Source organism: Rhyacophila brunnea, unplaced genomic scaffold, assembly GCF_057557595.1.
Source record: "Rhyacophila brunnea isolate RB1 unplaced genomic scaffold, BYU_Rbru_1.0 scaffold_1, whole genome shotgun sequence".
Taxonomy (NCBI): Eukaryota; Metazoa; Arthropoda; class Insecta; order Trichoptera; family Rhyacophilidae; genus Rhyacophila; species Rhyacophila brunnea.
In genome coordinates this window covers 28,622,050-28,766,228 of record NW_028232751.1, presented here as the reverse complement: position 1 = coordinate 28,766,228, position 144,179 = coordinate 28,622,050, and the positions used below count along the sequence as shown (strand labels likewise).

Below are 144,179 nucleotides of genomic sequence, written 5' to 3'. Positions count from 1 at the left end.
TTTATTGTCGGATAAGTACTTTTTAAATATCAATTTAAAGTTTCATTGCTCGAATTGATATAATTTGCATGATTTAGAAATTTAATGATCTGCACGCAAAAAAAATGTTCGTGCTTTAAAAAAAACCTAACAAACCACGTGTCGAATAGTTAAATGACAACGCGTTTTGATATTATATTGGTTCTCTTATCATGAATAAAATCTGAAGTATCTTGTAGTGCACTGCCTACATCCAGTGATGGGTTTAGGCCAGTTTAGAGACTTAAAGGGCCAATGCACAGACTGATTTTGATGCTTCATCGATAAAAAAATATAAATTTAAAACCATAACATAAATGCCAACTACCAACGTAACAAGTAAAAAAATAAAAATCAATGCATCTCTTCTAGGATTCTAGGATCACATCCTGCACATAACTAAACATAATTATGACAGTGCTGATACATATTAATAATATTAGGTATCTAGTGCTCTTTTTTGAACAAGTACGTATCTGTGAGTGGTTATTTATTTATTTATTTATTTATTTATTTATTTTAAGTATACATAATGAACATGACAAATTATAAATTTAAAGCGATCACGACATGGCATAACAAATAAGTGTTAACAATATTGAAATGAAAATATAGGGTTAGCTAAATAATAATAATTACAAGATATAAAGAACTTTTTATATACTTACAACGTTTTTAAATTTTCTGTTGAATCATATAAACTTGAGTTGACTAGCTTAAACGATCAAAAAAAATTGTATTTGATAGAAATTACACTGAAATGTCATTTTGACACTCATATTGATTTCCATAGTAACGCACGTATATAATAATAATTTAGTTGTTAGGACCCTAGCAACCAATAATAGTGGATTGGATTACGGATTTCTTCCGAAATAACTTTTCATACAAAACAGACTTAACTGAAAATGAATTTAATTCTTCTTAAAAATGGCTAAACGTATTTAAAAAATGCATTGGCCACGTGTTCTGATATATTCTAAAAGTTTCAAATATCTAGCTAGTCGGGAAGTTAGTTAAAAATCGATTGCAAGATTTGTACCGGGCAAACAACCACCGGACAAATAAGAATACGAGCTAAGAAAAACGTTGTAAAATAGCATGTTCTATAACAATTAATAATGTTATCAATGCTTATTATCAATCAGAATTTTATTGTTTCATTGATCCACCATTAAAAATATTTATTTCAAAGTTAAACTGTCCGTAATCAATTATTTCAGTAAACTACCTGAGCGTGTTTAATAAAGAGAACACAACTGTGTCTGGGTCGATGCTTAATAGAGCTATGTGTAATAATTATTGTTGAATAAACTTTAAACGTCATCATCTGCCTCACGTTAATATGGAGATGGAAAAAAAGAAGTCAATGTAAAAAAAATATATCGTTGAGGTCGTCGCGCCAAATGCAACGGATGTTGATCGGATGCTCGAATTTTACTGTACATAGGTACATAGCAATTAACTTGTGGCACATGTCCTAACTGCTCGTGTCATACCGTTTGGGAAGCTTTGCACTGGGTTAACAACTTCCCGCTGATATCACACAATTCGACATTTTTTTTATTAAGAACAATTATTTAAAAATACTAATACTATAACATGCGATTTATGGATGGATAAATTTATAGCCGTTACCTGTGATCATTTACGTCTCGGAAGACTGGATTTAAACTCTGCAAAATGAACGAGTTTTAAATAATATTTTCGAAAAAAAAATCTCTGAAAGGAAGTGCAACAATTTTGACGTAAAAATATTGTATCTGACTACTGAGATTTACAAATTGTACCAAGACTTCATCAATTAAGATTGGGAGACTACGCTGGCTAGGTCACGTGTATCGTTATCGTATATTATTTTGTTTAGGTATGTCATCTGTTACTTTGAGGTTAGGTAAGTAATATAGTTATATACTTATAAGGATTTCAGACTATTGCGCATAAACTTTACTGATACCAGTATATTTTTGTGATTTCCAACCGTTTGGTGTACGTTTAGATCTGTAAGAACAGAATTGTTGTTGCATTATACACAAAATAAAATTGTTAGTTAACCATACATAAGCTCGGTCGCACATACATAAAAAATCGTCACGCCTGGGACATGGTCATACATAAAAACCGCCGGCAATATTGCAACTCTCTTACGCGCGCTCGGGCGATATAATATCGGGATAGTGACGTCATACGGCTAGCGGAAACGAATGAAAAATGGATCTGCACATGCGCCGATACATCATTTTGCAGTTCTACTTGCGGCGAATGTCGAATGAAATTTTCAAACCGAGTGTGGTGCGGGGCGGTTTCTGTGGAGAGCGCAACTTCAATGTTACATGCGACAAGCAGATGTTTTTCGACCAAAAATGTCAAACTGATTTTTTTCCGGTTAGGTACATGTTCAAACACGCGCGTAGACATGATATTACGCTCTACTTCATTTATCATTTGTCAATTTATGTACGAGTATATATGTTGTAGCTTAACCACTGGGAAATGCCAATAGAAATGGCGTATTCCAAAAAAATACTACCTTATTCTTAGGTCAATAATTATTATAAAACAATCATTATTCGTAGGATGTTTTATCACATTTGAATGGTCAAAGACATAGCTCATAATCAGTATCTTTAGAATTATCATTAAATGTGTTAATCATGCCCATTTTTTGAATAATAAAATGCCTAATTCTTGTCAAATTTGGGATCACAGAGATTATCAATATCATTTTTATCGTAAATATTTCACTATAATAATGTTGACATAAATTATATTAATGGTTTTATAAATGCGTTTAAAAATGAATAAATCTAAAAAATCTTAACACCACTGCACATGGGTGTACTGACATATGACTATATTCTAAAACATTAGATCGAGAGGTTTAAAAGAATTCTATTTTATGTAATAAAAATACTTTATACAGTCATCAGAGGCTTAAAATAAATGTAAACGATAATAAGGCTTCAAAATTATATAAATATATTATCTACAACGTTTAAGAAATGTTCAGGGTAATGCTTCGAAAATACCTTAAAATCTCCATTCTGACCTACGTTGGGCATGTGGGCGTTAAGACGGTTCATCCATTTTGAAACAAAAAGTAGTTAGTAGCTTAGTTAGACTATAGATACATCATACATATATACATCATCCAGATCATACAGATACATTATAGATACATTTGGTAGTCAAAGCTTGAACAAAAACGTCCCATAAGTACGCGTGTGAAAGCAGTCGGCACGCATATCTATATCTACGCAATGTACATTAGAGTAAGATAGAATTTCTACGGCTGAATTAAATATTTTTTGTACAAGTCACCAGGAAATATTGATTTGGAGGACTCCATTCATTAAAAAACAGCGATTAAGTTTTGCTGAAATTTATTGTTTTTGCGTTAAATATAAAGTTAGTTGTTATTGTATTTCGTTAATTTAGTAGAAAATATAGTTAACTATATTGTGTTTAAATTTGGTAGCCGTACTGAGAAGCAACACGGTGGTACAACGTTTCATAATTAAGTTAATAATAACATAATTGAGTTTCTACTGCGCGTTATACGCAAGAACATGGGTTCATTTTGCCTAACAATACCCACTCTCTTTATATTATTACTCTAAGTACAATGTGTCCAGTATTGTCGATTCTTGGACATTGGGAACCGATTCTGTATAGAAATAAACTGTCTATTTATTTACTACATATCTATATTTATTGCGATATTTACACAAGCATTTATGATGAGTGATGACTTACGATGGTTATTAAAAATAAATCTCTCTAAGCACATAATTTCATTGTGGTAAGCTGATAATAAAAATTAGGCCAGCATCATATCAGAAGTTGTATCACTAGGTAGATACTATAGCTATTTATTAATAATTTTTTTCCCATTTTCAGATTTCAGAATAAGCATGTAAAAATAATAAACATAAAGTAACTATCAATTTAGTTATATGTTTATTTTTTCTATTCCGTGCTCTAATTGTGTTTTTGTTTGTGTTAGGAAGTTTTACTAACAGCTTATGTACGTATCTACATATTTGAAATGATATAATACTTTTCTAACAATACATTAAACTTATTAAATGAAAGTCTATCATTGCACATATTATTGAGTTTAACCTCTGATAAGATGATACTATAATGACCCTGATTAAGGTTAAAGGCCTTGATTAGGGCTGAGAACTATTTTTCAGATAATTATGGACCATGGTGTGGCCAACACAGAAAATAAATCTAATAATATTTCTGTTTGTATAATACAGTGACGTCCCTAGCCAAAGTGTCGCCCTCAAGCAGACTTAGAATGCCGTTCCCTTTTATGTTTAGTTTCAAATTGTCTGCAAATTTGTTAGACACCAGCTACCTTACTTACCTATTTATCGTTTTGCGTAAACAGGCAAATGCACTAAAAATCTTAAATTTACATACACACCATCTACTGAAAATTAGAGCATTTTCGCGAATCCCGTTCTCAATGATGGTTTGTGGTATTTGAAGGCATGTGGCACTGACATGTTTGGAGACACCCTTGTGATTGAGACAACTCGACGAAGGTGATTAAGTGGCCGCATCGTCTGTTTCATGGAGAAACCGCCTCTGGTCTCAAAAGTTATAATATTCGTTCCTTCATTCGCCAACCATATGCAACGCATGATCTGCCTACCCCTTCTGGACGTTGCTGGAGTTATACCTATATCAATTCTTTAGTTCCTCTATTCCCAACCGTGCAACGCATGTATTTTTCAATACGTTGGACCTAATAGGGTGAGGAAAACATTAATTTCTCGTAAAAAGAAACCTACCTCCACTCTGTGGGAAGAGGGGGTTCATCTGATCTTCTTACGTTGTGATCTTTCAGTTTCAATGGAAAAGAAATGTGCATGCCATTCTTTTTTTTGGTATAAATGCGCTCTTGATGAAAATGGTTAAGTACCTAGGTATATGTAAATTTTACATTAAAAAAAAAATCACCGTGGCACAGTTTGCCGTGAGCTTTCTTATCAGAAAGAGATGACCGTATACTATACGGTCTCCAATTTTATTATATTCAATATGAACATTAATTCAATTTTCATTAATTTGGCAAAATTCATGAATTCAAGAATGAAAGCCTGGCCTAACCTAACAAATAATCTAGTATATATCAGTTATTTTCAAAATTTATTTGCTGCTGGCTTCCTGTAAAGTGTAAACCGACAAGAACCGTGTTTTATTTAGACATGAATTTTATGTCAGTACTACACGAGCCAAAGAGGTTGGACGGTCTTTAATATACGGCAATATATTTCCGATACAACATTTCACGGTGAAGTGTGATACGGCGAACTGCATACGTACAAGTTTTCGGACACGGATGTAAATAAGGTTTGCATAACATAATATACCTGCCTCGTTTACCGTATATCTTCCCTTGAATGATTTCGGATATTGATATATTCCACTTACGTGAGGTGAGTTTACGTTGTTTTATAAGTTTTTAAGACAGTTTATCAACCTAATCCACTCGCTGTGCTTCCGTGTAGTTTTATTTTTACAACGTTTTTATTAGGTCGTATTCTTATTTGTCCGGTACAAATCTTGCAATCGATTTTTAACTAACTTCTCGACTAGCTAGACATTTGAAACTTTTAGAATATATCAGAACACGATGCCAATACATTTTTTAAATACGTTTAGCCATTTTTAAGTAGAATTAAATTTATTTTCAGTTAAGTCTGTTTTGTATGAAAAGGTATTTCGGAAGAAATCCGTAATCCAATCCACTATTATTGGTTGCTAGGGTCCTAACAACTAAATTATTAAAATATACGTGCGTTACTATGGAAATTAATATGAGTGTCAAAATGACATTTCAGTGTTATTTCTATCAAATACAATTTTTTTTTGATCGCTTAAGCTAGTCAAGTCAAGTTTATATGATTCAACAGAAAATTTAAAAACGTTGTAAGTATATAAAAAGTTCTGTTTACCTTGTAACTATTATTATTTAGCTAAGCCTATAGTTTTTGTTATGTCATGTCGTGAACGCTTTAAATTTATAATTTGTCATGTTCATTATTTATACTTAAAATAAATAAATAACCACTCACAGATACGTACTTGTTAAAAAAAGCACTAGATACCTAATATTATTAATATGTATCAGCACTGTCATAATTATTTTTAGGTGCAGGATGTGATCCTAGAATCCTAGAAGAGATGCATTGATTTTTATTTTTTTACTTGTTACGTTGGTAGTTGGCATTTATGGTTTTAATTTTGATAAATAACGTACATAGGAATATTATATTCCATTTGATATGTGTGAACACAGTTAGGTGTTGAAAGCGAGTTATTACTTACATACCTACTTATCTGAATACTTAGAAGTCACATTATTCCATACTAACCGATTTTTACAAGATAAACTATCAACTTCAGACAGGCGCGCATACAAAAGTACGGACACCCACGCCAGAAACGAAATAAATACGAATTATAAGATAATAGAATATTACTTATTCTTCTTCCTCGTCATGATCTCATGATTGGGAATGATTTGGTTGCCGAACAGTCTTCTCAACGGCTTGACCCAATAGGGATCCAGCAGGGATGGCAATACCGAAGGAATATATCAATACCGGTATTTCGGTATTTCTCATTGAATTACCGGTATTGGTCAACACATATTACAGAAAAAACGAAGTACCTATTAATAAATATAACTAACAAGGTATAAAAATCTATTTAAAACACTATTTTATAGCAACCTACTTACATTTATTATGTTGACCTTTATGGATATTTTAGAACTACTAATTTTTACAAATACCGTAAGTCCGGGTACAGGAAAATCCTTCTCAAATTCGACGTTTCTTGGAAGTACTATCACAACGTTGGATGAATAGTTATAGAATAATTGAAAATATTTGCCACGAATGTTTTATTTTTTGAAATATGTTAATTCTATAAATATATTTGAGGGATTTTGTTTTAATGTTATCAAACTTTTGTAGGTTTCAGTCAATATATTTGCATTCTGGCAACATAAAACGTAGATTTTCACCAAATTTAGTCTCCAATATAGTATGTAGAAAGTAAATGAAAAAAAAAACAATAATCTAAAATCATAAACGTGTATGCGTCCTTAATACCGAAAATATCGGTATATTGCATTTTTCAAACTGGTATTTCGGCATCGATAAGAAATTGAATACCGGTATTGCAATCTCTACTTGACCCCTCTCCGCTCGGCATTCTACAACTGTGTTAGTGGAAGACCCATGGAGAAACAAACTAAAAGATAAAACAGCGCGGACAACACACACGGACACTAATGATCCTAATAATTATGACGGTTGTTCGATAATCAATTATTGTTATATTTATTTTTTAATGTAAAAATATAAAACATTGTGGACATAACAAATCTAAATTCAAGACGTGCACAACATGAGATTTACATTACTACTCTGACTACATTACATTTCCATACTCTGACTGACACACAAATTGAAAAGCAATATGTGTACTTGTCAGACCCAGGACTCGAACCTGGGACCCACAACACTATAGGGCATAGGCCGACGCTTATTGAAGAAATTTCTTCTGGACGCGTTCTAAAATAAGCCTATAGTAAACCTCATAAGGACACCAGAAAATCGACCCATATTCAAGAATGCTATGCACTAATATTGTGACGTCGAGTGTAAGTAAGACATTTGGATTTTTGAATGGTTTGAATTGTCGCATGATGAATCCTAGAAGCTTACTCGCACGTAAAGCTGTAGAAGTTATTTATGAGTGAAAAGATAATGAAGAATCAAAAATTATCCCAAGATCATTCAGTCCAACTCATTGCGAATTGGTGCATATAATGTCAAATCATCTGCAAAAGTAAAAATTCAATTCCATTCATGACTTTCACTATATCATTGACAAATATGAGGAACATAATTGTTCCAAGATTTGATCCCTAACACCTGAAAGAGTTTGAAAGACTTCAGATGCACACCCAGCGTACTCGACATATTGACAACGATGCGAAAAATAAGATTTGAAAAAATTTACAACATTAATAGATCCGCCTACTGCACCCAGTTTAGTTAAGGGGGATGACATCAAAAGTTTCGATTTCATAGAGCCATCTATTACCCGAATTACAAAGCATATAGGTCAAAATTATATCAGAATCTAATTCCAATTACAATCCAATTTAAATGAATCTTCATTTAAATGAGGCATCTTATCTAGATGTCACTGTAATTATATATTAATGAAAAATCTAAAAACAGATGTTATAATTACAGTTATTATTTTGAATAATGGTATATATATTTTTTGCATTTTATTTCAATCGGACTTTTTTATATTTTGTCAGATTATTACAAAAATATACGTGGACCATATACCTGGTAGTAAGTACCTCATAATAATTACTTATGTGAATTTAATTGGAATGGATTGGATTAGATTGGATTAGATTTTGGATTTTATAGTAGATAATATTAAAAAATATATACATATAATAATATTATGTAATAATATGTATCTGTGATAACAATCTGTGAATTATTGACATTCTCATAGTAATGAAAATAATTAATTTATGGAATCATTAGATATTAAGGTTATTCAGTGTATCAACACACATTAACCAAAAAATGCAATTAATTACACAACCACATATTTTAAAATGCTATATATTTTAAAACGCCTGAAGGAAATTGCAGGCGATTTTTTTTACTATAGGGGCAAATTTGTGATGTGTGTTTATCTCACTTATCTGGTCAATTCCCCAGGCTAGAGCCCTGTCAGTCCCACGTTTGTGGGGGCCATGGTTATTTCCAAAGTTCAGTCCAATTTTCGTTTAGAAAATCGTCTTGATTCCCTTTCTTAGAGTTTATGGATGAATGTCTTCCGCCATTTAACCATTGATCAACGTATTTTGAAGGACCATAAAGTGTCAAAGGTGGTCCGACGAGTTTGTTTTGGTCTTCAAAGAAGCTCTTATTGGGGTAATAATTAGATTCATTTGCGAAAATTCGCGTTCACATTCACTTGAAGAAATGGAAATAGAATTCAATGCATATATCAAACGCGATAGTTTTTCAGGATATGTATGTCTTTTCACGAGATGATTCAAAAAAATTAACTTGTACCTATCTACTATGTAAGCGCGAACATTATTTTGTCTGATTGCTTTTTTATAACTGAGAATGTCTCAGGAGCAGTTACCAAAACTGAGGTTGCTATGCACTCAAGTGTGCTTTAACTGAATTTATATGACTAGTCAAGAGTGGCCATGAAAGAAAGGAACGCATAAGCAAAATTAAAAATTGTGGTAGCTAATACAAAACTGATACTTATTAATTATCTAATGAAGTAAAAACATCTTCACGTTGACAGTATGATGCCGCAAATTTTCTAAATGCAACAAGTTGGCTTATGTGGTAACCAGATCCGGCGTTCCGATGGGCCCAACAGCTGGTTGAATTGAATTGAACCGCTCTTCTCTTCCAGTACCGTCAAATGGAGTTATTCCGCCTTCCAAGTATTATTCCGCCTAGTAAAAAATATTTTGTTTGTATGGCCACTACTTATTTTTACACTCGGGTAGACAAAATATTTATTTATAACCTTACTCTCAATTGACAGTTAGTCATATTGTACATTTTAAACATCTATAACTTTACGTTAGTTAATATAAAACTTGATTTTTATAATTGGCGTGAGTATAATATGCAGTTCCGTCAACTGTCGAAAAATCATCATTTATCTACCAGAAATACAAATTTTTACTCTCCATTCCATTATATGTTAGAAATTAGAAAACATAGCTATGTTTAAATAAATTGAATTTTAAAGACTTAAAATACGCCAGGCGGACTTGTACAGAAGAGCGACATGAAGGTTTGGGGTTATTCCGCCTGAGGTAGGGTCGTCAAAAAACATTTTTATAGTATTATTTTTTAATATCAATAAATACAATAAATTGTCTATTATTTATTAGTGGAACGCCAAAATAGGTATAACAACACGATTATTATTATTTGTTCGTTAATAAACCAATTTGATAGAAGCATGATGAAATTGATATTGGCGTCTAATAAAATTGTGAAAAAAGTACTAAAATATAAAAATACACATAAGCATAATAATTGTATTGGTATCTATTTTGTCATTAGATCTAAGAGGCTTCAATAAATCAGTTTTTGTATTCAGTTACAAAGATACTTGTTCTATTTCTTTCAAAAAAACAAAAATAATCAAGAAAACAATAGTTTCATACATTATAATATTATTCCTACCTAATTAATATGCACGTTAATGTTAGAACGTATCATAATATTATGAACATAGTTTATGTACAAAAAATAATTAATTATATTTTTTGCCCACCCCTAAATTCAATCTACAAAATGTATGCACGTGTCAGTGAAACAAGGGTAATTCCGCCCAGAACATTTTGACGATGTAAAAACATACAAAAATGATAAATATATAAGGTTTATGGTATTTAACATGTTTGTAGCATGTGATATGAGTATTATTCTACTACATTGCTGTTCCCTCATAACAGTGATAATGACTTAGTCGGATTTTTTTTTAAAAGTGGGCGGAATAACCCCGATATAGTGTAATTACGCCTACATATTTGTATCAGTAAAATCAATATCTTAGAATGTAGATAAATAATATTAACTATTTTTAATAATTGCAATTAAGAATATATAACCATAAAAACCACATAACAATGGCTACGTAGTACAAAAAAATGTCAAAAAATACAAATTAACAGCACGCCTTAGAAAAACCAAGCGGAATAACCCCGTTTGACGGTACCCATTTTAGGACATTCCCGGTGGATGTGGTTTTCATTGTGTATTGAAATTGACTGATGATGGTATGATGAATGTTTGCGTTATTTTATCAATATACAAGTAAACAAATGAGAAGGCGGCTTAACGTTAATGCTAACATAAATTTCTCAAATTGTTTCAGAAGATTCGTAATAAAATACATTATGTTTCTTTTGTTTAAATCGTATTTTAAGGGATTTTTCTAAACTTGGCACCAACCACCCAACAAAACACCACCATTCGTCAAGAATGAATTATTCATCTTATAGCTACGTGTTTCCGATGCTTAGAAAAATAAGTTTACGGCAATAATTAGAAAGCACACCAATTCAAATCTTATATCGCCACTTTTCACCGTTAGAGGCGCCACCTCCTGGTGTATAGTAATTAAAAAATGTTAATTAACAAAAACCTCATTACAACGCAATTAAAATATTACATGGAGTATATCTAAAAATAAAGAAAAATATTTTGCACAGGTCGTCGTGTTCGTTCGATGCAATTATCAAAAATAACTGAATAAAATGCATTTTTATTTTTCGTAAAAATCGATGTTTTTTAGATTGAAAAAAAAAACATTAAAACTATAATTAATTGATAAAAGCGACACGCTAGTTCCAAGAAAACTTATTAAACAACATTAAATCGATAATTTTGTTTCAAGAAATTACTTGGAGCAATAAATGTATCTAGTAGTAAAACCCTTATTTTTAGCCGTTTTTTATTATTTGTCGCTTTCTCTTTGAAATAAAATAATATATTTTATTTTCTCCATTGTATTTAGATAGGTATTGATCGATTAAAATATGTTTAAAGCATTAATTTGATATTGAATTATAATAAATTTCTATGCCTCTCCCCCTTAGGGGAGCAAGGGGGAATTGGAGCCTACTAAGGAAATTGTTGAAACAAAGTAACAAAATGTTCTAATCGTTTATTATTAAGACTTGAAATGAGTCCTTTGGTTACATAGTAATAATATTACTGCAATTTCCACTCAAAAATTCTATAACTAAGGTACAAAAAAAACTTTTTCCCAAAAAATACATTTGGCTCCAATTACCCCACATATAGGGTAATGAGAGCCAAAAATTTACCAAATATGTAAGGGAAGTTTCATATTTTAATATGCTTACAAACACTAACTTATACACATTATAACAGATATAGGTACAATAAAATGTTAAATATTTACTAATGTAATTCAACAAAAATATGCTCTAATACGAAGAATATTAAAAGAATCAACACGTCATGTTATGAAACTAAGCAAAAAACACAAATATAATCTTTCTGGTTTCGGAGGGCATTTTCCAACGAAGTCACCGTCCAACCAGCCTTGAAAGTCGTCAGCTTTCTATTTCTGGGCATCTGGAACAATTAAAATCTTTTCTACTAGTAAAAGAGGTGTGAAATTTATATAGGGGTAATGGGAGCCACCTAGGCTCCAATTACCCGAATGTCAACCACTTTGAAGTTTGATATATAACGTAACCAAACCATTTTAAACCTTGATTCTGAAACTACTAAACAAAAATACATGTATCTGGCTATATAATGGACACAAAATATGATAAAATAAGTAAAATTTTAAGTACTTACGTTGATGTTTATGTATTGTAAATTGATATAAGCACCTGCCCAAAACACACTTCCACTCGCCACGCGCGTTTACGTGCCACTAAGCAGCCGACAGCGATCGACGGGCTTAGCCGACGATTGACGAAGATGTTTTGGTTATTTTCGAGTCATTTTAGTGTTAGATGGTACCTGTTTTGCGGTCGCTCCCATTACCCGCAAGCTCCCATTACCCCACGCTCCCCTAAAGGGGAGAGACACGCCAGCAGAGAATCTAGCGGAAAAATACGAAGCTTGCAATATGAGATTTTTTTTTGATAATTTACAATTTCAACTGTATTAATTAATAAATATGTATCTGAAAACATTGAATAGATTTTGAATTTTTTTTAAATTTCATCAATATCATGATCAACTCGGTCGACAGCCTTTGACATATTCGTGTAAATTGCATCAACTTAACAATGTTTGTCTAGTGAACGAGATATGTATTCAGTGCACTATATGAGGTTGGTATCTGTTGATCGAAAACCATGTTGAATAAGTAATGATTGATTACTTATTAACTAATAAATACGTCTGATCGCTTTGAATGCAGTAGGTCAACGTCAAAGGTTATAGTTATCGCGTTATTAAAAGCGGAGTTTCTGGATAAGAGAAATGTATCTGGATGAAGCTAGTAGGTGGAGTAATTTTGGTCAGTACCATATTCTGATAGGTCTTGTTAACTCCACCCCTTCTGTCACATTAAAAATTATTTTGTCAAAATGGCCCCCAACACCATTTTTTCTCTGTGCGTGCCTGATTTCAGAGAGAGACCATTTCAGTTCGAAGACGGACCATATGGATGTGTACAGAGGTAAGTATCTTAATAGAATTGATAGTCATACATTTGCTCTATTATTATTGAATCCTTGCGCTGGGTTCAACTCCACAGGATAAAAAAACATATAGCAAAATAACAATTATATTAATTTGACTCCGGTGCGAGATTTGACATACCTATATTCAAAGGTAAAGAAAAAGCGAGCATTAAGGCTATTGGACCGATTAGGCTCAATTGCACCATTTCCGGGAGTCACCATAAAAAAGACAAAAATAAAATAGTTGGTTTTCAATTTCAATCAAATAATCAAGTATAAAAAGTTTAAAACGCAGGGTCTTTGTGCGATAGAATTATAATATTGTAAGGAGAAAAACACCAACGACGTGTTTCTAATAAAGCTATTCAGAATCACCATTGAACAGCATATTAATAATAATTAGCTCATGGAAGATGCAGTATAAAACAACAAAAACCAGATGCCAATATTTTGCTATCTTGCAATTTAAAATAGTGTTAACCATTAGGTACCTACCTACTGAGAGTGTTATGGGTAGAAAACAAAAATATCACATTGTTTAGGTATGGTAAGAAATTGTGTTATATTATCAAAATCTCCGGTGATTTTTTATAATAAAGGTGAGTATAAAAAAAAACAAAAACATTGTAATAGTTCTTTCAAGTAAACACTGATAAGCAACACCCATCATTCAGCATATAATATGTTTAGAGACCTCGCGTTCGTACCGGGATTCTCACTTGTTAGGTTCTCCACGATGCCAGATTGGTTTCGGTTAATTAAGAGGGCATCCGGATTAGATACATGTTCTTGCCATGTCATGATCGCAACCGTCACCAAGAACTGCTGCTTCTGCTCACGAACTCGAGCATCCGTGACGCGGTCGTACCGGTTGCCATCGGGACAACAGTTGACGAAACTGTTTTTAACACAACAACATGCCATGAGACATGGATTACAATATTGTAACACACCATATAAACATTATAAACAGATAGGCTCGTGACCTTATGGGTAGTTGAACCCGGCTGGAATGAGAAGACAGTGCATTGCGCAATAGACGATACGCGTGAACTTTGATCAAATATCACTTTTCACAGCTATCGAAATACATACAATAATTATATTACCGGGATATTGTCTTTACATTACATAATATAACGGCGACTTGAATTGGTTATATTTTATATTGTACCCTGCCCGATATGCCCATGCGAACGCCAAGGTCAATCGGAAGTCTGGCACTGTGTAAAATGTCAAAATAATCGAATCGTAAATTTAGATCATTCATTCAGCAGTAAACTGATGACTTATGACTTGTGATATAACATAAAAAGCAAAATAGATTAAAGATAATACCTAATATAATATAATAAAGTATTCAGTTTTGTCAATACTGCGAGGCGATAGATGTGATTAATTTTTCTTATACCTTATCACCCGGTTATAAAATAATATTTATTAATTTAGAACATCGCATAGAAATGACATTGCAAAATAACAATAAATGCCTGCAAATGTATCACATTATCACTACTTCCTTAGTTTTAATTGAAAACTATATCATTAACTCATAAATCTATTAGTTAGTCCTAGGTAGTTATTGAAGTTTAATGTTTGTATTGGTAAATGTACCTACATATTAAAACAATATGACTTGAACATAATATAAATCACTTTTCTGACGTCTACAAATAAACCATTTGATATCGGTAGCCTATGAGTTTTGTCAGCTTATTAAAAAGCGGTAATTTATATTATTCGACTTTAAAATTATAAATTATTAATGAATCCATCTGACCACATAAATTAACGTTTTAAATAAATTGTAAGTATAAATTATAAGGAATAGATATATCATTTTATAAAATAACATATTTGTTGTAGGAACGATTTTGATTTTGGTTTTGTAATGTACCTACATACGAGTATTATTATTGTTTGTGATCACAGGTTCATAGAAGTATATTCCTAAAGTGCCCCAAATTATCGTCGCCATGGAAAATATTGTTTCATTAACAGAAAATTTGTATTCCTAAAGATTGAAGAATGTTTCTGACGTCCACCAGTTGGAAGCCATTGAAGTAGAAAGCATTTTGAAAGTACCAGAGAAAATAAAAACGAATGGTTGCCTTCTGGGCGAGGTTACAATACGTTTTAAATCTCGAGTGTGAAGAAATACGGGATAAACTTAGTCACGTGTTAAAGAATATGTTATTTTCAATAGTTCAATCCGTATGCATTAAAGTTTGTCACGTAAATCAAACGGCCATTTTGAGGACATTCCGAAGGCTTTGTATTTTTTACGTTTTACGGCCTGATTCATGAAATGAAGTTTCAATGAAGTCATACAAATAATCGGGCTTCAAAGTCTTGGTATATGGCGACTGGATTTACATAAGACGTTCTTTGCGCGGGACCTATTGCTATTTTCTGCAGTTTTAGAAAAGACTTTTTCAGATACGTCATTTGGATGTATTTTCTACTGCGGTCCGAGCGTCGCGGGATTTCGTAAACTGTTTAGAATGACAGATTATTGTAACTTTAAATTAAAAATAAAGAGCAGTGTGCAGCCAAATTCAGTAATTTTACTCTATGCTATTCCTGTATATTCTATAATCTATGCAATAGTGACACACTTTGCTTTCATTTTGGAATAGTATAGGTAGATATTGCGTCCACTCAAAGTTTAGCTTAGTTAAAACATTATAAATACATGCGTAGATTTATAAAATTTTAGTTTATTACTTATTGCTGTTTGTCTGAAAAGAATGTCTTCGAAAATTTAGACAGATGCGTCAGTCATGATACGTCTGACTCTGAGGCAGGATGCTAGGTTTAATTTCAATAATGATGAGTAAATTACATAAAAAAATGTTTAATTACTCAGTGCTTGCACTAGAAGAGGGACTTATTGCAATGAATAATTGACTAAGTATAAAAGTAACAAAGATTTAGTGGACGAAATATTGTGATTTGAGAAACCATTTATAATAATAGAGCATTATTATTTTCTTCACAAATTTGCGTCACCGATGGATTGCACATCATTATTAAGATACATAGTAATTATACTGTGGAGAGATAGTATCTACTTCATAATTATTATTCACCTGATTCTGAAATAGCCGCTATCCGCTTACATTTATTATTATGATTAGATATAGAAATGATGGTATTTTTCGGAATAAAGTACTAAGTTTAGGTACTCCCGATTATGAAGAAATGATGAAAGATCGGCTTTTATAAAAAGATTTTCTCCCATATTTAGTATTGTAATAATCTTAGAAAAATATGCCGAAAAACTGAACGAAGACACCATTATCATGCTAGGGGTCTGGGGTCCTAGCAACTAAATTATTAATATATACGTGCGTTACTATGGAAATCAATATGACATGTCAAAGTGACATTTCAGTATTATTTCTATCAAGTACAAATTTTTTTGATCGTTTAAGCTAGTCAAGTCATGTTTATATGATCTTTTGAATTTAAAAACGTTGTAAATAAAAAGTTTATCTTGTAATTATTCATGTTATATCTACTTTATAATTTTTGTAATTACTCTTTATACTATTTTTGTAATACTGCTTCTGTTTCTTTGCTTTTTATACTGATTTAATGAAAGAGGTTGAACGGTGCCTCTTTCTCGGCGGTCTTTTTCGTTTTAATAATATTTATTTGCTTTTTAATTTGTAAAGGTATTTGTAAATAAATAAATTAAGAGTTTGAAAAACTTCGAAATAAGGTAGTAAAGTCATGTTTTAATTCTCGTATTTGAATTCTCAAAGCGGCCCTTCAGCCAAAATATATTGCCTAGGTCTGGTATAAACGATAAATAACATTGTTACATATTATATGCGAGTAGGTAGATATCTACAGGTGCCTAATCGTGTTTGATATTATGTGTCCTTGATGTAGCGGAGGAAATCCGGAATCGTTTAATATATAAATAATAATATTATAAAGTGATTTCGTCGAAGTGGCCAGGTGTGCTAGGTGTTTAAATTACATTAGTAATTTAATAATGTTAACATGGTGCCTGCTTAGTGATTACGAAATGTTATATTTTATATTATGGCTTTGTGACTATTTCGATTATTAAGTATTATCATTATCACGGTTGCTTAGCTCAATATAATTTTTCAAATTGAATAACTTAGTAAAGGCAAATAAAGGCATACCTTACCATCAGCGCATATAGCCAATAATTTTATTTTAATTTAAATGGTGGTCGCAGACCGCAGTCATATAAAGATTGGAAAGTGAAAATCCTTAGAAATTTTATATAATAACATAAATATATATGAATCATTATTTTCATAATATATTTTACGATTTGTACCCATTGTTGGTACAGCTTTTATACGATATTATTATTGGTACAATTTTAATTGAGTTTCATTTTGATATTGACATCAGTAATGGCGCATTATCGTGAAGGAACGATTTAAATTATATAACTTATTCTACTTTCCACTTTTCAAAGCACTTTACTTTATAAACTCACATAGTAACCAGTCACTAGTGCTAAATAAAATACGAATTGTACCTATAGGGTAACTGTTTTCAAAAGTACCAACCCTTCCTCCCATATTTTTTTTTATTAATTCGACCCATTTTTACCATGTCTGACCCTAAGATAGTTAATCATAATATGAGGCTCCACGAAGACTCTCCATAGATAACACACATTGAAAAAAAAAAAAAACATGCGATTTTTTTTCGACAGACCTGGGATTCAAACCCGGAACTCATGATATTACAGGCTGACATATTACCTGCTCGGCATTGTGGGAATTTTTTTTTCCGACCATGTCCGATCCTGATAGGATCATATGGGCCTCCACAGAGTGGAGGTTTGTATTGACAGATTTTGTTTTTTACGAGAAATGGATGTCAGCCACTTGCTCAACCTATTAGGTCCATACCCTGACACACACAAATTGAAAAACAATATGTGTACTTGCCAGACCCACGATTCGAACCTGGGACCCACGGCTTTATAGTCCAACGCTTATGCCGCGCGGCCACCGTGGGGGTCACAAATAGAAATAGAAATAGGAAATAGAAATAGGAAAAAAGTAAAATAATATGCAATATATTATTTTCTCATGATCACTTTGGAATTGACTGATTAATTGGTTCTCACATGTATTTACGTCCAAGTTACTAGAGACGAATATAATCTTTTATAAGTTAAAATAATTATAATTGTCTATATTGGCGTGATTCATAATAATTTACGTAAAATAATATTGATGTAAACTGTCTTGAGGATTACCAGTGGGCGCTCCGCTCCGTCCTAGAAAAAAAGTCCCGATGAGCTCCATTATATTATGACTAATGTTAACCTACATCTCCAAACGAGCGATATGGACATGGATGCTAAAGCTCCCCAGCAAACAAAATTATAATAATGTAACATCCTCCGTATTGAAGAGCCTATTCAGGTCCAAACTGTTGCTTAGAGGTATGAAGCATGATACGAGAATGGAGAAAATAATAGTTTGGTATCTAAGTATTCGAAAATAAAATTCTCTAAGAAATACTTGGATTTTCTAAAGAAAACAAGATGTGGTGCGTCAGCAATAACACTGAGCTTTCGAGGGATTAATTAAACTAATATGGTTAATATCTTGAGGGAAAGATCAGCAGATTACATTGTTCCAATTGTCCTTGGACTGACCAGGTGACAAATGTTGAAATTCTCAATCGAATAGGAAAGGACTGAGAGGTTCTGCGTAGTATCAAAATCAGAAAACTACAGTACCTCGGCCACGCTATGAGATGACAAAAGTGCAGCATTCCCTAAATTGCCATCCAAGGAAAGATCAATGGTAAACATAACAGAAAACGACGCCGCATTTAATACCTTAAGAATCCCAGTGATTCGTAAGAGTGCAGCTCCACCAAACTGTTCCAGGTAACAGACGATAAAGTAAAGATTTCCGTGATGGTGGCCGACCTCCGTTAGAAGATGGCACGATAAAAAGAAATTAACATTAATATTAAATAATTAACTTCGGGCATGTTTAATTACCCATCGCAACATAGACTCTATTGCATGGCCAACTATAGTCAAGCTGTCATACGACAATGTAAAATTCAATGGCAATGTTAGTTATTGCTCATACTTCGAATGCAACATGGTAAACTGTTTGTAGAAAATGATGATTGTTACATACTGAAATAAATGGTTATAATTTGAACGAAATTGCAACCATAAATCTTTATTTATAGCGAACATATTACAGCATTGCTTTCGAAGAATATCAATTACTAGCAATACCATCGTAATTCAGTGACACTGTCTGTATATTATAGTCGGCCTTGGGTGTAATAAATTTAGAATTCTCCACAAGGTTTACTTTAGTTGGGACTCGGTCCCTGGTCCACTCCTGGAAGAGATGAGGCGATTATGTCAATGCTGACAGACTGGGAGGAGAGAAATCTCGGGAACGAGATGCATGGAATACAGTTGTGCAGACAGCCATAAACCTGGATGGATTCCATACTGTACGTAATAATGCACTACGGTATGACATTGTGCATTTACCAGTATGTCGGTTAAAATCAATGAAAGGTTTGTGGACTGAAAGATATAACAAGTAATCCTCGAAGGGACTTTAAAAAAAATCAAAGTCAGAGATGACTGAATTTCAATGTGGTTACGACCAAAAAGCAGATTATAGAAATATGTAAGTACGTTAATTAATTACGATGTTCGGTCCTAGACACAACAGATTTTTTTGCGAGTAAGTTTTTAACCAGTTGCCTCTAAGAGCGGAATGCAGAAACATTTGTCATAACTAAAATTTCCTTAGCAGAAAACACTATGCAGAAACATTGTCCTTAGTTAAGATCATTTCTATTGAAAATAATACCATATTTAAAAATTCTCTTTCCTATAGTTTATGTAAATTATTTTATAATTGTTAAACGATGACAAAAATATGACAACTGCATTTTATAAGTGCAATAACTATAAATACAAATTAATATTTAATTATAATACTCTTATGTTTCCGTTATAAGTCATTATACGTACCACAGGCACCGCAAGATATTTTTTTAACATGGTAACACTAGCGTCAAGTGTCATTCTTCACCTGGCATTTTGTATTTCTGCGGGCTGGCGTATAAAAGTAAAATAATTTTCTGCAAGTACATGCCAAACGAATTAACACTATCAATATCCATATTGAGATACATTGTTAAATGAATTTGAGTGTATGGACTGTTTTATAGACATGCGAATTTATTTTGACAGCAGCTGTCAGTGGTAAATGGTAATACAGAAGGGGGCGTGTTCATAACAAAAGTAGTCTATGGTTAAGGATTCCTTAACTCTATACTCAGGATTGTCTATAATTAAGTCATGCTTTTCGGCGACTTATCCTTAGGATCGAAATCTTAGATTGTGCATTCCGCTCTAAGCCGTTAGGTTTTTGCACTGGATCGATAATATCTATAGGTTAAAAAAACAACACCTTGGTCTAATTCGTAGAGCGTCGACCGTATTTAAATAAATACGAATCATTGGGTCGCGGGTTCAAAACTAGCAGGTGGTAAAAAGTCTAAAAAAATAAGTAATTGTTTATTCACTGCGGACCTGTTAATTACTATTTATTTATCACACATTAACATGCTCATAATATCTAACGGCCTACTAATTGGCAACGACTTGAAACTTGTAACGACTTGCAACGATTGTTGCGTTGGACGCACGGAATGAGTTAATACTTAATATAATATAGGTAGGTACATAATAAAATACATTTTATCCGCTACATACATAATTTAAAATAAAATAAAATATTAATATCACATATTAATAGCAAATTCAAATAAATATGGCATTATAAAACTAAAATGTTGTAAAAAGTAAATATGCAAATAAAACCGCAAGTTATGTATGCTGTAAAAGGGTTAAAAATTATATGACGCTCTGGGTGTTCTGTGATACCACGTTGCTAGCTGTTTGTTTTTATAACGAACCGAGTTCTTATGCTCTTGTTCTGCTTTTACTAGATCGGTAGGTACCTAATTTGGTACTTACTTTATTAGACAGAATTTAGAATATAACTTAATATTCTAAATGGCCTCTAGTACGATCTTCGCCTTCTCCACATGCCTTTAGTTTAGGGCATGTGATTTTGAACATTTTGGTTGGCGGAACCGTTTGAGCATTTTGTTAAATCTGGACGAACCCCTACCTGGATGACGCATATTATTAAGATCCATATGGGTAAATTGCAAACAAAAATGTCATGTAAATCAATAATCAATGATATACTTAAGCAAAAGTGCTGCCCATAAGCAGACTCGTATTACGCCTAGTTATCTGTATTCAAATTGTATGTAATTCCATTACCATCAACATTTTATTATTTCTATAGTGAGAATACATAAACCGATCCATCAAATACTGAAATACATTCTCAAATATAAAAAAAAAAAAAAAAATGTTAGCACCGCAGGCGAAAAATTTGCCCCCCTCACTTAATAAGTTGTTTTACTTAATAAACCATTTTTTGTTTTCAATGAATGAGACACAATGTAACATTCTATATAGTATATTGAACATACATAATTTGAAAACATCTTATGCATCTACACACTAGAAAAAATATTTTTGTAGGAAAAAATACGACACCTGGTGGGACTTAAACCTGTAGCCGCTGGTGTGTATTATTTAACTTATCGTTTCTTTAAAATCTACTGCCCCTAGACAACGCATAATCTGTCTACCTGCACTGGTCGTTACCAATTTACTAGTCATTTTGGAAAAAGTAATGTCTATAGATACTTCAGAAATACGATTTATCTAACACTTTACTGCACATAACATTGATGTTAGCATATTTACATATTATTTTAAGCGGTTTCCTAAAAACAAAACGGACAGTATTGTGTTATTTTTTATTAGATCTACAGCGTGTAGGTAGGTACTAAAGAATATAAAAATAATAACCATTGCGAAGTCCATTGTATTTACGATGCAATAAAATAAAAACAAAATGCAAAAAAGGTTATGTTAACTAGAACTGAGGAAACAGAGTATAATACGATTATTAAATATTAAAAAATACAAGTTTCATTATAATATTATGAAGCAAGAAAAATACTAATTATAATTTATAATAAGTATCCTTTCAACTCACATAAAAGAATGAACATTTCTTGAACAAATAGAAGACAAATCTAACAGGTGAATCGAAATAATATGTTTAGTAAGAATGCCTAATTGTATTTTTTATTAAAAAAAAAACACAGATCCTAATGACTAATATAAATATTGGTCTAGGAACATTATTCGACAACAATTATTCTTCCCATTCATAATTATTATAAATAATAATTCTTCGCCGCATATATATATTTGATAAATGTGTATAGTTGCATAATTATTACTGTTACATATACCTACCTATCTACATAATATAAATTTTCGAAAACAGTACCTACCTATTGTATAAATCTATATACTAAATATATATGTTTGTAAGTTTTAAATAAACTTGACTGTCTGTTCATTTTCACTACTTAGTTCGGTTATAATTTAAAAAATACTAGAAAAATATTGCTGAGACTTGCACATCTTTGGTCACCATAGTACACTTTCATTATTATCTTCTTGTTCTCTAATAATAGGGGATATAGGAATCATAGCCCCCGCAAGGGGGAGGCTGGCAGGGATCTAACCTGGGTACCCGGAGTTAAGAGAAACTCAGCGTGGCGAGTCGACCAACTAAGTGAGATAAACACATATCACAATTTTTCTCTGATAATAAAAAAGTCGCCTGCGCGCTATTATACTACAAGGATAATAACATTAAAAAATATTTGGTTGTGCGTTACTATTTAGAGTGATATTATGACGATTGGTATATTTTAGAGATTTATTTTATAATTATTTTTGGTGTGTTTTCTGAATAATAAAAATAGATATTTATCCAATATGGCGAGGGGTCGCTGTTATTTGGCTATCACAAAAGGCGGTCGCGATCAGTGTTTCATACTATGATGCCGGGTACAGCTCAGTAATTTAAGTGAATTTATTTATAAATACAAAAAATCACTAGAAATATACGGAATACCCTCAATTTTACCACGTGGAGCCCTGGAGTTCTGTGAAATACCATTTGGGAAACACTGCTGAGTGTAAGTAGACCATCACACTGTCTTTAACATTCAGAATGTGGGTGCCATTGTCCCCATACAACCTTCTTCCAAACATTTTTTTAAGTAAAACAAACAATTAGGTACATTGATTATAAATATGTTAGAAATATCGATTAGTGAGAAGATATTTCAACCAGCAAAATTTCAATATATAAATTATAATAGAGTAAAGCCTAACAAGATAGGAAAAAATAATAATTATATATAGGTATATAATTTTGTTTTAATGATGATCAATTTCCGTTGATAGATTTGTCGTGGTTTACCTCAAAATGCTAAAAAATGATAGATTTCATTATGTACCTGCTCAGTATCTCAGAAGAAACCGTAAATCACACCCGACCAAAGCCGGGTACTTCAATTCATACAAACTCATTTAAAAAGCTTCAAGTTCAAACAAATTTATGAAACAAAACTTTTTTGTTGCATGTAGGCAATGTATTAAATGAGTAATATCTAAATTACTACATATTGTAAGTTGTGGCAAATAGGCCATTCCCTGATAACTTGAATTACCGATTGCATCCATCTTCAAGGTGAAGTGGGTCTTTCGAATAACTTAATCCCTTTCAAAAAAAGCATAATTATTATTATATTAGGTATGTATATAACGTACTGTATAGTTACATAGCGAAACAGGATTCTATCTGGGATACCATAAACACACTTCATTCACTGGTAAAATCAGGGAACTCAGAAATATTGGGAACTGAAATACACAACGGGTAAGGCGATAGCAGGTAACCGACTCGAGTAAGGATGAATCCGGGTTAAACTTACACACGTGTCTAGAATACGTTTAGCGTCGAATACTAAATACTGCTCTCGGTTTATGCATTTACGCTCCTTATTACACACACTATTGCACGTGCATAATGCGTGCTTCATTTTCGTAGGACACTCACACATTCAAAAGCCTGCTTCACTATGCGGCGTATTGAATATAGCCCATCGGTATTCTATTTATTATCTGTTCTGTGGGTAAAATAGTGTAGAAAATTGTGCCAATGATTTGCTATTGGTTAACAGATTGAGAGAAGCAGAAAATTGAGGTGATCAAGGTTTGATTTTGGCTGTAGCGCCATAGTGCAATTTGTCAAGATATATTACTAATTATATGTCACCATCATCATTATCATCAGCAGATTGGAAGAAGGTAGCTCCTTCTATTTTTCTTGGTTCCTGGTTTTTCGCTGCCACGTACATCTACAGAACTTTATAATTTATTCGATCCATCGGGTTTTAGGACGACCCTTGGTTCCTACTGTACGACTACATTTATCCAGCGGTTGTCCACTGACTGAGACACTAACTTGTTCAACCCATTGAAATGTCATCTAATTTGCGACCTCTACAACATCGCGTACTGCGTCCTTCTTTATCCATTGGTTTCTTTTGTGACCTTTCCGCAGTATCCCCAACGTGTACATATGTCTCCATGTCACGCTGCGAAACGTGATAATACGATATGTAGCTGTTTTTATTGTTCAATAAATAAATAAATATTGTCGCCACACGTACCTAAATCTGTTAGTAGTTTTAATCTGTGTATTAAAAAATAAGCAGGAAATGTACATATTATGTAGTGACAAGTGAGTACATGTCTACTTATATTCAGTTGTTTAGTAATTTTTTGTCTTGATAAAATGTATTATTCAGAATATTATATATAAAAATATATTTTTGTTATAAACCGTATATCGATGTGAATCAATATGTATTTTATTACAAGGAATAAATCTTTTTACAAAAATGTCTAAGACCAGCCATAAAGAAGATGCTCTGCTCATTGGCGGCTTAATCCGGAAAAAAACTAGCAGGTCAATTTTGAATATATTATTTTAATTTGCCTTTTCGTTGTATACTGAAAAGACGTATTGCAAATTGACTTTTTATATATTATAGAATAAGTGCTAGAAATTTTTATGATAAATAAATATTTTACTTACCCTTCAAAAAATGTCCGTTTTTCATAACGCCAACCCATCGTTAACCGAAATTGCACATAACGCGTTATAATTTTTTGTAAATTAGGTCCACTTTTCTTTCTTTGCTTTTTGAAAAATCATCAATCACACGATTATAAAAATTGTCTATTTTTCCCACATATTTTTTTTCAATACTGAGCATTGCAAGAGCGGTCAGTCTATCTTGGCCCATCGTATTGCGTAGAAAGGTTTTTATTCTTTTGAGAGTGGAAAAACATCTTTCACTTTCAACTGTTGTCATTGGTATGATGATTGGAGAACTTTGATCGACTCGGAAAATGTTTCGTTGAAATTATTGCTGAGTAAAAAATGTAGAAGAGAAACTGCACTATTAGCGCCATGCAAATCATGATAAAACACCAATAATTCATTTTTTAACTTGATTATGTTTATTTCTTCTAACAGTTTTACCAAATTTACTTGACGTGTGGGAAAATTATTTTTAAAATCAGTGTAATTTTCTTTATTGAACAAATCGGATATAATGAGATGATCGTTGGATGCGAATCGTGCTTCCATTTCCATTATAATTGTATCACAGACTTCAATTGCTACTGCGTGCGTACTAACTGCTTCACAAAAATGTTATAAATCACTAAAAACTAAACGTTGTGTGCACCTGCAACCTGCACCAAAAACTCCTTACATATGATTAAAATAACCAAAGGCATTCGTCAAAACCTGTCAACGAATCCGAACCGCATACACAGTTGCGTCTTGAGACCAATTATCTAGTCAGTGCTATCATTCTGTTTCATTTAATTAGGTGAAAAAATCTTTTGTCTCACACTCGGGCATTGCCGATATTACAGTAATTCACGCACCGTTACAAGCTTCGATCTCGTATTTTGTGTTATATCGATCTCTGTCTTATGTATGAGAAACGAGAGAGAAAATTTTATAAAAATATTCAATTTGGGTCAATTTTCAGACTGCCGGCGAACACAATATTTTTGTTCGGGGAATTATCGCCCAAATAAAAAAAAGCCCAATAGACTGGGTCGACACAATATCGCGCGCCCTATAATTTCAAATCCACCGATTATTATTAATATTATTATATATGACATTGCACATATTATTAATATTATTATGTCGATTGTAAGGTATTTATTTTGGCAGGTCAATGACCGAATGACCTAAGCAGGGAGCCGCCAGTGGCTCTGCTCATTTTCGGGAAATTAATTTCGAACAGGCAATCTGGCACGGCGTACCCAATGGGCTATGTATTTCAGATTTTAAAATGCTTTCGATTAATAGGTTAATACACTGTAAAAATGAAATGAATGAAAAAGAAATTAGTAAGTATAATATAATTCAATTGAATTACAACAGAATACAAGAATACAAACAGAATTACCAAATGATTGAATTGTTATTGTAAAATGGATTTTACCAAGTAGGTAGGTAGGTACATAACTTACTATCTTCAACAAATTAATTTTGATTCAATATTTTCAATCGAATCAAAGATCTGTATAGTTATTTTTGGCCAATATTTACTATTACAAGATCATCGTTCAACCAGATCTCAAAAATGTAATAGGGAGTCATTCAATAGTAATAATAATAATAAAAAAATACTTGGGAAAATCCAAGAATAATATCAACCGAACTGAATAATATTTACCAATTTAAATATTTTTCCAATGTCGTAAATATTATGGAAGTTTTCTTATATCAGTACCATTAGTGTAGATAGGTACTACACTTATTTATGTTTTTCTGTTTTTCCACCAGTTTTCATATTTTCATTTATTTAATTGACTTTAAAATCTTTAAATGCGTAAGTATAAAATGACAGCCTGGATCAATTCACTAGAGGATAAAGGTCTCCAAATTAATTCTATTCCCATGGGTATTGTGCATTGCGTTACCTCGTAGGTACTTACATAATATAATTCAAGGATATTTACCGATTATTTAGTATGTATGAACGTCTCTTTCAATAACGTCCCATATTTTGGATGTAGGTAGGTATTTGTGATTACGGGAAGGGTTTTATAGAAATAAAAACAATGCAGAATAACCTGCAAAATAGTTTCTTTTTCAAACCGGTAGGTATTTTAAGACATTGTTTCATGGGTACATTATGATAATTCATCATCATCAGTGGCCTAAGATGGGTCCAAGCTTCCTCCATTAACTTTCCCCATCTCCCTCTATACTGGGTTAGTGTCATTCAGGTGTATGTGCCGACCGCTCTAGTATCTTTGATGACACCATCAATTAACCACTGGACTTGAGTCCAGGATTCTCCTAAGTGGTAGGGCCCTGTCCATTGTACATTGTTGCCACAAAGCCTACCCATCGGTCTACCAAGTTTAACGAATGCAGATATAGGGACATTCTTCTCGGAAGAGATTGTTAACGTCCAGATTATGTCGAATATGGCATTCTTCTCCCTTTAGTATTACCCACAGAACAGATAATAAATAGAATACCGATAGGCTATATTCAATACACCGCATGTTGATGCAGGGTTTTTGAATGTGTGAGTGTCTTACGAAAATGAAGTACGCATTATGTACATGCAATAGTGTGTGTAATACACCAACATTAAATGAGAGTAAATGCATAAACCGAGAGCAGTTTTCAGTATTAGACGTACAACGTATTCTTGACACGTGTGTAAGTTTAACCCGGATTCTTCCTTAATCGAGTCGGTTATCTGCTATCGCCTTACCCGTTAGGTATTTCAGTTCCCATTATTTCTGGGTTCCCTGGTATTACCAGTAAGGCCTTGGTAATAATTGAGAGACAGGGCCCATGTAAATTTTGATGGCAGTGATAGTTATTGCTCATACTTCGAATGCAGGGAACTCAGAATTTTGTGTTTGAAATGTTCAAATGCAACATAGGTAGAAAATTATTATTGCTGCATTTGAAATACTGGTAAGTAATGCATAATTTCAACAAAATATGGAATCGAAAATGTTTATTTATTGCGAAAAGATTACCGCATTGCATTATATGATAATCAATAACTACCACTACTATCGTAATTCGAAATTCAGTGCCACGACCTGAATAAGGTCGGTCTTGGGAGTCCAATATTCGGACTCGTAGGTCAGTATTGGCCGCATCAACGTTTTTTTTTGTTTGTACGGCGGAAGACAACACGAGACTGATTTTGTAGAGCTAAAAGTAGCACCCGTTTGCTTTTATGATTATCCGTTTTATTTCTTCACCAAAATTATAATAGTTACAACATAATATTGTAATGATAACTAAGTAACACGACATAAATGAATCGTGTTTGCAATGATGGCTGATGAATAAAATTATTGCTATGCCAGTCCAGTCTACGAAAGTTTACCTACCTACTACAAATTACAGATTGTGGTAATATAAATAATTGTTAAGCCACTGTATCTACTTGGGTGGTGTTTCAAATAAGCAATAACGCAAATGGAAAGTCGTTGGTTCAATTTTAGTTCACCAATTTTATATTAATATATATATTGAATATTGAGGACCCCGAATGCAAGAGAATGCAATGGATGCATTTGAAATGCGTTGTTGACGCCAAATGCTTTGAGTTCCTTGGGCAACACATAACGGACCAATCAATCATCCAAGAAATAATGGAACGGCAATGTGTTAGATCAATAATTCAGTGGAGTGACTGTACGAGAACTGGAGTAGAATGGGGAGACCTAGAAACCGGAGAGGACTGGTAAGATATAGGAGTTAGTCGAGGAGGTCAATCCCTAGAAAAAATATATGTTAACGCAAGCATTCTTCAATTTTTCGGACACATGGGAAATCAAATCAGATAAAAGCAATCAGGGACAGTGGCGAGTTTAAGAACGTGAAGGCCCGATGCACTGATTAATTTTAAGGCCCCCCCACGGTAAAAAAAATAATAAAAACCATGAATCACACCGATTCAGGTAGACAGTGAAGTTGTCAAAAATGATTTATTTTTCAGTACAAGCACGTATCCGTTTGAGTGGTTATTCAAATTCAAATTTATTTATTTTACCCAATTACAGTGGATTTTACAAATTACAATTCAAGACGTTCACTACATGACATTTAAAAACAAAGAAATGCCAATATTAGAAAAAAATCGGTGTGTGTACTTATGTACGCGCGTTAGAAGTTATACTTCTTTGGCGTAACAAAAAAAGTCTATTAATATTACAGTGGATTAGATTGATGAAAACGTACGCGATTCATCTGTGTCTCATATAGCACATGATAATTGTAATTTAATTATTGAATTGGACCAAAACTTATATTTGCCATTCAGCGGTTATACTTCTGAATCTATAGAAGTGCCCATGATGAATTAATAAAAAATCAAATTTTAATATATTTTTTGAATTATTTACCAACTCAACATTCACAAAATTTATTTGTTTATTGATATATAATTTTACTCATAAATAATACTTACATAAATATAGCCTCAAATCTTGATACATAATCTTTACAGTGAAAAATAAATATACAATCCAATAGAAATAAAGTTTTATGATTATAAATTAACAGTGTAGAATGTTAGTCTCCAGAAATTTCTTTTTAAACATATATATTTATTATGAGACAATATTGGTTATATTTACATAACGTGCTCTTTACTTGGTTCTATTCAATGACATTAATATGGACGAAGCATCTAGAAAATAAAATGACACTCACTTTGTGTCGGGTCTGCCGGATGGCGAAATTCATATTTTAATATCGGTATCCTACGCTCAAATGAACACTCTGCTTGCAAGCGGTCTGGCGACACCGCTGGGTCTGCTCATACAAAATTCTGACTGTCAGGTTTAGACTCAACCGTTATTATTGTATTACAAAATGCCAATGTGCCTAGTTAAAAATTGTAAAAAAAATCTACTAAACACTCCAAGAAAGATGGGATATCACATTTCATGTGTTAGTATTATTTATTATTTATAAAATGCCATTTTAAGATAATGTTTATTCAATGCAATTGAATGACAGAAACCATTGGACAGTCGCCTGTGATGCACTGGGCTCACTTGCGTCTAATCTCCGAGAATCTGTTTCTAACGCAATGAGTCATGACACTAATACGCCATTACAATAAAGGTTATATTACTATAAATTCTCGAAGCTTGTATCGCATAATGGAAATAGATACGTCATATGGTCACGTGACATCTACCTATACATCTGTGAATGACTTTCATGCACAATTTCTCGTGCGCGCCGGTATGAAGTGAGTTGTCCATTTAATATGTTATTGGTTCTATTGAATGACTAGCTAAATGACACTATGCGCATGCGCATCTACAATTGAGACCAAAATGAATATAATCATAATAATAAATTATGTGTTACATCGGCGCGCGCAACTTCGTCACACGCTAAAAATACACTCAGATCTGTTTTCCCAAACGCACTAAAAGAAGTATAGCTGCGAAAACAGCAGAGAAAGTAAAAAATATAAAGTAGATACAAGGAAGTAGACCGAATGAACCAAGTAGACCCTATTTTAAGGATTTATAAATCGACGCCAATCTAGACACCTTCTCATTCTCATGTTGGTGGAATATGCCAACATGCGAAGCGATTTGGTTCAACAGAGTTATTATTGCCCTCCTAATAATTGGTGAAAGGGAAGAAATGCTCAAGTCGGTCCAACCAAAAGCCAACTATAATACCTAATGCTTTTAAAAAAAAAAATCGGCGTCTTATTGCGGACGTGAAGATCTCTTCACATAGTATGTCCGTATTGTTTTAGATTTGTTTTTACATATATTATGTAAAATAATAGGAATCATTTATTTTTGTTAATTCTCCGTGCCCCTCTCTCCCATGGGCACTTTTATTAGAAAGTCTTTGTTAAAGCATACTTGAGTGCCTGACTTGGGCACCTGCTCCTGAGACATCCCAAGACGTAAAAAGTGGTGATGATTCACTTCCAAACGTAGGGCCTCGTGATACGCTCGATTAAGACCGTGTGTGGTGCGAGGCGGCTGGTATGTAGGGAACTATTAGGTACTATCCATACAATCTCGAGTAAAGGTGTCTCAAAAAAACTTTTTGAACTCGGCTCCACCCAAACGCGGGGCCCAAACAATCGAATCACTCTTAAATCGGCTTCTAAATAAAACTAAGTAGTTATAAAAGATTTTCAATATCATAAGATCCGTAAACACCCGGGAAGTATGTAAAGCGAAATCCAACATAAATGCATATGGTAACTAAATGACAGCTTACTATCAAACGTAATGCCAAGATCCCTTGCAGATGGTTTTCGTGAAAGAGCTCTGCCATGCATCAAATATTGGAAAAGTAATACTTGCGAGGCTCTAGTAAACGATAAAATATTGCATTTATCAATATTGAAGTCCAGTTGGTTACGCCTGGCCCAATATAATAATATTGTCTATATCAAGATGGAGTTGACGACAATCGTCCAAGGTGATAACTTCCAAGAAGAGTTTCATGTCATCAACGAAAAACAAAACATAACATTTTTAATTATCATGTATAAAAATCGTGAACAACAATTGCCCCAAGTTGAGGTGTGGGAGGGCTTATGTCATGGGCCTCTTTGATGTTAGGTTTAGGGATTTTGATATGTTTTAAGTAATATTTTGATGGTCAAGCGGCTAACTCGTCGGCTTATAATGTCGTGGGTCCCAGGTCCGAATCCTGGTTCTGACAAATGTCACACAAATGGTTTTTCAATATGTGTTTGGAGTCAGAGTATGGACCTAATAAGTTGAGCAAGTGGCTAACATCCATTTTTCGTAAAAACAAAATTCTGTTAATACAAACCTCCACTCTGTTGAGTCCTATAATATGATCTGAGGATCGGAAATTGTCAAAAAAAATACTTAATTTATGAAAAATACGCTTTTTTTTTAAATTTCGGTATCATTAAATTTAATAATTGTGTTAGTTCGAACTCTTGAGAACCACCGCTATAAATCTTTTTACGAATTGTTTGCGTCAAATAAAATCGTCGTTGGTCTGATGTTGGAAAAACCAAACGAAAGAGCTTATTGGGGGTAGCTTTCACTCTTTGTTGAGAGAAGAAATTTGTGAGGAGGGTAGAGTCTCTGTCGTACATAATGATCGTCAACAATGAGTTGAAATGATGAAAAGCCTTAATCTATTAAGTACCTATCTTTATAATATGTGTATATTGTTATACACAGGTTTTATTCAATATTTATTATTCTATTATACAGTTATTCGATATGAATAGAGATATTTTTTCATGAATGTGACAATCACTCAGGGTGGGTTATATTATTCAAAATAAAACTAGCTAAAAAATGTATCGCAAAAAAATATTATCTTTTACGTACAAAATTGACAACAACAACATGCATTCAGTATGGTATGAACCAGTGATGCATAACCTTTTCATCAGTAGGGGAAATTTATTCATTTTATAATCGTTTTACGGGCCCGTACACGGAAAAAAAAGTGTCACTGATATAATATTATAATATATTCTCACTTAGTCTAGACTAGAGATTGCAATACCGAATGAAAATGTCAATACCGGTTTTTCGGTATTTCTTAAACATTAAAAAAAGAGAAGTGGATGCTTATCGATAAATATAGCTATTAAAATCTTTTTAAAATATTATTTTATAGCATAAACCTACATACCTACATTTATTATGTTGACATTTAAAAATATGTATTCATCATAATTGTAGAACTAGGGATTTTTTTACAAATAATTTGAATAATATATTGATAATTTTAACTAAAGCCCTCAAAAGTTAATCAAGTGCAAATAAGTCCCGGCCGCAGGAAAAGCTTATTAAATTCAACGCTTGCACAGTCATCAATAATTGTAGAATAATTAAACATTTTTGTCACGGATGTTTTCTATTTCGAAATAATATTATGATAATTCATCGCGAGATATTATATATTTGATGAAATTGTTTTATTATTTTTTCACCTCTGTTGGATTCACTCAATATATTTTTTGCATTTTAGCAGCACATAACTTATAATTCATTTTACAAAACGAAAACGAGTGTGCTTTCTTAATACCGAAAATTCTGGTATTTTGGGTTTTTAAAACCAGTATTTCGGTATTGATAAATACTGGAATACCGGTTTTGAAATCCCTAGTCTATATATACTATTATTGTTCATTAGACGATATATTATACACACTCGACTCGTATTATTATTTAGTACAAGTACACTAGAAACAAAACCGCTCCATGGGCGGTTGCCATCTGGCTGAAAAATTCACATGTCGTTTTTCAATCTGTGCTTGGATCCAGAGTATGGAGCTTACTTACTAGGTTAGGTTACTAACATCCATTTCTCGTAAAAACGAACACAACCTTCACACCGTGGATCCCCATATTATGATTTTCTTAGGATCGAACATGGTAAAAAAAGTAATTACGCATTACAAAAATTATCTCAAACACAATGTACAAATAATTGCACTTTTTACAGATTTACAAAAATGTGTTTTTTATTTATCTATTTTGCCACCCCTCGATATCTGCCACCCCCACTTGAGGGCGGTCCTGACTAGAGAGATTGCTTACAGTGTAGGTCCTGATAGACTTTCAAAAGTGAGGAGTTATATCTTTCAAAGTTTTTTCTTTTAGAAGGCTGATTTTGCAGAAATTAATGTGTTACCTATTGTAACTGTTTATTGCTTTATATTTGTTTTGTTTGTTTGTTTCATTTTAATAATTTAGAATATTTGCTTTAGTGTCTTAATGAGGTAAGTATTATGAAATATTGATATTAGAATTTCATTAATTTTAATTTAATTGTTATTGACATAATATTATTGGATGGATTATTCAAGGTATTGGTTGATTATTTGTGTCACCCTTGAATTTGTTTTGAAAATGCTTGTTGTTTAAAGATTATTTAGTTGAAAATGTCCCTTTGAGGCAGACGAAACTGATCCAGATATAATTAATAAAAGTATAAAAAATACTATTAAAATTTGCGTTATATTAAATTAAATTAATAATAATAGGTATGTGTATTGTATATAAATGGTAGTTAAGTAAGTTGCACTTCAAGAAAGTAAGTTTTATAATTAATATATGAAGGAATTTTACTATTTCGCTGAAAATTTTGTCTATGTAATTATTAGGATTTTTTTGGTAAAAGTCGGTTATGGGGAAGCCAGGCGGGAACCGCGCTAATTGTTATAGCCGATTTTAGCAAAATCTCAAACCTAACCTCACCTAAACTAACCCAACCTAATAAATAATCCAATATATCGGCTAATTTCAAAGTTTGCCGCTGGCTTCCCCATAACCGACTTGTACCATTTATTTTGTGTATTTAATTTAGGTGGTGGACTACAACGAATTTCATGATTGGTCGCATGCATAATGCGGTAGGGTTGTCTACCACTGGTATAAACACTACGTTCTGAAAGGAAGGGATTTTCGGGTAGAAGTCGATAATGGGTTCAGTCGTCGAGTTTTTTGACGATTTCTTAGGATGAACCGATTTAAAAAGGTCAAAATGGTTTAATATTTTTTGTGGTCCCCGTATGGTATTGTCTTTTCGACTGCCACCCAGTCAAAAACACATGCAATTTACTGCCGAAGTCTGTTGAGCGAGGAACCACTTTTTGTTTGCTTCTATCTCAAGTGGTTTTACTGCCTGCATTTTTTAAATAAAATAAAAACACAACAGCTGATAAAATCTTAAGATTTAATATCTAATATATTACAATCTAGTAAGCGATACGAAATTTACTTACATGGAATCGTATGTAGCTATCTAACTAGCCAAAGTATTGTGGTATCCCGCAACTAAAATTAATTCTCTTAACTAGCAACACTAACATAATAATTTTTCCACATTATTCAATAAATATCAGGATAGGTTTCTGTTGGAACATGTATTAGTAATTATTATATTATTTTGTGATTTAAATAGTATTCCAGTATTTTTATTTGCATTGTTAAATGTTTATAATATCAATTAATAATAACATGAGGGTACTATTCTATTACCAAAATCTCATAAGCTCGATTTCATAAAGCTGTACATAGTAATATAATGTATATACAGTGACGTACCACGGGGGTAGGCAGGTCATGCGTTGGATATCCAGCACATTAAAACTGCGACGAATGAAGGAATGAATTCAAATATTACAACTTTTGAGAGCAGTGGTGGTTTTCTAACACCATTAGAAAGTACATATCAACATCTTAGTTTAAAAAATCCCGACAGTATAACTATTGTGTAATGGCAGTTTTGTAATGTAAGTAAACCATCTCATCTTCACTTCTACTAAGGTCTTCCTCATGGCACCCTCACACCTTGAAGCGGGACCCCCCACCCATCGCTAGGGTTAAAAGCAGTGGGACGCTCTACAAGTCAACAGTCTACATAATAGTTTTATAAATGTTGTTTCAGTTAAAATTAAGTGTATTCGGTGTATTGTTGAATAAATCCACTTGAATTATGGAGTTGTCGAATATCGACACACAATAATCAAAAATTGCATCACACATCTAGCTATATTAAAATGTTAATACTCTTCAAGTAAAATAGCGCCGATGGCGACGTTTTTCCCATTAAAACAAGTTTGTGATGTGTGTTTATCTCACTTATCAGGTCGGCCCGCCACGCCGGTCCACCCCCCATAGCCCGGGCCCCCAGCCCATGCCCTGCCAGCTTCCCCTAATGGGGAGGCATGGTCTTCTGTATACATACTAAAAAAATACTGATCAGTTAAGTTACATAGTCAACATCAATTTTATTATTAAGCTATATTTCGAACATCCTTGGATTTGTTTCCAAAAAAAATATTAGCTTGCTAGGAGTGAAAAAAGGTATTGTGTCGTCAGATGAATTTGTTAGATAAAAATTTTTTACGTCATTTTTTTATATATTTTGTACATATTATAAAAAATGTAACAAGAAATGCAAGTTTATTAAATATTTTTCTTCTAAAATATTGTTTTTGTTATTACAGTAGGAACAGTACACGATGTGAAATAGTGTATAGAATATGGCATTTTTATTATTATCCATAAGTATATCAAACTTGACTACCGCCAAACGACTGTTACAGTTGGGTTAGTAATGTGAAATGTCATTTAATTTAATTTATCATAAAGCAGATTGCCTCCTGATTGAAGAACCTCAGGTTAAATGTAAATATACGTGTCGATAGTTTAGAGGTGAGAGCAATCACCGGAAAGTGAAAGACGTGAGTTCTAGATTTTCCCCCCAGTAATTTTATGTTTCTGAGAATTTTAAGAATTTTTGTGTAATATGACCATTATTCAAAACTACACGCTGGCAGAATATGACAATCCTGTGATACGTAAACGCTAATTTGCAATATTTAGGTTTATTGCATTATTCAAATACCTATTTATATTTAATTTTTCAACCACATTCATATATTGGTACCGGTATTATTATGGTAAAACCTGGCAATAGGTATATTTTGTCTCGTATAGATGTAATTACATGTTTCTGAGGTCTTCCAAATTATGTATCTATGTATATATATTTATCTGTTTACAAAAGAATGAGCAGACTCATATGTATATGAGTATGGTATTTTATCCTTAAAATACTCAGTAAGTTAATGAAGACGTAAGATAAAAATAAAGAAAGAACGATTACCATGTTCGATCCTGCGCAGTGTAGGTTTAAATGGCCTTCACATGGTAAAGGTTGTTTATAAACAGATTTTGGTTTTTGCGAGAAATTGATAATTAATCGATATTATGTCAAATGATTAATTCTTTATTTGTAATTTACCTAGTGGTTATATTTTATTTTAATAGCTGCTTTACAAAATATTTAGTAGGTACGCCTTCGGCCCTCCGCCGATGAAAATTATAACGCTTTCTCGGGCGGTATCTCCAGCTCAATTAACACATTCAATACAAGGACGTAACATTATTTCACTTTGCAATCTTTTGCAATTACCTAACATTTATTTATTGTAGTTATACTTCTTTTGGCGCGGTTTGGGAAATCAGATCAGAGTGTATTTTTGGCGTGTGATGTGAAACACATAATTTATTTTTTCACACGAAAAAAAACGCACTCGATTGGATTGGAACCACCGATTGTTCGGTTATCAGCCGAACGCACTACTTTTACGCCACAGTATGATACTGAAATCGTGACGATTATACAGTATAATATTATAGTTTAGAATTGTTCCGTTGCCTAGGCAGCGAATTTATTATTGTCGGCCATTTGCAATTCCTTACGTAAACAAACGATTAAACCTCAGAGTGACAGTTGGTACTTTAAAAATAAAAACAACGAGAAACCATTATATAATTTAGTAATATAAGTTAAAGTGTATAGAAATAAACCAAAGGCGTTCCAAGAAGCGGTCCTTTTTCTTGAGTGTTTATTTTAACAAGATAATTAAGAGCTAGTCAAAGAATCTAGTTTATCACAAGTTTTGTTTTTGTTTTGTTACGCCAAAGAAGTATAACTTCTAAAGCGCGTACATAAGTACACACACTGATTTTTATTATTTTAATAATATTTTCATCATATAATTTTTATACTGTTACTGTTAGAATTTAAATAAAAATATATCTGACTACTTTTTTTGAAAAAAGAAAGTAAAATTCAATTTATAAATCGACTTGTTGGTGGATATATTATTTTGAGATACTTACGTATCTATTCTGTGTATCAATAATTATTTTCTTCATTTCATCACGCTCTAGCATGCAAGGTCAAAGTCGACCCTTTTTCCTTGGTCCAGTGGCACGTTCCACACCGTTTAAGTATCAGAAACTATTCTAATGAATAAAATATGCTAGTATGTAAAAAAATAAATACTATCTCCTGTGTCTCTGTCTCTCTATTCAATGGTTGTATTGTCCAAAAGTTAATTAAGTAGGTACGGGTATCCTCAATTTATTCAGCGGCATTTTTATCTCCAGTGTCACCTGCACTCCCCGAAGCGCTTTCACATTTTTTCACATCCAGTGATGCAGCGAAGTCATCACTTTACAATATTATATACAGGTAAATCCCTCCCCCCTTGATTGTACGATATACGTTTAGTTTACGACATGGTCGTGATGAGCAAAATTTAGAGATCATCGGGGGATTTGAAAATCAAAAATGTGAAAGCCTTTACCAATTTTATTATTTCGACTTAGAATATTTTTGTATCTATGTCCATCTCCTTCCAATAAATACTTATACATAACGGTGATATTTGAGCATAATCTGATAACGAGTTTATAGTCATTTTGTGTTATGTTATGAGTAAAAATTGGGTCGCTGTAATATTATCTTCCATTTAGTAATAACCTGATATCTGTAAGTATTTCATTTAAAAATGTTCAATACTTTATGGTAATATTATATGTCAACAAACACAGCAGTTAGTTTGGTCAAAACATGACCAAAAACCTTGTCATCAGAGGGTTGTCTCGGACCTTTTTTTTAGTTGCTCCACTCTTGGATCGAATACTTACTCCAGCTCCACTCCAGGCTCTGCTCCGCACTGGATAATAAATGTAATATATTATGGAAGTATACAAAAATGTTTTAAAACAAAGTGAGGTTGTTTATCAATCGGCAGTCTTGCCATATTTCAAATAATTCCGGTATTGCAAAGTGTCAAATATAATATTTTCATTAGATTTAAGACGAAAATTTAATAATACTTAATAAAAAAAAACATCCGGAGCAGTGGAGCACTATACATTTTCAGTGCTCCGAGTAAAACCCCATAGCTCCACTGCTCCGTGCTCCTGCCCCGAGCTCCGCTGCGACGCTCTGCTTATCATATTTTGATCACAGGTGTGACATTATTTTCGCAATTAATGGAATAATTGAAAATATACCAGTAATTATTGTCATATTCATCGCCATTTATTTTAAAATGTATTATCAATGTTATACAAAAATATTAACCTAGATTTATGTGGGCAATTCGAAGTTTAAAATTGCTCTCCTGTAAATTCAACATTTTGGAGTTAACAAGTTATGCTCAAACATTACCGATAATATTCAATGACATTAATGTCATTGATAATATTATACAATATACCTATCCTATGTACGTCAATAATAAAAAGGGAAATTAAAATATATCATAATATGTTAATGAGAAATAATCCGAGTAGGCGTTAGTACATACTGAAATTGATTCAAATTTGTGATGTACCTACATACATCACATGAATTTCAGTGTATATATAGGATAGCAATATTGACAGGAACGTATTCAGAGATAATATTCGAAAACCGATAAATTCACAATGTAATGTGTTCGAAATCTAACAACAAATACGTACATAATATACATGCGTATGTAATTTCACCCAACATGATAATTGATAAGAAACAAATGTTTTGCGATTTACACATTCACAGCGATATATTGATTAAATTTTAAATAATACAAATACCTACAAATACCTACACCATATATCCAATTTGGTTTTGGATTTCAATAAATGGTTAATTGACCAATAAAATAACAATGGTCACGCATATTGTTCTAATTTGAAAAAAGGCAATACATGAAGAAAAGAAACCAACGTCGAGACTAGGGAATCCAATCCCGAGCCAAAATTCTGATCCCGGGATTTCGGGATTACAATTTGACAATCCCGGGATTGGCATTTTTTCCATTGCTAATATAATTTTTTTATATTTACAAATAACATTGATAAAATCGGTCAAAAATAGTATAATTTATACTATTTAAGACATTTATTGTTAATATTGTATATGTTCAATCTCGGAAATACACAAGTTTAATGGAGTAAATAATATTGTAATATAAATAATAATGTGAATTTAATAGGAGATTGCTGTTTCTGATAGTAAAGACTTAATGAATGGATTAGCGAGATTTAAAATAGTAAAGCAAATAATCATGGCGTACTTATGGCCTTTCCGTTTCATAAATCTAATTAGTCAGGAAAATATGAAACTGCCGTAAAACGTATGATATCATGGTGGAATTACTTTTTTACAAGTGCGAAGCATTGTTTTTTCCAATCTTTCCATTTTTAATAATTTATGTGAAAAAATAAAATGAATCGGCAACCTACACATGGGTATAAATCAAACTTCATTCAAACTCAGTTTATTTCTAATGTAGTTATTTTTTATTAAAAGTATTTTTTCTGTTATATTTTCGCTTTTATTTTATTTTCCATAAAAATTGATAAAAAAATCAATCCCGAAATCCCGGGATTATGTTTATCAATCCCGGGATTCATAGGTATCGAAAATAGCTCGGGATCCCGGGATCCCGGGATTGGAATCCCTAGTCGAGACCAACTACTTGAAATAATACAAAACGGTCGTGTGCCTCAGCTTTTTATTGAATTGTAGACATATCGGGTTGTAAAACAGACACCACGCATAATATGGCGAGGGAAAAACAAATAGATAACAATGTGTAAACAGTTTTAATCAGTGTTGCCATATTTTTGTATGCTGATTATAGTACAAAGCCGTTAAAATTATAGTATTTCTGAAAAAAATATAGTACAGGAACATTTTTCGGCTCGAATCCTTTAAAATTATAGTATTTTGGCATATTTGGGGTAAAATTATAGTATTTTACATGTTTTGCAGAATCAAAATTATAGTATTGTACTATAATTATAGTACGGTTGGCAACACTGGTTTTAATAATAAATTCACACGCGACCACGATGGCCGAGTCGGTAACATGCCGTCGAATGAAGTCATGGATCTTGGGTTCAAATAGCGGGTCTGGCAAATTCACATGTTGTCTTTCCAATGTGATAATAAAAAGAGTACTTACGTGATACCTCAGAGCCAGCTTGGTCGAAAATAAGATCTTACTAGATTAAATAATAACGCTGACAATATTATCAGATGTTTGATATTTATAACGTGATACGAGGGTGGGTCAATAATTCCTTAGAAAAAAGCATTAAAACAGTTTTTATTTTTGTATTTTTTTTTTATTTCTCAACATAATCTCCTTGGAGCTCAATAAACTTGGTTAGACATTTCTCAATTTTTTTTAAACCGTCAGAAAAATAAGTTTTCGGAAGGTCCTCAAAATAAGCATTTGTCCGATCGATGACTTCTTCATTTGAAAAAAAACGTTGTCCACTTAGCCATTTTTTTAAGTTTGGGAAAAGGAAAAAGTCACTGGGGGCTAAATCTGGCGAATACGGTGGGTGGTCGACCAATTCGAACTTCAATTCTTCAATTTTAGCCATTGATCGTAAACATGTGTGAACACGGGCATTGTCCTGATGAAAGAGGATTTTTTTCCTGTTTAAATGAGGCCGTTTTTCTTCAATTTTGTTTTTTAGCTGGTCCAATAAAGATGCATAATAATCCCCTGTTATTGTTTTTCCTTTTTCCAAATAGTCAACGAAAATAATTTCACGTGCATCCCAAAATACAGCAGCCATAACCTTACCAGCTGATTTTACGGTTTTCGCCTTCTTTGGACATGGTTCGCCTTTCGCAATCCACTGCTTTGACTGTTCTTTCGTCTCGGGAGTATAGTGGTGTATCCATGTTTCATCTACAGTCACAAAGCGACGAAAAAATTCATCCGGATTGCGTTGCATGAGCGACAACAGGGCTTTAGAGGCCACCACCCTATTGCGTTTATTGTCGACTGTGAGCAAACGCGGCACCCATCTTGCAGAAATTTTTTTCATGCCCAATTTGTCATGTAAAATAGAAATGACGCTACCTTTTGAGATCCCTGTAACCTCAATTATCTCACTCAACTTTAATCTTCGGTCACTTAACACCATATCGTGGATTTTATTGATCATTTCTGGTGTAGTCACCTCTACAGGACTTCCTGAGCGTGGTTCATCCTTTGTTGATGTACAACCACGTTTAAATTCATTTAACCAGTTATAAATAGTTGCAAGTGAAGGAGCAGATATGCCGTGAACTAAATCCAACTCATTTTTTATTTCCTTTGCTGTTAACCCTTTTATATTAAAATGTTTATTAACAGCTCTAAACTCAATTTTCTCCATTTTCCATTTTTCCATTTTCCACAAGCAATTTTTTTTTTTAAATGTACGAGAAACACACAACAACCCGACCAATCTGATTGAAACTTCGCAGCATACTGAATCGGTAGTGCCGCTGCATGAAAACAAACCGCTTACAGTACTAGTCGCGCCACCTGTCGGCTTTTCTAAGGACTTATTGACCCACCCTCGTACCTACGATCGCCAACCAGACTTTTTTATTATTTATACGATATGATTGTATAAATAATTTACTTACTTAACTAATAGTAGGTACCTATTTACTTCTGTCTTTCTCCTGTAATTCGGTGGTTTTATTACGCATTTCTAAGTGTTTTATTTAGACATGAATTTGATCTCAATACTATAAGCAACGATGTTCTACAGTACCTATGGGATTCCTCGGAACTCCAAGGTTCGGCAGAGTAAAATTAAGGGCATTCCGTGTATTTTTAGGAATATTAGTCAGAGTATGTACTTAAAAGGTTGTGCAAGTGGCTGACATCCATTTCCCGTAAAAACAAGAACTGTTAATATAAACCTTCACTCTGTGAAGGCCCGTATGATCCTATTAGGATCGGACATGGTCGGAAGTATCAATATTCGACAACTCCATAATTAAAATGGATGTATTAAAATATACAAAAAAACACTAAATTTAATACACACATTAATTTTACCGCGTTACTGTTTGGAAATCACTACGCTGCCTTTAACATTAGTGATAAGTAGAGGGGCCCAGCAAAGATCCTAGCCCAGGGTCCCGCTTCGGGATGTGGGGGGCATGTTTGTACCTATTATTTTTATAAAATGTTAAGTGCGGCCCAGAGCGACGATGTAGGTAGGTACCTAGGTACCCAGTTAGTGCGGATAGATTCCACACATTGATTTTGTGTAACGGAGCGGTGGGCCAGCTAGGAGAAGACGAGACCAACTGGTGGCTCCAATGTAAACACTTGCCGCGCATCGTCACCTCGTTGCACCAGTTAATCGTGTAAACAATGCTTCCTTTGAGAAACGATTAACCATACGGCAAGCTACTGACATCATCAAACCCAAAAGAGAAACATGTGTGTGAATACTTGCGTACATATCGACAGAGGCTCCCAAAATATCGCCACGAATCGTCCTTTAAACTTATATTCATCCGAAAATATATAATTTATTTAGAACAAACTCGGAGATCAGTATATAATATGAGAAATAATGTGTACCTATCGAATGAGAATAGCCAAGGCCTATAATGTCGTTGGTCCCGGATTCGAATCCCGGGATTGCAATAAAAAAACATATTTTGTTATTTTTAATATGTGCTTGTACCCAAATATAGGCCGCACATCCTGGAACGGGCCTCCAGGTCATGACGTTTGGTGGGTCCCCCAACATATCGTTGATGTACCTATAGTCATCTACAGTAGTGTTTCCCAAATGGTATTCGGCGGAACTCCAGGGTTATGTGCAAAAATAAAGTGTTTTCCGTGTATTTTTAGCGATTTTTGGTATTTTTAAATAAAGCCACTTGAATTGTCGGCATATTTTGTCACTATAATAATGCTATGAAACACTGATCGAAACCCCTTTGATGGCCAACTAACATGCGACCCTTCGCCATATTTGATAATAATATAATTATTAGTCTTTTTTATTAGTCAGGAAACACACTAAAAATAATTATAATAATTACAAGATAAAAAGAACTTTTTATATACCACGTTTTTAAATTTTCTGTTGAATCATATAAATTTGACAATTCTATGTATTAATAAAAACTTTTTATTGTACTTGATAGAAATACTGAATAAATAGGTATATCATAGAATACAGAAATGTCATTTTGACATTTCATATTGATTTCCATAATAACGCACGTATATATTAATAATTTAGTTACTAGGACCCACTTAGTGATTAGTAAATATTACTTTTATCGATTTTTTTCCGAAACATACAAAACAGAATTAACTGAAAATGATGGCCAAAAGTATTAAAAGAATGCATTGTCGTCATGTTCCGATATATTCTAAAAGTTTCAAATGTTTAGCTAGTCGGGAAGTTAGTTAAAAATCTTGGACAAACAAGAAAAATTTTGTACTGCACAAGAAAAAAATCTGTACCGGACAAACAAGAATACGAGCTAATAAAAACGTGGTAAAATAGAATCTTGCCTCAGCAATAGCGCCGCAAGCGACTTTTTCACTATTAGAGAAAATTTCTGGTGTGTTTATCTCACTAAATCGCCAGGCCGGCCCCCAGGCTAGAGCCCTGTCATGCCCCAGAGTATAGAAATTTGAGATTGAGCAAGTGGCTAATTTATTTCTAATAAAAACAAATATCTGTAAATACAATTTCCACATGATCTTCTTAGGATCGTACAAAAAAATATTTTTAATTCCTAGATGGCGTCCGTATGTCTCAAAATTTTTGTTGCTTTCGTACTTGCATTAATTGCTAATATAATATATTATATTGTATTCAATGAATATATTCTGTATTCTTTATTGAACATACCTAATTGAAGTAGAAAAAGCGCTTGATGAAGGCTTGTCTTCCGGCTGCGACATCGCCATGGTTGAGATAATAAATTGACTTTCATTTAGCGCCGTATTCAAGACTCCTAAACCCATTTCAGGATAGCCGATGGTTGTAGTCTGGTTAATGAAATATTACCCAAGAATCGTTATGGCCATCATTTTAAATATAGCGATATTTTCCCTAGGGTGCTAAAGTGACACCCGGTAGATTCGTAATTAGCGGAGGCGGAATCAGGAAAAACAACCTTTGTCCTCTTTGTTTGTCATTTACATGCCAAGTTTGTGTGGGTTAGCGACCCGATTATTAAGGTGTCCTCACCAACGTCTCTAGCAAAATATGACGACCGACGTTCGTAATGTCCAAATTAGAATAAATGGGGCCCCTCTAATCGCTCGGCCAGATCGTCTGCGTCATAGAAATATATTTTTGAATCTGTTGGAAAATGTGGAGGGAAATAATATAAAAGTTTATATTCTTGTCAGACTTTACCTCACTCAGCAATGGCCAACGACTGCTTGAAACACCACCGTATACCATTATGGTACCATGTAACAGTTCACAATATTATAAATGCCTGACAACAGTATTTTAATACAAGACATTCTCAAATCTTAAAAATTTAGGAGCTTCTCATTAACAACGCCTCGTGATATATACAGAGTATGACTTGGTGTGCTATGGGGTTGGTTTGAATGATGGGTCATTTCATATTATTTAGTTTAAATTTGTACTCATTAAGTTGTTTAAAAGTTTCATTTTTATTTTGGCTGGTATCTAATTTTCCCTGAAAGAAGCAGAAGACTAGTGTCACAGAAGATGGCATTCCAGGATGGTCGTGATCTTCAGACATCAGGAAATGACCCAGATGAGAAACCGAGGTATGTACTTATAATTTTAACACTACCAACGCAAACGAGCTCGAGTATGTACGTACATCACAAGTTGGTTTCTGAACCGTTGCCTGTTTTGTTATTTATGATTGACTTATTCGACGGTTCACGACGGACGACGTGAATCTGGAAATCGTCGAGACTGTTCATATCAGTGACGTCCCTAGATAAAATGCCGCCCCTGGGCAGCGCTAAAATGCCGTCCCATTTTTTATACAGTATTTTCATCATCCTTTCATGAGTCCAATATCTAATAAATGTGTTGTATGCATACATTACTGACAAAATAGCATACTGTAACAACTATTCGCAAATCTGCACGTGTCGTTTCTGGTCACCAAGGACGTCGAAGGGAAACGGAAGTAAACTAGATAGATATCGCGAACCCGACAAAACCAGTGAGCTGAATTTTTTAATGGAAAGGTATTTTCGTTATTACTAAGTTTAGGTAGTTATTTCTATATATGTATTCCAAATGATTCTCCTCAATTTGCCGCCCTTCGAGTAACTGCCGCCCCCAAGCGACGCTCAATCTGCCTACCCCCGCGGGACGTCACTGGTTCATATAATATGGCCACATTTTCAATTTAAAACTATATAGGTACACCTATTTATTTTTCTTTATTATATTTGATGCACATTCACTGGATTACTTCTTCTCGGCTATTATTTTTAGTAATCTGACCAATCATATAAAATCATTCAAATTATGATACACATACTTATTCATTTTATTTCAGAGTATACTGTGCATATTATACCTTGTCAGAGACGCAGGCGAAAAGGGCTGATTTTGATTTGAATAGGGATTAAAATTAATAATATGGTTGTAGATAAATAACAATGATTGCAACCGTTATAGTATGTAGGTAGGTGTTGTTAGTATCTTTTCCGACTTGTGTCTCTGGATCTGGTTGCAGTGAAATTATAAACAATTTTTCCAATAAAATAATGCCTTAAAATTGTCATTACCTAAAACCAATTCTTCATAGCCAGCCAGTGAATTTTTGTACACTTGAGTTTCTGAATCGTTGGCTAAATAATAAACCACACAATTTGAGAATCTCTGAATTAAAAGTAGGTATGGATAGAGGCCACGATCGTTTAGGCGTTTAATGGATTGCTTGGTGATGTACGGATTCTCGGATCCTTGGATCTTGCTGTGATCCCTTATTACTTGTAACTTTGATTTTTTTTAATGCGTAGACTATTATTTATCCAATGAATAGCTTGTTAGTCATTAAATGTATGAGTATGATAATATTAGCCTCTTTGGTGTGATACTCTGATAGAATCACCTCTGCGCGAAGTGTGTTTTGAATTAACTATCAAGCAGGCGGGCACACAAGAGTGAAGGAGAGTTTCGGGTCCAGATCCCCCCCCCCAGAAACGAAAAAAATACAAATAATTTAGGAAAATCGAATATTAATTCTTCTCTTTTGTCTGGACCTCTTGACTGAGGATCGTGACCCAGATGACTTTGCTATCGGTCAGCATTATGAACCGGTTGGCATCTCTTTTTTCGGCATTCTATGACACGCAAGGTATGTGGCCACTAGAATACAGGTAGTGCTCATAAATTGGTGCAACTATCTTTGGCAGCCTATGTTACATTTAAGATTCCGATGCGGCATGTCTAAAAGACGAGACAGTGCGGATGAAACAAGTCTAATAATAATTATTATAACCGTTATAGGTACCACGCGCACTCGATAACCATCTGCGGATGCGACAGCCATGGCCCCCACAAGGGGGGGGGGGCTGACAGGGCTCTAGCCTAGGGGCCCGGCGTGACGAGCCGACCAGATAAGTGAGATAAACACAGATCACAAATTTGCTCTAATATTAAAAAAAAGTCGCCTGCGGTGCTATTTTACTTAAATGATATTAATAATAAAACTATTTGGTTATACGATGCAATTTTTTACTGTGTGCCGATACTTGACAACTCTATACTTAATTCAAATGGATGTATTCGTAGGTACATATTAAAAATATAAAAATCTCGCTAGAAATACAATATTTGGATAACGCTACTCAATTTCAATTTCAATTTATTTATTTATTTTACATATTGTGGACATTACAAATTATAAGTTTAAGACGTTCACAACATGACATTTAGAAACAAAGAAATATTATTAAAACAGTTTTATGTACTGTATAAATGTGTAAATACAAAAAATATTAAGTATATAGGTACAAGAAAGTACACCGGATGAGTTAAGCAGACCCTATTTTAAGAATTTAAAAAACAACGTCCACCTAAATTCACCCTCACGTAAGTGGAATATATCAATATCCGAAGCGATTTCATTATACTTGGTTATTGCCCTCCCAATTGGCATTACTAATGGCAGGTTGGTTCTGCACCGTGGGAGAACAAACAACGGATGCCCTCGATTCCTAAAGTAATTATCAGAGACACACAAGCCAACACCACCAAGAATGGCAGAGTTCACATTTAAGCCGCATATAAGTCTATAAGTCTAAGTCTACTGCGACGTGTCAGACTGGCTTTACCCTTAGAGATATGTAGAGGGCCCGCTAATCATCCTAGCCAGGGGGCCCGCTTCAGGATGTGGGGGCCATGGCGACAACTCATAGTTTTATTACTCGTAGGTGAACACCATATTATATCCACATGTCAGATATTTCGCTAGACTCAAAGGGGTGAAGTATCTTGCTATGAGGAATATACCTACCTGGAAAATGCTGTACCAATTAATCGGTTGAAGCAACGAGAAGCAATACGTACCTAATAAGTGGGGCAAATATGGAAGTCAGTGGCACCGTCCTGTTGAATTTTCTTAACCCCACCCCCAGTCCATGCCGGGTGCTTAGATGTAGAATATGGACACCATGCGGCGCCTCCAAGAATCCCTGACACTCATCAGTTGCGCTTTTTTTAGTGATGTACCTACATACCTGTAGCTTCGCAGTATACTATTTTGTGGCGTTTCAGTACGCATGAATCTAGATAGCTCGAAGTAAATCTAGACCAGCGCATCTATTCTATACACAAGACTGCTATCGGCAGCTATCGAGGGTAGATATTTTTGTATTGAAGTATTATAATTTTTACAATAAATTAGTTGTACCTACCTAATATCGTTACAATAAGACGTGCTATGTTTTAACAGCACCTCTATTTGTTGTGCTAACTTTTAGAGCGAGAAAGATGGTTTTGAATGTTTGGACGGCTAACTTATTGTAACAATTATAATACTTCAACACAAAATATGATAAACTACCCTCGATAACCGCCGATAGCAGTCTTGTGTATGGAATAGATGCGCAGGTTAAGATTTTTCTGAAGTGTATATATGACATAGCTATGGCAGACCCAAAGTCCCATCTTCGCCATCAATGTGAAGATATGCTGCATGGTCTGCTCTTATTTTTTCGTTCTTGACAGAGTGATATCACCACATACTTAGCACCTGCCGAGCCGCTAGAATCTTTTTCCAAAGCTGTGAGTAAGATGTCATTACTCGCTAACGTAAGTAAGTCAGCATTGTCAGAATTCTAGCGTTGAACAGGTATTTTTTTTTCTGACCGAACACAACTGGAGTCCAGATATTCAGTGACGTCCCTAGACAAAATCCCGCCCCTGGGCAATGCCAAAATAACGCTCCCATTTTTTCTACAGTATATTTTATCATCCGTGCACGTGTCGTTTCTGGTCACCACGGACGTAGAAGGGTAACGGAAGTAAACTATAAATCGCGAACGCGACAAAAAATACAGCCCTGTTAAACCTTTTATGTTAATCAACACATTTTGTTTCCAACCAATGAGCTGATTTATTTTTATGGAAAAATATTTTCGTTATTAGGTATTTATTAAGTGTAAGTAGCTAGTTTTATATATACTAAATGATTCTCTTCGGTTTGCCCCCCTTCGAGTAACTGCCACCCCCAAGTGACACTTAATATGTCTACCCCCACGGGACGTCACTGCAGATATTTCACATTGATTAAGGCTGTATCTCAGTTGAGGCATGGCCTAAAAAGATCGTGGCTAGGCGATGCGCGGATTGCGGGTCGCGGGTGCAAATGACGCATGCCGAACGAAATATAATTTGTCATATAAATCCAACATGCGTCCATTTAATGTTCTGTTTAATTGTTCTATTAGTAACAATAATAATATATCCATTGACATGTTTTTTTTTCAAGTAAATGGGTGACGTTTTTAGTCATCTTTACACGATTTAAGAATTAATACCGCTGTCGCCATCACGAAACAAATTGACGTATTCACACCTCGACGTTCGCTTTCCGAATGTCAGCGATTCCAAAATTTTGTCGCGCCTATAATTGAAAATTATTTTCCATTTCACTGATGTATCGTCTTAACATCGTTCCCATATTTGGAATATTTAAATGCTGATTGAAGATGACAATGTATTAAAATATTTGCAATGTTTTAACCATTATTTTCAATGAAATATAAAGTATTTTGTTTCAATATGTTTTTATGTTTTTGTTTGTTTTTCGCCAATAGATAGGTAAGTATACCTACCTACCTAATAATAGCGTAAATACATAATATCAATCAAAAAATACCTACACTAGGTAAAATAATAATTAATTAATAAGACAGTACCTAGTGATAAATACATCCAACCCCCGCAGTGTGACAAGATTGATAAGAAATTCGGACTATTTTTAATGTACTTACCTATAACGAAGTAAATATGTACGGTGAAATGGGGTGAGATTAGACCAATGATATGTTTGCACCTTATAATTGATTTTTGTTCAAATTATGTTGGATAGTGAACTAAAAACGCTATGTATTAGACACATAACAGATTAATAAATATAATCAGATAGACTATACACCAGTCCACTACATTTTGAAGCAGGTGTTTGAATGTGTGAGTGTCCTACGAAAATGAAACACACATTGACATTGAGACGTATAATAGTGTGTGTTGCAACTTTCAAATACACCAATATTAAATGAGCGTCATTGCATAAACCAAGAACAGTTGTCAGAACGAAGGAAACGCTTAAAATGACGTATTCTTCGCACGTGTTTAAGGTTATCACATATTCTTCCACACTCGAGATCGGTTGCCTGTTACTCCATACCTGTTAGGTATTTCAGTTCCCCTTAATTTAATGCTCCTTGAAGTTCCCTGATCATGATTATTGTTTTTCAAGAAGTATACGACGCAATCGCAAATAATTCGTCAAAAGATTTATAACGCCGGCTCAAAACAGTTCAAACTAATACAATTATTAAATCATATCGAAATCTTTAAAAATATGCCTATTTCTCACAAGTGCAGTATTTTTTTATCCGATTAAATCAGATCATTCCGATTAGGTATGTCCGATCCTAAGTAGATCATATTATGGGCCTCCGCATAGTGGAGATTTGTATTAATTTTTTTTTTTACGAGAAATTGATGTTAGCTGATTGCAAAACTATTAGGCCCATGCACATATTGAAAACAATATGTGTATTTGTCAGACTCAGGATTCGAACCTGGAACCCACCACATTATCAGCCGACGCGCAGGTAGGTATAATACTATGACAAGATATTAAAAGTATTCACCGAAAAAATACTATCATTATTTTTTTCGATGTTTTCTTAGACATTTAGGTAGGTACTATTATTTTATATCCTATTCTGTAGTTTAAAAAAATACATTTGACGACCATGGTTAATTTATTAAGCGAGATTCAATTGTATGTTTTTGTTGTTTGTAACGTTTTATAATTATTAGTAATGTTATAAATTTTAATTGTAATGATATAGGTAGATACCTATAACTTTATATTCTAATACATACATTTAATCAGCTACTTATATTAATATACCTAATTGGGTACTGTTCGGTTATCAGGAATACAGCGGAAAACACATTTTGAAAATAGCCGATATACTGGATTATTTGTTAGTTTAGGTTAGGTTAGGTTCGGTTAGGTTAGGTTAGGTTAGGTTAACCTAACAAATAATCCAGTTTATCGGCTATTTTCAAAATGTGTTTTCCGCTGTATTCCGCTGTAACCGAACAGTACCCCCCTAATTGTAATATAAGTGAAAATCGTGTATGCGTAAATAGATAGATAACCGACAGTAATTTAGGATGACTTCAAAATATCGATTTGATAGTTTAGTTTAGAGTCAAGTTAAAGCGTCGATGTAAATGTATTAAAAAAAAAAAACAAATAAATATGAACATTATCAAATTGTAACTTTTCCTGGTGCCGTTTTGGTATTGTTAACCAACAGGCTGGAAATCATCAGCAAGCCACTGAGTATGTATGTATATACTAATGTCGTCGGAATACGATGAATGTACCTATGCATTTATTTTCCCGTTTATGCATTTAGTTTATTTTTTGTTGGTGGTTGAACTTTGTGATTACCTACATACTGAAATTATTAAGTATCTATATAAAGTATTTTAGATAAAGTACCTACTGTTTACCTCAGGATATGTAGGTATATACCTACATATTATCTCTTTGGAGTTATATTTATTATAATAATTATATTAAGTAAGTACTTATGTGCATTTTTATGAAAAAGTTAAAAGTACCTAGATAATAATATTATGCAATGCAAAGTTCTGTAGAGATTAAATATTTTTAGCAGTAAATAATTAATTGTACGAACTATTGACCAATTTAGGGGGATTGTGCTTTTGAATTTGGATCCGCGGAATAAATAAATGATAGGCTGGGAGCTTTAATAGCCGAGCTTTTGAGCTAATATGGCTCATCTGAGAAGACTTACGACTCCGCCCATCCTGCCCGTCCGCCATTCGCGAGCTGCCTCTCCCCGCCCTGGATACGGATCCTCGCCGTCCAGCATCATTATATAGACGCTCTTTTCTTCCGAGCGAGACGAACGACAGCCAGTCGAAGGCGACCGATATTTTTATATACGGGATAGTACTATTAAAAATCCCGCAGATTGTGTATGCTCAGCGGTTTATAAACTCGCCGTGGCTACTTCAATGTTTATATTTGTTTACGGATAAGTCCGTTTTTGTAATTAAATAATTATTCAGAGTGCGAGAGATTCGGTCGACCGAATGTAAATGTTTATAATTCGGTTCCACGCTAACAATGCATATTCGTGTCGGATAGAGAGCTTCTGAACCCCTTCGACGTGTGCTTTTATTTACAATTTGCCGCGTCATCGTTTAATCCGATATGATGAAGAACGAGGAACATTCGACTGGCGGTGGGCTACCCGCCCGCGTGACGGACGCCGATTCTATCAAGAAGGGCGCTTCGGGGACGCGGCGACATGAAAAACCACCCTTATCCTACATAGCTCTTATAGTCATGGCTATACAAAACTCTCCTACCAAGCGACTGACGCTGAGTGAAATATACACGTTTCTGCAGCAGAAATTTCAATTTTTTAGGGGAACCTACCAAGGGTGGAAAAACTCCGTCAGACACAACCTTTCCTTGAATGAATGTTTCATAAAGTTACCGAAAGGATTAGGCAGGCCAGGAAAAGGTCACTTTTGGACGATAGATCCTGGTTCAGAGTTCATGTTCGAAGAAGGTTCATACAGACGAAGACCGCGCGGATTTCGACGAAAATGTCAATCGCTGAAACCGCAGTATGGAAGTACCGGCGGGTATTTTGGAAATCCTTTGCCGAACTCTCCAACAATGTTAACCTCCATTCCCCCGCAGGGACCTTTGTATGAGATCAATCATCAGCCGGCTCCGCAAGAATATCAGGCCTGCTCTTATCCTACGCAACAAAACCAAATAATGCATTATTTGCCTAGCTCGGCGTATGATTACGGAAGTGCATCTTCTACGATGGGGATTTATGGACAAGTTTGCGATCGCGAGTGGGTTGGCGGGTGCTCCGTGCCCACCTACATGAAGCCTCCGCTGAGCCCCCTGCTGGAACAGGCTCAGCCTCAGCGAGGGACTACGCCACCTCACCCCCACTCCCAAGGACACCTAGACGTATATTCTGACTATCACTACAATATGGCTAGTGATCAAGGTAATACATACTATTATTTATTATTTATAGTACTTACCTACTTACCTAGTAGATGATTACGTACCACGACAATATTGACCACGTAGACAATTGCACACATATACCTACCTACTAAGATTATTACTCTTTGCAATATTGAAGAAAATTAATAATTTGGTAGTTTGGTAGGTACGTAGACAGTCCATAATAATAATAATAATAATAATAATAACAATAATAGTGATGTAGTAGGTAGGTACCTAGGTATTTAATTTTGTTCGACAGAAATAACGTTTCATAATCATAAAGTATTTGGATGTCTCTTGTAGAATATTTAATATTTGAGACATATTTATTTTTGGTAAGCACCTAAACGACTTTCTATATGTATCTATGTAAATAATAAGTTTCAATATTAATTTTATTATTTCATTGACTCAGTGGAATCTAAAATAGAAAAAATATCTAGATATCTATGTGCTTATCTTTTCAATTTGTACCATTTTTAGTGAGTTTTGGATATTTAGATCATATTAACATATTTTGTAAAATTACATAGGTATTTTCTCTCTTTACACTAATCGAGTTTTCTTTATTATCCAGGGTAACATTACGCAATTAAATGTATATTTTAAAATAGTAAAAATAACATAATAAAAATACTTACCTAACTTTCGTTTTCCCGCCTGCGCTTAATAAAATTGTCTTACGCGGTTAATTATTTCCCGTTGACCTGCGATTATGACAGAATGAAAATATTATGAAATAATTAATATCCATGAATCACAAGCCTACATAGTCTGTTATGTATTTGCATACATTTTGTATTAAATTTATCTGACACTGTGTAAAACATAAATTAACTAATTTAAAATACTGTTAAACTATTAATTAAATTAAACTAAGCTACCAAAAAGCTTACATGTTAAAATCAAAAACATCTATTTATTTGTTATACCTACATATTATTATATGTATAATAAATGTTTTATCAATTTTTGATTTATTCGTATATGAGTACAATATTTTTCCATTAAGGTTAAGTATTAAAAATACGCATTCATTTATATCACATATTTCGTAATGTCGTCTTATTAAAAAAATGTGTGAATTGCGTGAGAATTCTCTGAATTAGGTATATACTTTGTGTTGGTATATACCTACCATTGAGGAAAGGTGGAGGTAGGCCGTTAAGATCCGACATAAATAGCGTACATTAAATTGCTGCCTAAACCAAACCATACGATTTAGGTATGCTATGGGCGATTAGATAAAAATAGTGAACACTTTTTCAGTCATACTTAGGTATTTGTTTTCGTTGAATTAAGAATGCATGTTTATTACAGTTGGTGTTGGTTAGTTTTTTAAAATTCATAAACCCTGCCTAACCGAACCATAATGGATAAAAAATATTCTTCTATACCTATAAAAAATGTAAAACTATGTATGATTTAATTGTATAAATTTAGATATTTTAGAGATAGACTACTATTTCTGACTATTACCTATTATGGGTTGGTACACGCAGGATTTAATTCATTTTAAAAACTAACCAACACTGTCTGCACATTATACCTAGTCTTAGTTTAATGAAAACAAATACGTTTGACTGACAAAGTTGAGTGTACGCTAGTTATGTCGGATGTTAATAGCTTACCTCCATCCTTCGCCAGTGAATTGCCTACAGAATCGAAATCAGAAACATTAGGCAGATAAATAGAATTCTCCGTAAAAAATAATTAGATAAGTACATTATGCATATACATATATTTAGATATACGATCTAGAAAATAATATGTTGTTCGAGTTCATAATGATAATTGAAATATCGATTATATTATAAATTAACTAAAACATAATGTATGCATGGGATTTGACCTGGTTAGGGAATCCAATCCCGAGCCAAAATTCTGATCCCGGGATTTCGAGATTACAATTTGACAATCCCGGGATCCCGGGACTGGTCCCGGGATTGGGATTTTTTTCCATTGTTAATATAAAATTTTTATATTTACAAATAACATTGATAAAATCGGTCAAAAATAAATCTAGTATAATTTATACTATTTAAGACATTTATTGTTAATATTGTATACGTTAAATCTTGGAAATACACAAGTTTAATGGAGTAAATAATATTATAATATAAATAATAATGTGAATTTAATATGAGATTGCTATTTCTGATAGTAAAGACATAATGAATAGATCAGCGAGATTTAAAATAATAAAGCAAATAATCATGGCGTACTTATGGCCTTTCCGCTTCATAAATCTAATTAGTCAGCCAAATATGAAACTGCCGTAAAACGTATGATATCATGGTGGAATTACTTTGTTAAAAGTGCGAAGCATTGTTTTTTTACCAATCTTTCTCATTTTTAATAATCTATGTGAAAAAATAAAATGAATCGGCAACCTACACATCAAACTTCATTCAAACTCAGTTTATTTCTAATGTAGTTATTTTGTATTAAAAGTATTTTTTTCTGTTATATTTTCCATAAAAATTGATAAAAAAAATCAATCCCGAAATCCCGGGATTATGTTTATCAATCCCGGGATTCATAGGTATCGAAAATAGCTCGGGATCCCGGGATCCCGGGATTCGGGATCCCGGGATTGGATTCCCTAGACCTGGTTGGTAGATACTCACATAATTTTGTTCATTATTCTACCGTGGGCCACACATTAATACAATAATTCTGCTGTCAATTATTACTTTTTCTCAATTTGTTTGCTGGCTCAGTTCTAACACGCGGTCTTTATCATTGTATTGGTTGATAATCTACCTTTTAATAAGACACTTAGTAACTTAGGTAGATACTTAATTGAACTAGTGAACAACATAGTTATTGTCGCCTATCTTCCGTAGAACAGAAGTTAGGTTGGTTGCAGGGGTCGGCAGTTTGTCAAGTGAGAAGAGCCAAATTGTCAAGGAAACAGGATAACAAAGGTACCAGAGAGCCACATATTTTTAGGGGGAAAAAGTTCAAGATTTTTTATTAAAAAAAATATAGAAAGGCGTCCATGCATCGCTTTTGATAACTTTACCATATCTGGCGAATAACTACTTATTTATAATTGAATGCATGATTGTAAATTTTCATCTGTTATTCTGCTTCTAAGTTTTTTTTATTTGGTTCATAGATGAGAATGTTTGTTCGCATATATGTAGCGCCAAAGATTGTGAGAATACTGAATGCTAGTTTTTTTAACGCGTCATATGTTTCAGGCAAACTATTCCATGGATCAAATACCTATTATTGTTTCTATTTTATGCAGCTGTTTTATAGCTGTCCTCTGAGGGAAATCAAATTCGATTTTTCTCTTTTGAGTTCTTCCAAGCGGATAGTCGGATCTGTGAATTTGTTGCTCCACAGTTCCTTGTTTTTCTGTTCTTCATTTTCTCTATTTCATAAACTCATAACTTATAAGGTTGCTTGAGATAAGGTGAAATAGGAGTTTATGTCTGAAGAGCCGCAAACGTATATGCAAAGAGCCGCATGCGGCTCTCGAGCCGCTTATGCCGACCCCTGGAGGGCATTACACTGGCCATAACTGCATGACGTGCTGTGATTCGATTTGTACTGGCTGGGAAATATTTTCATGTCGTATTTTTACGTATGAGCGCACTATTTATATAAGTATAGCTATGCATAGTAAGTATGTGATAAGAAATGAACTTTCTCAAAGGTACTCATAAGTACTTAAGGAAATATAAAACAGATAAAAGTACCTATTTAACAATAAAAAAAACTCAATAAAAAGTCTTTGACATAACATTGTATTTCATAATACTTTATTCGAATAGTTTGTACAATTAGGTACAAGGTACAACCAACATAGCTGTCGACTAAAATTGTAGAATTTAATATATTTTTTTTTAAGTTAATGTAAAACTGAGTTATTCCAAATCGCGGTTCATGCTTATACCTAGTCGTAAACACAAAACAGATTAAATATAAATCTAAAAGCCATCGCCATAGGGCATAGATAGACCAATGTTTTGAAGCAGGGTATTTTATTACGGTCAGGACATAAAACCCAAATATAATAAAGCATGCCGAGCGCTCTCAATATTAAATATACGTTACATTTACATGATAATCTTTAATTCATGTTATTAATATACAGACGTAACTATTAAAAATAACATATTCTTTAACACGTGTTTAAGTTTATCTCATATTTTTTCACAGTCAACATCGATAGCCTATTATACCACACTCAGTTAGATAAGCCAGTTCCCAAAAATTTTGTGCACCCTGGTCGTAAAGAAACTCAATTTTCATAAAAAAAAACTAAACAATCATTTTCAATCACAGAAAATTACTTTCGAAACATTTTTCATAAGTTTCTGATTCAAATTTTAATTACGCAACTGTCTAGCACGATATTGAAAACCATTGACAGAAATTTTTAAATACATAATTTAATTTATCAAAAAGCTCCGCGAGAAAGTTCCACGGCTTTTAAAGAATTGCAGAAATTTAATAATTGTATTTAATAAAAATATCCAAATACAGTTAACAAATTCCAAAGGTATGATAATGTTAATGATTCACGTTTACAGTTTCAAGTCAGCTTCTTAAGTAAGTGAGTTTTGACGCTTCAAGTGGTTGTAGTCCGACCTAATTTTGAAGTGTCGAAGGCACTCCACCAACATATTAAACAAATTACCAGGAGGTCCACAAATCTTATCTTACCGAGTTCCGGATGATTTTAGATTGCGTGCTCTGATTTATGCCCGTGTACAAATAATGTAGAAAATTGAAAGTTCAGAAGTTATTTTTTTTAACTTTTTAACTTCATTTACCAGACCCGTATCGCCCTAAATGCATGTTTATGGAAAAGAAAATGACATGATGTAGGTATGCACTTATGCTGACTATTATGGTATTACTACATATTATATATATTATGGCATAGTGTTTACAATATCAATATTAGGTACATACTAAAGATTTTCACGAAAATCAAAAAGTCTTTGAAATTTTATTGGCTGAAGGAAAGGACGCATTTAAAATAAATTAAAATATTTGCTGTCAAGTTTTGTATAGGTATGCGCGACTCATGATTATATAAAAGCATAAATAAGTGAGTTATTCTCCAATTAAACTAATTAATTAGTTGGTTGCAATTCATAAATTTTCAAGTTGAATTGGTATTGTATCTATACTTCATATATATATATATATTTTTTAAATATTTATATAAGATATCAGTCGTTTTATGTAAGTATTTGCTAGCCGAAATTCTACTCACCAATATTTACGAATATCACTTATATCATTTGGATTCAAGATTGAAACCAGATTAACTGAAAAAAATATGCAGTAAAACCAGTGGCGAAGGGCGAAGGTAGGCTGTTAAGATCCGACATAAATAGTGCACACTAAACTTTATCAGTCAAACGTATTTGTTTGCTATATAGGTAGTGAGACCATGGCCCCCACATCCTGAAGCCGGCCCCCAGGCTAGGATCTTTGGCGGCCCCCCTATCTATCGCTAAGGGTAAAGTCGGTGTGACTCTTTACAGTAGTGTTTTCTAAATGGTATATTCAGTAAAATTAGGGTATATTTTTAATACCTACATCCATTTGAATTATGGAGTTGTCGAGTATCGACTCACAATGAAAAATTGTATCACACAACCATATATTTTAATATAATAACAATATTGAAGTAAAATAGCGGCGCAGGCGACATTTTTCACTATTAAAGCAAATTTGTGATGTGTGTTTATGTTACGTATCTGGTCGACTCGCCACGCCGGGCCCCTTCTAAGCCCGGGCCCCAGGCTAGAGCCCTGTCAGCCCCCCTCTTTGGGGGGCCATGAGTTAGACTATATTGTGTAAATGGTGTTAGTTTTTAATATTCAATTAAACCCTGCCTAATCATGCCATAGTAGATAATAGTCAAAAATTATTCGTTTACCTGTAAAATATTTAAAATTATGCCATTAAGACATTAAGTAGATACTTTTTGATATTTTATAGATAGAATAATATTTTTTATCGATTATGGTTTGATATAGGCAGTAGTTTAACGAATTTTTAAAAATTAACCTTCACCATATGTCATAATATGTACATATTCTTAATTCAACGGAAACAAATAATTATGTCTGAAAAAATGTGCACTATTTTTGTCTGATCGCTTATAGTATAATACTTAAAGTATTATGGTTGGATTTAGGTAGGGTTTAATTTAATTTCAAAAACTAACCAGCACTATTTTCAAATTATATCCTTAGTAGGTACAATGAAAACAACTAAGTATGACTGACAAAGTTTAATGTGCACTATTAATGTCGAATCTCAACAGCCTACCTCCACCCGTTGCCACTGGTATCTACCTAATTCTCATAAATTGAGTGTAAAACATTACCCAAAGAATACAAATTCATGGAAGCTAGTTGCCAAATACTAAATCGCTGCAAAAAAAGAGTCGCTGCTGTTTGGGGGGTATCTAAATCAATCAGTGCGTATGAATCGGTTGTTATATTATGCGATGACTCGATGATTTGCGATGATGCGATGATTTTTTTCGACTTATACGAGGTATAAATGAGAACTCTGCCATTCTGGGCAGTGTTGACCTGTGTGTCCCTGATAACTATCTTAGAAATAGAGACCATCAGTTGCTTATTCTCCCAAGGTGCAGAACCAACCTGCCACTGGTAATGCCAATTGGGAGAGCGATAACTATGGTCAACGAAATTGCTTCGGGCGTTGATATATTCCACCTACGTGAGAATGAGTTTAGGTGGATGTTGTTTTATAAATTCTTAAAATAGGGTCTGCTTAACTCATCCGGTGTACTTCCTTGTACCTATCTAATTTATATACTGATATATCTCTTTTTTTATGTAATACTGTTATATTTATATATCTTTGTTTCTAAATGTCATGTTGTGAACGTCTTAAACTTATAATTTGTAATGTCCACAATAAGTTTAAAAAAAAAATTGAAAATAAATTGACTCGAAACTTTTGTTTGTTTCATCCTATTTCTCAAAAGATGTATAAAAATATTACTCTGTTGACGATTTTTTGTTTTAGCCTTTTATTGGGATAGGTACATACCTACTTTTTTTTTTAAAACATTTAATAATTTCCATATAAGTAAGTACTAGTAGGAATATGTAAATATATGCACATGGCGGCTCTCGTGGTGTAGTGCGTAAGGCGCTGGCCTTTCATCCGGGAGCTCCGGACTCGATTCACTGTGAGGACACATACAGTGGCGAAGAGTGGAGGTAGGCTATTAAGAATAGACATAAATTGTGTATACTAAACTTACTCAGTCAAACGCATTTGTTTTCATTGAATTAATACTACAATGTGTATCTAGAGAGTATTTGTTAGTTTTTAAAATTCAATTAAACCCTGCCTAATCCAAACCATAGTAGATTATATAATTATGCCATTGAACAATACATAATTTTAGTTATAGATAGAAGAATATTTTTTATCGATTATGGTTTGGAATAGGCAGGACTTAACGAACTTAAAAAAAACTAACCATCGCCATTTGTAATTCAACATTCTTTCTTCAACGAAAACAAATAAATAATACTGTAAAAATGTGCACCATTTTATCACCCTATGCTAATTCATGGTTTGATTTAGGCAGGGTTTAATTGAATTTTAAAAACTAACCTGCATCACATGTGAATAATTGTTTTCTTAGTTCAATGAAAACAAATAAATCTTCGGCCATATTATCCGCCCCTCAGTTGGAGCGTATGGACACCACCCGGCGCCTCTAAGAATCCTTGTCGCTCGCCCAGTCTTCTTGCATCGTTCCAGGGAAAACCAGTATCCCGTAGCTCCGCCATATACACTCTATAGATCCGTTCGGCTTGAATAACAGGCAAACCAGGTTGAAGTTATCTTCTGGCATCCGCAGCACGTGGCAGTGACACGTGACTCTCAGCGTGATGAGAGGCTGCTTGGTGCGTTCTCTTATCTCTTCGTTACTCCTAAAGTTTAATGTGCAGTATTTATGTCAAATCCTAACAGCCTACCTCCACCCTTCGCCACTGAGGTACGCACCTACTTATTTAAAACATTTGATAATTTTCATATAAGTAAGTAGATATATCTAAATATCTGCACATTAAAAAAAAAGTGTTGGCATTTATTATAGCACGCACAAAGTTGAAAATCCTTTTTTGTAACTTCAAATAGAACATTCCAACATTTTTCCATAAAGTAGTTGTATTTGGATGTTTTTATTGAAAAGAATTATTCGACAATATAATTATTATTAAGTTAGAATTTTTCTTCGATGTTTTATCATTTAGCTTTAGAATTATGATATTACATTGAGTTATGTTAGGTTAGTAATCAACAAAAAACAATAATAGAATTGAAGTAATTCATTGACAATTGAAGTCAAAGCAATTCTATGTTTAAAATAGCATTTTCATTCATTTAAGTAGGTATCATTGAATTGCCGCCCATTTTCACATTTCAATATTACAGCGATATAAAAAGTTTTCCGTGACAAGGAAAACCATTTAATATTTTTGTGTAGCTACGTTCTGTTGTATTTATGGTTGAGAAGTCTTCAGGAAATATGCTATAATCATTAATAAAAAAAAATGAGACACAATACAAAATACAAACACATATTTTGAAATTAATCAGAACCGGCGTCGTCCGCTTCAATAGAACATTCTCAATTGAATCAAAACATATTTTCTTAAAGACAATCATAAACCGGTATCGATCCACTGCTGGATGAAGGCCTCCCCTAGCTCTCTCCAATCTTCGATCCTTAGTTCTTTGCCATCCCTGTGGGCGTTTAATGCCCCTTGCGGTTTTCCACTCGCCGAGCGACATTCCAGCCCATTGCCACGTCATCTGCTTAGAAACCTCTATCACATCGCGTACCCTTGTCTGCTTCTTTATGCATTGGTTTATTTTGCGATCTTTTCGCGTTATGTCCAACATACACTTGCATAATACGGCCATCAATAATAATTGACGTATGTTGTTCAAGTTAGACGTAGTTGTTGACTCGCTCGATTTGAGTGCCATTGATGAGGATTGCTTTTGGATCAGTAATCAAAATCATGTTTCTGTAGCGTTCTCCATGTTAAAATATTTTTTGAAGACACTTCTTCAAATATTGTATTTAATTAATGTTCATGTCCTCAATAAACTTTTTTTTCGTTTGTATGTCAGTGAAGGATATATTTTGTTGTTGTTGATTGTACATTGAAAATGAAAAAAAATCTGTCCTGAAAGATAGTTAATTATTAATAAAAAAATAATAATAGGTATGTAGAATATGTAGGTATCATGTAGGTACATACTATGTATTATGTACCAAGAATTGGTTGGCAGTAAGTTGTTGTAAAGTGATTAGGTTATAGGGATTGCAATACCGGTATTTCAAACCCGGTATTCTAGTATTTATTAATACCGGAATACCGGTTTTAAAATTCCAAATACCGACATTTTCGGTATTAGGAACCACACTCGTTTACGTTTTTGACGATGAATTTAAGTTTGTACTGTATTTCCTATTCAATTGAGTCTATAAGTTACGTGCTGATAAAATGAAAAATATTGACTGAATCCACATAGGTGAAGTGAAATAACAATAAATTACATTCACAATTACAATTCATTAAAAAACATACCCATTTATGAAATTGTCTCGATAAATTTACATAGGTACTGATAATATTTCGAAATGAAAGCATCTGTCACAAATGGTCAATTATTATTATTATTATTACTTATTACAATTAGTGTTGAATTGAAGAAGCTTTTCCTGCAGCCGCGCATATTTTTTTGAGGGCTTTAGTTGAAATTATCAATATATAATAATTATACAAATTATTTGTAAAAATCACCAATTCTACAATATTGTGAATACATATTTACTATTACTATAATATATCTAATAAATAAATACATATTTATAAATGTCACCATAATTAATGTAGGTAAATAGGTTTTTTCTATAACATAATGCTTTTAAATAGATTGTAATAGCTATATTTACTGATAAGTGGGTACTTCCGTTTTAACGAATATCGGTATTCAATAAGAAATACCGAAAACCCGGTATTTATATTTTAGTTTGGTATTTCAATCCCTAGGTATAGGGAAATAATACAACAGGTGTGTCAAGTTGTTAACATAAATTAAGATTATTATAGTAATGGCTATTTCAGACTAGTACCTAAATCATTTGTTTGAAACACAACGCACATCCCAGAAAACACAAAAATAAAGAAAGTTGACAACCTTCTGAGTATAATTGTAACAATTTATAATCTTTGAGCGTGGAGATTATGTTATTTCCAATATTTACGTCTGTATCATAATGTACATCAAAGTTTGTCACGTAAATGAAACGCACATTCAATATACATATTTTTTTAAGATATTCGACTGGCTTTATATTTCTTGCGTTTTTTGTGATTAAATCAAAACTAGCTTAAAAGTCTTGGACTATGGCGACTAGGTTTTGCATTTCTATCTTATTATTCTGTTAATAATAGTGCTATAAAATGAGATATAATTTGCACAGTCCACCTCTTACAAATTCGCCGCACGTCAATCAGAACAACGTTCGACAATACCACCCTTCGCTATCGCCTCCCCAATATGTTTTAGTTTTTTTTTACAATATTTATTTATTTGTTTACAAATCGATGTAGGTACTATGTTGGTCAGGATTTGGCATAATATACCAACGCTGTCCGGCCCGTTGTCATTTGACTTTTTTCATACGTTATTATTTCGTAGAATCTGACAGGAGCAGTCCGCCGTCGAAAAGAAAATTGACAATTTAAACCACCGTTATAGAATAATTGTTTACCTTCGTCCATCAAGAACAAATATAATTTATAAAATCGTGGTCTAGATTTAACTCGTGCCGACAGCTCAAGTGTCGAACGGATATTTCTGTTGATATTTGAGCAGATAAAATATTTTAAACGTAAGCATTTTCTGTTATGTAGGAATGTAGGTACGCTCTTCCGAGCCGAATGATTCACTAAATTGTTTACACCTATTGGCAATTTGATAAAATAATGATAAATTCAGTGAGACACGAACTTTTTTTGATAATTCCACAGTTTTTGTAATAAATCCCAATTCCAGTGACGTACTGCGGGTCGCATGCATTATTTATAACAATATATCTAAGAATGGATAAGATTTCTTTCTTTTGTAAACTAAATTGATAATTATAAAAAAAAACATTGGTATATACCTATACGCGGACCCCATTTTGTTCCAGTTGCTCGTCACTGTAAAATAGTTTTAAAATGATTTTGTCTACATATTTTTTCCCACTTATACCTACCTACTTGGTGTTTGGTGTAAATGAGAACTTGAGATGTAGGTATAGCTAAATTCCCATTGGTGACGCCATTTGGGATTGCAATAGCTGTGTTCAATTAAATTACTTTGGATATTGATATTTTCTACTTGCGTGAGTGTGAGCTTAGGTGAACGATGTTCGACCTCCTTGTATTTTTGACGATTTTGAATATTTTTTTAAGTTTTGTTTATTTATTCGCACATTGTGAACGTCTCAAACTATTTATTTGCACCGTTCGGCCATGAAAATAAATAAATTTGTATAATTAAATTTGAGTTTGTGGGCGGTAAATCTAAAGGTGCTGAAAATTGAGGAAAGAATGGGTATATTACAACATTTGACGGTGTGGTTTGTCCAAATATGTTGAAGATTTATATGAATATGGAGCCTAAATATATGAAAGTGAAGCTGAAAAAGAAAACCTACTGAGACCAATTAATTATTTGAAAGTTATTTTGCATTGCTGTTTCATTTGTAACAATCTTCATAGTAGGTCCTACGTATGGCCTAAGATTTATTTTATAGGGCTGAACTGAAATAAAAACGTGTTGTATCAATTTTTCTTTCGACCATGTCCAATCCTAATAGGATCATATGGGCCTCCACAGAGTGGAGGTTTGTATTAATAGATTTTTTATTTTTTACGAAAAATGGATGTCAGCCACTTGCTCAACCTATTAGGTTCATACCCTGACTCATACACAAATTGAAAAACAATATGTGCACTTGCCAGACCCAGGTTGTATCAGTAGACCATTCATATTAAGTAAATGTAGGTAGGTACTATCATGAATACATATTATGAAACCGCAAAATACCGTGCATTGGTTAGTAAATAACGAAAATAAACCGTTAAAATAAGCCGCCATGTTCTGTTAAGAACTAAATAAATAACAATACTCTCTGCGTTGGCAGCACTTTTAATAATTTAGACACTTAATTAATTATTGTTATTTTCAATATAATTTTGATGCCCAGCTCAAATTCATAGTATAGGTAAATAACATGTTTTAGTTTAGGTACCTACCTGCATCATTTGAAACTACGTCGGAAACATACATATAATAAAATTCCTTGAAAAAATATTGAACTAACTAGGATTCGATGCTATATATATCGTAATCAGGGCGAGTGTTTATCCAATTATTAAGCTAAAGAGTCAAGATTATCTTCTAGTTCTGTTACAAATTACGTATGTTTAATAAATAACGTCACATTTAATTATCTCGAATAAAAATATATTTAGTAAAAAAAAATATTTCAACTTTGTTACAGAAATGCGAGACATTTTTATCTCAGTGCGATTCTGGAAAACAAATCTCGGGCACTATAATTAGTGTAAAACATGCTACAAACGAATCTATGATGCAAAATTATTTGTACCTATCTACACTTAAGTATTTATTTTAGTCTACACTCTACATCTACAATAGACTTTCCTCAACCAGATTATTTTACCACGTTTTGATTAGCTCGTATTCTTGTTTATCCGGTACAGACTTTTTCTTGTGTGTCCAGTACATTTTTTTCTTGTTTGTCCAAGATTTGTATTGGACGATTGAGGATTTTTAACTAACATCCCGAGTAGCTACATTTGAAACTTTTAGAATATATCAGAACATGATTACAATGCATTCTTTTAGCTTTTAGCCATTTTTAAGCAGAATTGAATTCATTTTCAGTTAATACTGTTTTTTACGGAAAGTTATTATTGTTGGTTGCTAAGGGGGTCGTAGCAACTAAATTATTAATATACCTATACGTGCGTTACTATGGAAATCAATATGAAATGTCAAAATGACATTTCAGTACTTATTCTATATTTAATCAGTAATTCTATTAAGTACAAAAAAATATTTATTGATAAGTACATAGAATTGTCAATTTTATATGATTCAACAGAAAATTTTAAAACGTGGTATATAAAAAGTTCTTTTTATCTTGTAATTTATTTCTATTTAATACAGAATATTGATAAGATTTAAAAATATTATCAGATCGTGTGTTAATGAAAATACATTAATTACTTATTCGCAAGAACGAAACATCAACACCTATTAAAATTTGGTTAATGTCGGACGCCATCTATAATTAAGTTATTTACGAAAAAATATCATTTTGTTGGTTATGTAACTTAATTAATTACAAACCTGGTCGCCCATTATTTGACCGATTTTGAAATACATCAGATAGCGTAGTTATGAGTAATATTTCTCGTGAATCGTAAGCGAGTCGACTGCTTAAGTAATAAGACCACTCACCCGGACAGTGAAAGATGTGACGTCGTTGTCGTGTATATTTCCTAGGTTTTCCCAAATTATTTAATTAGTTAACTAGGAAGTAGGTAATTATTTTTAGTAAATTGCACAATGTTTTTACCTGATTTTTTCTGCAAAATTCAATGGCCATTGTTTCGCCTACGTATGAAACTTAAACAAAACAAAAATCTGGTATCGCATGCGATTTTATGTAAATTTTCCGTGTGCGGAGGTTGAAAAGATTTGTGGAGAAAATAAGCCGAATTCAGTTTATTACGGTCAGGTCATAAAACGCAAGAAACACAAAGCGCGCCGAGTCTTTCGCGCGTTTCGCTAACGTGACAAACTTTAATATAATTTTGATTCAGACGTAAGAAAATAATATATTCTTTAACTCGTGTTTAAGCTTATCCCACATGTCTCTACACTCGAGGATTAAACCTTGTTGCAGCCTCACCCAGAAGGCAACTTCCCATTATTGTTGGGTTGTCTGCTTACAACCCAAGTCCATTATTATTAATTGTTTCCAAGCGTCGGATTTCTATGCTATTAGCCTAGTAGTATTTATGTTTTTTCTTTGCATTCAAAATAAGAACGTTTAGCGTCGATTAGTGTAGATCCCCACAAAGGAAGGGAGTCACCTTTGATTGGACACTTTTAGAAACATAATATACACAATACACATCCACGGAGATGCCCCGCCGAAGTTCTGGCGCTGGCGCCTTGTGTACGGAGTATTGTTAAATAACGCTCGACGCCGACAGTTCGTCAGTGTAATAATTTAATCTACACTACAATAATATTATGATAATGATAATATATCACTATCTGCTGTGCACTATCTTCTCTTTCAAAAATTTACATAGAAGGATAAAGTTTTCCGTACTTTTTAATGATCTTCTTTTGTGATAATGTATTTAGTCGCGATTACGTAAAATCGCAGAAAGAAAAGTAATGTGAGACAAAATTCTGCACTTAATATAAATATCGCAGTTGCATTAAATGATTATGAAAAAAAATACTTAATAAATATTTAAGAATATTCGAAAAAAACGAAATGAATCAGATAAATTGATTACAATACATTTTTTTTTATTAAGTCTTCCTATGTTGTGAAAATAAACACCATTTCCTTGATATAATCAACACTGAAAATGTATAATGTTATTAAAATAACAACTATCATCTGTAGGTAAGTACCTACCTACACATGATTTTCACTATTAAGGTTCATTCTTCCTTTCCGTGAACACCATTTATATTTTATACATATCTAAGACATCTAACGTCTTGTATTTTTAGTAAGATTATAATTATTACTAATGACACAATGCTAAAAAATATAATAAGTCACTAATAGTTTGTAAAAATATACCGAGCGATGAAAATGTTCTTATAAAAACAACAAAATGTACCTTTGTATGACTTTAACTTTAAACACCATAAAAATAATGTATAATTCAGCAAGGTATTATAGAAATAGCTTACATTTGACAATACGAAGTAAAAGATGAAGAAAAAATATTCTCTGGCGTTAGAAACAGGGCAGAGATATGTATTTATTTTTACTATTATTTTCACTGCTTTTCATTTTCAAACATTTCACATTTTTAATTAATATTTACCAGAGCATTGGAGCGGACCCTTTTTTGAGTTGCTCCGCTCCAGCTCCATTCCGGGACCTAATACTTGCTCCAGCTCCGCTCCATGGTCTGCTCTGCTCCGGGTAAAAAGTTTCAATAAGTATTATACGTATACAAAAAATGTTAAAAAATAAAAAAATAAGTACTTAGATTGTTTTAAAATAATTGTCATTTTAATTATTAATTATATTAAGCAAAATTTCATAATAAAAAAAAAACCGGAGCAGTGGAGCACTACAAATTTTGGTGCTCCGGCTCCGCTCCTGCTCCAGTGCTCCAGTGCTCCGTGCTCCTGCTCCGGGCTCCGCTCCAACGCTCTGATATTTACTACACCTATTAGACATACTTGCATTTTTGACTGCATTTTTAATTTAACTACAATCAATTCCCGCCAAAATTTTTCCATATCAACTATAAAGATAAAGATTCTAAAGATCAATGAAACTTACAGCGTAGAAAATTACGGCTTACAAAACAAGTTGTGATAGTCATAGTATTAACAATTGTCATTTTATACCTAGCTAATCGCCAATAATGTCAATAGCTAAATATTTTTTTTTAACAAATATGTAACGATATTAATAAATAGCACAAAAGTAAAAAAGAATTGCTTTCAATAGAATTGATAAGTTAATATCATTACATTTTACCTCTGGTAAGGCATTGATGAGTTGATAAGGTAGAATATAACAAACCCGGTAGGCAGACTTGTCATAAATACATTATTTGCTAAATATTCGTATTGCATTCGAAAGACATTATTATTATAATACCGAAATTTTAAAATGTCAAATGCATATCACAGATCAATAAGATAGAATTAATGTAAACGCCATCGTCATGGACGAAAGTCCCGAAGCACGGTACTTTATGACGGTAATTCCATAAATCTCAAGTAAAACAACGCACGGACTGTCCTCAAATATTGAATGCGCGTTAGATTTACGTCACAAACTACAATGCATATTATTATGATACACACTAACTATTTAAAACGTTTAAGTTTATCTAATATTGTACCGCGCTCAGCCTGTTGTACCACAATCAGTAGGGTAAGCCAGTTCCCATTAATTTTATGTTCCTTGGTCAAATGAGCTCATACGCAACATTCCTTGGTACTTGCCTTATAATTCATGCTCGACAAAAGGAGACATATTTTATTGTTTATCTCTAGGGTGTTTTAGGGAAAAAATATATTAATTTAATATTGTAAATTTAATTTGCAGGCCATTAATCCGTCCCTGACCGACTGCCTTACTTCATATAAACACGTTAGACAAGCCTCGTAAATTAAAGTATGTTGTGTTTAGTCTACAGCAAAATAATTATATGAATGTGAATCTGATAAGGAAAGATAAGCAGTTTAACTAATATAAACAATTTATGATTAAATCTGTCGCCAAAATTTCCGTTAAAAAAAGAATTATATATTTTTATTCCAATTGTTTGTGTGATTTAAAAATTGATTATACGTATTATATTTTGACTTGTTGTCTTACTGCTCTGTCTTTAACAATTAAATCAAAAGTATAAGTTTGTTATACTAAGAGAAATGTTGTTTATTTCGCTTTATTTATGTTGTGAAAGAAGAATAGACTGTTATAGCCTACCTTATATTTGCATGTAAAAAAATATCCTTATAACACACTATACAAATTTGTGAAAACAATCTATGATAGGTAGGTACTCACCTACGAAGTTTTTCAGCATAGAGGTATCGACACTTTTGACGTTTCGAGCTTCGACAAACCTTTGTGATACTCGTTTAAAATTAAAATATATAATATCTATATATATATATATATATTGTTACCTTCAGAGAACTGTGTATAGCTGCCTAATTATGATTAAATAAAAAATTAAAATCTGTAAAATTAGGGCGATTTTTTTAAAAATTTGATGTTAGTATTATAGGTAGGTACTGTTACATCTGGTGAACGACATAATGTTTGGGTCAGGTTAATTTACTGCACAAGCCTTTGTAATTATAATCCAGAACATGGACATCACATCGACTGTAACCTTCCTCAACGTCACAAAACGTCATGCAAACAGATATGATTGTCCTGGTTTGTATTTTATGTAAACCCCTCCCCTCCGCCTCAATTGTCAGTGCCAGAAAATCTATTAGCTGCAATGAGGTTACACGCGCTGTACGCACACGTGTATAAATACCTAAGTTCGATATTTTTACCAATCATCCGCTTTGTATCAAATTTTAACATTTTACACAAACTTGATGCATTTTAATCTAGGGGTGGCAGGTTACATGAAAGTATGGTGAAGCCGGCTAGTATGGCGAAAAAGTATGGTGGGGCGGGCTGGTAATCACTTTGTGGCAAAATTTGAACGTTAACATTATATTATATGGGTACGTTATAATGACCAAAGTAAATCCTATGTGATGCCCTAATTTTTTTTTATCACGTCGCTATTTTTCGTAAGTTATCGGCTATTGTTGGCCTGCTTCATTCAGCTGTATGAGAAAGCCGATTCCTTGCCCCTCTTTTAATTTAATACCTCTATGATTTTAATCATGGGCGGCTGCAAATATTTACGAAAGGAAACAAAACGTGTAGTTCCTTCTAACCGAAAATATGTAACTTTCAACTTAAAAGTATTTGAACATGAAAAACTAGTTTATTATGTGTTGCATTTTTTTCTGCTACGCTATTTTCATGTGTTACCTATTTTGCACAACATAAATAAAAGCTTTGCGTGACTAAATTTAATTGAGAAACGATCCACTATCATTGAGTGACTGTACTCTCAATATTCATCTCCGATACCTACCCTTATGCCGTCATTTCTAAAGACAATTATAAATACCAAAGTATCGATGTATCGGTCTAAATGTATTGATACTTTTTTGACGGCAATAGTTGTACTGATGTTTTATTACATAAACTAATTTATGCTGCGACGAATTGTTTGAATAATATGAACGCATGTGTGGTCCAACTTTAAGCGGCTGAAATTTGTTTTACTTAGTACAGTGCGCGAGAAAGAAATTCAATACATGTGCTAATGTTGTTCACAATCAAATGCTCCATTAGCTTTCATTTCGTTTTTACAACTGATACTATACCATTATAATATAATATGCATTATATAGCTACCTATCACATTTATATGCATCAAAATTTTGACGAAAAATATGTATAACTGCTTAGACGTTTTTTGTTAAGATGAATACGGACGTGTTCGGAATTTTGTACGCACGCAATTGATCGTACCACAGTTCACCCTGAGCTGTTGTATCGGAACATTATAGATGTATAGCATTGAGATCAACACCATGTCCTTTAATTTCGGCTGTATGGATATTATCCGTGGCTATATCCGACTGATTTTCTCTTAGGGATGCTTACATATTGTAGCTTAAAATTTAGAAGGGATCTTTATTTAGCTAAGTACATATTTTTTCAGACTTATTCGCGGCGTAAATGTGAACTCTGCCATTCTTAGTGGTGTTGACTTGTGTCTCTGATAATTACCTTAGGAATCGAAGGCATCCGTGATTTGTTCTCCCACGGTGCAGAACTAACCTGCCATTAGTAATGCCAATTGGGAGGGCAATAACCATGTTTAATGAAATCGCTTCGGATATTGATATATTCCACTTACGTGAGGGTGAATTTAGGTGGACGTTGTTTTATAAGTTTTTAAGATAGGGTCTATCAAAGTTCACTCTGTGTGCTTCCATCTACATTTATTTTGTTATTTTATTTTATTTCTTTTCTTATTTTATTACTTATTGTATTATTAACTCACACTTCTCTGTATTTTTATTTTTAAAAATTATTAACACTTATTTTATGTCGTGTGTTGAACGCTTTGAATTTAGAATTTGTTATGTTCATTATATGTCAAATAAATAAATTTGATTTAATTTGAAATTTGATTTGATTTAAATAAAACACGCAATAAAAACCACTGGAATACAAGAGAAAGAAAGCAGAAAATATGTAGATAAGTAAATTATAAATAAAATAAAATTGTATATAATGTACCTATATAAAATTCTAGTAGGTGCTCGTAAGTATGAAGTCGTACCTATCAAATATCTATAACAGTGACAGCGTTATAATTTTTAATCATTATATTTGATACCAATCAATAAAAATTAATCTTCTTATTGAATCTAGTAAAATGTGAACATTACTGCCTGCATTGCTTCACGAACAACGCGTAATCTCTTTCCGGTAAGACGGGTCACGGTGAATTTCGGTACGGCGAAATTTAACGTACAATAATAATAATTTCTATAAATTTATTTACCATCCAATTTTCAAATTCATAAGAGTAAATGTCGAATTTGCAGACATATTATAAATTTTTGTATAAAATCTAAATCACTACGATCAGTTTAGGAATCCCGCAAATTCTACATGACGTCATTCACAATCGGAGTCTATGAATGGTATTAATGGGACGCTATCAGTATAACCTATGCCACGGTATACACTTGAAAGGGTATGGATTGCAGACGTCATGATGATGTAGGAAAGCATGTATGTAGAGTCCAGAGATTCCCAAATTTATTTGGCCCACTGCCTCTATTTCTTAAAATAGTACTCAAAGTCTCCCCTGGAAATCTACATTCTTTAAGAGAACAAATAGGAACAATTTTGCGGTATTTGACGTAGGTAACTGTATATATATATATATATATATATATATATATATATGTATGTGTATATATATATATCATTCATTTATGGCACTACAACCAGTGACGTCCCGTGGGGGCAGGCAGATTGAGCGTCGCTTGGGGGCGGCAGTTACTCGAAGGGCGGCAAATCGAGAAGAATTATTAGACATATATAGAAATCGGTACACGGTTGGAACAAAATTTATTAATTAACATAAAAGGTTTAACAGGGCTGTTCGCGATGTCTAGCTTACTTTCGTTGCCGACGCCACGTTCTTGATGACAAGCAATGACACGTGCAGATTTGCAAATTATAGATAGGTACATACTTAGGTACCTACCTGAAACCGTCGAAACTCGCAATATTGTATATTTAAGTAGAGATGGCATTTAAATTAGATTTAGTGGTATATATTTTGTTAGTAATGTATCCATACAACACATTTCTTAGTTATTGGAGTCATGAAAGGATGATAAAAAATAATGTTTAAAAGATGGGGGTGGGGGGCATTTTGGCGCTGACTAGGGGCGGCATTTTATCTAGGGACGTCACTGACTACAACCCTTGACGTGTCTTGGTCTCCTTCAAAAACTTCCTCCATCCTGGACGACCCAGCACCGACACTCTCCAATTGCTTTAATACTTAAATTATAAAACTATTTATCATAACCAAACCTTAGAGAGGTTCGCATCAGATATGAATAAAATGTACGACTGACATTAAAAATAGTGCATATCGGTATAAATTGCATTCAGTGTGCTTATATAGAAAATAACCGTGATATTCACTAAACAATTAACTGTATGTTACTTAACATTATTATGACAGTTAACGAAAGTGAAAATTTTCTTATGCTTTCTTTTCGCTTCCGCTGCCCCTTTATAGTATTAAACCCCACCCCAATCGCTTTTGAGGCTTTTACCGACGCCTGAATCGCCCAAAAAATGGCCTAGGTTTGAATTTCTACTAAATATATTAGATCATTAATAAATTAGCTAGTAATAACAAATACGCCGTTTAACCGACGTAAAAAAACGTTACTGTGCATGAGCTGTATTTCTTTTTATCAACACTTTTCTGATTGTATTATAATACTTATACCATTCGATAGAGCTATAACATCTGATTATAATCAATGTTCTCTCTAAGGTGTGCGCGCGCACACCTACCAAAACATGTCCGCACACATGTTTTCATCCCCCGCACAGTCCCCACACAAAAACTTGTGTCAAATGCATCATATAGCAGCAAATATGCAAAGACAATTCACGCCTGGAAAGAAGTGGATTGATCGGCGGTTGTATCTTAAACTCAAAGGCATTTAAGTCAAAAATTACATCGGGATGCTGTTACGAAATTGAAAAATTTGAAAAGAGGTGGACTTTTGAGAATCATGACGGAAAGGCCCGAAGAACGAAAAAATAGGATTGAGATCGCTGAGCGCAAAAAATCTGGTTGCGATTTAGTCAGAGTGTTAATCGATAATGTAGGTACAATTGGCTATAAAAATAAATGCTTCTACGCTTGCTGTACAAGATATTCATAATCATGTCTAAATACACAGATATTCCCGAATATTATGTCTTCCAATTCGTCGAACTTTGACTTACATTTTAAACTTTCTCATTAAAAAGGAAATTGTATGTGTGTGTTTGTGGGGGGGGGGGGGGGGTGTAAATTTACCGTACCGGATGACACCAACCCTGCATAGATGTGTTGATGATCCGCGCACACAATAGAAAAATTAGAGGGAACGTTGATTATAATATACCTACACCAAATTTATCCGCATCAGTAGTTTACCTCTAGGTATGAAATTATCACACGTATCCTATACCTACAACACTCACAGTTGTATAAATATTTACAGTCTAAGAATTATAATATAATAATGGATTTATTGTATTATTTAGTCAGTATAAAAAAATGTCACATAAACAATATAATAATTAATTGTCCCTGCTTTGTGTAAACATTATAATTATTTATTTATACAATAGGTGAATATATTAATAATTTTAAACTTCCACTTATGGCAGTGGTTTTCAAAGATTTAAAAATAGATTAATGTTTTTTTTTTGCTTTTCTCTGCTTTCCTTTCAGAATAAGATTTGAAACTTTCCTCATTTAACTTTTCAGTACCGCCATGTCATGTTCCTATCAGAATTAGACGTAGTTTGTTTCTTCGTGTCAAACCTACCTACTTATTACATTTTTGTTTTTAAAAATTTCAGCGAAACTATAGTAGATACATATTTAGAAATAATTGACAAAAATGTGGGTTTTGTAAGGAAGATAAACCTAAAAGACACAGCTCTAGAACAACGGATAAATGTCCACCGTATTGCATTGCATTACCGTCCAAAGGTATTGCAGTTTACATTTTTTGTTATTGACTGAAAAAAATAGCCATCGAAATAATCGAATCCATCATTATTATCGTGCATTTGTATGCACAAGTAAGCTTGTTTCGATTTGCTGCACACTTTGAATACTCTTGTGTTATTATTATTATTTTTATTTTTTTACAATAAAGATTTTCTTTGAAATTTGAAAAATTGAATCAAAGTTTATGATGATAAGACGTGTCTACTGCAAAAAGATGTTAAAGATAAAGATACATATTATGGATGTTATATTAAGTAAAGCTAGCAAAAGAATTATCACAGATAATAATTTAAAAAGCTGCAAAAATTTCGCACTGTAGATTGATTTGTGGTACCTAATCTTCAATTCGTCTTCTGAGTTATATTGTCTAGGAGCACGGTGATATAAAACAGCTTGCATTAGTGAAACTACAATAATTATTTCAATGAGCAATCGTGTAAATAAAAATAAGGAGGCTAGCAAGCAACAAAAGCCAGGTGTCCAAAAGTGGGCTGTAATTTGTATTATTTTATTTTCGTTAATCCTCTTATTCGGTCCTGAGTAGGGAATCCAATCCTGAGCCAAAATTCTGATCCCGGGATTTCGGGATTACAATTTTACAATCCCGGGATCCCGGGACTGGTCCCGGGAATGGCATTTTTTTCCATTGTTAATATAAAAAAATTATATTTACAAATAACATTGATAAAATCGGTCAAAAATAAATCTAGTATACTTTATACTATTTAAGACATTTATTGTTAATATTGTATACGTTCAATCTTGGAAATACACAAGTTTAATTGAGTAAATAATATTGTAATATAAATAATAATGTGAATTTAATATGTTTCTGATAGTAAAGACATAATGAATGGATTACCGAGATTTAAAATAGTAAAGCAAATAATCATGGCGTACTTATGGCCTTTCCGCTTCATAAATCTAATTAGTCAGCCAAATATGAAACTGCCGTAAAACGTATGATATCATGATAGAATTACTTTGTTAAAAGTGCGAAGCATTGTTTTTTCCAATCTTTCTCATTTTTAATAATTTATGTGAAAAAATAAAATGAATCGGCAACCTACACATGGGTATAAATCAGACTTCATTTAAACTAAGTTTATTTCTAATGTAGTTATTTTTTATTGAAAGTATTTTTTCTGTCATTTTTTCGCTTTTATTTTATTTTCCATAAAAATTGATAAAAAAATCAATCCCGGGATTATGTTTATCAATCCCGGGATTCATAGGTATCGAAAATAGCTCGGGATCTCGGGATTCTGGATCCCGAGATTGGAATCCCTAGTCCTGAGTGGAGCACATCGATCCACGTAGAGTAGAGGTTATACATATATGTACATACGTTTCACGAGTAATAGTTATAAAATCAAAGGATGAAGAAAACTATTTAATCGAAAAACTGTTTTATTTTCAATTGTTAAAGATTAAAAAAGATTTTTCAGATACCTACTGCATGATTTAATTTTTATTACGATAACATAACCAGCAGCAAAAATAAAATGAGAAGAAAGGCTAAAAAAAAGTTCAAAAGGAAAATCAAAATCAATGACTTTTCGAAAAATCTGAATCATTGTGCCACACATTTTTGTCTCACCCGTTTCAAGGGTTTGTCGACTCCTTTTTATTAATTTAATCCACAGCATCAAGCATTTGACCTTAATTTGTACATTTGATAACTCCCAAAATGTAAACTTTACAGGACGGACACACAACCACCTACATAATAATTATACTAAATTCAGTTTTATTATTATTTATTTTATACTAAAATAGCGTTTTTTTAAGATGTTTTCGATAGTTTTAGACCGAAAACATAATGCAATCATTGTTATTTTTCGACAAAAATATTAAGCAAATTTACAAATAATTAAGGTGGATATTGTAAGTTCCTACTAGTTGTTGTTAGCCATTCGTCAATTACAATGGGTCCTGCCAGTGGCGCACCCAGGATTTAATATTGGGGGGGGCCCAAGGAGGAGAATGTAAATTAGTCCTATAGGCTCTTTTTCTTCTTCACAGCCTAATTTCTCGTTTATATTGCACTCGGTGTACCTACACCATAGGCCCCACATCCTGAAGCGGGACCTCAGGCTAGGATATTTCCCCCCCTACCTACCGCTAAGATTAAAGGCAGCGTGAAACACTACATTAACGTTTTTCAAATTGTGTTTTAGTTCAAATTAAGGCTACTTATACAGTGAATTATTGGCGATTTTTAATACATCTACTTTAATAATGGAGTTGTCGAGTATTGACACATAATAATCAAAAAATAGATTGCACAATTATATAAATAATTGAAAATGTTCATGGACATGAAGTATAATAGCGCCGCAAGCGACTTTTTTTACTATTAAGGCTAATTTATGACGTGTGTTTATCTCATTTATCTGGTCAACCCGACACGCCGGGCCCCCCACAGCCCGGGCCCCCAGACTAGAACCCTATCAGCCCTCCCCAGACCTACGCCACTCCGGAATTCGGGTGGACACCGAGAATTTTTTGACAGTTCCATTAGGGATTGGGTTTCTAAAAAAACCTGACATTAGTGTTTCGAAATTTTTGTGTTAGAAATTAAAACCTAAGAAATTTTTCTAAAAAGGGTGCTGGAGAATTATTACAAATCATTTTTTTGCTGTGTTTTTATTTGTCTAAGCCCAAAGGTATAGTTTATTGGCTTTCAATTTCAATGTTTAAAATCATTCTGATAATTTTCATTTTTGGGGGGTGCCAGGGCCCCTTGCCCCCCCCCCCCCCTGGGTGCGCCACTGGGTCCTGCATCAAACACACATTGAGAAAACAACATGTGAATATTAAATTAAAATGTTGGTAAGTAAGTAGATATTATACTTAATTAATTGGTTAATTTTATCTTCAGTATCATTCTAAAGCATTATGAAGTCTCTTTGTGTTATTTGATATACGAGAAAATACAAAATATTAGAATCAAAATAAATAACCTTGTTTAACAGGAAGACTATTAATTTTAGTATCGAGTTTCAGAGGTTCTAGAATCGAAAGCTTTTACTAAAATGTCATTGAAATTAGTAATGTCTCGACTCGACTCGACTCACGTGTTATTATCATAATACGGTGTTTGTTTCCTGTACCACTCTTGATAAAATAATGTACCCACAATTCATTAGACATTCTATCAATTGTGAAGTATTCAACGAGACGTGAAAGATAAAGCAACACTGTAATCAATACCAGCCAAATAATCAACCTATTACTAGGTATATGAATAATCACGCGAGAATAAATTCACATGCTTATTTAAAAAAAAAAATTACAAGATAAAAAGAACTTTTTATATACTTACAACGTTTTTAATTTTTCTGTTGAATCATATAAACTTGACTTGACTAGCTTAAACGATCAAAAAAAATGTACTTGATAGAAATAATACTGAAATATCATTTCGATTTCCATAGTAACGCATGTATATATTAATAATTTTGTTGTTAGGACCCCAGACCCCCTAGCAACCAATAATGGTGTCGAAATAACTTTTCATACAAAACAGAATTAACTGAAAATGAATTTAATTCTAGTTAAAGATGGCTAAAAGTATTAAAAAATGCATTGGCATCGTGTTCTGATATATTCTAAAAGTTTCAAATGTCTAACTAGTCGGGAAGTTAGTTAAAAATCGATTGCAAGATTTGCACCGGACAATTAAGAATACGAGCTAAGAAAAACATTGTAAAAAGAAAAATAAACAAGGTCTTACTACATTTATTAATTTCATTTTTAAATTAATTTGTTTTTCATGCGATGGATGTGTTTGTTTATTAGCACGAAGTGCTGTTTTTCTACTAAACGGGATCGATATTTGGATTTCATTGCAACTAATGCAGACAATCCCGTTTCTCCAGTATAAAAGTGAGGTACTTATAATAAAATTAGTCTCTACATCTTCAGACAGGTTTGCAAACAATCTTTTATAGGACTGTTTTTATGTAGTTTATAACTAGCGGCCGTTTTATAAACTATGCATTTGTAAATTGCAAACTTGTGGCTACATTAATAGTGATTTTCGCGCCTCCCTTTGAAATACTCCCAGTTTGGAAATCACTGCTTTGCAGGAAGCCAGCACCAACCAAATTTTGAAAAATCTGATATTCTGGATTATTTCTTAGGTTAGGTTAGGTTTTCATTCTTGAATTCATGAATTTTTCCAAAATCAACTATGAAAATTAATGTTTACAAAGGGAGGCGCGAAAAGCACTATTAATGTAGCCACAGGTTTGCAGTTTGCAAATGCATAGTTTATAAAACGGCCGCTAGTTATAAACTACATAAAAAAACAGTACTATAAAAGGTTGTTTGCAAACCTGTCTGAAAATATGGAGTCAAATTTTATAGTACCTACCTCACTTATATACTATTGTGAAGCGCGCTGGCTATCTCGTGAACAAAATAAAATAAAAGGGTCAAATCATAATGTCTAAATTTGTTTAGGAACGATAATTATTTTGTTGTTATACTTGTCTATTTGGTTGAAATTAAAAAAAAAATAGTGAATAAATCAATGCAAGGACCACTAATGCATTCATTTATTTAAAAAGACAAAGTGAAGGCATTCATAAAAAAATTGGAGCTTTAAAAATCAATATTACAAAAAAAAATATGTTCGCCATGTTTCCACTTTTGAATGATTTCTGCGCCAGATATATTGAAGCAAACAAAAATATATTTACTGAGTTCTTGGTTAGTTTGCTAATGCACTTTTCACATTATTTTATCAATAGTAAAAAAGTTGCCTGCAAATATTTTAAATATGTGGTTGTGCGTTGCGATACCTATACGATGATTGATATACTTAAATGATAACTCACGTGTATAATTTAGAAAACACTATTTTAGAGCACCACACTGCCGTTAACCTCAGCGATAGGTAGGTGGGCCCGCTAAAGATCCTAGCCTGGGGGCCCGCTTCAAGATATGGGGACCCATGATAGAATCCATTTGTTAATGAACGATGATGAATTGATGATTGACATATATTGAAATTGATTGTGTTAATAAACAAGCAAATTCATCGCATGAAAAACAAATTAATTTAAAAATTAATTTAATAAGTATCTAGTAAAATCTTGTTTATTTTTATATTTTTTTATTTTTTTTTATTAGTACATTTTTGAATATTAAAAAGGTGTCTGTATTATTTAATGAAATAAAGGGGGGGCGCGAAGATTAGATTTTTTGAAGAGGGAGGCGTAGTAACATAAAGTTTGGAAACCACTGCCGTATAGTATAAGGTCATCTGTTTCCGATAAGAAAGCTCACGGCGAACTGTGCCACGGTAAAATGTTTTACGTACAATTTACATGTTACCATAATATACATGATATTACAAAACAATTTTTAAATTGTTTATTACTTAACCATTTTTAACACTTAAAATAAAATAAATCACAAATATACAGATAATTAAATGAGTTTGTAAGTAAATAAAGAAATGGTAAACAATAGGTATTGAATATTGAATTGAAATATATCGTCAGTGTTTGATGTTCCTTCAACCCGATTTTCTCGTTAGTGAAGGACATACCTATGCTAAAGTAAAGTAAGTTATCCATTAAATTTATTCACGAACACGATGTAGCACTATTAATACCAGTTGTTGACAATGGAATTCATTCGGTTCGCTTACTTATTGTCGACGTTTTTATTTTATTAAAAGCAGGAGATATTTTAGTACATTATACCTATATGTTTTTATCGTGCATAAAGTATCTTTAAATACCACAGCGCATCTATTCTATACACAAGGTATCGCAATACAGAGTCTATCTCGCTCTAAAAGTTAACACAGCCAAGAGAGATACTGTTAAATTACAGCACTTTTTGACAGTTCAGGAGTTTGACAGGGTTTCTGTGGTGTTCTGTTTCGGCGGAGTTTCAGTACACGGGTACAGAGGACACTTCATGTCATTAAAGATAACGGTGCATGGTTGCTACATCAGTCCCGTGCCGCTTCAGGAAAAAGACGTGTAGCACTAAAACCTTTTCAATTTCATTCTGACACGTTTATAGCGTCATGGAAGGCGGCCGTGCGCAAACCGCGGCTGCATATACATGGCGGGTGGAGATGGGGTAACTCAAATCAGTTTAAACGGTTAACTTATTGTAACAAGTAACCGCCTCAATACATAAATATGATAAACTGTCTTCGATAGCCGCCAATAACAACTTTTTGTACAGAATATATGTGCAGGTGACTTTAAAGACCACGTGAGTGTGACTTCACACAATCTACGCATGTAAGATAATAATTATCCTACATGCGTAGATTAACCACCGATAATAATTATTACTTAACTAACTACAGTGGCTTTCATTGAGATTAGGGACAGCATGCACTGCTTAGAGTCGGCACATGATTTGGATGATTTATTTGCCACCTTGGAAAATAAGTGAAGGAAAGAGAATACAACTTTTGAGAGTCAGTTGCATGTAATCAGTAATGTCCTATGGGGTATGCACTGCTTAGAAGCGCGTTGATGATTTTTCCGCGTATACTGTCTTCTTAAATAGACCCACAGATCACAATATAAGCTTTAGTTATATACCTATTATAAAATTATTATCATAATATTATTATGAAGGCGAATTCGAGGCGCGCGCGCGGTGTACCATAGTTAGTTACAAAGTGGCAGCCAAAAAGACTTCAACTTTTCCTGTAGGTACACTATAGTCTCAGTTAAACGAATCACGAAAGAAACGACATCTGTTATATTATGCAGACGAATCTAATGCCAGGTCCGCACTGGCAACATGTCGCCGGCAACCTCGTTAAATTTTACGATAATTATCATAATTGCTTAAGAAATTTTACGATAATTATCATACTTATCGTAAAATTTAACGAGGTTGCCGGCGACATGTTGCCAGTGTGGACCGGGCATAAGGCACACCGGGAAAGTAGGATTGAAGCTATTGGAAGTCACGACCATTTCCCGGCCTGGCACCATGAATTTACTATAATTTATGAATGAAAGAAAGTGCGTCTCTCCAATTATCTATACAGATCCGATCCCAGCATCCGGTCTATTAGATAGTGGCGACAAAACTTTGCTGCCAAGCAAGATTTTATAATTAATAAGTTGCACGTTGGGCATTCGTATAGTCAATTACGAATTTATGAATATTAAAAAAATATATTTAGGTACTATCAGTCATATTGCAGTCGTAAAACCGAAATTTTGGAATAATTGTGCATTCTATACAATATGGTAAAGCCCTAAAATGTAAATATAGGAAAAACTTATTTTTACCAAGAAAATATCGAAAACAGAAAACCCTTATATCATCGATTCTAAATACGATATTACGGTATTTTTTGGTCGTGGTTCCTCTTTGGGTTTTAAGGTCTTCCTTTTTGTATAAATTCTGGGTTCGACTTCAATCGGGCCAAAATTTTATTTTGTTGTTTCTTTTTTCAATTACCGCTCATGTAGGTATCTATAAAATTTTATGTAAACTCTAAATCGAACAGTCAAAAATAAATATATGTTCAACGAGCTAAATCAACAATGGGTTTTACCAACTAAATGCCAAAACATGGAATCCTTCATGCCTCCCATTCATTCCACTTGTGGTAATGCAGTAATTATTTTTGGTCGTTGATGGAATATTAAACACTGTATTGAAATAGCGTAGGTACCTATATAAGATTCATATATATTACAAAATTAGGTGTGTATAAACCACATAAACTAATCTTTGCATGTCCGTTTATGAATATTATGTCGAACAGTATTTTTTGGTCTTTGTAAATAATTTTGTGAAATTCTATTAGTGCATTTATGTTGCTTCAATACTTTTTTTTACATTAGGGTGAAGCCTTTACTGAGCCTTTTTTAAAAAGGCACCTAGCGGAAAAATACGAAGCATGCAATTTGAGACAATTTTTTGATAATTTACAATTATTACTGTATTAATTAATAAATATGTATCTGAAAACATTAAAAAGAAAAATATTTTTTATTTTAAGTCAAAGATAAACCTACAATTTAAGAAAAGCTTCAATATTGGGATTATACCATACATATTAATATTTTTATAAAAATCGATGTTTTTTAAAATGAATATAAAAACTATTAAAACTATGAATTAGTCAAAAATCTCGACAGCAAAAAATAGAAAACTTAATAAACTAAATTTAATAATAAATATGACTATAAAATAATATGTAATAATAACGTCGGAACCTGCACTACCAGCACATAACATTTTTCTTAAATTGTAGGTTTATCTCTGACTGAAAATAAAAAATATTTTTCTTTTTAATGTTTTCAGACACATATTTATTAATTAATACAGTTGAAATTGTAAATTATCAAAAAAATGCCTCAAATTGCAAGCTTCGTATTTTTCCGCTAGGTGCCTCTTTAAAAAAGGCTCAGGCATCACCTTAAGTAAATAACATATTTTTAATATACTTAAGCTGGTTTCAGTAAATACTTTTTCCGTCCGATCCAAATCAAACGACGAATCTTTTTTCAAGTGAAAATATTGGCACAGCGCACAGCACAGCTAGGTACCCGCCGGTCTAATAATAATAGTGAAAAATTGTTACGTTTTCTTTTTTGTTCATAAAAATTGATAAAACTATGTTTGCATGTCAAAAGGGAGTACGATAGAGTGTCGGGGTTATGATGAGCGGTCACTAAGAGAAACTGACACCCTCAACAGGACAGTCCTATCATGACTGCAGGTGACCAGCTCTTGCTGTGGACTGCTTCCAAATACCAACTCCTAAACCAGACGGTGAGAAGCTCGTTCATAAGTATCACTGCATATTGCCGTAAACAAGCCTGTATTTGCTATTTATATGTGGTTATTGTTTTATTACTATGGTTGTATTTATAGCTAGCGTTTTGTTAATATACTAAGCTCCGAAATTTAATATAACAATCAGAAATAAACATTATAATATTATGGTTTCCGGACAAATGTGTACCGGACGCTAGCGCATGCGGCAAAAGCGCATAAAGTTATGATTATATTGAGATGCACGTCACGTACTATCACTTGACGTCACACTAAGCTGCCTCTACGTGAAAAAAAGTGTGTAATGGCGTTTTTTTTTGGTGTTAAAAATGTTATCAGACTGATGCTCCCATCCCTAGCGTGAACCTTTGAACGAACATTGTCAGTAAGCAAAATCTGCCGAAATCACCAGAATAACAATGAGATCACCCCACGTTGTACCGCACTGCATCGACACATGCATGACTAAATGAACGTTTTTTTATCATTTCTACACGTTTTCGACTAATGTCAAAATCGCGTGTTTTTTGTTTTTAGCGGTTGGCACTATGTATTTTGGTACTGTTCGGTTATCAGGAATACAGCGGAACCGCTGTATTCCTGATAACCGAACAGTACCTGTATTTTCTATAAGAATGTTATCTAGTATCTATGGTCTACAGGTTGGGTTCTGTTCAAAATATTATCTATGAATATAGCAAGTAATTTTAACACACGTTACTGTTAAACTGTTAAAATTAATATAAATTAGCATGAATAATGAATAATAATTCAAAATACTAATACATTAGAGTTGGCACTCTCCATCACTGAATCGGTCAAAATATTCTGCAAAATGACGAAACCATAGACTAAATTTGTCGCAGTGACAGCGTGATAGTACGCAACGTGCATCTCAATATAATTACAACTTTAGACACAAACGCCCGCAGAATTTACTGCACGCGACAAAAAGCAAACTTTAAAAAATATCTTATTAATTATAAATATTTTGTAGACTATCTACTCACACGTGAATAAATATTATGTAGATTTTACTGATTATTTATTCTGAATAAAATTTTATGAAATTTGTCATAATTCTATTATTCTAACACTAAACTTACTAAATAATAATACCAACATCAAAATATGCAACAAAAAAAAACATAAAGTGCGGTATATCTGCTGGGGTTTATTATATTAGAGCGAAGCCACACGGGCGCTGCGTACGCGCTGCGTCGCGAGCCCGCTGTATTCCGACTGCGAGTGGGACTGAGTACGCAACAGCGGTGCGTTCTCACTTCAGCTCGCAGTCGGAATACAGCGGTCTCGCGACGCAGCGCCGTGTGGCTTCGCTCTTATGCGATTTATGTTAACAGTGCATTTACGTCCGGTGCGAATTTTGTCCGACCGCCTTTCTTATGCAAGCGATTTCTATTACTGGGGTTGAATTTGTTCAAAAGGTTTGTAATTTATTTTAAAATGTTGGCATTGCACGCCGCGTAAATTTTGTATGTAGCTTAAACAATATAATATTGTAATGCTGTTCCACCATTATTAATATTGCAAGAAACATGTCTGTTTAAAATAAAAATGACGTAACTACTCGTACCTATGTCACATGTTATTTTAGATTCATAAATGATTTTTATTGTACTTTTTTTTTGCATAGAAAAGCTTTATTTTTTTTTTTTATCTAGTCAGGTGATGTTTTTATTAGTGGTTATATTATCAGCTATGCGAATAATACATGGATTCGATCACCAATATTGTATTTCTGGTCTGTCCAATATAATATTCAGTCAAAATGTGTAGTACACTGAATTTTAAATTAAATAAATTTTACTTACTTGTATACCTACTTACTATACCGTATTTTTGCAAGCATAATCGACAAAAAATCTTGTCACAACAAAACTGTGTAAATAAATAAAAAACATAGTCATCAATAAATGAAGATATGCCTTATTAAATTTATTGAATTGTATTTGCTGTGTTAAATCATATTTTTAATGCATGCTATTGAAATATAGCGACGGATTATGTTTTGTATCTACTGTTTCAAAAACTGTATTATTTTCATATTAATAAAAAATAGCCACATATTTGTTTATCTTGAAAGTTTTAGTGCTTTTTGCGGTGGTACTTATGCTTGGAATTGCTTCATTTGTTTGGTTATTCTGTTTTTGACTGTCCACAACCTCGTACAACCATAATATGATGTGGTGTTTGATTTTAAGCCGACACACAAAAACAGTGTACGAAAATAGATTGCTTGCCAACAATCTTTTAGTGCACATACACTGTTCAAATAATGCGGCAACCCTTGATAGGATAACTAGAGTTTTTTAACGCTGCATTATTTATACGGTGGCCATATTTTGTTAGTCTAAACAATTTAAACTTTAACTATAAAAAGATAACATTGGTTTATTTTTCAATGTTTTTTTTTTTTTACATTTTTCGTTATTTTCTTTCACAGTTTTCCCACTTAGATCGAAAGTCAAGACCTTTTCATAGCTTTTTTTTGTTTTAACTTGTGTTCGCAATTGGTTTTCCTCTGCCTAACTTTTTTCCCATTTTTCTTTAGTACTTACAACTATAGTTTCCCTTACCCTTAGGTCGATCAATTTTTTAATTGGCTCTTTAAGCCGATCGAATGTAAAGGATTTTTTTCTCCGGGTCGGTCAAAAGAAAGTACGGATTTCAAAATAAAATAATATGAAAGGACAGCACACTCAAATAAAAAAGAACTGTACTCTAAAATAAAATACGGATGGTCACTTCAACCGATGGCCTATTCATTTTATTCTTCCGAAAGTAACCGACCTCGTTCTTGCCTTATACTCCGACGCTGAAGCGTAATATGGTGTAGGACGTAGATAGTAATCATTCCCTTTTCACTGACAAGTATTGTAACTTTTCTTGATAATTCTCTACCATTAATAATGCCTACCAGTTGTATCATTATTATTCAATGTTGTTGTTTACAGATTAATTGAATGTAATCAGGTCGTACCAGACACAAAGCTATACAAGCCTTTAAAAAAACTACCCACGGGAAATTGGGGTGTTCAAAAAAATTAATAATCACAATGACGTCACAAAATAATAATTGTTTTTTCACAACAAATTGAATAATACGGCTTCTTGTTGTATCTCGTTTAGAATTGTAAATAATTGACTTTCGGAAGTGGAAATTTCTTTTTATCTGTTTCTTAATAACGAATGCAGCCACGATATAATAAATCAAGAAATGATAAAAAAATGTATCTACTTACGAGTAACTTAGCTTTTTGCTAGTTGTCAATTATCCAAAAATTTAAAATCGAAATTCTGCCATCAAAATCATATACATTACACATTATTCTTCTTCGACTGAACCTAATGACTGAACTATCGGGTAGCCTACTCCACGGCTTGAATGTCGGAATTTAACGACACACAAGGTTTGTTCAAGAGAAAAACCATTAAAATCATCTATTATGAATGATGATCAATATAATATTTCCCTCTGCAACATAACATTGTATAACCCAGCCAAGTGGGTACTAAATCAAAGCATTCATTCAACAGGTCATTGCATAATATAGAAAGGTTATTATTATTCATCTTTCGGTTCTCTCATGATACATTTATATGACGTATCGGTTTAGTATTTTTTCGCAATTAGCAAATCGGATCGTAAAATAAATCATCTAATTCTAATCGGATCGTTGATAGGTAGGTAGGTACAACTAGAGTCATATCGAAAGAAAAAAATAGGTGCCTACTAGCTACGTTCCCTCTAATTTTTATATTGTGTGTGCGGATCATCAACGCATCTGAGCAGTGTCACTCGTCACCCAGTGCGGTAAATTTACACCCCCCTCACAAACACAAACACACATATACAATTTTTCATTAAAACTTATCCGTCATTATTTTCAAAAGTGCACCTCTTTTCAAATTTTTCAATTTCGTGATAGCATCCCGGTGTACTTTTTGACTTAAATGCATTTTTAAAAGATACAACCTCCATTCAATCCACTTCTCTCCAGACGTGAATTCTCCTTGCATATTTGATGCGGAGCATATTATATGATGCATTTGACCCAATCATCTGTTTCCGAATGAACAAATATAATATCACCAATTCTTACTTTTTACGAATGCATTGAAGATGGCATTTCTGTTTCGACAATTTCATAGAGCCATTCCAATTTAAATTAATCGCAGGATTTCTTCTTAATGATCGCATTTGAAACATCACATTCACTCATAGACTATATATACATTCACTCCTTCTTGACATTTTTAGGGGAAAAGTTTTCTATAATAATTATTTCTATATTAAGTATAATAATTATTGTACTATATTATATGTAACTGTGCAAGCAATCGTATTGTTCACTTGAATTGTTTGTTACGTACACTGAACACACTTGTAGTTATTACTGAAATCTGGCAAAGGAAACTTTATTTTACAATATTTTTGTGTGAGGACTGTGCGGGGGATGAAAAGATGTGTGCGGACACATTTTGGTAGGTGTGCGCGCACACGCGCACATTTTACATGGAACGTTGCCTAATAGGTATCGGATCGTATCGAATGAAAGTATCGATACCAAGGTATCTAAATTTTTATTATTACATAAATCCAGTGTCTCCTTTGCAAAGCAATAATCATGATATCATACAAAATTCATGATTAATTAGCGGCATGACTATTATCAAAATTTGAGCCTCAAAATATTAATTTGGAAAAAAAGTTTTGAAAATAGCATTGGTCTAATCCAGGAACTGAACATTTAATGATCAATAATTTCAAAACAGTGTATTTATTGACGAACAATGAATAAAGAATATTTAAACAAAACACTTCCTAATAATATATTTCTTTTATTCAACGGATAATTCACAAGATTTGAGAATGTAACATTTTCTATTAGGTATATTGAACATACATAATTTGAAAACATCTCATGCATGCATATCCTACCTACCTACTCACTAGAAACAATCCTTTTTTTAGAAAAAAAAACGATACTGGACTTGAACCTGTAACCGCTGGATTCGCTCCAGTGTGGTTTTCCAATTAAGCTACGGCTAATTACGGCGGGGGTTGACAGGGCTCTAGCCTGGGGGCCGGGCTTAGGGGCTTAGGGGATCTATGACGGGTCGACCAGTTTAGTGAGAGAAACACCACAATTATTGTTCTCTAATAGTAAAAAAGTCGTCCACACTATATTACTTAAAGATTGTTAACATTTTAAAATATGTGGGTGTGCGACACAATTTGATGAGATATGATGATTCATATAATTCAATGATAATTGGCGTATATAAATTTTTTATATTATAATGATTTGTAATGTGTTTCCTGATTAATAAAATGGTTTTTTTATCCAATATGGCAAAAGGTCGCATGTCACTTAGTGTACGTCCTGAGTGGCAGCGTTCGGCGCAGCGTTGAGCGTTTTGCGCAACTCAAACGTATAACCGTGTGTGAAAATGTTCGTAGACAATGTCTTTTTTTGGTTATACATTCATACGGTTATACGTTTGAGTTGCGCATAACGCTCAACGTTGCGCCGAACGCCGGCACTGAGGCCTTACACTTATAATTAGTTATCACAAAAGAGGGTCGTAATCCGTACTTCATAAGATGATGCCGAGTGCTGATAACTCCATGGCTTAATCGGATTTATATAATAATACACAAAAATCGCCAAAAATACACGAAATTGATTTAATTTTAACTAGCAGAATACCACTTGGTAGCAATACTGTAGAAAATCACACTGCCCTTAATCTTAGTTATAGGAAGGGAGCCCACGAAACATCCGGGCCTGGGGGCCCGTTTCATGATGTGAGGTCATGGTCGGATTTTGAAACACTTTCTATTTCAAATCTATAATGTGCTCAATTTGGAGGGAAAAATATCAAAAATACTACTTTGAAAATAATGGCGAAAAATTCAAACTAAGGAAAGAGTCTCGAATATTTTGATACTGACAAAAAATCAAAAAAAAAAGGGGATCGATTCTTTTTTGACGGCCCTAGGTACTACAACGTACTCACCGGTTTACGGGTACCCACCCAGTTTACGGTAAATGTTATAAGCATTTTAAGTTATATAGAATTTATATTCTATAGTACCTAATACATACTGACAAGGCGCAGTCACAAAAAAGATTAATAAATAGAATTCCGATAGGCATTCCTCAACACATTACATTTTGATGCAGGGTTTTGAGCGTGTGAGTGTCTTACGAAAATGAATCACACATAATAAACGTGCAATAGCGTGTGGTGTAACCTTCGAATATACCAATATTGAATGAGCGTCAGTGCATAAACCGAGAGCAGTTGTCAGAACGAAGGACAAGCTTAAAATAACGTATTCTTGACAGGTGTTTAAGTTTATTAAATATTCTTCCACACTCGTGATCGGTTGCCTGTTACTCCACAAACGTTAGGTATTTCTGTGGGTCTATTCTATGCTTATCGACCGCTAAAGTGATAAAGTGAAAAATATTATCAAACTTAGGGTAGGTTTGTATCAAAATATTAGCACTTATTGTAACAATTACACGAAGCCGGTTTTTATTGTTGCAATAAGTGCTATATTTTAACAGCACCTATCTTGCTGCTGTTAAAATATCGCACTTATTGCAACAATAAAAACCGGCTTCGTGTAATTGTTACAATAAGTGCTAATATTTTGATACAAACCTACCCTAAGTTTGATACTATTTATCAATTTAGTGTTCGATAAGTATAGAATAGACCCACAGCTCCTATTATTTCTCTGGGCGCAGTAGATTTCGAGAGTATTAACAAACCGGTTTTGATCAGTATGATATTATCATGAGTATATCAACTTGTAGTGGATCTTCCTTCCAATCTTCCTTCTTCCTTCTTCCTTCTTCCTTCTTCCTTCTTCCAATAACCATCTCCACCTATCCCTATCCAAAGCAATCGCTTTCTAATTCGGTACCCTAAACATACGCAATCATCGGAAGCTACAATAATTATTTGCTAACGAGCCTGCCTTTTTTTCTACGCCATATTTGATTGCTCACTTTGCCGATTCGCAGTCTACGCCAGTGTACACAAAAATAAAGTGGGTAATCTTCTGGGCGTGGCTATAAAAATGTACAATTCTTGAGTATTGAGAAATATGGGATAAACTTATACACATGTTAAAAAAATTGTTGTATTAAGTACATACTTATGTATATATCATAATATTATACATTATAAATAGTTTGTCATGTAAGCGAATCGCGCATTTCAATATTGGGTGCATTAAGGTATTCAGCGGGTTTTGTGTTTCTTACGTTTTATGGCCTAATCATGAGTAATTCATAAATTAAAACTGCATTCAATCAATAGCGACTGGCATTCGCATTTCTATCTTATTAATCTGTTCTGAAGGCACCACGAATGTTCAATGGCAATTGGAGATAACCGATTTGACTCCTGACTACTACACCAGAATAATTTTAATTGACTATGGTAGATTCGCTGCTAAGCCCTTTAAGCTTGAACTTATCACCCAATCAATATGCCCACGTGGCTAAGAACTACGGGATGCAAAACACATCATATGGGAATGTACGAGAATGTGATCCGAAAGGGAAGAGATGCACAAGTCGGCCTGTCCAATCTGGTCGCCACAAAGTCCAATTTAGTTTCGATTTTTAAAAAAAATGCGGCATCTTATTGCAGAAGTGACATACTTCTCATAGTGTGAGCTTTACTTTTTGTACTTACTATATATTTATTAATTAGAATTATGTATTTTTGTTAGTTTGCCGTGCTGATCTCTCCCGTGGGTACTTTTTATTAGAAACTAAGTCAAAGCACACTTGTGCGCGCGGTGACCTCAGTCTTTGGTATCTGCTCCTGAGCCGTAAAAAAGGCAAACGTAGGACCTAGCGATATGCCCTATTAAGACCGAGTGTGTTTGGAGGGTCAATGTTTGTGATGTTCTGTAATTCATGAATATTAGCATATAGCCACTGCAGTTTCGCAATATCAATTAATTGCAATGTACTGGAATATATGTATAGATCATAGAGCACAGCATAATATCCGATCCTCTAATTTTATTGTTACCGTCGGACGCGGACTATTTAATCAGGATAATCGATAAAATAAATATACATAATTTTGAAAAACACTTTCTGAGAAAATATATTATAACCAATAGAAAAAATCTTTTTGAAAAAAGTAAGCCACTCCGGCAGGGAATCGAACCCTGCGCTCTCCCGGGTTTACGCCCCATCCGCGGATTACCTCTATGCTACGCAGTGACATACTAATTGCGACAAACTTTAATTATTGCCCACTTTTAATTCCCACTCATCAGCGCTCTTCTAAATCAAGCTACTTTGGCAATCGATTTTTGTTTATTAAATCAAAGTAGATTAGAATGGTACATTCTTAAATCTTGTGATTTATTCGTTGAATAAAAGAAATAGTTAATGATAAAATAAATATTTTAAAAATTATTTTTAATTTGGTAGGTACCTTTACCTATTATTAGATATTTATGTCGCGCGCAACGAAAAATATTGGGCATTGTTATTTATGGATAATATCATACATTAATTAACTGACGCAACATTCTGTGGTGGGTTTGGGTCTCCTCTAGTTGTCATCATCATTCCGATCCATCTTCCAGTGTCCTCCTCCGATTCGGAATACGGCATCTTCTCATCTAACCGCTGGCGCTTTCCTGGCAGGGCCAACCCCATCATAGGGCGTGGTAAGCACATCTAAGTTGGAACATTTTTACGGTTTGGGTTATATTGTGGCAGTGATTCCTAACCTTTTTTGTTTGGCGGAACCTTTGAAACATTTCTTTAAATTTCACGAAGCCCCTGGTTGACAAAAATTAACGGTGATACATTACAAAATGGGCATGCATACTGCTGAAATACCGATGCTTGTTATTTAAATCTCAAATGTTATCTAAATTCATTATCTACTGTTCTTTCTGTGTTGATATATTAAACAAATAGTATAGGTATGGATAGATTTTTTAAAAAATTATGATTAACATCCCTGCAAACATTCACAGAGCATTTATAATGTTGAATTAATCGTATCCATTCCTCTGCCGCCTTCTTAAAATGTCTTGCCCTAAGCAATGCACGACTTGCCTACCTTATGACACTGCCAGTTAGGTTAGTTATTAATAATAATAGAACGAAGAGACATTTTTTAATACAACTGATAGAAATAGACTAATAGAAAAAGCTGTTAGAAAAATTCAAAATTCAAAAATTCCTTAGATCAATAATAAACAATGATGTTATATCTAAACCTGAACATGCTCAACTTTCCAACACTCCATAACTTAAATTCAAGCCTAATGCTTAATTTTAGCCTATAAGCAAAAAGTTTTCAAGATATGCCTACCTTTTAAGTGAGGTTTTCTGAATTCTCGCGGAGCTCCATGGGTCCCCAACCTTATCTAGCATTATTTTTACAAAAAAAACAATGAAGAATCTAAAGGTTACCGTGACATTTTTTATTCTTATCGTGCCATTCCCTGACGGAGGTCAATCGTGGCGATCTTTTTTCCATCATCTGCTACCCAGAAGAGTTCGGTGGAGCTCCACTCGTATCAATCACGAAATCCTACGTCGTTCTTTGCTACGTTTTCCGATTATATGTTGGAATTTCTGGAAAATCTGTCGGAGAACCCTGTAATTTTATCGTCTAACCGGAGGCAGGTACTGTAGTTTTCTGGTTTTGGTACTACGCAGAACTTTTTGGTCGTTCCTTATTCGTTTAAGGATGTCAATATTTGTCATCCGGACAGTACCTACAAGGCATTTTGAGGATGAGTCTATATAGCTCGAAAGCCTCACTTCATTGTGACATCCTGGTTTAGCGTCCATGCCTCCATATAATAGAAAATAAACCTGATAACCATGACAATAACACAACAAGAATTTTATAGATTTCGTTTCACCTCAAATGCCTATTAATGCTGTCATATGTTTGAGAAACACTGTGTTAATGAATTGATGCTTACCGTTAATTATATGGAGATTTGATAAAAATAACTATCAATGAAACCAAGTCTTTGCTCGAGTCGAGATGAAAAGGGAATATAAAATGAGACTGAATCAATTTTCCTTTGCTGTAAAAAGTTTAATGCAGAAAAGTGTTATGGTTCGCCTCCAAAATAGGCGGCCATTGGTGCAGATTGCCGGAACACGTGTTGTACATAACTTCAAAGCAGTAAAAAAATCATCGTGGGCGATGATGCCGCGTCAGGTATTCACCAAATTATTTTAGAAAATACTTACAGCAACTTTTTCTATTCCTCAAATCGTTTTTTATATTATCATTATTATTATTTCCTCTCCGTGAATTTTCACCGCGGCCATTTTGAGATGTACCTACGCTTTCTTCCTGCAGGAAAACATCGATTATTTTGGTTGGCATCTGGAAATTTTCACAAAATAATTTACTATCGTAATCTATCTCTCTGCGATTGTCAGTTTAACATATGAAGTAGGTACATTTTTTAATCTATTACATTTGTATTGGTAAATGTTAAGTTTTTATTTGAGCAACCATTAAAAATACATTCTACAATATCTACATAAGTATAGTAAAACAAAAATACCATTTCTATTTATACACGATGACTGATTAAATTAATATAATATTTACAATTTTTGAATAATTTAATTATTGCATCACTGTATAAACTGCTTCGAGGCCCCTTTTACAACATCTGATGAATCGATTGCGTCATCTGCGTCAAATAAAATCGCAGGTGTTTCTATTCAAAGACCAGAAATATAAATGTCGACTGATTTTTAAGAGGGTTAGTTATAGAAGATTCCACCAACCCCTTTGATTGAGAACAAGGAATAAGTAACTAATACTATTCAGAATAAGAGATATAGTTATAAGAAAAATATATTCACTTATCAAACTCTGCTCTGTAAGAATCATTCAATTACACAAATTGAATGGTTTATTTTATGTATGTAAAATATTTTTATTTTGCATGACAATACATAATTTTTAGAATTAAAATATTAAAGATCTAATTGATAAATAACTATCTGAAAAAACTCCAATAATTAGAAACTGGCTAAATCGAATTTTGCCATATTTCGAATTTTTCGTCAATTTTTAACCCCCAAGAATCATTTTTCAATCACCGCCAAGAAAAAAATGCCAATCTATGTTGCGCTTTATAACTTTGCACTTTTTTCACTTATTTACTGCACTGATACGCGTCTTCGACTGATTACCTCGCATTAAATTAGATCAAATGATTTTCACTTGTATTAATATAAATTTAATGTAGTAATAAATAAATATGTAAGTAATATATTTAATAAAATTGATTTATTAAGTGACAACTCTACATTTATCATAAAAAATGTTCTAAAAGGGTGTGAAGGTGGAAATATATTTTTAAAATTATTAATTGTAAGAGTACATTATTCTCATAAGGAATATCGGAAAACCATCTTGACGAAGAGAACTTACCTTACATACCTAATACCCAAAAACTGCTCATGCACATTATCGAGACTACAACGACTTTTCTCTGTTTAAGTATTAAACAAAAATTATAGAACAGCTCGACATTTGTTAATACTTTAGAATTATCAAAATAAATTGCTGGGCGCGGGTTAAAACGTCATCCCCGAAGCGCCGCTCGCGGGTGTCTAGCGGCCGCGCAACTTTTGTGACATTATTTTTCGTTACGCCTGTGGGATTTTCATAACGAATTCGCCTGGGAGGTCAAGACAAAAGCATGTATCCATGCTAAAAATGTTACATATGTATTTTATACCAAAGCTGCCAAAGAAGCCGAAACCGAACCCTGGATCCCGAAGAAACCATTAATTATTTTAAAACCGGAACTATTTATTCTGGATTAACTGAAATCGATGTAATCACTACTTGTTTGCACAAACTTGGTGCTGTGTTTACGATTTTTTTTTATTCCATTATAGTCCAAATAGATTTAATATATTACTATCATCCTGTGGTGTGTATCAACGAGGTGCTGCTCCCTGCGAGAGTAAATATTGTGTGATGTGGAACTTACTCTTTAGCTGTGTTGATGATATTGGTTAATAAAATTTAACTTTCCCACTCCACACGAAAAATGACGGTCTACATAGATTTGTGTTGAAAATCTGACATTCAGTGTTTAGTAGAAAATAATGTATTTCAAAAAATATTCATGTTCATAATATTATAATACATGTAGCTCAAAATACTCTCTATAGTTGTAATATAATATTGTAATGGTTAAAAAAAAACCTGTGACAGAATTGGAGACACTGGCACAGAATAGTTCAAAACGGCAGTCCGACAGGCTTCCATTCCTACTCCATTTCTCTTCAGTATTCATTTCGACCTGGAATGACGCTGATTCTGTTCATCAGAGAGAGTGGAGAGGGGATTGACAATTAAGATACAACATACCCCGATACATATCCGCGACGACAGGACAGTGTCGCCTACCTGAGGTGCACATCATGAGAGGGTTACATGTAAATTTTACGTAAAACATTTCACCGTGGAACAGTTCGCCGTGAGCTTTCTTATCAGAAAGAGATGGCCGTATACTATTCGGCAGTGGAGAAGGGTGGAGGTAGGATGTTAAGATCCAACATAAATAGTAAACACAAAACTTCCTCAATCGCACGTATTTGTTTTCAAAGATTACAATGTGCAGAGATGTTAGAGAAAAAAACCAATTAAAATTAAACCATCCCTAAACCAAACCATAATAGTTTTGGTATGATATTATGGTCGATCCAACAAAAATAGTGCACACTCAGTTATACTCTTATTATACTTATTTGTTTTCGTTGAATTAAGAATACAAATATTGTAGATATTGTTAGTTAGTTTTTTTTAAATCCATTATGCCCAGGATAAGTAACCAAACCACAATAGATAAAAAATATTCTTCCATCTATAAAATATCCAAATGTGATACGACAAAAGTGTGCACACTTTTTCATTCATACTTATTTGTTTTCGTTGGATTAAGAATACATATTATTACACATACATATAGTTGGTTCATTTTTTTAAATTCATAAAGCCCTGCCTAACCAAAGTATGATAGATAAAAAATATTATTATACCTATCTATAAAATATCCAAAGTTGGCATAATTTTAGATATTTTATAGATTGATGAATAGTTTTTGACTATTATCTATTATAGCTTGGTTTACGCAGGGTTTAATTGAATTTTAAAAACTAACCAACACTGTCTGTGCATTGTAATCTTAGTTCAATGAAAACAAATATGTGTGACTGAGAAAGTTTAATGTGCACTATTTATATCGGATATTAACTGCCAACCTCCACCCCTCGCCACTGCTATACGAGCTCCAATTTTATTTGATTCAATATGAACATTAATTCAATTTTCATAGCTGATTTTGGCGAAATTCATGAATTCAAGAATGAAAACCTGACTTAACCTAACAAATAATCCAGTATATCGGCTATTTTCAAAATTTGTTAACTGCTGGCTTCCTGGTAAACCGACAAGAACCGTGTTTTATTTAGACATGAATTTTATGTCAGTACTATACGACCCAAAGAGGCTGGACGGTCTTTAATATACGGCCATATATAACATTTCACGGTGAAGTGTGATACGGCGAACAGCATACGTATAAGTTTCCGGATACGCATGACAGGTGGCACATCTTGTTTCAGACTCCCAGTTGTATTGGGTCAGAACCACATGCCGACTGTGCATACAGTAGCGAATCGTGGCACATTAGGAAGCCTATAATAACAGAACAGATGATTTCAGCGGATAAGGAGGGAAATGAGTTGTTTATATTAAATTTATAATTATTGTATTTATGTTTTACTGTTATTTCATGATGGAAAGAATTTTTTCTGAAATAAATAAAAAACGCAAATTTATGCAAGGTGAGTTAGGGTAAGTGCGGCATATACTTTGACTAGTTGAACTTTAAGCTGATGTTGAACCTAAACGATTGTAATATCTCTTCGAAATTTTTATTGACTTTCACCAATAATCTCTTTTTCGACTACCGTATACCGGCATATGTAGCACCAGTGATGTGACTGTGGTTAAATAAAATAGGTAACTCGTTATTCTTTAAATATTTTATTTGCTGAATAATTTGAGATGTACAATGTAAAATTCAACATGTTCACAGTACATAAATGTTATAAAAAAATGTTCTTTTCGATTTTTATTGTACCTAATTACACACATACCATCAAAACGCATTTTAAAAATAATTTCTCCCCTTCGTCCTGCAGTAGGTGTCGGTAGTACCGAAATTATATGCTCGTGGCCAATTTCGTATATATCCCCTACTTTAGGGCATGCAAAATTATTGGCCCTCCCATGCGATTTTCTTCAAATTTTACAGTTTTATTTTCGACCAAATTAATATTTTTTCCAATAAAATGTTTTTTACACTTTTTCGCAAGGCATTTCACAAGTACCCATTTCGCCCAACTTTTTTTTGGTTTAAGTATATCATTTCTTTTAGTTGACTCACTGGTGGAATTTAATGGGATATCAGCATTCCACATTTCATTATTAATTACAACCCCTTTCTCAATTTGAAAATCGTCAAGCAAATTCTTCTAATAATCTTCTTCGAATATAAGGACCTTTACCTATAAAAATCGTCAACATTTTCCTCTTCGGAAGAGGATTTCCATTCAGACTCACTCTCGTTTGATTCACTGGTTGTAACTGATTTTTTTTTAATTTCTCGGTTTTTGAAAAAACTATTTTTTTTTGTTTAAAATTTTGTCTATCTTCTTAAACTGTTTTTTAGTTAACGGATGTTTTCAGACGGTTCAAAACATCATCATAGGTAATTATTACTTCTGATGTTTGATTTTTTTAAATTTTACAGGATCCTCCCTTTTTATCCGCAACAGCAGTTTTTTTTATATCAGTAGTTCCTACTGGTGGTTTTATTATTTGACAATCCAAAATTTGTATTCGCTTAGTAGATTTCACTGGTGTCATTCATTCATTAGAAGTAGAAGATGCTTGAATAAGTATGTTATTTTTCTCGCCAAATATTGTAGAATCTGTTGACTTTTGATGTGTTAATTCATACGCAGATTGTGTCATTGCAAATGATCCCTGATCAATACAATGCTCATAATCAATTAGAGTTTCCGTAATATTTTTACTGTCGATCATAGGGACAAACTTGTCTTAGCATATAACATTTCGATTAAATGGCTGAATCCTCTAATTTTATCACCTGTTTTTGATTATTTGGTAGTCAAGTTTTTTCTAGGTTTCTTCGATTATTCTTGAAAATTCATTTTAGGCAGTTTTGAGCCTACGTGTATGTAGTCTTTGCCATTTCACCAATGATTCATCCCAAGCATCTTTCAGGAGGGAATTTTAAAATTGTGACATTATTTTTTCTTGCTTCTTCTATTAAGCTGACAGTCAAGTGTGACGTATGACCTCATAAAAGGCCGAGATGCTCCTATTTCTGAAAGAAAATAAAAGTTTTTTCACTCTACTGAAAAGTTAACGTTAACAAACGTTAGATTTGGTGTGTTATTCCATCAAGTAATCGGTCATGTCGATATGTAATATGCACTGCACGGTAGGTATTTAATCTGTGGCCTTATATTTTAAGTAATGTACTGTATGAATCTAGAGATTTTATTAAAAATGTTTAGGTATCACAAATTACAAATTCAATACATTTTTTATTTCAAGGAACATCACTAACCAAAAACTTGTCAATACAAAAAAATAGAGAATATGGGGTAAGAGCATCTGACGCTCTTACCCCATGATATATTTTTGGCGGGGTAAGTGCATCTAGTTCAATAAAACATAATCATTTGCATTAATCATAAATCTTACAGTCGGAACACAAATCACAATTTAAAACAAAGGTACTCACCAAATATCACCTTCTTAGCACGAAAGATTGTTGAGATACGAGTAAGATCGATTGAAAAAAACATGTCCAACTTGATTTTTGACTTCAAACGAACGTCATACTCTTAGTTGTCATACTGGACACATCAAACATTATATGATGCCATCTTTGGGTGTTGGCATACATTTATGTATTTGTAATAGATTCCTATCGACGGCAGTAATTACATTCATTGCAGTAAAAAGTTATTTAACCTAGATGATCTTCCCCCATAGACGCACTTCCCACATTAATAATATTATTATAAACTCATGAGCAGTTTTGTCTTCTGATAATGTTTAATCAGTTTCGTGTGACGGAAGGCCTTTGGTTTATAACGCACATTAAGAGCAACCCACAAGGTTTTTTTTTTAAATTACTAATGTTGAAGAAGAACACGACTGAATTATACGAAATATAAGATATTATTATTTCTTTAAATGCCGCCCCCAAAAAGTTTTGAAAGTTTAACTTGGCAGGCGTAAAATAAAAGTTGCTCATCGCTGCTTTAAATCAAAACATTTTAAGAACGATGTGGATCGGTTTCGTCGGCTTTGATTTTGATCGTCGTCTATAATAAAAAATAAATCTTCTGCCGATTTCACATCAGTGCTAACTGATAATATATCCATAGACTAAGTTCTAACTACATGTAGACTGTAGGTAGAGTAATCTTTTTACTACACTGATACGCCTCTTTGCCTGATTACGTCGCATCATATTAGATAAAATAATATTCATTTGTATTAATATAATAATACTAGCTGACCCGGCAAACGTTGTTCTGCCATATAAATTATTTCTAGTGAATATTTTGATTGTTAAATAAAAAATAACGAATGTATCGTAAGTGTGTGGGGATGGGATCTATGACAGAAAGAGGAATAGAGCGCTGTAGACGATGACCGCCGATAAAAACAAAAAAACACCAACCATTCATTTTCTCAATTCAAAATGACTAATGATGTTCATAATGAATGAATTACCTATGACAGGATCTCGTTGTTTAATGTTTATGCAATATCCGTCTTGTCCCTTCCAGAAAATTAGCGGATATTGGAGAGCGTCGTATGAACGGTGTGTGTCAGCGATGAACTCCAGATTATTGTTTCTTCTTCGAATCACGATTTTTCGCGTCGATGTGCAATCGCCAACCATGATTCCAGCAATGTCGTCAACAACAGGTGCATTGAATCGAGGCACGTGCTCTCCAGCTGGTGTTTTATCAGGATTGATGACAATAGCGTGATTGTCATTTTGCAATTCGTGCATGTGTGCTTTGAAGAATTTCAATAATTCATTGTGCTCATTCAACAGGGCGTCCAGTTCGCCGACGATGCGCCTGGAAATAGGCGAATTGAAGCCATTGTAGCCGCAACGTGCATCCACATGATTGATGTCCTCACCGCCCATAAAGTAGATTTGTAAAAATGTATGTGGTTCGTTTGGCATTGGCAGCAATGAGCCTACTTTGTGGTATACTTGGCCTTTGATTTTGAACGTAGAATGGAATTGTTGACCATTTGCCGCAGTATTGTACACTATTTCTGTTGCTCCGAACGAAGTTATTTGGAAGCATGAATTGAATGTGCGAATGGACTTCAGGAACAGGTTTGAATCTGGAACCGTGCCGATGAGCAAGCCGTTCAATGGTTCTGGTGGAATCTCAATTTCTGGTAGTTGCACTTTTCCTGATGCGCAACACATCCCGGCTGACTCATGTTTGAATTTGAGCGCATGACAATGGGGACATTCTTTGTCCATAGCACCAATCAGCACTTTCGGATGAGCGGAATATTCAATATCTGGCTCGTACTCGAATGCGAGACGAAGGAACGAAGCAGATGTAAATGTTCGATGTACTTGTTGGCGTTGTCGGTCATTTGCTCTGCGTGTGTTAACTACGAACCGGCGCGATTGGCTCCGTTCCAATTGTCGTTGTTGATTTCGTTCAGCTCGTGCCTCTTATGATTGAGATGCACGCAATTTCGACATGCCTACACGCACGTTTTTGTTCTCTTGTTGGATTTGTTCGTCTGTTCTTTCTGCTCTACTATTTCGCATGTTTGTTGCTTTATTCGTTCGACGGCCTAAATGGCACCCCTTGCGTCTTGCTGGCATTGTGCACTGTAATACACGCACATAAAAATAGATAAATTAAAATAAATAGTACAAAATTTTGCACGCACTGCGTTGTAATATGCCGAATGAAATATCAAAATGACGCGACGCTTCTTTTGAATTCTTCTCGGACGTAGCGCCATCTGTCATTCAACAACATAAATAATTTCGTTCTGTTTGAAATACGAACGACGGTTAAATTTGTTCATACAAAAATAATAAAATCGCGATTAAAAAATGGGAGGGTGGGGGTAGGAGGGTTAAAATTTGGGGTTATAGGTATTTTTGTATGTCAAATAATAAAAAAAATACAAAAAAAAAATTGTCAAAAAAATAAAAGAAAATTTTTCTGGATAGAGATACCCTAATCACCTAGCGGTATGAAATATACTTGTTGACCTATTCTCATACCTAAGAAATATACATAAAAAAAATCATAAAAATCGGTCGAGCCATTTCGGAGGAGTTCGACCACAAACATCGTGACACGAGATTTTTATATATATAGAGATGTAGTAATAAATAGATAATATATGTAAACAAATATATTTAGAATATATTAGATACATCATTGTCATCCTAGAGCCGTAGTGCAAAGTTATGAAGTGGTAACTCTATCTTATATCATATTGTAATACTAATATTATTTTATTTTATTTTAGGATTATCTGGCATCAGGGGGTCGCTGCAACAGCTGAACAGTGTCGAGAGCGGGTTTGCAGACAGGAAAACGTCGAATTACCAATCCCCACCTCCTCTGCCATCGTCGCCCACCAATCAACCACCTTCTATATACGACCATCACAAATATACGATATAATTAATTTGGACATTAATATACATTGCATTTATAAAATTTACAAACATTAATGTTCTGATTAGTCATCAATTTTCACTTGATGAAAATTCACTGACAAATTTGAGTCTCGGCTGCATAATATGACTTCGGTAAAATGCACATCACAAATCCGTGCTATGTAGTGAATCAGCTGCTAGTTACATTTTTCATTCATATGGCAGCAGATTGTTAATGACACAATAAACGAGCATACCAGTCAAGCATGGTGTGACAAATATATTAATTATTTATACTCCGTGTTATTGTTTACACTTTAGACAACATGATAATCTTTATTATTATTATTATTTAGTTTACCATGTGACCAATTTGATGGGATCCTAAACTTTTTGGTATTCTTCTCCCTGTCGCTACAATTCTATTCAGGTCGGTCCCAAACCGCCTCCCTCTAATTTCCTTTATTTTGTTAACTGTCTAGTTGATTCTGGAGATGTGTAGCAGCTAGATATTATAGTATAATATGTGAATTAATTGACATTATAGACACTTTTATTATCAAATACAAGAGAATAAAATAAATTGTTTTTCTGATATGCTTATTACTTTGACAGTTGAAATTTATGGATACCATAATTTGATTGTAATTATTAATTAGGTATTTCCAAAAAGAATCTAAATATATAATAAAATTTAAAAGAGTTTTTAAAAAACTTTCGATTTATTAAATTTAATGCATAAATGTAATGTAATAAATAATGTAATATAATGAATTTATTTACTATACATCTACCATTATTTTTTTTATCAAAATTGAGGGTAAGCAGTAAAAATGGAATATTGTTTCAGTATAATAATAAGAAATTAATCCTAACAGATAAACATTATTCTTATTATAATGTATACAAATCTATGATCCTGTTTATTTTACGATGGGTCTGAAAATAATTTTTCTTCTATGGCTTTTTTAAATCCGCCACTAGATGAGGTTGAAATGTATGTTATGGTGGTTAGAAAACGCAGAAAAACGTAATTGAAAAATATTTCAAATATTTGTAGAATGTCAAATAAGGACAAGGTATGCCGTCAGATGACAAAATACTGTCATCATATCATAGGTAAAACTCATTACGTCCAATAATAAAGTATATATATTATTGTTTATAAAAGACTTTTACCTGTGAAACTGTGTAATCTAAAAGATTCAGTTATCATTATAAATCTATAAAAAGAATTGATACCTAGTGAATCTTTAAAAATCAACCGTCATTGCCACCAACAATTCATTGACACTTATTTTGGTCTAACTTACAAACCAATCAGATAGCGATATTTTTGTACGTATGCGCGAATTCAAAACAGTTTTCTAATAGGTACTTTTATTTTATCTAAGTACCTACTTGGAAACACTCTTGAACCATATTCGGTAATTTGTATAAAATCGTCAGGTCGATTCGCAAATGACAAAAAACGTTAAAGCTAGGGATTGCAATACTGAACGAAAATATCAATACCAGTACTTTAGTATTTTCTATTGAATACCGGTATTGGAAGAAACAGAAGTATCTACCAATAAATATAATATAGGTATGTAGAAATTTGTTCAAAATATTAATATTTTACAGCATATGTTATTGCCGGTCACCAAGGACGATGAAGAGCCAAGGAAGTAAACCAGACATCGCGTAATCCGATAAAAAATACAGACATGTTAAGCCTTTTATATTAATTAATACATTTTTTCCACTGTCAATACCGAATATGTCAGTATTCTCTAATTTTTATAACCGGTATTTCGGTAACGAAAAATACTGGGATACTTGTTTTGAAGTACCTACAAGTAATGCAATTCCTAGTTAAAGCCGAATGAAGTTTTCATTGATTAGCCCTTTGAAGAATTTAAAAAATTAGTAATTAGTAGTCAATAGTTTTTTTTATATAATATAAACGTCGTATTGAGAATGCTACTATTTTGTTACCACGTTTTTATTAGCTCGTATTCTTGTTTGTCTAGTATTTTTTTTTTCTTGTTTGTCCAAGATTTGTATTGGAAAATTGAAGATTTTTAACTAACTTCCCGACTAGCTAGACATTTGAAACTTTTAGAATATATCAGAACACGACGACAATGCATTCTTTTAATACTTTTAGCAATCTTTAAGCAGAATTGAATTCATTTTTAGTTAATTCTGTTTTGTATGGAAAGTTATTTCGGAAAAAATTCGTTGCTAAGGGGTAAACTTAATTATTAATATATACGTGCGTTACTATGGAAATCATTATGAAATGTCAAAATGACATTTCAGTATTCTATATTTAGTAATACATAGAATTGTCAAGTTTATATGATTCAACAGAAAATTTAAAAACGCGGTATATAAAAAGTTTTTTTTATCTTGTAATTATTTTATGTTTAAATTACATAAATAGGTATTGCATTTACGAGCTATTTATTGATTGATGAAAATTTCATTCCGTTTAAATGATATATGTAATATTTTTGAATCGTTCTAATGATTGAATTTTCATTCATACAAATTACCAAATATGAAAAATATCTTCATTATCAGGCACATCCAATGTGTTTAAAAATAAATATGTAAAAAGTGTCAATTTGCATTGATTCTATACGTATTGTTATCTATTTAGACATTTGAAACTAGAATCGATTCAATATGTTGGGTGGTCAGCGTTTGGACCTGCGGGAACAGAATTGAAACCATTGTCAATATAGATGGGCCAATATTTGAAATACTTTTCAACCATTTTATCCTATAAGCATTGCCATTATGATGCATATCATACCGAATACTGATGGTGATGATACAGATGTTTAATAATTATAATCCGTATAACTACACCTACTATGACTGATAAAGTGATTGCTTACATATAATTATTATTTTAATGAACCATAGTTTATTGTTATGTAGGTACTAGACTACTAGATATTACAATGATTAACAGTAATGTTAAAATAATCTAATAGTTACAATTAAAAAAATAAACTCTATTTTTAACTGCAGTGCCATATCACACCAAATATTAAATATTATATTTCCTTATACCTACCGATCATTATTATTTTATATGGACGTGCCTAAGATTTTCGAACATGAATTCAATATTAATGGGGGACTTTTACTCCTCGTTCTATAGAAAAATTGCACCGCACGTGCACAACCATTGTTTTAAACTCATCGAGTGTCTATGTCTAACGTTATTATTCAATTAAACGTAGGACTCACTCACTGCTGACTAGATAATGATTTTTTTAATTACAACTTTTAAAATTCACGTTATTTACATCGTTCGGCCGCCTGGTCATTACGCGCCAGGTGCGGCTTCAGCGTCCAAAGTATTAAACAATATTGAGATCGTAAAAAAATGCGTGCTTCGTCGCTACCACTGATAAAATAGAAATCTTGCAAATTTGCCCACACATTATTTTACTAGACATTTGCAAATGTTTTCCATCCTGTCATGGTGGTAAACAATATTAAAACATCGGCATTTTGTATAAAATATTTTAAACTACTATCATCAGCCGGGGTCGATCCACTGCTAGAAGAAGTCCTTTAGCTCCCTCCACTCTTCTTGGTGCGCGATGTTGGGCGTCCCCTTAGATGCCACTGTATGATGGCATTTGTCCAGTGGATAGTTTTTAAAAAGTCTTAATTTTTGTTTAATTGTTTGCGGACAGACTTATTTTAAACTATACCAAGCTTAACATTGGCCCACAATGTTTTTTTATGTACACATAATAAATATTATACATTAATCGAGATATTATCGGTGGTTGTTTACCATACAAATGTAAGATGTACTTACTCGCTTGTAAACATTGGTAAATTATACTATCAATATATATTATCCATTACCTATGTACTAATTAGTGTATGAAATGTCATTTGGATAAGACAGGCTAGTTAAATTTGCCCGAACGGATAAACCTTTACAGAATATTTTTTTTTATAATTTTAAACTATATTGAAGAAATATGATACATACATTATACATGTATGTAATAATAATAAACCTTTGAATTATTTTATTTGTTCATATATATTGTATGTAACGTATGTATAAGATCATTTTTGTAACGGGTTTTATTTAATAACATTGTTTCTAGATTGCTCAGCCAATAGTGCGTATATATGACAATAATTAGCAGGTTTGTAGGACAACAAATTATAATTAACAATAATTGTATTGGTTTTATCAGTATTCACATATTTTTCGCTAAGTACCGTACAAAAAAAAGTGACACTAAACACATTTGTCCTGTCATAATGTGGCCGAGGTACTGTAGTTTCCCGGTTTTAAAATTATGCACAATTTTTCGGTCCTTTGCCATTAAGCGTTTGTTAACCTGTCAGTCCGTAGGGATTTTGAGTGTATGTCTATACAGCCACATCTCGAAGGATTCAAGCCTTATATTTACGTTATAATGAACACGGTAAATTATCAATTCAAAGCGTTCACGACATAAGTTAAGAAATAAGTTTTAATAATATTTAAATAAAAATACACGATAATAATGGGTAAATAATAAAAATAAGAGTACATGGAAGCACACTGAGTGAACTAAGTAGTATATCTTTAAAACTTATTAAACAATGTCCATCTAAACTCTCACGTAAGTGGGATATATCAATATCTGAAGCGATTTGATTGAACATAGTTTTTCCCTTTTGTAGCGTTCATATCTCCATGGCATAAAGTACCATAAAGGACTATAATTATAACAGGGAACACACATAGTCTCAGAAACAAATCAACATTTTCAAAAATCTCTGTTACGTCACTATGGCTTAGCAATCGCGATATGGTATGGGATTAATGTAATATTATCACATTTCCATAGAGGTTGCCAAAATTGTAAATACAAGTTTATACCTAAGCGCCATATATTTTTTTCCTATATTCATATAATATTGTAATTATTATCCACTAAATTTAACTGATTGAATTAAAAAGACAGAACATTCAAACATGAATCTGATGTAGGTATGCAATCAAGTGATAATCTAAGCCAAACAAACTACCAGTGAAAATTTCAAATTAATTAATTACTTAACTAGATTTAGTCAAATTACATAGTTTTTTATGTTTCGAAAAATAACAGTCTTTGACTATGAATATAGCAGATTGTCGACTACAGGGCGTCAATTGTTGATTTCAATATTCGGAGAAGTCACCATTTGAAGTTAAGTGAATTAAAAAAAAATTGTTTTCAAATAATCTTTATATATATTTTTTTTTATTAAATCGCTAGGCTGTTTTTTTAAATGATTTAAAACGACAACCATGTCCCATCCAGTTAAATATCAACTAGAGACCAGTTTGACTGTATATCAAGTCTTTTGCGTCACAGCGCACCATGCAGCCGTGGCTTTACGCGTTGATACCATTATGTCACGTGCTCTTTGCGTGTTAACTTATAGCAGATACTCTATCTCTGGTAGGAAGATGAAGCAGTTATTGAGAGGAATCAAAAGCTTTCGTTTCTGTTTCACCTCCTCGCAATACTTTTACATTCAAAATAATGCTCTTCGTCTACTTCCGCGAAGGTTTAGTCATTTTAAAGTTAATAATCCTCCACGCGACAGCAAACACACATTAAATTATGGGCGTGGTGAATCTAGTAACAGGAAAATCAAATGCGAGGAAAGGATTTTTCGTCCAGAAACGACCGTGGTGACTTAGAAGACTTGATATGGAAGTCGCACTGTGACACATAGATCATATTATAATGTGTCTCTATAACTGTAAATTGTGGTTTCAATACTTATAATTCCATATGGACTCTACTGTTTTTTTTCCAGATGGTGTACATAACGATCTGACAAGTGTCGCTAAATTTCAAAACCCGCTATAACACTTTTTTTTTTATTTTTTATAATTAAGATATATCTATATAGTTGGATTCGCATTTGCATTTGAAAAGTAATTAACAAAAACACAATGTTGTGCGGCCCGTAAGCTATGGGTTAAAATCTCTACACGAAAATTTTATCGCCTCTTTCAAAATCCGATACGATTAACTGTCATTTATGAAACAAAATCAATGCGTCTATCAACTCCCGCTATAACACTACTGAAACATTCAAAAACCCTTTTAGTTCAAAAAGTTTTTATTGATTTTCTTAACATAATGAAAAGGTGTTATAACGGGTTTTGAAACTTAGCGACACTGTTCATGTATAGAAATATTTTTTTAATGACATGGTGGATATTGTGAAAAAATAAATAATTTTCAGGTATGGTCCTAACGTCGTATAGTCATCAATGTGTATATAAGATATAGTCGAATAAATAATAATTGTTGTCCTCCACATAATATTTTGTAAAATATATTAAGTACTTTATAAGATCGTCACCTCGATACTACAACCAGACAACGTTGAGTTTGTCATTGTTAAAAAAAATAATTTAAACTCACTAGTACGGTGCAATGGCGAAGTGCCTACATTGGCGAAGGGTGGAGGTAGGGTTAAGATCAGCCATAAATAGTACACACTAACCTTTGTCAGTAATACGTATTTGTTTTCATTGAAATAAAATTACAATTCACAGACGGTGTTGGTTAGTTTTTGAAATTCAATTAAACTCTGCGTAAACCAAACCATAATAGATAATAGTCCAAAACTATTCATCCATCTATAAAATATCTAAAATTATGCCAACTTTGGATATTTTATAGATAGGTATAATAATATTTTTTATCTATCATACTTTGGTTAGGCAGGGCTTTATGAATTTAAAAAAATGAACCAACTATATGTATGTGTAATAATATGTATAATTAATCCAACGAAAACAAATAAGTATGAATGAAAAAGTGTGCACACTTTTGTCGTATCACCCAAAGTATACCAAAACGGTTATGGTTTGGTTTAGGCAGGGTTTAGTTGATTTTTAAAAACTAACAAATACCATCTGTAACTTGTAGTCTTAGTTCAATAAAAATATATATGTATGACTAACAAAGTTTAATATTCACTATTTATGGCGGATCTTAACAGCCTACCTACACCCTTCGCTACAGCTGTGCATAACATAGCAGGTGCAGTAATATTTTCTAAAAATCAAGTTACCTGGTAGTAGTATAATATAGTGACGATATAAGTATGTACAGTCACTATCATAATCATAATACCTATTATAGATAACTTACTCATCATTAATGTAGATAAATGGATTATTATGAAAATTTATCGACTAATGGATACATAATTTTGCGTATATTTACTTTTGGTTATAGTTTTGGTTACAATTTCGATGTAGGTATCATCGAAATTGTTAATATTGTGTTGATTATTTTGTGGTTACCTTCGTTGTTAAAACTGTAACTGCAAGGTTACTATGATTAATAAATAATAATATGCAGAGTCATCAAATAATAGTAATTTGTTTATTACCTTTGTATATATTTTCATTAAGTCACTAAGTATCTTTTGTTTATTTAAAATCAATTTATAATTATACTAATTTCTTTAAATTCCCTACGATATCACCAATAATTGATTGCATCGTTTAAAATAAGTATTTTAAATAGTCAAAATGTGGTAAATGTTACGCAATTACAATACTTACCAATAATAAAGTATTGTATCAATTATTTTTAATTTCATGAATAAATTTTTTTTAGAAAAAAAATTGTTTTGTTAATAATCTTCACCCACTTACACAAAACCTACTTTCTCGACAACAAAACAAAATAATGCGAGTTATTAATATTACATATGACACATGATCTGCTGGTTGACTGAGAAGGGATGAAGTATCTAGCTCAAACCAAAATATGTCTGACAGTCTGATATTTGTGAACCAAGACATTCTTCTTATCGAAAAGAATCCTGTGATAAAATAAGTAAAGTTGTACAAGTTAATATTTCTCTCTAAGTTGCATCACGTGACCAGTGTCGCCTCAAGGGTGGCTCGCGCCGTGTCCGGAAAATTGTGCATATGCAGTTGGAGTTAGGCGTATCAGAGTTCACCGTGAGCTATTATATTGGGATCAAATTCATTTCTAAAAATAGACCAGTACCAGTTTAGTTTTTCCTAATAAAAAAAACCAAGCTTTCGACCTTGGCGCACGTCCGAAGACGCCGCCATCTTGTGAACATAGCGCGCAAAAACAAGAAAAAACAATTTCTTGAAATAAAGAATTATAATTTTGCAGAAACGTTATATTTATTATGTAAGACTTTGAAAGAATGAATTTCGGTATCTTTGTGTAGAACTGTGGTGCATTTGTCATAGACCGGGGATTTTAAAGACCATAATAAGAATAATATGAAGGAAATATTATATTAATTTGCTCTGGATCTTCGATTTGCCGCCATTCGGCAGTAAGCAACGTGCTTCATAATATATTTCATCACAAAATTCAGGTTATGTAACTGAATAGCATATTGTTATAATTATTTAAAAAAAATTATTATTTTCAGACATTTGCTGCTACCTGAATATTGCCGCCTGGGTATTTCGCACCCCTAACATCTCCGCTTAACGCGTCTCTGCATGTGCCCAAAGTTGGCTGGTTCTCTAGTTTCAACTTTTTTAATTACTTATTTCCTTTGCCCATTTTATTCTCAAAGTTCGTAATGCTGTTAGTTAAAGTAACTTGTGTACCAAGTATTTAGGATGTTGTAATGACTTTCATCAAGTTTTATATAATATTTTTTTAATTAGCATCATTCTATTGAATAAACTTGAACGAAAAAGAGAAATTACTCATTTCAAATTAAAATGTTTTATGATTATACAATTCCTACACAGAAGTCCTGTATAAAACTCCGCCGAAAGTAAAGACAGTATCGGGTATTGTACTGGCAGACGCTAATTGCAGGTGAGACAAAAACGAAATATGTCCTTTGTTTTCTATCATCATTGCATATTTTGTTGATGATTATTTCTGTTTCTTCAGTCATGTTTTAATAACATTCTCATTTATTTTATAATAATAGTGCTTGCATATTAAATGTTTTTTTATCTTATCTTGATAGTTAGTAAACTATTTTTTCCACTGTTTTTAAACGATATTTAAAATATGTTTAATGATCTCGGGGATCAACGGTTGTTATTTTGGCAAAAATAGTATTAATTATAGAAATATTTTTAATGATAAGTTACATAAATAAAATAATAGTTGTATTTTTTGTCTATCAATACTATCTTTTCTAGCCATCGTAACTATATTATGTAAATACTTATATACATTCATCTATAACGTTATAGTATAAGTTACTAATAGACTATGTGGGTGTGCATGACGACCTTCAAACATGATCAAATCTGTCATTTAGGCGGTTTGCAAATACGACATTATACCTACCTCTGATCACATCAGTGGTGAAGACTCCATACTAAGAGATTATTAATTAAAACATACTTTCTTGATAAAAAAACGTGCCTACTAACGTATTTAAATAATAACTTCAACAAAACGACAAAACGTAACAATTCCACGTTGGTGGTTAACATTGACGTAACGACCTATAATACAAACAAAGCCAAAGACTTCAACTAATTTGATAGATTTCACGACTACAACACATACATACACATGTATTGTAAAAACACACACGCATATAATGTCAAAACCTGAGGCTATATGTATATAAGCATAACATGTTTTGTATATACTAATTATATTAATTTTTTTCTCGATGGATCCGATCCGAAACGGTCGCTTCGACTAAACGCTGAACTAAATACAGTAGAATTTTATAGCCCGAGTTCGAACACGGTTGTGCATTACTTTTTTTTATACGTAGGTATATTATTTATTTTAGTAAGTAATTTTTTTGTGAAATATCTATTATAAAAATGTAAAACTGAAGACGAACAAAATTTCTTGAGTCCTGTAAATATGGCTGCCCTAGGAATTTCTTTCAGTAACCTACCACAGCCTGCCTACATTCAACAGGCACCCTTCGCCACCGTTATACATTTTACGGTTCCATGACAAAACAGAACAGTGACAAAACAGAACATAAAAAAACAGAACATGACAAAACAGAATAACGATAAATATAACTATGACCTTTCAGGAAAAATATAAATATGTAATTGTCCTATCTCTTTTATGTTGATAGATTTTTAATAGCACAGATTTTCAATACGCCATAATAAATCAAATTATATACCTGCATCAAATTTCTGCATTCCTAATCGCTAGAAAGCCTCAAATAAACGGGACTTTGCCAGCAATCTCATCATCAATATAATATTAATATGTTTAAAATGATTGGGTGACTAGGTTCAACAAAATAATGACCTAACCTAACCTAAATAGATTCCACAAAAATTAATGTTTCATTTTTCCCCTGGGTGTTCTGTTTTGTCCGGTTACCACATTTTACATACATAATATCTGTACCTCAGAGGCAGACGGATGCAACTCCATTTTTGGGGAAAATGATTTTTTTTTAAGAATCGTCATGCTAAAGGCTTTATTTATTAGAGGGAGAGAGATGAAAGTCCTTGTCCAAGATATGCATAGAATAAAGATGCAAGTGCCATACCTACCTTAGAGGCAGAAGGATGCAAATCCAATAATCCACTAAGATAAAATTCTCTCGAACCGTCTGCAATATGTGCTAGACGAGAACCAGCCAGGAGAACGAGCTTTAGAGGAGGATACAGCACTATGGACCATATCCAAGTCATCAGAGAAATCAGAGCGGTAACAGGAATACAAGCTGCCGCTATCCATGGGTTTTATAGACTATGAGAAAGGGTTAGATTCCATAAAGAAATTTTCAATACTCGATGCACTCAGAAATCAAGGAATCCCCGGGCGCTATATAAATATTTTCAATAATATATACAGTAGCGCAACAACATCTCCATAAACCATCGCGCATTTCCTATCAGCAAAGTAGTCCGACAAGGTGATATAATCTCACCTAAACTATTTACAGCTACACTTGAAGACTTATTTAGAGAACTTGACTGAAATGACGCGGGCCCCCATAAGTGGAGAATACGTGAGTCATCTGCGCTTTCCCGATGACAATAAATAGTAGTTTGCAAGACTCAGAAGACTTCCAAAGCAGAATGCAGGAACTCGCTGGAGTAAGCAACAAAGCAGGCTTGAAAATAAATGTGTCAAAGAAGAAAGTCATGTTCAACTGCTTTGCGGGCCAAAAAGAGATCCTCATCAATGGCATTCACCTCGAACAGGTGAAAAACTACATCTATCTGGTACAACAAGTGTCTATAGATGGATGTATATTTGATGAAATTGTTCGCAGAGTAAAGCTAGGCTGGAGTGCTTTTGGCCGCCTGAATAATTTCTTCAAAAATGACCTCCCACTGTGCCTAAAGTGCAAAGTGTTCAACCAGTGTGTACTTTCCGTAATCACATGCGTGTGAAACATGGACCCTAAGTAAAAGAGAGTTCCAGAAACTTAGAGTAGCACAACGTGGCATGGAAAGGTGCATGCTGGGCATAACGCAAACGGACAAAAAGAAGAATGAGTGGATAAGGGAACAGACAAGGATTAATGATGTGATAGAGTTTGCTAAAAACCTCAAATGGAAATGGGCTGGACGCATAGGTCGAAGAAAGAACAATCGTTGGACAACTTTATTCATCCAGTGGTATCCAAGAGGTACAAAACATCCGCAAGGTAGATCTAGAGGCCACTGGATCGATGAAATGATAAAGTTCTGCGGAAAAACTTGGCAACGCAACCCACAGGGATGAGAGAAGTGGAATCAACTTGGAGATTGGCGAGGCCTTCATCCAGCAGTGAATAGATTCAGGCTGGTGATGATGATGAATACATAATAAAATTTTAAAAAAAAATGTGTTTTGCTTTGTTATATTTATACCTATAAATTTTTTTAACTTATAATTTGTTTTATTTTGGCTAGGTAAATAAGATACAAATCCACATTTAACAAAATATCTTTAGAGGCAGAAGGATGCAAATCCATACTACGTTTTTTATTTTTATTTTTTTTAGATATAAAATTGTATTATATTTATTCCTTTCTTACATATTCCAGAAGTACTTTAATTGAATTAGAATAAAAAAAAATAATGATCATTATATGTATATTTTCTTAGAAGTTATGAATATTCGTTTAAAATAAAAATTGTTTTTTGGCTCTCCTGAACAATTGGGTATTTGGCATTTGCATCCGTATGCCTCTGAGGTACAGATGTAATTTATACAAATTTGTGATATTCTTATACTATTTATATACATAACTAAAACCCCTATTATTCAAAAATTAAAATCGGTCAGGAATGAGACTTTACCACTGGAGTCCAAAAGTTCCATTTCACAACAAAAATTACATAATACATTAATTATCTAATGACCCACCTCAAAATTCTAAAAACCTCTACCCACAAATTATGAACGTAGGTATATGACCGTATATTTATTTGGGTCAATTGATTTGAATTGGTTAACCATTTTCGCATACATTGCTTAATTTTGTTATAAACAGTGTAAAGGCGTCCTACGTATCTGTTCATCTTTTAAAATTTTCGTGTCAAATTAAGTATTGACGAATTAATTAACGGAAAGCGAATAAAAATTCTAATATCTATAATTCACTTTGCACATCAAATTTAATATAGGTACCCTAGATAGGTATTATTTATTATGCATACTGATATATGTAAATTACTGCTTTACTATGTTTTATTCAATAAATAATTTATTTAATTATTAGCAAGTGCAAGTAGGTCAACACGCAAAATATGGAGAGATTCCTGACGCTGGCTAGTAATCAAGGTAAGTACATAATTTATTATTATTGGTTATTGGTACCTTTGATTCAAACTATAAACTCAATCGCCAATATTAATGAAATTTTGTAAATCACTTCAGTTGCATGCTAGTTCATTTCGTCGTAATTTGGTAAGACGGAGGTGGCTAAATTTATAAAGCATATTGGCCAAAATCTGATGGATCCAGGTTCTAATCCTGTCCGCCGTAATATTTTTTCTAATAATTTATCTGACGTGTTTCAAAATTATGTAGGTATGATTAATATGTTTATGTTTATGCGAAATGATCCGTATTGCCCGGACCATAAAGTAAAAATGTACGATGTCATAAAAACACGAAATCAGAATTTTTTGTCGACTAAAATTGTGGTTTTTTGTTGTTAGGTAAAATAAGGTAATCATTATTTTTGGAGTTAAACTTCTTTTGGCGCGTTTGGGAAAACAGATTTGAGTATATTTTTGGCGTGTGACGAAGTTGCGCGCGCCGATGTAACACGTTTGACGTGTGACGGAAGATGCGCGGGCCGATGCAACATAATTTATTATTGTGATTATATTCATTTCAGTCTCTAGGGTATATGCGCATGCGCATATTGTCATTTAGTTAGTCGTTCAATACAACCAAGTAAACAGCACGTGTTGTAAATATTACCAATATTGTGTCATAATAAATATATATGTTTATAAACAAATTTCTGGAGACAAACATTCTACACTGTTAATTTATATTCACAAAACTTTATTTATATTGGAGTGTATGTATATTTATTTTTCATTGTGAAGATTTATAATATAGGTATATAATATATTTTTTTTATTCAATAAATAATTATTATTCGTTGAACAAAGAAAGAGCTAAATAAGAAAATGGTAAGTTACACTAGCCGGAATGAGATGGATGCGGGTTCGAGTCCCGCCCAGTGTATACATATTTTTTTTCTATTAGGTATCTACCTTTGTTTATAATGTTATTTCAAATTAAGAATGTTAAATTATTAGGTGATGGGAAGAAGAGTTTTTCGAGTGCACGTATTGCATATTTTGTAATTTTACAATGATAATCGCAATACATAGTTGTGTATGCAAATAGTTTTATTTTTATATATAAATTGCTATATTTCTTCAATATTTCGGTGCAAACTATCTTTTGATGTTGTATTTGACTTTTGACCCTAATATCAGTAGATTCATGGAGATGCATTATTGCAAAAAACTTGCTCTGTTTAATCCGAAATATTACCCACCTAATTAACTTTTAATATTATCCCCCATGCATTCAATTGTTCTTTAGATAGTATTATTTTCGGTCAATATAAATATTTTAATAAAAAAAATTGCATAAAGTGTTCTTATCTGATAAATTAAAATATATACATATATAATTGTAAAAAATACTTGCAGTTCCACTGAAATATTTCACGGCCCCCGAAGAACGATCCATAAGTTTGGGAATATGAATTATTTATTAAAATAAACTTAAAAATATAATTTAATGGTTTCTTTATAAGTGGTTAATTGAATTGATTAACGCATTAGATAGTAAGATAAAGTTATAAGCAATCCATATATTTAGATTAATATGGAATAAAATTTGTAAATTTTCAAATTGGCCTCTGCCTCTCTATTTATGTTTATTATATGTCACATTGAAAATAATAAAATATAAGACGTATTTAAAACAACTAGTGTTTCATATTTACGTTTTGAATTGATACTTAATAATTGTCTTTTGTCAGAAACAAGTAAGAAACGACATTTGATTACCATTGATTGAGTTAACACAATTTTTCTTACACACTTTGTTAAATGTTACAAATGGGGATTCCAATTATTTTCCCGAACTATTTTCGATACCTATGAATCCCGGGATTGGTAAACATAATCCCAAAACTTTCGGGATTGAGTTTTTTGTCAATTTTTATGGAAAATAAAATAAAAACGAAGATATAACAGAAAAAATACTTTTAATAACATAAAAATACATCAGAAATAAACTGAGTTTGAATGAAGTTTGATTTATTACCCATGTATTGCCAATTCATTTTATTTTTTCACATAAATTAATAAAAATGAAAAAGATTGAAAAAACAATGTTTCGCACTTTTCACAAAGTGATTCCACCATGTTTTTTTTAAATGCATTTGTTATGTTTTTTATTTGAATTGAATTTGTATTTTGTTATCTTTTCATAAATAAACAAAACTGTTTTACTTTCACATTATTATTAATTATACATATTGCAATATTATTTACTCCATTAAACCTATGTATTTCCAAGATTGAACGTACACAATATTATTAACATGTCTTGAATAGTAGAATAGTAGAATACTAAATTTATTTTTGACCGATTTTGTCAACGTTATTTGTATAAGTATATAGAAATTTGATAAACTATTAAAAAAAATGCCAAGCCCGGGATTGTCAAATCGTAATCCCGAAATCCCGGGATCAAGATTTTGGCTCGGGATTGGATTCACTAGTCACAAATAATATAATAATCATCCATCAAATCTTGTAAAATATTATAAAAGATAAAGGTATGATAAGATAAGATAAGGTAAAGGACCCTTCCCTCGCCCCCCTTGTGACCATTTTAAACACAATATCGTTATGTACCTATCTATTCTAGATATTTAATCAATAATCAATAGTTCGATATAATAATAATTAATTTGGGCGGTATAAAGTTTTAAAATGCATTAGAAAGGAGGTACACGAAAGTCATTTGGAATCAAACGTGCTACTCAGTCAAAATAAAGTAAACAATTTACATAGCTAAAAGACTTGTGATTTCGTTTGATGTTGCCGACTTCAAACAATTTTATTCGTCCATCATTTTATAGTAAAAAAGTTTCTGATAGAATAAGCTTTTTAAGTTATATGTCATCACTCATCACTCATCATCATAGTAAAATAAAATCTTTAATTAAATATAGGTACGTATTTGCCAAATAAAAAAATAAATGAAAAAGGGTTCAAATAAATATATCAATCAATTGATTTATTCAAATGATAATTAGTTTAATGCGTTTATTTTTTCAATGTCCACGATGGCCGAGCGGCTTATGCGTCAGCTAGAATCAGGTTAGAATCCTGGATCTGAAAAATACACACATTGATTTCCAATAGTTTTAGAGGGGTCCATTTTGACTAAATATCCACAATAATTTATTACTGACATCTCAAGGCTACGGGTGGGGTTGAGTTTGACAAAATCTAGCAGGTGCCACTGATTTCCGCATTTATCTCACGGACCCCGGACTTGTCCGACTAAATAACACATACTCAGACACTCCCACTTTCAATCTAACGATTAACCCCTTGCATGCAGCTGTAACTACGGGTGCTTAGTTACTCTGACTAGATGTCCGTTTTTGCTGTCTGCGCCAACTTGTTTGTCAGTGGCGCACCCAGGAGGGGGGCCAAGGGGCCTTGGCCCCCCCCAAAAACATTGAAATTGAAAGCCAATAGATTAGACAAATAAAAACACGGCAAAAAAATGATTTGTAATAATTCTCCAGCACCCTTTATATAAAAATTTCTTAGATTTTAATTTCTAACACAAAAATTTCGAAATACTAATGTCAGGTTTTTTTAGAAACCCAATACCTAAGGGAACTGTCAAAAAATTCTCGGTGTCCACCCGAATTCCGGAGTGGTGTAGGTCATGGCTGGGGAGGGCTGACAGGGCCCTAGCCTGGGGGCCCGGGCTGTGGGGGGCCCGGCGTGTCGGGTTGACAAGATAAGTGAGATAAACACACATCATAATGCTGTCTATTATCTATGGTCTGCAGGTTGGGTTCTGTTCAAAATATTATCTATGGATGTCATGCCGCAAGTGTTTTAACTTACGCACACGTAGAAACTGTTAAAATTAATTGAAATTAGCATGAATAATTAATAATAATTCAAATTACTAATACATTAAATTAGGCACTCTTCATCAGTGTCATCATTCAGTGAATTAAAGAGATGGTGATGGTTCAAAATGTTCTGCAAAATGACGAAACCATAGTCTAAATTTGTCGCCGCGACAGCGTGACAGTAGGCAACATGCACCATGACATGCACCTCAATTTGGGTTGCGCTTTGAGTCAGCGTGATTATTTTTAAAATAGGCACTAAGTGCCGTTTGGTTATGTGCCATGAGACTTAGTTCTTCGTTTTCGATATAAAACGTGGGACTAAAACTGAAAGGCGATGGCTTTTTAAGTCTGTTGGGCGGCACATTGGATAAGGACGTTCCTGCAGAGGGCTATGCAAAATAAAATAGCAATCGATATCGATATAATGAACTATACCAGAATAAAAAAAATGTACCTACCTACCTACATATTTTGGTATTGACCTATTAAAATATTACAAAATCAATACGTAAGATAAAAAATGCTTCAATGCAGTACGGTAGGTGAGTAATAGTTTTTACAATACTAAGTGTTAAACCGATCTATTTGTGTCAGGGCGCTAAGTGCTTCACTTGGCACCTTATGTCTTCCTGGTTCATTCATGTCTGCGCCGGTTCGATTTATGATTTGGTAATGGACTATATTACAAAGTTTAAAAAAACCGATAGTGGGCCTGGAAAATTTCCCGCTCAATGCATCTGTCATTCCCGGTTGTGTTTTAGATGTATACTATGTAGTGACCACAGCAGTGTTGCAATATTTTCAAAGTGGAATTATAGTACAGAGCCTCCAAAATTATAGTATTTCGGCAAAAATACGCGTTGATTGACCAATACTTTTCTGCATTTTCAAAAAATTCCGCGTAAAATAATCAACGTCTCGTTTTGAAGATATACTTATTTTGGCGCGTTTGGGAAAACAGATCAGAGTGCATTTTTCGCGTGTGACCGGCCGTGATGTAGCACATATTTTTTATAATTTATATTGCATTCGGGTTGCTTGAGGGGGGATATCGTCACCGTTCAGGCAAAAGTCACCAACCCTAAAAACATAGTTTTGAGATATCGCAATTTGAAAGTTTGAAAATGCAGGAAAAATCAGATTTAAATTTTTTTAAGGTTTTATCTACATTACATTATTTTCTCATGTGTTCTTAATAATTTCTTTAAGGTTTTTGATGCTAATTAAAACATCTATAAGGTTTTGAAGGAGGTAAGGTAGCTCAATTATGGTTTGGTGACTTTTGCTTGTTAATAATCTGACCAAAGCGATCTTATTAAAACAAGCTAAGGTAAACTATTCCTGTTTGGTTATTTTTGCGTATTTCAGACAAGTGTTAGAAGTTTTCAAATGACAAATCAGTAAAACTCACCATCCATAGTATAGTGACTTTTGCTTGTATATTTATAACGAAGGATTTATTTTTTTAGAGTCAATAATGTCTATTCACCTATAATGACTTTTGCTTGTTAAGATTTTATCGAAAGTCACTTAGTGGAAAACAAATAATTCGGATTTAAGCAACATTTTACTAACTAATATACCGTGGTGACTTTTGCATCTTAAAGAACATAATTTTACGCTTCGTGTGACATACTCAACTCAAAACTGCCATTTTCAGGGTTGGTGACTTTTGCCTGAACGGTGACGATATGCTCAGCGTAGGTCAAAAGGGAGCTTTTGTTCTTTTTTCAAAGCATGATCCTGGACATACCTTAAACGTTGTAGATAATCTATTTATATAATTTTGAAGCCTTATTATCCTTTATATTTATTTTAAACATTTGATGACTGCATAAAGTATTTTTATTAGATAAAATAGTATTCTTTTAAACCTCTCGCTCTAATGTTTTAGAATATAGTCATATTTCGATACATAACTGTGCAGTGGTGTTAAGATTTTTTACATTTATTAATTTCTAAACGCATTTACAAAACCATTAGTATATTTTATGACGAGATAATTTTAGTAAAATATTTACGATAAAAAATTAAATTGATAATCTCTGTGATCACAAATTTGACAAGAATTAGGCATTTTAATATTCAAAAAATCGGCAAGATTAACACATTTGAAGATAATTATAAAGATACTAACTATAAGCTATGTCTTTGACCATTCAAGTGTGATAAACATCCTATGGATAATGATTGCTTTATAATAATTATTGACCTAAGAATAAGGTAGTGTTTTTTTTTTATACGCCATTTCTTTTGTCATCCCCCAGTGGTTAAGCTACAACATACGGCCGTAGCCATAAATTGACAAACTAAAATTGAAGTAGGGAGTAAAATCATCTTAACGCGCGTGTTTGAACATGTACCTAACCGAAAAAAAAATCTTTTTTTTTAAACTATGTTCCGCGGAAAACCAGTATTCCGCCGAACCTGAATAGATGTTCCGCGACAATTTGGAAAGGTTTTATACACTTTTGCAATATTTTCTGAAAACTAGTAAGGATGATTCCTGGGGTTCGGAATCCATTTTCCGTGAAAGCTAAACCAGTAGGCTTAAGCGCAAGTGTCTATGATAATCCTATTGATTTAATTAGTGACTCTGATTTGAAGATCAGCCTTTAAATGATTTCTGGGCGAGTTTGTCAGAAGAGTACCCCAATTTTTCAAAACAAGCTATTATTGTTTTCATGGCCCCCACAAGGGGGGGGCAGACAGGGATTTAGCCTGGGGGCACGGGCTCTGGGTGGGCCTGGCGTAGCGGGTTGATCAGATAAGTAAGATAAACACACATCACAAATTTGTTTCAATAGTTTAAAAAAGTCGCCTGCGGCGCTATTATACTTCTTGACTATTACCATTTGTTAATTTTAAATTATATAATTGAATAATGTAATTTTTGATTATTGCGTATTGATACTCCATGATGAAAGTAGATGTATTAAAAATAGAAAAAAATAGTTAATAATACACTGAATAAGGACCCTTAATTTGAGCTGTAACATAATTTGAAAAATGTTAATGTGATGTGTCACACTGCCTTTAATATTAGATATAGGTAGGGGGCCAGCCAAAGATCCTAGCCTGAGGGTCCGCTTTGGGATGTGGGGGCCATGATTGTTTTACTTCTATTTTCTACTACCTATTTCGCCACACCAGATATTAGAATGCAACTTACCAATATTGTGGCTGATATCAAGAAGATATGCAATTCAAGGACTCAAAATTATCAAAGTCATTACCTAAGTGCTTTATTTATTCATATTTTTATGATTCATTATTTATTTTAGTTGTGTATTTCAAAATATATAATTATCTGCTAAATAAATAATGTGTTTTAATAACATTTTTTTTAAAATTTTAACTAGTAGGAATCAATCTAGGAAGTGTTCCGTTAAAATTTCCGGGTTTGCGAAGTGTTCCATTGCAGAAAAAGTTTGGGAAGCCCTGCTTTAAAGAATTCTAGCAAGACGTAAATTTGTGATTTGTGATTGGTAAACCTACCAGAATTTTATATAGATATATACGATGATTGTATTTCTAATTAATTTACTTACCTACCTATTTTCTTCTGTCTTCCGGTGGTTTTAGTACGTGTTTTTAAGTGAATTATTTAGGTAAGGAATTGATTTCAATATTATTCGGTTATCTATTTCCGATAAAACATCTCACGAAGAACTGTGTTACAGCCAACTGAATACGTACATATTTCCGTATACGCTTATTACCTACTTAACTTCTGAACCTTGAATTACTTGTCTCTGTCTTGACAGACTATTATTAGTTCGGTGGACTGTAGAATCGATAGGCGCTGTGTAGGAGTGGATCATTCGTAATCATTGGGTATTGTTGAAAAAATAACATTATAGTAATTATAGAAGTTTTATAGACACATCTATATAGAGTTTATGCTAGGTATAACACTAATTACGAGTTTGGCCAGTGCATACGAATAGCAAATACATATACCCAGTGGCGTCCCGTGGGGGTAGGTAGATTGAGCATCGCTTGGGGACGGCAGGAGAATCATTAGGTATACTTATATAGAAATACTAAAAAAAATTGATAAGAATTATTACAGTCGGATTATTAACCAGTGCGCATGGAAGTTGTGTTAGCCGTCAAAAACCAAAGATATACTCCTAAAAATCAAATAAACCCTGCCTAAGCCAAACCATAATAGTTTTGATATGCTTTGGGTGATCTGACAATATTGTGTAGACTTTTTCATTCCTATTTGTTTGTTTTCGTTGAATTAAAAATACATAATATTACTCCGTTTAAAAAAAAAAGATTTTTTTTTCGGTTAGGTACATGTTCAAACACGCGCGTTAACATGATCTTACTCCCTACTTCAGTTTTAGTTTGTCAATTTATAGCTACAGCCGTATGTCGTAGCTTAACCACTGGGGAATGCCAATAGAAATGGCGTATTTCAAAAAAACACTACCTTATTCTTAGGACAATAATTATTATAAAGCAATCATTATTCGTAGGATTTTTATCATAGTCAAATGGTAAAAAACATAGCTTATAATGAGTATCTTTAGAATTATCTTCAAATGTGTTAACCTTGCCCATTTTTTGAATAATAAAATGCCTAATCCTTGTCAAATTTGGGATCGCAGAGATTATAAAATATAATGTTTTATCGTAAATATTGCACTACATAATGTTAATATTAATTTTACTAATGGTTTTGTAAATGCGTTTAAAAATTAATAAATCTGAAAAATTTTAACACCACTGCACATGGATGTACTGAAATATGACTATATTCTAAAATATTAGAGCGAGAGGTTTAAAAGAATACTATTTTATGTAATAAAAATACTTTATGCAGTCATCAAATGTTTAAAATAAATATAAAGGATAATAAGGCTTCAAAATTTTATAAATAGATTATTTACAACGTTTAAGGAATGTCCAGGATCATGCTTTAAAAATACAATAAAAGCTCCATTTTTACCTACGCTGAGCATGTCCGCCCTTAAGGGGACGTTCTACAGAATTGGCCTTGAGAATTGAAAATATGATTTTTTTACATGTGGTCCATAATATCTGGACTACTAGTTAATATAAAACGGTCGCGTCGAAGTTGTTTATGTCAATAAACTTGCTCCGCGACTCGATAGACTCATATTTCATAATTATTCCGTCAGGGCTGTCGAAGACGTAATTAATATTTATACTTTTAAAATTTTATTTATAATAAGTAAGTATATATTATTTAAGTTTTGTGCATCTAATGCCGGGTCCACACTGGCAACCTCGTTAGTTTTTACGATAATTATGATAATTATTGTAAAATTTCTTAAGCAATTATGATAATTATAGTAAAATTTAATGAGGTTGCCAGCAACTTGTTGCCAGTATGGACATGGCATAATATCCACTGTGGTTCACGTAGTGGCATGGACCTGTTTTTTCTGGGGTCAACTAAGTCAGGAATGATGGAATTTTTTCCAGTTTTGGTTGCATTATATTCCAAAACTCTTCCATAAAAATCGTTTCCGATTTTGTAAATGGAAATTTTTCGGTGTACATAGTAAACAAACCTACGAATAAAAAAAGACAGGAAGGAACATACTGATTCATCGCAGTAAAAACTGGCAATCTAATTCGCCATTTGAAAAGCGACGATTTTGCGTAAACAAATATCACGTGGTCTGTACGTGTGCGGTAAATTTCGTATGTGTTTGTAATTTTGTGTATTTTATGTTTGTGATTATTGTCGGCCATGTTTGGCGGCCTTTCTGATTGCCGTGATTTGTACACATCTTTCTTCCTGTCTTTTTTTATTCGTAGAAACAAACAGTATTTTCTACTAGTTATATGAAGTTGACCTTGAATGTGTAATAAAATAATACACAATTAAAAGATTTTGAAATAGAAAATAAACACATTTTACAAGCTTTCAGCCTTGCTCACTCATGAATGTCATTCGTCATTTAGATAAGTATATACACATTTTCTTATCATAAGTATATACACGGTTATCTGACCTTTTCACTTTATTATATACATACAAATGTAATGTTTTCAAATAATTGATATTGATTATATACCATCGTATTATTTTCTCTAAATCATAAAGATATTATAATAGTATTTGAGTGTCAACCTATGTTCAATTTGAATTAGGTTATAATAATAATATACCCGTAGATATATCAATAGTATGTTTGCTACGATATCCACCCAAGTTATCAGTATGTACTTGCACAGGTTTGATTAAAAACTATGATGAAATTAACATTTTAAAAATATTAATACAAGTATTATTTTGACAGCCCTGTTTTCTGATCGGCGGACAACGTGTAGGTAATTTATCAAATAATAATGTGCTGCGGCCGACAATATCAATAATAATAATAATAATGTTTCTTAAAATAAAATCTCCGATGATTAGTGATTTTTGCGAAAAGAACGAATTAAATGAACGTGCTTACGACGCCGAGGTCCCTTTTATACTGAATTATAATTGAATATCGATCTCTTGAGCCCCCTCTTAAGCCCCGCTTAAACCAAGCCATACTATATAAAAATATTATTCTATCTATAAAATATACAAAATTATTTATGATTTAATGTCATAATTATAGATATTTTATAGATAGATAAGTATTTTTTTTTACTATTATCTATTATGGCTTGGTTTTCGGAGGGTTTAATTGAATTTTAAAAACTAACTAACATCATCTGTATATTATTGTAGTCTTAGTTCAATGAAAACGTAGGTATAATTAAATGTGCTCGCCTACGACTTATTGCGAGCTGCCGCATCTATAAATGAGTATCAAATGCGCAAGGTTTATAGCTGGTGCCAAGTGGTTTTCCAGTGGCCACATTTGCATCGTAGAATACCGACAAGTGGGGCCAGTCCGTTGAGAAGGCTGTCATAAGGTCTTAACAAAAAATAAGTAATATTCAATTTGTGTCTGGGAGACTTCGGGAGTTTTCGGACCGGAAAACCACCCCACTTGTGTGAGCGCTAGAGTCATTACGATTGTTTCGATCTCAGTGGCGGCTCTAGCATCTTTTAGTAAGTGGGGTCAGATGGCGTGAAATATCTAATAAGTATCTACCTAATCGATATTAATCAAAGGGTAAAAAACATATCTTTGATAGCCACTACTTCATCTTCATATGCCTCCTGCGTTCGAAGGAATCTTATTGCTACAACAAAAACAAAATAGTCTTTTCAAGGATACACTCACCGTCAACCATGTTTTTTGGTAAACTGTTCGGAGTTAAATGCTTTTTTTTATTTTGATAGTTCATACACAATAACTAAATCAGTTGGTGACTGCTTGGTGAGGTCCTAATCATTTCACATCTAGTTTGTCTTCAAATGTCAATGTACTGAACTTATATTTCAATAAATGAACCACCGAGATGAGACCGGGGTCTGTCCCTTTGGTACCTTAAGGAAGAGCCTCCCCTGTTCGATCTCATATAAAATCCTCCCAACGAGTATTTCTATAATACACAGAAATAACATTTGCAAATTTGTTTTTAATCAGCTCCACTGAAGCTTGATCAATCATAAAAGGACATAAATCATACGCTAGATATTTAATATGATGTTTAATAAGAGCAAAAAATACCAATGTGATATTACGGCCCTACAGGAGATGCAATGGATAGGTCAAGGAGTGATGGAGAAACGAGACTGCACTATACTCTATAGCTGCCATGATAGTGAACATCACTTTGGGACTGGATTCATCGTAAGCAAACGAGTGTAACATTTAATTATTGGGTTCGAACCAGTCAACCCAAGGATCATGCGACTGCGAATTAAAGGAAGTTTATTCAATTACTCATTTATAAGTGTACATGCCCCTACAGAGGATAAGTCGGATGAGGAAAAAAAGGACTTCTACGATGCATTAGAAAGCACGTACAACAGTTGCCCAAATCACGATGTGAAAATAATACTCGGTGATCTAAATGCCAAAATAGGACGGGAGGAGATCTACACTGACATTGTCGGAAAACATAGTCTTCACAATGAAAGTAATGACAATGGTACCCGACTAATTAACTGTGCAGCGTCACTAAATATGGTTATTGGTAGTACAATGTTTCCCCGTAAGGATATATATAAGGGAACTTAGAAATCCCCGGATGGGTGCACAATAAACCAAATAGACCATATTTTGATAGACAACGGGCACAGATCGGATCTAATGAGCGTCCGGACATACAGAGGGGCTAATGTAGACTCAGACCATTTCCTAGTGTGTGGAAAACGGCTCAGTACCAGGAGAGCTTGAACACTCACCTGAGCAACAATGTTGAGGTTGAGACCATGAAGAGGTGAATCAACACTGGGAAGAGTGCAAGACTGCCATAGTATCCTCAGCTAATGATACGTTAGGATGCCGAAAAACAGGTGAACGATCAGAATGGTTTGACGAAGATTGCCGCGAAGTCACTACGAGAAAGAATGAGGCTTACTTAATGATGCTACAGAAGAAAACAAGGGCATCAGACAATGACTATAAAAAGCGCCGGCGTGACGAAAAGAAACTACACAAGAAAAAGAAACGTGATTATTTAAAAAAGGAAATGATCCTACTCCAAGAACACTATAAAGCCCAAGAAAGTCGGCTGTTCTATAGAAAGATAAATAATGTTAGGAAGGGTTTCAAGCCTCGTATCACAATGTGCAAGGATGACAATGGCATGATACTCACAGAAAAGCACCGTATTCTTGCCCGGTGGGTGGGTTTCTTTGATCAACATTTAAATACCCCCCATAATGATGCCGGCAACACTAACATTAATTCTCATGACCAGGAATCAGTACAAAGTGGCATGGATGATAACGAAGAACCACTGATATTAAATGAGGTAAAAGGTGCCATGTCAAGGTTAAAAACAAACAAATCGCCTGGAACAGATAACCTACAAGGTGAATTATTAAAATGTGGGGGAGAAAGCCTGCTCAAACATTTACATAGCCTAATCCACCAAGTATGGACTTCAGAAAAGATGCCAGAGGAGTGGAAGGATGGGCTGATTTGTCCCCTGCACAAGAAAGGAGACCAACTAGAATGTAGTAACTACAGAAGGGTGACACTCCTTAACTCTGCATATAAACTGTTGTCGATTCTGATATTCCAACGGCTGGAACCCATTGTAGAAAGAATACTCGGGCACTACCAAGGAGGCTTTCGACGAGGGAGATCATGACAATGTGTTACTCAAATATTCACTCTAAGGCAGATTCTAGAAAAGACCACTGAATTCAATATTAACATGTATCACCTGTTCATCGATTTTAAGGCAGCTTATGAGAGCATTAATCGATACCGGTTAGACGAAGCAATGTGAGAATTTGAAATTCTGACGAAAATAATTAAACTTGTAGAGATGACAATGACACCAGTACAATGCCGGGTAAAACTTCAATCGGAAATATCCAAGCCATTTATATCACTGAATGGCCTAAGGCAGGGGTTCCCAACCTTTTTGTACTCTAGAGCACATTCTAAAATATCGGTAGGGTGGCGGGCACCACCTATTTTTAATCGACAAACTCCTTCCATAACTTCTCATTTTCCCATAATTTATTTTCTTATATTCATAATTTATTAATAAATAATAAACAAAAATGTTTCAAAATAATAAAACTATTATTCAAATTGCATACACACAGAGAAATAAATGTATTTACAAAACGTAAACAAAGTAAACAAAAAACACAAATACAAAGAAAACATTTTATAAAAAAATAGAATATCAATATGTCAATGTGATCTTTGGCATTGTATATCATTGGCCAGTGCCTCATAATTAGGAGAGTATGACGATAATCCTGTTAGCAAACAATCATAAAGATGCTCATCGGTGAGTCAAGATCTATATCTTGATTTTATTAAGTTCATATTTGAAAACAATGATTCGCATAAATGCCGAAACGAAAAATGATTCAATTTTATATGCCGCTTTTTTCAAAAATGGGAACTTTTCTCTGTCCACTGTATTCCAAAAGTCCTCTGATATTAAGGATTTAAGCAAAATATCATTCTTAAGCTCCAAAATTTCTAACTCTAGTTCTTCTGTCTTACCTTGAACAAAATCTGCAATACATGCGGCCATTTCCATTACATTTCGTCGCTATAGGATTTGTTTCCCGAATATCCATTTTTGTCGAAATCGACATTTTAATGCAGTTCAATTTCTTTTATCGAACTCTACCGAAATCATTTATAAAAACGATATATTTTTATCTAGGAACAGAGATATTTTTTTAAAAAACCCGAATACGCCATGTTAAGTTACAATTACTCCGTGGTGTTCTCCCGAATATCCAACTATTCGTACCTGAATATCCAAGTTAATTTTGGTCGAAATATATCTCTGGCTGAGTGTTTATTTCCCGAATATGACTTTAGCCAATCAAACCGCGCTCACGCCGTGCATCTCGCTCCCACATTCACGCTGTCTAGCTCTAAAACAATCACGCCCACTTTCATATGTTTCGGCCGTCCGGAGACTTCTTTCAAATTTCGTCTTATTGATATTGTTTTTAACGTTACTATTGTTTTAATAGTGAATTCATCAAATTTGAAGAGATCATTCATAGCTGATACATCACCAGTTCGCCCTGAACTTACAGTAGAGTTGTGGAAGTGACTATTTTAACCTAAATAACTGCATTTTGTTTTGATAAATGACACAAAATCCCAACGGTTATATGAATTCTACAGTATGACCCGGCAACTACTATGACGTAAAAAATAATTATTATTTCAAATTATTATTAATCAAACATTGTTTGTCTTTATTTTACTTTTAATCTAGGTATTTCTATGAAAATAAAGGCGATGCCATTATTTATTTTTGAATGCGCTGATAGTTAATTTAATTTAATATGTATGTTAGTAACTATTTATTTGGTGGATATTATATACTAAGGATATTGGTACCTACCTAATATTAGCAGCTAATGGTAATTAATTTATACATGCTATTATTTTGTGTTGTTATTCCATACAATAGTAAATATATAATATTTATTTGGTGGTTTGTAATAAGTTTAATTGTCAATTATAGAAATATATAGATATAATAATATACAGATATATATAAATAGTTTTTTTTTTTTGGAAAAAGTATTAATATAAAATTGTTAGCAAGTACGAGTAAGTACCATCATAAAATATTGGAGAAATGACCGTGACCTAGGTTAATAATTGAAGTAGTAGATACCTTATAATATATTTTATCAGAAGTTATAAAAAAATATAAAATATAAAAAAATAGTTAATTACTTAAAAACTATTTTATTACTTAATCCGAAAAAAAACCAAAAAAGCGATTATCGCATGTTATTATTACATACGAACTTGGGTAATTACGATCATTAAGTATTTAAATAGTAGAGGTAATTATTAACAATTATCGTGTAAATAAATATAACATTTGAGGCGCGTACTTTTTGACCACTCAGTAATCTGTGGGCCGTGCAGCAATACGCTACGGTTTTAAATCCCGAACGTCCATGCTTTGTCCCGAATATCCATTATTCTGAGAGAGCGCTAAAAATTTCCCGAATATCCACAGTGAATACTTGTAAATAAAACGCATTTTCTGTGCACTTAATGATTTATACCAGTATATTACTCTTGGAATCTATTCTTAGATAATTTTGCAATCATACAGTATTGAAAGAATGATTGATACATCTACTGATATTAAAATATACGACAATGAAATTTGTTTTTCGTCTCCTGTAAAATTGACATTTGGTCTATTCGGGAAACAAATCCTATAGCGACGATTTATTTGGCAAGTAAAAGGATTGATACAGAAGGAAACAATTGGCTCGATATCTGTAAACTGCAAAAATCTATCTTCAAATTTTTTTTTAACACTTGAAGATGCTTAATAAATAATGACCCGTTTAATTCATTGTTACCTAGCATTTTATTCATATGTGGGAAATGCACGAGAATTGATATGCAGATGTGATATCAACAAATCCAATTTAGCTTTAAATGACTTTAATGACTTTACAGAGCTTATCATTTTAGCTATGTTTTTGTCTTTCTCCTGCAACTCCAAATTTAAAGAATTCAATTTTTCCATGATGTCTGTGAGAAATCCCAAATCAATCAGCCAGTGAGAGTCAGCTAGTTCATCATAATTTTCCTTTTTATCGTTTATAAATGTTTTTATTTCTTCAATTAAACTCACAAATCTTGTAAGAACCTTTCCTTTGCTGAGCCAACGTACTTCAGTATGCAGAATAAGATCATGTTTTTTATCTTCAGTATCTTCTAACAGGGCCTTGAAAAGTCGGTGTTGCAAAGGAGCTGCTCGAATAGAATTGATTATTTTTGTAACTATTTTCATAACATGTTGAAATGGCAATATTTTACAACACAGAGCTTCCTGGTGGATAATACAGTGGTAGGACATAAAGTTTGAAAATGACTCATCCTTCTTGCAGATAGCAATAAATCCTTTGTTTTTACCTACCATTGCTGGTGTCCCATCGGTGGTTATCGCAGACAGCTTGTGCAAAGGCATATTTATTGACTTGGCATATTTTCTGAATGTATTATAAATATACTCACCCCTTGTCTGTCCTTTCAAAGGTAATATTTGCAACATATCCTCTTTTACTGTGAAGTTACTAAATACCATTCTCACCATAACTGCTAACTGTGCGGTGTCTGATATATCTGTTGACTCGTCAAATTGTAGCGAGAACCAGTCACATATTTCCAAGGCAGTCTTTAACTGAGTTTGTATGTCTGTTGAAATTGCATGTATTCTTCCTGTGACGGTGTTATTTGACAACTGTAAGTGCTGAGACAATCTCACGTTTGTTAGAAAATCCATCAAACAAACAATCGGCACCAGTCAAAAGTAGTTTTTTAAACAACTCACCATCAATGAAAGGTTTCTTCATTTTTGCGAGCATGTGAGAAATTTTGAAAGAAGCAATGGTGACCTTTTTAGAATTTTCCACATGGCTAGTGAAAACAGTCTGTTGTGCAGTTAGACTTTATTTTAGTTGACATATTTTTTTCTTTCTTACTTCAGATTTAAGTGGATAATTCACATCAAAAGTGGCATGAATTGTCTGAAAATGTCGTTCAACATTATGTTTTTTCGGCACTGCAATACTACTACCACACAACAAACAGACGCATTTATTTTTCACATTAAAGAAACAATATGATTCCTCCCAGTCAGTGTTAAAATTATAGGTTCGTTGTCTTTTACTCGGTCCACTCATTTTAGAACTATATAGAAGGAATATCAAAACTCCTAATTCGTGTTTCGTCAGACGAAGATATTTCCTAGTTAACTGTTGCGACCCGAACGTGGCAGCAATCGCAATCACAATGACAACAACGCGGTTCCAGGCGGGGAATGCTATTTGCACATCACTCCTTGTACACGCCGAAAACCCGAACTGAGCCGATGATCGCCGAAGCAATCGGGACGATACGAGCATGTGACTACTGTCACGTGCTTCGGCGTTCATCGGCTCAGTTCGTGGCGTTCGTTCACTTCGGGTTTTTTGCGTGTGTCAGGCTAGCGTGAAAATTCTGTCTCTGTCGAATAGTGGCGGGCACATACGAATCGTTCCGCGGGCGCCATGGTGCCCGCGGGCATGGGGTTGGGAACCCCTGGCCTAAGGCAAGGTGACGCTCTGGCATGCCTTCTTTTCAATATTGCGCTAGAAAAGGCGATATGGGATGCAAAGATTGATGCCCGTGGCAGCGGCTTGATATTTACTAAGCCTGTGCAGCTGCTGGCGTATGCCGATGATATCGACATCATTGCCATATCAGAATTGGCGCTGAAAAGGGCATTCACAGCACTGGAAGCCTCTGCCAAAAGAATGGGTTTACAAATAAACGAGGCAAAAACTAAATACATGCCTGCCTATGTCACACCACGAGAAGTCGCACCAAAAATAGATATTGGTGCATACAAGTTTGATACGGTCGACACTTTCATATACCTTGGATCTCTTGTAACTCGACATAATGATATTACAGAAGAAATCAACAAAAGAATCATGTCTGCGAATAAATGCTACTTTAGTCTGTTAAAGACATTTTAAGTCCCGCTTACTATCTCGCCGAACTAAAAGCACTCTTTACAAGACACTTGTAAAGCCAGTGCTCACCTACGCATCAGAAACCTGGACATTAACTCTGCGAAATGAAGGAGCCCTGAACATCTTTGAAAGAAAAATTCTCCGCCGTATATATAGACCGATCAGGGATGGCACCAATTGGAGGAGAAGATATAATGCTGAGCTCTACGGGCTGTACGAAGGTTGCAGTGCAGTTCAATCAATCAAGATTGGGAGACTGCGATGGCTAGGTCATCTGCACCGTATGAATGACAATGAACCGGCAAAGAGAGTGATGTCCAGCAATCCAGTAGAAGAAGAGGGAGGCCAAAGATTCGCTGGTTAGATGGAGCAGCCAGTGACTGCCGTATTCTGGGGGTACCAAATTGGAAAGCGGCCACACTGTATAGGGACAGGTGGAGGGAGCTGTTGGAGGAGGCCAGGACCCACAGCGGGTTGTCGCGCCCCAGATGATGATGATGACTCATTTGGTAAATTTTAATCATAAATCTCCATAGCTTGTTATCAAAACGATTTCTTTTTTTCAGAAACAAATCATTTACAGCACTGAAGCGCCGTATTCAACTAAATATTATGATGGGAATGGCAACAGTAATTTTCTCGGAAAGTCATGGTGGCATATAAAAAAAATATTTTCAAAAATGCGTTTTTTAACAAAAAAAATGTATCAACTATTCATTAATGATTTTCACATTGCCCCCCAAAACATTCAAATTGCCCCGGTGGGAAACACTGATCTAAATATTCTAAAATCACGAAAATTACCACAATTTTTTTAATTTCGGGGCATTTTAGTAAAATGTATTCCATGTGTTTAGCATTCAATTGAATGAATTTAATAAACTTAAAGTGGTCACTGTATTTAATTTGAAATCTGCACAAGGGCAGATCATCATCGTCTTCGATGTTATTATCGTAATTAATCGGTATCCGATCCCAAATTCTCCGATATAGAGCGACCTCTTTCCATCGTTTACATACTTGTTCTGTTTGAACGATAGATTAAACGGAAAGAAGGTGAATATTTCAATTAACATCTCTTCTGGTAAACTGTTTATATCCATAGTCGGTCCACTTTAAGCAAGCATCAATGTATAGTGCAGTGATGGTTTTGCGTGTCGACCCAATAGGTGCCCATACACATACTGTTTGAGTAGCAGGTTGAACCTGACACAGACAATGACTGTACAATAACTATTTGTTAGTGGGCACACCACCACAGATCAGTTCAAAATACCCCATTTAAATCTGTCAAACTGTCAACAGATGTGCCCATATACTTACAGTTATTGTCTGTGGCAGGTCAAACGTCAAAAACTGTGGAGGTTAGGTTCGCCAAGATAATACACAAGAGAAGTGTTTAAATTAGTTTTAAGTAGGGTGTACTTGAACGATATTGATACACGAATAATTTTACTTTGTTAATTTATTATGATTATAATTGTTTTAATTAGAAACAAATTGACATAAAATACACACCAATGACGTTGGTAAAATATACCATGATTTCGCTAATGTTGCGTATTTTATCGATTCACCACGTGAATTGGAGAATGTGAATTAAGATTCCAGGCTACTCATTTATATAACGGGGAAAGACAATACCTATGTTTTTATCCAGAGATATTGGGAGCCGCACTTAAGACAACGAAGAGCTGCATTTGCCCACGTCTGGCCTATAGCGTTGTGGGTCCCAAGTTCGAATCCAGGGTCTGGCAAGTACTCATATTGTTTTTCAATTTTTGTATGAGTCAGAGTATGGACCTAATAAGTTGAGCAAGTGGCTGCCATCCATTTCTCGTAAAAACAAATTCTGTTAATGCAAACCTCCACTATGTGGATGCCTATAATGATCCTATTAGGGTCACACATGGTCAAAAGAAGACATAATATTTATCTCGCCTCTTCGTTGTAATGTACAAGTCCTGAATAATCCGTATAGTGTATGTATACCTATGTGTACACAAGTTATTTACTACTTAATATATTGTAACGTAGCTTTTATGTACGAGGTTTATAAAGTCTATTAAGAGTTAAGAATTATGTATAAGTGCCGGCTAGCATGTATTAGAAGGACTCAAACCCCCAGGCCGTGGGTGCTTTGAGTGTCATACGGCCGTCTTAAAACCTCACTCCCCCGAAACCTCCTCCCACAGGACGAAACATAATATAACAAATGATGGTACTGGGCGCCAGCTCCTAGATCTAATAAGGAAAAGAATTAGGATACTAGGAGCGAAATAAAAGTAATGGTTAATTTCAATCAGAGTAGTTATATTATCGCCAGAGTTTGACAATTGTGTTTACAGGTTAGAACAAGGACTTTACGCTACGGATCAAACAACTGACTGGCAAGAAACAAAGAACCCTGACAATCTTGTGATAGGTTTAATAAATAGTAGAACAAAACATGGAACGATACAGCTTACAAATGTCCGATCGCTAAGGTGGATGGATTCTCTTCCATTTAGTTACACGTACGCCATTTCTTCTTGCAGCGGACCGTGATTGCCAACGGCCCACTATGACGTCCGTCCTCCATCGTGGTCACAAACGTAAGCCCTGTCTCACCAGCCTCTCTTCGTCTTAATCGATTATTGATTATCCATTTCAGCAGAAATTCGCACGTCACCCACAAAACAACAACAAACATCCGTCGCCAGCCGCCATCTTGGCTCGCTCCTCCTTCTCGGTGTTGCCAGCGTAAAAACTTCGCTTGGCTTAGTGTGTCATGTCATAATAACATGACATTATCATTTTTCTCCTATAGTAGTGATCGGTGACAAACTATTAGAAATACACCCAAAACATGGTGTTTATTTTCATCAAGAGCATCAGAACTACTGCCAAATATTTTAAATTAACTGTCTATTGAATAATGATAATTACCATCATATTGTGATCAACGAGGGGTGGGGTTTGGTCGAAAAACTGGATAACTCACAGCATATGATATTTTGAGTTAACAACTTTATCGACAAAAAATATTAGGCCAAAATTGGCGCGGTTCCCGCCTGGCTTCCTGTAAACAGACTTGTACCGTTATTTCTTTTAAATTAAGTGAATTGCAGTCATCGTTCGATACACCAGTTCAATAGGGGAACAACTCATAAAACCTTGTTCCGAGATAATGGCGTTTGAATTTTTTGCAGTAATTCTTATTTTAATTTTAAAGCCTTGATTTCGATGAAAGTGTATGTTTTTTTGTATTTGATTTAGTGGAATTCATCAATGCACAATGAAATTGTACATTTTAATAACGAATTAACAAATAAATTTGATTATATAATGGAATTACTGATTAATCTTAGAAAGGATTATTCGATTTTATGACACATTGAAGAAATTTTTAATTATTTTTTTTTGCTGAATTATAAAGAGAAGACCTTTCTACATCAAATGGCATTCTTAACTCAAAACCTTTAAATTTTGAGTTGTTCCCCTCGCCTACCAGAGCCTCCCAATGGAAAAATACGAAGCTTGCAATTTGAGACAATTTATTACTAGGTACCTAATTTACATTTTAGTGTTTTAATTTATATACCTACTCTTTTATATAAGATAGATACTGTCACGAATTAGTAGAAGATATCTGTAACACCTTATCGAAGCCTAACTATTAATGCTGAGATTCTCCACGGTATGTCTTATAATATAATTATAATATATTTTACATGTATATTATACATGTAAAATATATTATAATTTTCTAAAATTATTAAACAACTTACTGTAATTAGCTCGGAAATTAGACGTTCGCGTAGATCAGTGGTCTCCAAACTCAATAAGGATGTGAGCTACTTTCAGAAATTGAAATTGTCTGGTGAGCTACTTATTCATATTCCTTCTTTATAATTTTCTATCATCGTCCTTTATCGTAGGTACCATACATAATATTATTATATTACTTAAAATAAATTAGGACATCGGACTTCCAATAAAACATAAAATGCGTACTTTAAGTAAAAATAATTAGTGAAAAGAATGGCGTTCACTTTCCTCCACAATTTTTTCAGTTCTCGGTGAGTACCTTGTAAGTCCCATCCGAATGCAATTATGTATCAAGATGTACACCTGTGGAAAACGTTGATTCAAATAAGTACTTAGGTAGAACAAAACAATGCCTTCATTTTGAGCGCAATTCGAACTAAAATTAGATACTTTTCTGTAGCGACGAAAGGCCATACAGATTCTACAGTTGAGGCAACACTCTTAAGTGACAAATCACATTGAAATTCATCAATTCCATTTTTGATAAAGGGCCATCTTCTTGAAAATGTTTGACGATACAGCTGGATAGTTTTTTAATGTCAAAATTTATAAATGGAGCTGAAACAAATTGTCCAAGCAGCTCAACTTTTATAAAGTCACAAAACCGCAGATCAAACTGTTTTCGCAAGCTTGAAAGAATCTGGACATGATTTTTTCCTTTGTAGCTTTCACGATTTTTTTTCCAGCTTCAATCAGCCATAACCTAAGTCATGGAGAAGTTAAACATTTCCCATGTGTGAAAAAGAAGCTGGAAAAAGAAATATTTCCAGCTTCTCTTTCGCACATGGGAAATGTTTAACTTCTCCACGACTTAGGTTGTGCTCCCAGAATATAAGTTTGTTGGAAAATGCCTGTTCTTTAGAGATCATTTCCCCAAAATTTGTATCTTGTCCGAAGTTGAACATTCAGTTTATTTAATTTTTCTGTAACATCCACAAGAAAGGCAAAATCCCGCAGCCATTCAAAATTTATAAGCTCTGAGTATGTTTCATCACTTTCCTTGAAAAATTATACTATTGTGTGTAGCCGTTCATTAAAATGGACTAATATTATACGACGTTCGTTTGTTCTATGTTTTGTTGTTTACCGGGAAAACAAATGTCAAATTGACGTTTAAAAACTGGGGTTGCTACATTACCGAAATAAATGACATATTTTTCAATTTTCGTGCTCCTGATTCATTGTCACGTTAAATTAATAAGCCGTCGAGTTTATTTTTCCCGTAGATCATCAGAGTACACCGTTTTTAACTCCGCCGACCGAGTTATAAATATGTTTGATATTAATTTTCTTGCCAACTCGATCCTCGGTTATATACTACCGTAAGAAACTACTACTCATTAAGCAGCAGACGGACGATCAGTAATACTGGCAGTATTCATAAAATTACATCCATGCAAAGAGATCGGGCAGCGTCCAATCTCTTTGCATCCATGTTATATTATTTCAAATCCGCCTTGAACCCTTGGTCTACGGCAGTGGTTCTTAAACTTTTTGAAGTCACGGTGCACTTTCATATCATAAGAAAAAATTGCGGTGCGTAGACTATTCGGCATCAGTTCTGCCATCATTTTATTCATCGATCGAAATAAATATTCGTTCAAAGGCATTTTGGCTATAATTTTAAATAGACGAGGTGAACGGAAAAACGAGATAATTATATTCTTCCCAATAGAATATTATTTTATCATCATAATATTATATTTTCTAGTACAATCCATGGTACAGCCAATACTGATGGTAAAATTTTTTTTTTTTCGAATAATTACGAGTTAGGTAGGTACTGACAGTGTTGTAGGTAGGTATCTTCTGGTCTTGTACTTAGTATGCTTTAGAATTGAAAAAACATGTCTAGAAAAAATATTCAGAATCTGATTCTGAGTAGGCATCAAATTTCGAATTGACGACTCGGAAAATACAAAAAGGAAAGGCCCCATGAAATCGCTAATGTAGGTATTACGTGGATTGGTGAGCGTTAGAGGTGAGTTGGAAATACTGTCACCCGTTTGTGTACTCAAGTTTCGGATGAAATTACCCATACTAAGTATTTTTTATGACCCAATAAACTTATTCCAAAAAACTTGTGATGATATCATCACAAGTCGCTGTTCTGTGCACTCGCCAGTTGGTAGACTTTCAACACTATTGACATTAAATGCGCACGAACGAAAAATCACTTGAATATAGGTGTATTTTAATTTATTAGTCTATTGCGTTCGAATGTATGAATAATAGGTCATAAATTTTGTGTCGCAGCAAAGTGGTGAGATGACGCACAGGCTTAGGCTTGTTATATACTGCTCAAAACATGTTTAAAATTAAAAAAAACATAACTGTAATTCATTTTTGTTAACAATAATATTGTACCTTAACAGAAAAACAATTCATAAATTTAAAATTTTATAATAAATGGGACTTTTCGACAAGCGGAGCTCAGCATATTTTTTGCGATTATATTGAAGCCGCGGTACACTTCGAGATATTTTTGAACAATGCGTATTCAGTGTTTTCCAATCTTTATGTTACTAGGCGTGTTCGTGTTCCGAGGAACATAGTTTGTGAAACCCTGGCTACAGCTTCAAATGCCTGGGGATGCACATCACGGGAGATGGCATTTTGTAGAGAAAGCTCGCAGTCCGAACAGGAATGGCTCATTGGCTAGAGCAACATTCAACTCGATGCAGAATGTTTGTGACTCAGGATTACACTTGGTCAAAAATGTTGCCTATTCGACACTTACATTCTGTTGGTGCTGCTTTACGGTAGCGAATCATGGCACCTTACGAAGGCTCGGAGCAATAGTACCTATACTGAGCTTCAAAAGGAAATATTTGCTATGGTTCCTGGGTGTGCTATGACTTTAGAAGTAACAAGCAGCTTCTCATCACGCTGAGAGTGAAGAGGCGACGTTGCACCGGGCCGAACCTGGCTTGCCTGTTCTTCAAGCCAACCAGATTCCGGCATCCTGGAAGGCCACTAAATACTATCTATCGTTGGCGAAGGGTGGTAGTCTGTTAAGAATCGACATAAATAGTGCATCCTAAACTTTAACAGCCAAACGTATTTGTTTTCATTGAAATAAGACTACAATATTCAGCGCTCGAAATGGAAATTTTACGAACCGGAGCGCTCAATACTTTGCCGAAAATATTGACATAGTTATCTGGTAAAATTGTATGTAGGTATATTTTATAAAAACAAGTTTGTTAGATTTTTTTATTATATGGCTAATCTAGCCCAGCGCATCTATTCTATACACAAGGCTGCTATCGGCGGCTATCAAGGGTAGTTTATCATATTTATGTATTGAGGTATTATAATTGTTACAATAAGTTAGCTGTCTAAACTGTCTATCTCGCTTTAAAACATAGCACCTTATGCAGTTCAGAGGGTTAACTTATTGTATCAATTAACCTCCTCAATACATAAATATGATTAACAACCCTCGATAGCCGGCGATAGCAGCTTTGTGTATAACCGGATCGGCGCTCCGGTCCATTTCGACCCCTGATATTGTGTAGATAGTGTTTGTTAGATTTTAAAATTCAATTAAACCCTGTTTAATTCAAGCCATAATAGATAATAGTCATATAATATTTGATAAAAGAATATTTTTTATCGATTATGGTTTGGTTAGGTAGGGCTTCATGAATTTAAAAAAACAAACCAACACAATCAGTCTGTAGTATGTATACTATATATATGTATGACTGAAAAAGTGTTCATTATTTTGTCAGATCGCCCATAGTATTCCTAAATTATTATGGTTTGCCTTAGGTGGGGTTTAATCGAATTTTAAAAACTAACCAGCACCATCTGCAAATTGTATTCTTAGTTCAAACAGATAAGTATGATTGACAAAGTTTAGTGTGTATTTATGTCGAATCTTAGCAGCCTACTTTCACCCTTCGCCACTGCTATCTATATAGTGTATGCGGTGGTCGGTGGACCTACAGGATACTGGTATGTCCTGGAATAATGAAAGAAGACTAGGGATTCTTGGAGGCACCTCATATGCTCGTATGCTCTAGCTGAGGGGCGGATATGGCCGAAGAATATTATATATTATGTTTTACATAATTTTTTTGAAGTTTTTTTGTTGTTTTGCCTGTTGAAGAGTTTAACACAATCAATGCTGACCTGTTAATTCATATTTAATTAGCACATTTAAATATCATGTTAATTATATCTAATAGCCAGGTAATGCAAACACGCCAGTCGCGTTGTCAGCACTAAAAGAGTTAAGATAGCAAAATAGATGAGGAACGGCAGATTTTGAGCTGTAATTAAATTATAAATTGCTTTCTCAAAATTCCAGAAGATCAAGTATTAGTTTTAACTTATGTCTGTTACAATATCCATGATTTAAAAACTAATAAAAAAATACTGGATGCTAATAATAATTTTTAATTTTGCAGGTATATAAAGGTCGGGGAACGCTTTTCTAAAGCATCGTCAACCAAAGCCACCGAAGACATGCCCATCATCATAAGACGTCCGTAGGTAAATAGCTAATCTTACGTAGATTGAAAATGCCCCCTTAATATGGTCTACAAATTTTATGTAGATTCATTATCTGCCTACTGTGTAAATTGTAGACATATTTGATTAAAACATTGGACGCTAAAGACGAACCCAGAACGTAACGATTAGGTGGCCATTCGATATAATTAGAAATGTGGTAATTAAAAAGTAATTATCTAGTCAGCAGTCAATGTGTTATTAATAAGAGAGAAAAATATTTTAAATTCTGACATACTCATCTACTGACGCCTTGAGGCAGTATACTCAGCAGTGGCAAAGGCTCCATAGTAGGCGATTATTTAAAGCCTACCTACTAAGAAAAATAGATCTTCAAGTAAATAATTTAAATTAAAAAAAATGAATACACTGAAAAATCCAAGATAATTTATAGTCATCTATCGTCAGAATTTAGAAGTACATAGTTTTTTTTTATAATCTAGTAAGGTTTATAACCATAACTAGCGCTATCTGGATTCAACTATATTATGAAATATTCAATGGGACTTTAAGATGTGGTTTGAATGCGTTTTTAGTCACGTGACACCACTGGCGCCAGTCTCTGTCTGGCTTTTTATTCCGAAATCATAAAATAATTTCTGTGGGATTCAATCATATATAAATATTGATTGTTGTTAAAAATACAAAAAAATTTATCTCGCGATTTTTTTTTATGAGTTATTTATACCTAAGTCTGTGTTTTAAATATAGAAGTATTTTATGTCTAGTTTTACAGGTTAAATTATAAAATGTTATGGAACATATTATACACAAGAATGGATATTTTCAAAGATGTTAGATAATATATTTTAAGCGTGTGTTACGTTTATAAATGTTTAGGAAAATACATACTTCAATCTAATTGCTTATTTATAAACTAATTATATCAAACTAATTGAGCTTTTGAAATTTCATCGATTTAGTGTACCTATTCATCAATAGTAATATAGGGTTATCTTCTTATTTCACGTAAATATATCTGAAAATCTTGGTTACTCCACAGCCTACCTCTTTCCAAAAGTCACCCTTCGCCACTGATACTCAGTATACTTGATTAGCACCATAGGCAATCACGGCAGTGGCATGCCTAGGTAATGTGCTGCCCTTAAGCAGATAAGCAGATTATAATACTGTCCCTACATATTTTATTATTTTTGGCTACTAACTTGTAACAGACAAATACACCAAAAACATTTAAATTGACAAACCATACCATGTACTAAGAATTATAGCATTTCCACGAAACCTACTGTCAAAACAGTGGTGGTTTTAGGTGCGTGTAGGTATGTGGCATTGACGGGTTTAGAGGCACCCTTGTAAAAATTTTGCCAATGCGATAAACCGCCATAA

General features: G+C 33.4%; 1 protein-coding gene across 1 annotated transcript; it reads left to right on the top strand.

Moving 5' to 3' along the window:
- The first annotated feature begins 53,025 nt into the window (after positions 1–53,025).
- LOC147079654 (forkhead box protein F1-B-like) lies at positions 53,026–103,798 on the top strand. Its single transcript, XM_085961251.1, has 2 exons — positions 53,026–53,848; positions 103,641–103,798. The coding sequence occupies exons 1-2, from the start codon at positions 53,026–53,028 to the stop codon at positions 103,796–103,798; spliced, it is 981 nt and encodes a 326-aa protein (XP_085817377.1).
- The last annotated feature ends 40,381 nt before the right edge of the window (positions 103,799–144,179 follow it).

What these genes read in the sequence shown, in the direction of transcription:
- LOC147079654 (XM_085961251.1), top strand. Translation starts at nt 53,026, where the DNA reads ATGATGAAGAACGAGGAACATTCGACTGGCGGTGGGCTACCCGCCCGC. An exon ending in CAATATGGCTAGTGATCAAG is followed by an intron (nt 53,849 to 103,640) that starts GTAATACATACT and finishes ATTTTATTTTAG; the next exon opens with GATTATCTGGCATCAGGGGG.